This window comes from Triturus cristatus, chromosome 10, assembly GCF_964204655.1.
Source record: "Triturus cristatus chromosome 10, aTriCri1.1, whole genome shotgun sequence".
In the NCBI taxonomy this organism is placed as follows: domain Eukaryota; kingdom Metazoa; phylum Chordata; class Amphibia; order Caudata; family Salamandridae; genus Triturus; species Triturus cristatus.
In genome coordinates, this window is record NC_140593.1 from 176,466,413 (window position 1) to 176,610,591 (window position 144,179).

A 144,179-nucleotide genomic window follows, 5' to 3' on the forward strand; every position below is an offset into this window, starting at 1 on the left:
AGATGGCCAGTAAATTGCTTACTATGGGTTCTTTTTTCAGAAAACTATAATGTTTATGCAGTGTGCCAAACACGGAACCCTGAAATAGGAACCAAGTTCCATGGCCTTAAGTACATTACTGCCATTGTCTGTGGCAACAAAACCAATACCAAGCCCTCTGGGCCGCAGCCATTCCAAACCCTTGGTGCGAAACTCTTCTAAAATGTTTTCAGCCGTATGAGATTTCTCCATGGCGAACATGGCTACAGTTGCATGTTTCCGAGTACCTTCAAAAATCGCAGCTGTGTCAACAACACCTCGTGCAGATAGTTGATCTCTAACCCCCACAAAAGAGATCCAGTGTGCAGTGATGCACATGTAATCTGTGGCTTGGCAACTGGTCCACATGTCTGTTGTCAGATGGATATTGTGCACAGCACTCTGCTGCAAACCGTGACCAACCAATTCCAGCACATCATGATGTATTGCCGGAACAGCAATTCTTGCGAAATAGGACCGGCTGGGAACTTTCCATTTCGGGCAGATGGCAGACACAAATTCAAGGAAACCCACCCCTTCCACAAATGAAAAAGGAAGAAGGTCCAGCGCTAACATTTTAGCCAGCTTCGCATTGTACAATCGTGCCGTTGGGTGGTTGCGTTGGAACTGCCCCTCCAACCTAAACATGCTGTCAATGGTAGGCTGGCTTACTTTCCTTAGTGGTGCTGTTTTCATTAACCCACTAAGGCTCAACGACACAGATTGTCTCATTGAGGTACTCGCCGGTCGCCTTGGTGTCTCACCCACACTCTGAGTATGGCTCTTACTGCGGTGCCACTCTGATGTTACTGAGGAGGATGTGGGCGTTACCACTGCAGTGACTGCACTACTGGAGACAGGGCTAGAAATGCCTCCCTGTTCTTCACCTGCCACCACAATAATATCGCTCCCTGATTCCTGACCAACTTCAAAGGGTTTAGTTTTCCTACTTTCTTTTAACTTACGTAGGTGATCCTCCCACACGATATTGTGGTGTATTTTTAGATGACTTGCTTGTCCTCCGGTACCATAGTTTGTACCAAGCTTACCACGCCGAACACCTTGCCGACAAATTGCGCATATAGCAACGTTCTCCTCCTTGGCGCTAACAGAAAAGAGGTCCCAAACTGGGGAGGAGAACTTTCTGGCACTGCTGGATGTGCCACTTTCAACACCAGATGAACTTGAGGGGGTGCTTGAAAATATGTGACCCTGTCCACCTACACTGTGACTTTTACTTCCACTTCCTACTGAGATGGTTGAGCTGGATGTAGGTCCCTGCCGGGCCTTGGAAAATATGGCAGCTGGAGGTAGTGGTGGTGTAACCTGTGTTGGTGAGATCCGTGCTACATCCCGCTCAGTAGCAGCCTTTCTGGATAGGGTGAGAATGTCGGTCTCCAATCCCTTTGGGGCGGGAGTAATGTGCGTGATGACTGGCTCGTCTTCATCAACATCATCACCCCCCTCTTCTACATCTACCTCCATAACTCTAAGTTTTTCTGGGACCTTCCTTTTCAGAAGCAATGTCTTGTGGCGTACTTCACTCTCAGACCGAGCTGGTGGGACCCAAGTGTCATCACGATCATCGGAAGCGGGGCTTGAAGAAGAAGATGATGGACTAAGCCTCCTTTTCCTTGCTGGTGGTCTGGAAGACAATTGATCTTCTGAAACAGTGGTTTGACTTCGCTCCACTTTGCCTGCAGGAAGCTCGATTTCCTGAAATGCCCCTATGTCAGGAGCAACAACTACTATGGTGGGCTGTTGCGGCGGCTGCTGCTGTTCTGGTTGCGGCGGCTGCTGCTGTTCTGGTTGCGGCGGCTGCTGCTGTTCTGGTTGCGGCGGCTGCTGCTGTTCTGGTTGCAGCGGCTGCTGCTGTTCTGGTTGCGGCGGCTGCTGCTGTTCTGGTTGAGGCGGCTTGACACTGATCTGCTGAGTTTGCGCCTGCGTTGAACTTGATTGTGTACTACTTTGCGGTAATGACATTTCTTCAACATCGCTGCCCGTTAGTAGACCGGCTACCTCTGCGACAGTAAAGCCCTTGGGCCTAGGTTGGTGGGGTTGCTGGACCGCTGTGCTGCTCCCAGCTTGGTTCCCGGACAACGCTTTGGTGCCAAAAAAAACCTTGGCCGGCACACCACCAGTCGTGGTTAATGGCACTTCCTTTTTCTGTTCCTTCTTCTCACCAGCAACTTTCTTGGTACTGGACCTGGTACCTTTCTTTGGGGCCATCTTCTTCCGATGTCAGGCAGGAGGCAGATGCACAACAAGTTCTGCGTGATGCGCAGCAGGACTTCTGTCTGGCTGGCAGTACAACGGGTAGCCAGGTGATGCCGATGACACCTCCTACTCTGTCTTTTGTGCACCTAAAAGCAAAGAAGACAGGAGAAGAACATCAGTGAAATGTTGCATTTATTTTTGTGGTTCAGTTACTTAGTACTGTACTAGTGCAAACAAAAGATAGTCTAGCCATTTATGACTTTTTTTTAACTAGAGCTATGTTATACTACTAGTACTGTGTACAGCCACACACTACACTCTCAGGAAGGTGATGTCTAAAAATTCAACAGATCACATAGAAAACACTTGATCAATAAAGCTGTGGCTACCTGCTCTGATCCTAGTTGATGAAAAAGCAGGCCTGTTGGCAGACAAGGCCAGGCAAGCTTGTAGGCCTAGGCCTCAAAATGGTCACCAGCCACATGGCCAGGCCCAACAACATCAGCAAGGCCACCCCAAAAAACACACTTCCCCAACTCAATCCACTGCCATCCATGCCCTAAATGATGTCTAAATTCAACAGATCACATAGAAAACACTTGATCAATAAAGCTGTGGCTACCTGCTCTGATCCTAGTGGATGAAAAAGCAGGCCTGTTGGCAGACAAGGCCAGGCAAGCTTGCAGGCCTAGGCCTCAAAATGGCCACCAGCCATATGGCCAGGCCCAACAACATCAGCAAGGCCACCCCAAAAAACACACTTCCCCAACTCAATCCAATGCCATCCATGCCCTAAATGATGTCTAAATTCAACAGATCACATAGAAAACACTTGATCAATAAAGCTGTGGCTACCTGCTCTGATCCTAGTGGATGAAAAAGCAGGCCTGTTGGCAGGCAAGGCCAGGCAAGCTTGCAGGCCTAGGCCTCAAAATGGCCACCAGCCACATGGCCAGGCCCAACAACATCAGCATGGCCACCCCCAAAAACACACTTCCCCAACTCAATCCAATGCCATCCATGCCCTAAATGATGCCTAAATTCAACAGATCACATAGAAAACACTTGATCAATAAAGCTGTGGCTACCTGCTCTGATCCTAGTGGATGAAAAAGCAGGCCTGTTGGCAGACAAGGCCAGGCAAGCTTGCAGGCCTAGGCCTCAAAATGGCCACCAGCCGCATGGCCAGGCCCAACAACATCACAAAGGCCACCCCAAAAAACACACTTCCCCAACTCAATCCAATGCCATTCATGCCCTAAATGTGCTTGAAAATGAAATCCATTCAAAAAACAAAAAGAACAGTTGCTTCATCATGCACACACACCCATGAGGCCATGCCCATGGCTAGCTCGGGCCTACTACTACAACCCACAAAATTTAAAAAACAAAAAAAGGAATGATGATAATTAATTAATTAACAAAAATAAATTGTAGTTACAACAACTGCAATGCCCACAATCAAACACAACAACCACTTACTTGTAAAATATCCTATTCCAAAAATCCTGAAATCCAATTGCAATGATGCCGCAGACAAAAAGAGTGATCTTTCCAGCTCCAAATCCAAAGACAGAATGAGCAGGAGATGGACAAAGCACTGGGAGGAGCCTGCTGGACAGGAACAGGAAGTTGGAGATTCTGTGTCACTTCATCCCTCTCTCCACCTTTAAAAAAAATGACTCCTTGCACAAAAATGTCAATGTAAGAAGTTCTTTTCATCCAAAATCAGCATTTGCAGATGGTTTCATGCTGCTAGAGCCGATATTCCTCTCCAAATTGTACATTTTACGTTGTTGAGTTCTCGAGCTTTACATTACTTCCGCCGGCGTGTCGAAAACGATATGATCGCGTTCTCTTCTTTGTCCCTGTCGCGTTGGATATGACGTGTTCGCGGTCTCTTTCTCCTGTTCGCGTTCGATTACACGTGACCGCGTCCTCATCCTCTAGCTCGCGATGTAGAATGACATGTTCGAGATCTCAATCTTCTCATACTCGCGCGGTGCATCATCGCGAGAAGAAAGACGTGATCGCGCGACAAATGACGTGATCGCGTGACAAATGGCGTTAATGCGGCCGCAAACTCTCGCAAGACATCGCAAAATGGCTATCAAAATCCAACATCTCGTGGAGAACGTGACCGGGTCAAGAAAACTTGTCGGAGAACGCAGGGATTCAGGTAAGGCGATCGCGCGCGCGCGAGAATGTATTATTTTACAGCGCGAGCAAGAAACAAATTATCGCTAAGCTGCGGAATGCGGAAATTTTGACATTTTCGCGCTTTCCGCGGAACACGAAAATGCCAAAATATCGCAATTTCCGCGAACGGAACGGAATTTTGGCCCAGGCCTAGTCGGTAGTTGGCGGGGTTAGATTGGTCGAGACTAGGTTTTTTTAATAGAGCTTTGACCATTGCTCTTTTCCATAGAGGAGGGACAGTACCAGTATGGAGTGAGGAGTTGAGCAGGTCTAGAACAGTGGGCGAGATCTGATGGGTGATCTGGGTGAGACTACTGGGAGGAGCTGGGTCGGTGGGTGATCCAGATTTAACCTGTCCCATAAGTTTTTCCAGTTTAGTAAGTTCTAAGGGAGGAAAGTTATTGAGAGCGTGAGGAGGAACTGTCGTGCAGCCTGAGTTGACAGAATCTGTGGGCAAAGTGACAGGGTGGTGGAAAGAAGAGTTGATGGTTTCTATTTTCTGGTAAAAAAAATCAGCTATTTCCTCACAATGGGTCTGAGTATTGTTATGATGCTTTGGTGCCTCCGGTAGTTGCAAAAGGGTCTTGGCTATTCGATAGATCTCCTTGGGTTTGGACGCGGCATTCTCAATCTTGAGTTCGAAATATTTAGCCTGAGCTAGGTGAATGTCCGCTTTGTAGTTTTTAATTGCTGTTCTATAGCTTAATTTATCTGATGGGAGGTAGCTGAGGCGCTAGATAGTGCTGGATGGATGATTGGAGAAGTGCATGACACTGACAGCACAATTGCTAAACTACATGGCACGCAGAGGGACACCTGCGGGTCGGCTAGCAGAGGAACAGCTGTGGGCCAAATGCTATAGTAAAAAGTACGGGCCGTGGCCTTGCAAAGAAATAGGTACGACCGGTAATCTCGGAAGAGGAAGCATGAAGGGGATATCTCGCAGTGAGAACTGCACTATTTTTCCAGTGTTTGCTTGCAGAGGTACAACTGCGGGCCCGACGGCTAACAAACAAAGAGCTGCTAGCCGACTGGTGGTTCGCAGAGGGAGAGTTGTGAGCCAGCGGGCTGGCTCATGGAAGAGGAAGAGCTGTGAGCCCACCGATGGATTGCCGACAGAGCGCTGCGGGCTGGCGACCTGGCTCATAGAGAAAGAGCTGCAAGCTGACTGACTGACTCGTACAGGGAGAACTGCGGCTTGTCAGTTCACAGAGGGAGAGCTGCGGGTGGCTCGCAGAGAAGCAGCTGTGGGCGAACTGGTATAGGGATAGCTGCAGGACGGTAATGTGGAGAAAGGGATCGTGAAGGGGATATCTCGCAGAGAGACAGAGATGCGGTATATTTCCAGTTTCGGCTTGCAGATGGACAACTGCGGGTTGGCTCTCAAAGGAAGAGCTGCGAGCTGAACAACGGTTTGCAGAGGGAGAGCTACAGGCCAGCGGGCTGGCTAGTAGCGGAAGAGCTTTGAGCTGACTAGCTGGCTCGTAGAGGAACAGCTGCGGCCTGTCGGCACGAAGAGGAAGAGCTGAGGCCTGCTCGCACAGGAACAGCTGCGGTACGACTACTTTAGGGAAATATGCAGGCCATCGGCTTGCAAAGGCATACGTGTGGGACACTTATGTGGAGAGAGGGAACGTGAAGGGGCTATCTCGTAGAGTGACAGCTGCGGTATATTTCCAGTGTTGTCGTGCAGATGTACAACTGCACACTGCCTCGCACAGAAAGAGCTGCAAGTCCACCAGTGGTTTACAGAGGGAGACCTATGGGCCATCGAGATGGCTCGTGGAGGAAAACCTGCGAGCCGACTGGCTGGCTTGTAGAGGAACAGCTGCAGCCCATCGGCTTGAAGAGGGAGAGCTGCGGGCCAGCTCGTACAGTAACAGCTGCGGGCTGACTGCACTAGGGAAAGGTGCGGGCCGTCGGCTCGCGAAAGCATAGGTGTGGGAGGTTGATGTGGGGAGAGGGAGCGTGAAGGGGGTATCTCGTAGAGAGAGAACTGTGGTATGTTTCCAGTGTGGCTTGCAGAAGTACAACTGTGAGCCAGCAAGCAGAGGAAGAACTGCGAGCCGAATGATAGTTTGCAGAGGAAGAAGTGCGGGCCGGCGGGCTGGCTCATAGAGGAAGAGCTGTAAGCTGACTGGCTGCCTCATTGAGGAACAGCTGCAGCCCGTGGGCTCGTAGAAGGAGAGCTGGGGGCCAGCTTGCACAGGAGAAGCGGCGGGCCAACTGCTATATGGAAAGGTGGGGGTCATCGGCTTGCAACTCATAGGTGAGGGACAATGATGTGAAGAGAGGGAGCGTGAAGGGGTATCTCGTAGAGAGACAACTGCGGTATATGTCCAGTGTTGGTTTGCAGAGATACAACTACGAGCTGCCTCGCAGACAAAGAGCTGCGTGCCCACCAGTGGTTTGCAGAGGGAGAGCTGCGAGCCAGTGGGCTGGCTCATAGAGGAAGACCTGTGAGCTGACTGGCTGACTCGTAGAGAGAGAGCTACTGGCCGCCTTACAGAGGAACAGTTGCGGGCCAGCGGGCTTGCTCATAGAGGAAGACATGCCAGGCGACTGGCTGGCTCGTAGAGGGAGTGCTGCGGCCCGGCTCACAGAGGAACATCTGCGGGCTAAGTAGTATAGGGAGAGCTGTGGGCCGTCGACTTGCAGAGGGATAGCTGTGGGACGGTTATGTAGGGAGAAGGAGTGTGGAGGGGTATCTCACAGAGAGAGAGCTCCGGTACATTTCTAGAGTTGGCCTGCAGAGGTACAACTGCGAGCCTGAAAACTCACAGAGCGAGAGCTTATTCCTAAAACCATGTAATCTTTCAAACATATGTCACGTCCGTTTCCTACCATTGAGAACTGATAACCACCTTCTCTATACACTACAGATCCCACGAACATGCCCAAAAAGGAATAAGTGCTATTTTTATACTAGATAAAGCTCTATTACTTATTTTTTATAAACACTTCTACAGGGTGCCCAAAATAAAGAATTTGAGATAAGGTGAGCAAACGGAGGTGTAATTCCTAGACTTTAATTACACCATTCCTTTAATATATGTATATGTTGTGTAAAACCGGTAGCAGTGTTCAGCACTGGTAAAATCCGGCCCACTTAAAGGCCTGCATATATTCAGCACAGAGACACAACATAACAATTTTCCTCACTTATAATAACAGTTACTTTATTAGTGTGAAAAAATCATACAGAAAATTTACTAAACCATTTTTTTATCTCTCACACATTGATAAAATACCTCTTGTAAAGAAACACTCCTCTCCACCTTTATTTCGTAAGAACGAGCAATAAATATTCCCTTTAGCAGCATCCAGTCACTAACTACTAACACGATTCAATATACCCAATTGTAAAGCACAAACACTATTTAGATTATATCTTAAAACATCATCAAATGATTCTAACCATGCATACATACAGAAAGCAACATGTATGTTTACTTTGTCCTTTTACTCTCCATGTAATCTGTGCACATTTTCAACAGGTTCGCAGTATAACACCTGTCTTCACTTATATTCAAATATACCTCACAGTGTAAAATATAACATCATAACCAATGCATATGTAATATTTCAAACATACCACAGTACAGCTTTATACCAATGAAACTGATTGCACCATTCTCTATATAGTACATACCCTACCAATATGGCAATAAACTTAGAAGGGCTATTTTTATAATACAAAGAGCTGTATTAGATTAATTTTATAAACAGTACCGCTGGGGGCACAAAATGGTGGTGAGAGCTGGACAGAGTAAATAAAGGTGTAATTCCCAAACTTTTTATGTATCATCCCTTTACTATACATATATTAACAGCTTTAAGTGAAATGAAAAATGTGGCAACTGTCTCAAACGGGTGGCAGAGCTCAGTACCAACAAGACCCAGACCACTTGAAGGCCTGCATATATTCAGCAGACAAACACACTCTGACAATTACCTTCGCTAATAATCACATTTACTTTACCACTGTGAACAAAATCGTACAGAAAATATACGCAGAACATTTTTATTTATTTTTTATCTCTCACACATTTATAAAAAATGTGTTTGAAGAAACGCTCCCCAACAACTTCTATTTGATAACAACACCAAAATCCAAAGCCTCCCAGTAACACACCAGTCTTCACTGATATTGAAATCTACCTCTCACAAAAAAAAAATACCACAAATTATCCACATAGCATTTCTGGTTTTTGTTCCATCTCTGTTAAGTTAATAACACATGAATTTTCTACTTTTACCCCTTCCCCACTATGTCCACACGAAGCATAATTTAACTTACGTTCGTAGTTGTTATGCAGATTCCAAATGTCACAAACGCATGCAATTCTTTCTTTGTCACACAGTACATGTAATGTACCGCTCTCATCAAGAATAGTACTAGTAATGGTACAATTTCCCTGTTGCTCCACACATAAATACATGTAAAGAACAAATCAGAATAATTCCTTGATTTTTTCAAATTCCTAGTGGTTATTTTTGAACTTTCCATATAAACAGTTTTAAAAAAAATTTAAGAACACATACAGGTGAGAAGTTCAATGTATTCTAGCAACACACTTTCTAGAACATTCTACTACACGTGCAGGTTAAAGGTTCACCATTGTTTTAAGTTCGAACAGTGCCTTCCAAATGCAAGTAGCAGGTGTGGTTGAACTGAGCAAATTTTATCCTATCATATGTACCCCACGTTCAAACTGCTATTTATTAACCAATGACAAAGATGCTTTTTGACAAACTAATAAGCACCCTACTTTTAAGTAAACAATGCTTTTCATCCCCCAATCAGTTATCGTTTTGTATGAGAAAAAAATGTTGTTCCAAATCTTTAAACATATCTCTTATTCTACCACCGAACTGCATGAGCTACAGACATCTAACCATATCTTCCAGCTATACCTTCAAAATGCTAGTGTGGATCGTAGGACATAGCTATGTTTTCTGGTGCAAGAGGTATGCAGAACAGAGACGTATTGATTTAGACCTAGATTTACAAACTGTGGACAATAAATGGTTTGGACAGAGAGGATTCAAGTGGCACCAATTGCTCCCTTTGGTTAAAACATGTTTGTATCTCCAACACCCTGACCTCATGATTGTGCACTGTGGTGATAATAACCTAGGCAGATTGACTGGGGTAGGTTTGGAAATGCTAATGAAGGACACCTTTAGACAATTGATGTTGCTTTTGCCTCAAACTGTCTTTGTATATTCCAATATATGTCTCCACAGAACTATTTGGTTCCGTAATCAAAGAAACTATGCCTAGGGTTATTGTCCCTTCCAATGCCCACGGAGGAGGAACTGATGTTGCTGAACCTATACCACCTCCAACTACTACCTTAGTCTTACCAGATTCTGTGGCTTTATTACCTAAGACATCAATATCTGGATGGATGATTGGAGAAGTGCATGACACTGACAGCACAATTGCTAAACTACATGGCACGCAGAGGGACACCTGCGGGTCGGCTAGCAGAGGAACAGCTGTGGGCCAAATGCTATAGTAAAAAGTACGGGCCGTCGCCTTGCAAAGAAATAGGTACGACCGGTAATCTCGGAAGAGGAAGCATGAAGGGGATATCTCGCAGTGAGAACTGCACTATTTTTCCAGTGTTTGCTTGCAGAGGTACAACTGCGGGCCCGACGGCTAACAAACAAAGAGCTGCTAGCCGACTGGTGGTTCGCAGAGGGAGAGTTGTGAGCCAGCGGGCTGGCTCATGGAAGAGGAAGAGCTGCGAGCCCACCGATGGATTGCCGACAGAGCGCTGCGGGCTGGCGACCTGGCTCATAGAGAAAGAGCTGCAAGCTGACTGACTGACTCATACAGGGAGAACTGCGGCTTGTCAGTTCACAGAGGGAGAGCTGCGGGTGGCTCGCAGAGAAGCAGCTGTGGGCGAACTGGTATAGGGATAGCTGCAGGACGGTAATGTGGAGAAAGGGATCGTGAAGGGGATATCTCGCAGAGAGACAGAGATGCGGTATATTTCCAGTTTCGGCTTGCAGATGGACAACTGCGGGTTGGCTCTCAAAGGAAGAGCTGCGAGCTGAACAACGGTTTGCAGAGGGAGAGCTACAGGCCAGCGGGCTGGCTAGTAGCGGAAGAGCTTTGAGCTGACTAGCTGGCTCGTAGAGGAACAGCTGCGGCCTGTCGGCACGAAGAGGAAGAGCTGAGGCCTGCTCGCACAGGAACAGCTGCGGTACGACTACTTTAGGGAAATATGCAGGCCATCGGCTTGCAAAGGCATACGTGTGGGACACTTATGTGGAGAGAGGGAACGTGAAGGGGCTATCTCGTAGAGTGACAGCTGCGGTATATTTCCAGTGTTGTCGTGCAGATGTACAACTGCACACTGCCTCGCACAGAAAGAGCTGCAAGTCCACCAGTGGTTTACAGAGGGAGACCTATGGGCCATCGAGATGGCTCATGGAGGAAAACCTGCGAGCCGACTGGCTGGCTTGTAGAGGAACAGCTGCAGCCCATCGGCTTGAAGAGGGAGAGCTGCGAGCCGGCTCGTACAGTAACAGCTGCGAGCTGACTGCAATAGGGAAAGGTGCGGGCCGTCGGCTCGCGAAAGCATAGGTGTGGGAGGTTGATGTGGGGAGAGGGAGCGTGAAGGGGGTATCTCGTAGAGAGAGAACTGTGGTATGTTTCCAGTGTGGCTTGCAGAAGTACAACTGTGAGCCAGCAAGCTGAGGAAGAACTGCGAGCCGAACGATAGTTTGCAGAGGGAGAAGTGCGGGCCGGCGGGCTGGCTCATAGAGGAAGAGCTGTAAGCTGACTGGCTGCCTCATTGAGGAACAGCTGCAGCCCGTGGGCTCGTAGAAGGAGAACTGGGGGCCAGCTTGCACAGGAGAAGCGGCGGGCCAACTGCTATATGGAAAGGTGGGGGTCATCGGCTTGCAACTCATAGGTGAGGGACAATGATGTGAAGAGAGGGAGCGTGAAGGGGTATCTCGTAGAGAGACAACTGCGGTATATGTCCAGTGTTGGTTTGCAGAGATACAACTACGAGCTGCCTCGCAGACAAAGAGCTGCGTGCCCACCAGTGGTTTGCAGAGGGAGAGCTGCGAGCCAGTGGGCTGGCTCATAGAGGAAGACCTGTGAGCTGACTGGCTGACTCGTAGAGAGAGAGCTACTGGCCGCCTTACAGAGGAACAGTTGCGGGCCAGCGGGCTTGCTCATAGAGGAAGACATGCCAGGCGACTGGCTGGCTCGTAGAGGGAGTGCTGCGGCCCGGCTCACAGAGGAACATCTGCGGGCTAAGTAGTATAGGGAGAGCTGTGGGCCGTCGACTTGCAGAGGGATAGCTGTGGGACGGTTATGTAGGGAAAAGGAGTGTGGAGGGGGTATCTCACAGAGAGAGAGCTCCGGTACATTTCTAGAGTTGGCCTGCAGAGGTACAACTGCAAGCCTGAAAACTCGCAGAGCGAGAGCTTATTCCTAAAACCATGTAATCTTTCAAACATATGTCACGTCCGTTTCCTACCATTGAGAACTGACAACCACCTTCTCTATACACTACAGATCCCACGAACATGCCCAAAAAAGAATAAGTGCTATTTTTATACTAGATAAAGCTCTATTACTTATTTTTTATAAACACTTCTACAGGGTGCCCAAAATAAAGAATTTGAGATAAGGTGAGCAAACGGAGGTGTAATTCCTAGACTTTAATTACACCATTCCTTTAATATATGTATATGTTGTGTAAAACCGGTAGCAGTGTTCAGCACTGGTAAAATCCGGCCCACTTAAAGGCCTGCATATATTCAGCACAGAGACACAACATAACAATTTTCCTCACTTATAATAACAGTTACTTTATTAGTGTGAAAAAATCATACAGAAAATGTACTAAACCATTTTTTTATCTCTCACACATTGATAAAATACCTCTTGTAAAGAAACACTCCTCTCCACCTTTATTTCGTAAGAACGAGCAATAAATATTCCCTTTAGCAGCATCAAGTCACTAACTACTAACACGATTCAGTATACCCAATTGTAAAGCACAAACACTATTTAGATTATATCTTAAAACATCATCAAATGATTCTAACCATGCATACATACAGAAAGCAACATGTATGTTTACTTTGTCCTTTTACTCTCCATGTAATCTGTGCACATTTTCAACAGGTTTGCAGTATAACACCTGTCTTCACTTATATTCAAATATACCTCACAGTGTAAAATATAACATCATAACCAATGCATATGTAATATTTCCAACATACCACAGTACAGCTTTATACCAATGAAACTGATTGCACCATTCTCTATATAGTACATACCCTACCAATATGGCAATAAACTTAGAAGGGCTATTTTTATAATACAAAGAGCTGTATTAGATTAATTTTATAAACAGTACCGCTGGGGGCACAAAATGGTGGTGAGAGCTGGACAGAGTAAATAAAGGTGTAATTCCCAAACTTTTTATGTATCATCCCTTTACTATACATATATTAACAGCTTTAAGTGAAATGAAAAATGTGGCAACTGTCTCAAACGGGTGGCAGAGCTCAGTACCAACAAGACCCAGACCACTTGAAGGCCTGCATATATTCAGCAGACAAACACACTCTGACAATTACCTTCGCTAATAATCACATTTACTTTACCACTGTGAACAAAATCGTACAGAAAATATACACAGAACATTTTCATTTATTTTTTATTTCTCACATATTTATAAAAAATGTGTTTGAAGAAACGCTCCCCAACAACTTCTATTTGATAACAACACCAAAATCCAAAGCCTCCCAGTAACACACCAGTCTTCACTGATATTGAAATCTACCTCTCACAAAAAAAAAATACCACAAATTATCCACATAGCATTTCTGGTTTTTGTTCCATCTCTGTTAAGTTAATAACACATGAATTTTCTACTTTTACCCCTTCCCCACTATGTCCACACGAAGCATAATTTAACTTACGTTCGTAGTTGTTATGCAGATTCCAAATGTCACAAACGCATGCAATTCTTTCTTTGTCACACAGTACATGTAATGTACCGCTCTCATCAAGAATAGTACTAGTAATGGTACAATTTCCCTGTTGCTCCACACATAAATACATGTAAAGAACAAATCAGAATAATTCCTTGATTTTTTCAAATTCCTAGTGGTTATTTTTGAACTTTCCATATAAACAGTTTTAAAAAAAATGTAAGAACACATACAGGTGAGAAGTTCAATGCATTCTAGCAACACACTTTCTAGAACATTCTACTACACGTGCAGGTTAAAGGTTCACCATTGTTTTAAGTTCGAACAGTGCCTTCCAAATGCAAGTAGCAGGTGTGGTTGAACTGAGCAAATTTTATCCTATCATATGTACCCCACGTTCAAACTGCTATTTATTAACCAATGACAAAGATGCTTTTTGACAAACTAATAAGCACCCTACTTTTAAGTAAACAATGCTTTTCATCCCCCAATCAGTTATCGTTTTGTATGAGAAAAAAATGTTGTTCCAAATCTTTAAACATATCTCTTATTCTACCACCGAACTGCATGAGCTACAGACATCTAACCATATCTTCCAGCTATACCTTCAAAATGCTAGTGTGGATCGTAGGACATAGCTATGTTTTCTGGTGCAAGAGGTATGCAGAACAGAGACGTATTGATTTAGACCTAAGTTTACAAACTGTGGACAATAAATGGTTTGGACAGAGAGGATTCAAGTGGCACCAATTGCTCCCTTTGGTTAAAACATGTTTGTATCTCCAACACCCTGACCTCATGATTGTGCACTGTGGTGATAATAACCTAGGCAGATTGACTGGGGTAGGTTTGGAAATGCTAATGAAGGACACCTTTAGACAATTGATGTTGCTTTTGCCTCAAACTGTCTTTGTATATTCCAATATATGTCTCCACAGAACTATTTGGTTCCGTAATCAAAGAAACTATGCCTAGGGTTATTGTCCCTTCCAATGCCCACGGAGGAGGAACTGATGTTGCTGAACCTATACCACCTCCAACTACTACCTTAGTCTTACCAGATTCTGTGGCTTTATGACCTAAGACATCAATGTCTGGATGGATGATTGGAGAAGTGCATGACACTGACAGCACAATTGCTAAACTACATGGCACGCAGAGGGACACCTGCGGGTCGGCTAGCAGAGGAACAGCTGTGGGCCAAATGCTATAGTAAAAAGTACGGGCCGTCGCCTTGCAAAGAAATAGGTACGACCGGTAATCTCGGAAGAGGAAGCATGAAGGGGATATCTCGCAGTGAGAACTGCACTATTTTTCCAGTGTTTGCTTGCAGAGGTACAACTGCGGGCCCGACGGCTAACAAACAAAGAGCTGCTAGCCGACTGGTGGTTCACAGAGGGAGAGTTGTGAGCCAGCGGGCTGGCTCATGGAAGAGGAAGAGCTGCGAGCCCACCGATGGATTGCCGACAGAGCGCTGCGGGCTGGCGACCTGGCTCATAGAGAAAGAGCTGCAAGCTGACTGACTGACTCGTACAGGGAGAACTGCGGCTTGTCAGTTCACAGAGGGAGAGCTGCGGGTGGCTCGCAGAGAAGCAGCTGTGGGCGAACTGGTATAGGGATAGCTGCAGGACGGTAATGTGGAGAAAGGGATCGTGAAGGGGATATCTCGCAGAGAGACAGAGATGCGGTATATTTCCAGTTTCGGCTTGCAGATGGACAACTGCGGGTTGGCTCTCAAAGGAAGAGCTGCGAGCTGAACAACGGTTTGCAGAGGGAGAGCTACAGGCCAGCGGGCTGGCTAGTAGCGGAAGAGCTTTGAGCTGACTAGCTGGCTCGTAGAGGAACAGCTGCGGCCTGTCGGCACGAAGAGGAAGAGCTGAGGCCTGCTCGCACAGGAACAGCTGCGGTACGACTACTTTAGGGAAATATGCAGGCCATCGGCTTGCAAAGGCATACGTGTGGGACACTTATGTGGAGAGAGGGAACGTGAAGGGGCTATCTCGTAGAGTGACAGCTGCGGTATATTTCCAGTGTTGTCGTGCAGATGTACAACTGCACACTGCCTCGCACAGAAAGAGCTGCAAGTCCACCAGTGGTTTACAGAGGGAGACCTATGGGCCATCGAGATGGCTCGTGGAGGAAAACCTGCGAGCCGACTGGCTGGCTTGTAGAGGAACAGCTGCAGCCCATCGGCTTGAAGAGGGAGAGCTGCGGGCCGGCTCGTACAGTAACAGCTGCGAGCTGACTGCAATAGGGAAAGGTGCGGGCCGTCGGCTCGCGAAAGCATAGGTGTGGGAGGTTGATGTGGGGAGAGGGAGCGTGAAGGGGATATCTCGTAGAGAGAGAACTGTGGTATGTTTCCAGTGTGGCTTGCAGAAGTACAACTGTGAGCCAGCAAGCAGAGGAAGAACTGCGAGCCGAACGATAGTTTGCAGAGGGAGAAGTGCGGGCCGGCGGGCTGGCTCATAGAGGAAGAGCTGTAAGCTGACTGGCTGCCTCATTGAGGAACAGCTGCAGCCCGTGGGCTCGTAGAAGGAGAACTGGGGGCCAGCTTGCACAGGAGAAGCGGCGGGCCAACTGCTATATGGAAAGGTGGGGGTCCTCGGCTTGCAACTCATAGGTGAGGGACAATGATGTGAAGAGAGGGAGCGTGAAGGGGTATCTCGTAGAGAGACAACTGCGGTATATGTCCAGTGTTGGTTTGCAGAGATATAACTACGAGCTGCCTCGCAGACAAAGAGCTGCGTGCCCACCAGTGGTTTGCAGAGGGAGAGCTGTGAGCCAGTGGGCTGGCTCATAGAGGAAGACCTGTGAGCTGACTGGCTGACTCGTAGAGAGAGAGCTACTGGCCGCCTTACAGAGGAACAGTTGCGGGCCAGCGGGCTTGCTCATAGAGGAAGACATGCCAGGCGACTGGCTGGGTCGTAGAGGGAGTGCTGCGGCCCGGCTCACAGAGGAAGATCTGCGGGCTAAGTAGTATAGGGAGAGCTGTGGGCCGTCGACTTGCAGAGGGATAGCTGTGGGACGGTTATGTAGGGAGAAGGAGTGTGGAGGGGGTATCTCACAGAGAGAGAGCTCCGGTACATTTCTAGAGTTGGCCTGCAGAGGTACAACTGCGAGCCTGAAAACTCGCAGAGCGAGAGCTTATTCCTAAAACCATGTAATCTTTCAAACATATGTCACGTCCGTTTCCTACCATTGAGAACTGATAACCACCTTCTCTATACACTACAGATCCCACGAACATGCCCAAAAAAGAATAAGTGCTATTTTTATACTAGATAAAGCTCTATTACTTATTTTTTATAAACACTTCTACAGGGTGCCCAAAATAAAAAATTTGAGATAAGGTGAGCAAACGGAGGTGTAATTCCTAGACTTTAATTACACCATTCCTTTAATATATGTATATGTTGTGTAAAACCGGTAGCAGTGTTCAGCAGTGGTAAAATCCGGCCCACTTAAAGGCCTGCATATATTCAGCACAGAGACACAACATAACAATTTTCCTCACTTATAATAACAGTTACTTTATTAGTGTGAAAAAATCATACAGAAAATGTACTAAACCATTTTTTTTATCTCTCACACATTGATAAAATACCTCTTGTAAAGAAACACTCCTCTCCACCTTTATTTCGTAAGAACGAGCAATAAATATTCCCTTTAGCAGCATCCAGTCACTAACTACTAACACGATTCAGTATACCCAATTGTAAAGCACAAACACTATTTAGATTATATCTTAAAACATCATCAAATGATTCTAACCATGCATACATACAGAAAGCAACATGTATGTTTACTTTGTCCTTTTACTCTCCATGTAATCTGTGCACATTTTCAACAGGTTTGCAGTATAACACCTGTCTTCACTTATATTCAAATATACCTCACAGTGTAAAATATAACATCATAACCAATGCATATGTAATATTTCCAACATACCACAGTACAGCTTTATACCAATGAAACTGATTGCACCATTCTCTATATAGTACATACCCTACCAATATGGCAATAAACTTAGAAGGGCTATTTTTATAATACAAAGAGCTGTATTAGATTAATTTTATAAACAGTACCGCTGGGGGCACAAAATGGTGGTGAGAGCTGGACAGAGTAAATAAAGGTGTAATTCCCAAACTTTTTATGTATCATCCCTTTACTATACATATATTAACAGCTTTAAGTGAAATGAAAAATGTGGCAACTGTCTCAAACGGGTGGCAGAGCTCAGTACCAACAAGACCCAGACCACTTGAAGGCCTGCATATATTCAGCAGACAAACGCACTCTGACAATTACCTTCGCTAATAATCACATTTACTTTACCACTGTGAACAAAATCGTACAGAAAATATACACAGAACATTTTCATTTATTTTTTATCTCTCACATATTTATAAAAAATGTGTTTGAAGAAACGCTCCCCAACAACTTCTATTTGATAACAACACCAACATCCAAAGCCTCCCAGTAACACACCAGTCTTCACTGATATTGAAATCTACCTCTCACAAAAAAAAAATACCACAAATTATCCACATAGCATTTCTGGTTTTTGTTCCATCTCTGTTAAGTTAATAACACATGAATTTTCTACTTTTACCCCTTCCCCACTATGTCCACACGAAGCATAATTTAACTTACGTTCGTAGTTGTTATGCAGATTCCAAATGTCACAAACGCATGCAATTCTTTCTTTGTCACACAGTACATGTAATGTACCGCTCTCATCAAGAATAGTACTAGTAATGGTACAATTTCCCTGTTGCTACACACATAAATACATGTAAAGAACAAATCAGAATAATTCCTTGATTTTTTCAAATTCCTAGTGGTTATTTTTGAACTTTCCAAATAAACAGTTTTAAAAAAAATTTAAGAACACATACAGGTGAGAAGTTCAATGTATTCTAGCAACACACTTTCTAGAACATTCTACTACACGTGCAGGTTAAAGGTTCACCATTGTTTTAAGTTCGAACAGTGCCTTCCAAATGCAAGTAGCAGGTGTGGTTGAACTGAGCAAATTTTATCCTATCATATGTACCCCACGTTCAAACTGCTATTTATTAACCAATGACAAAGATGCTTTTTGACAAACTAATAAGCACCCTACTTTTAAGTAAACAATGCTTTTCATCCCCCAATCAGTTATCGTTTTGTATGAGAAAAAAATGTTGTTCCAAATCTTTAAACATATCTCTTATTCTACCACCGAACTGCATGAGCTACAGACATCTAACCATATCTTCCAGCTATACCTTCAAAATGCTAGTGTGGATCGTAGGACATAGCTATGTTTTCTGGTGCAAGAGGTATGCAGAACAGAGACGTATTGATTTAGACCTAGGTTTACAAACTGTGGACAATAAATGGTTTGGACAGAGAGGATTCAAGTGGCACCAATTGCTCCCTTTGGTTAAAACATGTTTGTATCTCCAACACCCTGACCTCATGATTGTGCACTGTGGTGATAATAACCTAGGCAGATTGACTGGGGTAGGTTTGGAAATGCTAATGAAGGACACCTTTAGACAATTGATGTTGCTTTTGCCTCAAACTGTCTTTGTATATTCCAATATATGTCTCCACAGAACTATTTGGTTCCGTAATCAAAGAAACTATGCCTAGGGTTATTGTCCCTTCCAATGCCCACGGAGGAGGAACTGATGTTGCTGAACCTATACCACCTCCAACTACTACCTTAGTCTTACCAGATTCTGTGGCTTTATTACCTAAGACATCAATGGCAGCAGCTATCACGAACCCTCAGGAATATAAACAGGTCCAACCTAAAGGGGGAGTGGGGGCTTCAACAGCTCAGGCCCCCTTGGATAAAATTACTATTGATTTGCCCTCGGAAACGAGCCCATATTTAGTTGTTTTAACAGGGGTCCCAGAACTGTGTAACCCTGGTCAAGAATCGTTTACAAGTTGAAAAAATAAAGTTGTTGATTGGTTAAATAAATTTAGACCATTACCCTCCCACCTTTCCAGTAAAATACTTATGGTTCGTAGGGTGTCCTGGGGGGGTAATCTGCCCAAGGTTATTAGGGGTGATTGTGTTCTCGTTAATTTTAGGGACCCAAGAACTGTGGATTATATCTGTAACTGGAAAAACCATTGCCCAGGAACTACTATCCAATCCCATCCATTGTCCTATTTCTATCCTTCTAAACCCGATGAATGGACACTAGTACATCGGAAAGGGAAGGGAATGATCTCTAGAGGTTGGCAAGGACACTCACCTGTTTTCCATTTGACTCCCACACAAAACAGGTTTAGTGGACTGGAGACTGTTGATTGACAACAGGTGTATGGGAGCGCTTTATTGGGCACCTTTTTCCCCCCGAGTGAAAGCTGCTTAAGCCCGGGAGGAGTAACCCAGCGTGTTTGCCCGGAACCACCTATTGTAGTTTCTGTGAACCAGGGGGGTAATATCGAGAAGGAACAGGGCCCTGCAATAGTAATTACTGAGAGGGATATGGATCTTACCAGTTTAGTAGAGGATGAATCAGGAAGGGCGGAGTTGGGCTCCCTGAATTTAAGGTCCTGTAATGGCTGTGAGCATTTGCCCTGTTCTATTGTTAGCTGGAATATTGCTGGTCTAGCTACTAAAGGTGATCACCCGGGTTGGGGCGAGTTTCTTAGATCCCATGACATCGTCTGTTTCCAAGAAACCCGGTGTAGGGAAAGTGTCAGCTACCCCGGCCATGCTTCATTTAATCTGCCAGCTTCGGCATCTCCTTCTGGTAGATCGAAGGGAGGTCTCTTGATTTTGGTTTCTGTTAAAACCTCAATCGAAGTGAAAAGATACTTGACCGTTGGCGTCCATTCACAGATTTTATGCTTATCAGATAATCTGGGTTCCAATATTATTTTAATTAATTTTTACAATAACATCTTTGATAGCACGAGGTGCAGTGTAGTGACTGAGCTAGAGGTTGCCCTAGAAAACCTAACTTCTGGGGTCAAGAATGTTTTTAACTATATCTGGGTAGGTGATTTTAACATTTCCACTTGTATTCTTTCTAATACTGGGGTTTGTGGGATTAGGAACCACTTTGAGGAAGATGATTTGCACTTCCCACATAATCCATACGGGGAATGCTTGAATGAGTTAATGGCATCCCTTGATTTGGTAATTTTAGAGAATGCCAAGAACGAACTGGGTGATTCTATTCCTACATTTACGGGGAGGAATGCAAATACTGTGATTGATCATATTTGTGTATCATCCTACATAACCTCACTGTGTAAGGCACCGAAGGTCACTGATTATATGATAAGTGACCATAACTGTATTACTACCGTTATCTTTTTGTGGAAGTATAGAGTTCCCTCTTCTGAACGTTCTGTGGCTAATATTGAAGCACATAGACCCAATGGCGTAAGAATTAGATGGAAAGGAGAAAAAGCTGATGGTGCTATCAAATCTATAGTCAGGGACTGTCGAGGAAATATTACTGCTATCCTTGAGTGCGATCGTGAGGCCACTGACATTGTAAAGGATTTTATATCCACTAATAAAGTTATTGAATCCAAATTTACGAAATCTACCCCAGGGAAATTAGTCCCCAGGAAGGGTTGGTTTGACCATGGTTGCACCGCCAAATTGGCAGAGCTTAAGTTGGGCCTGGCCGTTAGGCCAAGAGATATAATTGCGGTTAAAAAACTTAGGCAGAACTATAAGTCTGAGGTCAAGCGACGCAAGAAGAAGTTGCAGAAAGAGGCCTGGGACAAATTGACCCAGGCCGCGGAGATGCATAATTGTGCTCTTTTTTGGGCTACTGTCAACAGCCCTTTCCTTAAAGACGATATGATCCCTGAACTTACTTCCAATGGTAATAAGGCCACATGGGTTACCCATTTTTCTATCATCTTTAATTCTAATATATTGTCTGAAGATAGTAGTGGTCCATGGCACTTTATCCCGTTGAATGTTACTACTGCGGAGGTCATTTCGAGTATTAATGCCAGCAAAGGGGGAAAGGCACAGGGCCCAGATGGGGTCCCTAAGGATGTTTATAAAGCTGTGCCTGATTTATGGGGACCACTGTTAGCCAATGTATTTAATGCTGCTATAGGCGCTGGGGTCCCACCTACATGGGAGGAATCAATTATAATACCAATCTATAAAAAAGGTGATAGAGGGGATGTCAAGAACTACCTCCCTAACTCCCTATTAGATTCCGCGGTTAAGATAATGAGTAGGGTTCTATTGTTAAGGTTGGAACAATGGGCCGAAGATAAAGGGATTTTGGCTAGCACTCAATATGGCTTTAGGAAGGGACGTGGAACTGTGGATCAGTGTTTAAATTTAAATCTCCTTATAGGGAAGTACACGCAGGCCAAAAAGGGCTCCCTTTACCTCTGCTTTGCGGACTTGAGCAGTGCCTTCGATATGGTAGACCACTCGATTCTCCTGACCAAATTGCTAGAAATGGGCGCACCAGAAGGTACAGTCATTTTTCTTGCCCAATTATATTCTAATCTCCGCACTTGTATTCGATATGGTCCCTGAGGGGAGTGCACGACTAAGTTTAGGATTCGCCGGGGAATTAGACAAGGATGTGTTCTGGCCCCACTTTTTTTTACGCTTTTTATTAATGAAGTAGATGCTGTTTTAAAAGGAGTGAGCGCTGATGTTCCTAAGATTGATGGCCGTGACGTACCGGTACTGTTATACGCTGACGATGCCGTGTTATTGGCAAGGGCTCCATTAGGGCTCCAACGTTTGATGGATAGTTTTTCTGTCTTTATTGGAATTAGAAAACTACTCATCAATAAAACTAAAACTTTTATTATGACCTATGGGGCAGGGTCTAGGAGATCCCAATCCTATTTTTTAGATGGGGACAAGGTCCAACAAGTAGATAAATTCTGCTATTTGGGAATTACTTTCGCTAAGGGTAGCAGATGGACCCAAGAAACCACAAATGTACGGATAAAGATGGTGAAAAGTGCCCATTGTGTTTTTAAGTTTGCTGCAAAATTAGGGAAAAGGCGTATTTGGGACATGCTACAAATCTATAAAGCTCGTAGCGTGTCTACTGTCCTCTATGGTACATGGGTTAGGGGATATTCTCCTAATAGCATATTACAATTAGAGGAAAATCTTTTTCTCAAAAGGTTATTGTGTCTACCCAAATCCGCCTCAAATGAATGAATCCATAGAAAGTTAGGGATTTATCATTTATCCGATTTAATTTCCCTAAAGCCGTTGATGTTGTGGCGATCTGTTTGGCTGAAAGACAAGACCTCTTTTAACAGGGCAGTAGTTACTGATTGTCTTTCACTTGATAACTTTTTCGATATTCCTTGGTTAAAATATGTTGTCTCTAGTTTTAGAGATATCTACGGATTGGATGTTATTAAGGATTGTTATGCTGCCTCAGTTTTGTCTAAAGCTGAGATGAAGAACATTTTTATGACTTATTGGGGGGAGAGACGGAAGGTGAGGGCTGGTCTTTTAGCTACTAGCACATTTTATAATAAACACATGGAGGGGGATGGGTTTCAAAAATATCTTAGTAATGTTACTAGAGCTTCCCACCGGTTTGTGTTGACCAGACTAAGACTTGGTATTGTACATAACCTGGTAGCCTTCCCCTCTCTTAATTCACATCTGATTGGACCCTGTCCCTGTGATGGTACTTCTGCATAAAGCACTTTGCATCTACTTTTAATATGTAAATTGTATTATCACTTGCAAACTCATTTTTTAAAAACAATTTTTGTGAAATATGGTGTACGTACCGTGCACGATTCTATGAAATTGCTTTTTTAATATGCATGAAGCAGATATCTGCTTTTTTACTGCTACCTACCTTTTTAAATGTATTCAAACAAGGAAAAGTTTGATGTTTTAATCATTTATAAGGCTCATTCGTATCACTGTATTCTGTAGGATGCTTTTGGTGTTGTTGATTGTATATGCATTTATGGTCATTGTTGCAATGTACCGAATAAAGCTTTATGAATTGAATTGAATTGACTGGGGTAGGTTTGGAAATGCTAATGAAGGACACCTTTAGACAATTGATGTTGCTTTTTCCTCAAACTGTCTCTGTATATTCCAATATATGCCAAAGACAGAAGTGGAAATGGTCAAACAAATGTTGTACTCAGGTTGAAAAATCTGGGAAAAATGTCAACAAAGCTGTGTCTCCATACCTCAGAGACCATAGAATGGGGTCGATCTACAACAACAACATACGTTTTGATATGGCTGATATCTACTGAAGTGATGGAGTACATTTCACAGATCAGGGAAATCGAGTTTTTCTGAATAACCTGAAACTGTGCATCCACACTTATGTGTAACTCAACTAATAAACACAAAGGTTCTTTTTAGAGCCGCCTTCTATTCCCAATATCGGTTCGCAGAGTGACAGCTGCGATCCGGCTAGCACACGGAGACCTGTGGGCAATCCAGCAGCCTCGCAGAGGGAGAGCTGCAGCCCCTGGGCTGGGCTCACAAAGAGAGAGCTACAGGCCGTCGGCTCACAAACGCAGAGCTGTGAGCCAACAGACTGGCAGTGTTTTATGGTTTAGGGTAGTACAGTGGTGTTTGGGTAGTGAAGGGGGTCATGCAAGGGGTAGCACTTTACGGTTTAGGGTAGTGCAGTGCTGTTTGGGTACTGTAGGGGGTCGTGCTGGGGTAGTGTTTTAGGGTTTAGGTTAGTGCAGTGGTGTTTGGGTACTGTAGGGAGTCATACTGGCGGTAGTGTTTTAGGGTATAGGGTAGTGCAGTGGTGTTTGGATAGTATAGGGGGTCGTGCTGGGGGTAGATTTAGGGTTTATAATAGTGTAATTATGTTTGGGTAGCGTAAGAAGTCATGCTGGGGTAGATTTAGGGATTAGGGTAGTGCAGTGGTGTTTGTGTAGTGTAGGGGGACATATTTTAGGGTTTAAGGTAGTGCAGTGGTGTTTGGGTAGTGTAGGGGGTCGTGCTGGGGTAGTGTTGTAGGGTTTAGGGTAGTGCAGTGGTGTTTAGGTAGTGTAGGGGGTCGTGCTGGGGTAGTGATTTAGGGTTTAGGGTAGTGCAGTGGTGTTTGGGTAGTGTAGGGAGTCATGCTGGCGGTAGTGTTTCAGGGTCTATGGTAGTGCAGCGGTGTTTGGATAGTATAGGGGTCGTGCTGGGCTAGATTTAGGGTTTACAACAGTGTAGTGATGTTTGGGTTGTGTAGGGAGTCATGCTGTAGGTATATTTAGGGTTTAGGGTAGTGCAGTCGTGATTGTGTAGTGTAGGGGGTTGTGCTGGATGTAGTGCTTTAGGGTGTAGGGAAGCGCAGTGGTGTTTCGGTAGTGTAGGAGGTCACGCTGGGGGTAGTGTTTTACGTTTTAGGGTAGTGCAGTGGTGTTTGGGTAGTGTAGGGGGTTCTGCTGGGGGTAGTGTTTTAGGGTTTTAGGGTAGTGCAGTAGTGTTTGTGAAGTGTAGGGGGTCGTGCTGGGGGTAGTATTTTAGGGTTTAAGGAAGTACAGTGGTGTTTCTGTAGTGTAGGAGGTCATGCTGGCAGTAGTGGTTTAGTGTTTAGTTAGGTAGTGCAGTGGTGTTTGGGTAGTGTAGAGGGTCGTGACGACAGACTGACTCAAAGAGCTCCGAGCCAACTGACTGGCTTCTAAAAGCATAGCCGCAACCTTGTTATGTTGGTAGAGGCAGCATGAAATGGGTATCTCACACAGACACAGATGCCAGTGTTGCCTTGCAGAGGTAAAACTACACACCCGATGGCTTCTACATGGAGAGATGCGAGCTGACGGACTAAGTCACAAAATGTCCTTAGTTTCAACCGTTCAGAGCCAATGAGCCGCGAGCTCGTGCTCATAACCCCTCAACCAATCAGATGTCAGAATTGTCAAATATTGATATCTGTAAAATTTGATATTTCTCAAAAACTACTGAACGTATGTACACCATTTCAACAAAAGCGCGCTTTCTGAACCACAACATTTCTCCCTGCCAAATTTGACGTAATTCCATTCAGCAGTTTGACCTGTAGCCTTATCTAAAGTTTCCTATGGAAAATGCATTGAGAAAACACATTTTGGGACTCCCCTTTTTTCTCAGCACCCCCCTTGACCAATCACTCCCAAACTTTCAAGATATGAGCTGATTGAAAAAGAGAAACGTTTGGGAAAATTTCGTAAAGTTTTGTCAAATGACGCTAAAGTTATAAGCACATGGAGGGCTCCAGAAGAGGGGCCGCGCAACCCCCTTACTAACAGGAGTGAAGCCCCAGCTGGCCCTCGCAGCCCCAGTGAGCCAACGCTATTATTTTGAAAGAAATGACCCCGGGACCTACGCTAATTTTATTTATTTTAAAAGAAAATGCTTTTTTAGGCCCTGCGGTCCTTCTAGGACCCCCTACGCAGGCCTAGGGGGTCAGGGTGTTTCTACCCTGCCCCCTTCTCTCGTTTTATAACTTTGTTTCTCTGTTTTCTAGTGACTCGCTTCTACCAAGCCACAAGACGGCTGCCAACACTTCTTTGTTTGGAGAGTTGGCAGCCAATCACAATGAAGCTCGTGCACGGGACTTAGGTTCCGCCCAGATATTGAAACATTTATTTTCCTAATTGCTCAGTAAACCACTGAACGGATTTACACCATTTGAAAAAAAGCTCGCTTTCTGAACCAAGCTCTACCTTTCTACTGAATTTGGTGTAATTCTGTTCAGTAGTTTTGGCTGTAGCCTTGCACAAAGTTTCCTATGGGAAATTGATTTTTTTACTCTTATTGTTTTAATTTCTCAAAAACTACTGAACAGATTTACACCATTTAAAAAAAGGTCACCTTTTGAACCAAGCTCTACCTTTCTGCCAAATTTGGGGAAATTCCGTTCAGCAGTTCGGGCTGTAGCTAGTCGCAAAATTTCCCATGGAAATTAACATGGAGAAAACGCTTTTTGGGACCACCCTTTTGTCTCAGCACCTACTTGACAAATCAGCCCCAAACTTTCAGGATAGGAGCTGACCTGGATAGACCTTTTTTTGGGAGAATTTCGTGAAGATTCGTCAAGCGACGCCAAAGTTATTAGCAAATCAAAAAATTATTTTCCTAAGGAAAATAGGTTGCAACTATAACTACCTACTGGCGACCGCCAGTAGGTAATTTATCTATCTATATATATATTCACTGAAAAAAAACATAGGCTTTAATAGCTCACTTAAACAGACAGTCAGACAGCTACTAAATCCTCCATCCAGACAGTTATATATCCACTCAATCTTCAATACAGATTGGTATATACATAATACATATTTAAATTTCAAACTAAACCGCATTCACTGGATGATGTCATCAGTGATGTCATTTGAGATGTCATCAGTGATGTCATCAGTGATGTCACTGACCATGTCATGAATGATGCAATATGTGACATCATCAGCAGTGCATTGCGGGCGCGCGAGCTATAGTTAGCAGAACTAACTATAACAGAGGAATTTCTATGGTTTTGTACGAGTGAAATGGCCAGCTAACCCCTGAAACCTATGGTTTTTTCTGTGAATTTCTAAGGTTTTTTAAATGCTAATTTCTAACCATAACGTCTCTGAAACCTATGGTTTTTTCAGTGAATTTCAAAGCTTTTTTAAATGCTAATTTTTAAGTGTGATAGTAGTTATACCTATTTTTTTGAATGATTTTCTACAGTTTTTTAACTGTTTATTTATAAATATTACATTTTTCTGAAAATTGCACACAATTTTTTTTTTAAAAATTCAAACTGAAATATTGATTAATTTTCTTGTTTTCATTTTTTATTTTAATATATTTATATTATTTTCTTTAATAAAAAAAATTCCACTCAAAGCGTACACATCACGATGGGTGCGCGCATTATAGCCGCTATTTTAGAAAAGTCGTGAAGGATCCGCGTACGGTGTGCGAAGGCTGCGTGTTTTTCAGTTACATCATATACATTTAATATTATGTGATGTGCGCAATTGGTATGTGACCAGTCCGCGACTCCTGCTCAATTGCATTTGTGACACATGCACATTACGGCACGAGATGCTTGCACGGTTGTGGGTCCCGTGTGACGTCATATACGTGCTGGGGCGTGCTGGGTGCGCGACTCCCACAAGAAAATTCATGTTCCAAAATGATACGTATGTGTCTTTAATATACATATTAGGGCAAGAGATTATCTAAGATATTCATAAAAATAATATATTTGTAGTTATAATAAACGTATAATATTTTTAAATATATTTTCACAAATTCGGTGTGTGCATCGTGAGTGCAGAGGACCAGGTCAGCAGAGCTGCTGTAGAGCCAGAGAAACCAGGTCAGCAGAGCTGCTCTAAAGCCAGAGACCTAGGTCAGCAGAGCTGCTCTAGAGGCCGAGAACCAGGTCAGCAGAGCTGCTTTAGAGCCATAGAACCAGCTCAGCAGAGCTGCTTTAGAGCCAGAGAACTAGGTCAGCAGAGCTGCTCTAGAGGCTAAGAACCGGGTCAGTAGAGCTCTAGAGCCAGAGAACCAGGTCAGCAGAGCTGCTGTAGAGCCAGAGAAACCAGGTCAGTAGAGCTGCTTTAGAGCAAGAGAACCAGGTCAGCAGAGCTGCTTTAGAGGGAGAGAACCAGGTCAGAAGAGCTGCTTTAGAGCCAAGGGACCAGGTCAGCAGAGCTGCTCTAGAGCCAGAGAACCAGGCCAGCAGAAATGCTTTAGAGCCATAGAACTGGGTCAGCAGAGCTGCTTTAGAACCAGAGAACCAGGTCAGCAGAGCTGTTGTAGAGCCAGAGAACCAGGTCAGCAGAGCTGCTCTAGAGCCTAAGAACTAGGTCAGCAGAGCTGCTGTAGAGCCAGAGAACCAGGTCATCAGAGCTGCTGTAGAGCCAGAGAAACCAGGTCAGCAGAGCTGCTTTAGAAGGAGAGAACTAGAGAACCAGGCCAGCAGAGCTGCTTTAGAGCCAGAGAAGCAGGTCAGCAGAGTTGCTTTAGAGCCAGAGAACCAGGTCAGCAGTGCTGCTCTAGAGCCAGAGAACCAAGTCAGCAGAGCTGCTTTAGAGCCATAGAACCAGGTCAGCAGAGCTGCTTTAGAGCCAGAGAACCAGGTCAGCAGAGCTGCTCTAGTGCCTAAGAACCAGGTCAGCAGAGCTGCTCTAGAGCCAGAGAACCAGGTCAGCAGAGCTGCTGTAGAGCCAGAGAAACCCGGCCAGTAGAGCTGCTTTAGAGGGAGAGAACCAGGTCAGCAGAGCTGCTCTAGAGGGAGAGAACCAGGTCAGCAGAACTGCTCTAGAGCCAGAGAACCATGTCAGCAGAACTGCTTTAGAGCCATAGAACTGGGTCAGCAGAGCTGCTTTAGAGCCTGAGAACCAGATCAGCAGAGCTGTTGTAGAGCCAGAGAACCAGATCAGCAAAGTTGCTCTGTAGCCTAGGAACTAGGTCAGCATAGCTGCTCTAGAGCCAGAGAACCAGGTCAGCAGACCTGCTGTTGAGCCAGAGAAACCAGGTTAGCAGAGCTGCTTTAGAGGGAGAGAACCAGGTCAGCAGAGCTGCTTTAGAGCCAGAGAACCAGGTCAGCAGTGTTGCTCTAGCTGACACTGACTGACTGACACTGACTGACTGACACTGACTAATTGACACTGACTGACACTGATTGACTTACACTGATTGACTGACACTGACTGACTGACACTGACTGACTGACTGACTGACAATGATTGACTGACTGACACTGACTGACAGTGATTGACTGACAGTGATTGACTGACACTGACTGACTGACACTGACACTGACTGACTGACACTGACTGACACTGACTGACTACTCTCTACTACTCACTCTCTACTACTCTACTACTCACTCTCTACTACTCTCTACTACTCACTCTCTACTACTCACTCTCTACTACTCTCTACTACTCACTCTCTACTACTCACCCTCTATTACTCCCTCTCTACTACTCTCTACTACTCACTCTCTACTACTCTCTCTATACTGCTCACTCTCTACTACTCTCTACTATTCACTCTCTACTACTCTCTACTTCTCTATCTCTACTACTCTACTACTCTCTACTACTCACTCTCTACTACTCACTCTCTACTACTACTCACTCGCTACTACTCTCTACTACTCACTCTCTACTACTCACGCTCTACTACTCTCTACTACTCTCTCTCTACCACTCTCTACTACTACTCTCTACTATTCACTCTCTACTACTCACGCTCTACTACTCTCTACTACTCACTCTACTGCTCTCTACCACTCACTCTCTACTACTCTCTACTACTCACTCTCTACTACTCACTCTCTACTACTCACTCAACTACTCACTCTCTACTACTCTCTACTACTCACTCTACTACTCTCTACAACACACTCTACTACTCTCTCTCTACTACTCACTCTCTACTACTCTCTCTCTGCTAATCTCTACTACTCTCTACTACTCACCCTACTACTCACTTTCTACTACTCACTCTCTACTACTCTCTTCTACTCACTCTACTACTCACTCTCTACTACTCTCTACTACTCACTCTCTACTACTCACTGTCTACTACTACTCACTCGCTACTACTCTCTACTACTCACTCTCTACTACTCACGCTCTACTACTCTCTACTACTCTCTCTCTACCACTCCCTACTACTACTCTCTACTATTCACTCTCTACTACTCACGCTCTACTACTCTCTACTACTCACTCTACTACTCTCTACTACTCTCTCTCTACTACTTACTCTCTACTACTCACTCTACTACTCTCTACTACTCACTCTCTACTACTCTCTCTCTACTATTCACTCTCTACTACTCACTCTCTACTACTCGCTCTCTACTACTCTCTACAACTCACTCTCCACTACTCACTCTCTACTACTCGCTCTCTACTACTCTCTACTTCTCACTCTCTACTACTCTACTACTCTCTACTACTCTCTCTACTACTCGCTCTCTACTGTTCTCTACTACTCACTCTACTACTCTCTACTACTCTCTACCACCCACTCTCTACTACTCTACTACTCACTCTCTACTACTCTCTCTCTACTACTCACTCTCTACTCTCTACTACTCACTCTCTACTACTCTCTCTGTACTACTCACTCTGTACTACTCTCTACTACTCACTCTCTACTACTCACTCTCTACTACTCTCTCTTACTCTCTCTACTTCTCACTCTCTACTACTCTCTCTACTACTCACTCTCTACTACTCTCTACTACTCACTCTCTACTACACACTCTGCTACTTGCTCTCTACTACTCGCTCTCTACTACTCTCTAGTACTCACTCTACTACTCTCTACTACTCACTCTCTACTACTCTCTACTACTCACTCTCTACTTCTCCACTACTCTCTACTACTCACTCTCTACTACTTTACTACTGTCTACTACTCACTCTCTACTACTCACTCTCTACTACTCACTCTCCACTACTCTCTACTACACACTCTCTACTACTCTCTGTCTGCTACTCTCTACTACTCTCTACTACTCACTCTCTACTACTCACTCTACTACTCACTCTACTACTCACTCTCTACTACTCACTCTCTACTACTCTCTACTACTCACTCTCTACTACTCTCTCTGTACTACTCACTCTGTACTACTCTCTACTACTCACTCTCTACTACTCACTCTCTACTACTCTCTCTTACTCTCTCTACTTCTCACTCTCTACTACTCTCTCTACTACTCACTCTACTACTCTCTACTACTCACTCTCTACTACACACTCTGCTACTTGCTCTCTACTACTCGCTCCCTACTACTCTCTAGTACTCACTCTACTACTCTCTACTACTCACTCTCTACTACTCACTCTCTACTACTCACTCTCCACTACTCTCTACTACACACTCTCTACTACTCTCTGTCTGCTACTCTCTACTACTCTCTACTACTCACTCTACTACTCACTCTACTACTCACTCTACTACTCACTCTCTACTACTCACTCTCTACTACTCTCTACTACTCACTCTCTACTACTCTCTCTACTACTCTCTACTACTCACTCTACTACTCACTCTCTACTACTGTCTAATACTCTGCCTCTGCTACTCACTCTCTACTACTCTCTACTACTCACTCTCTACTACTCACTCTCTACTACTCTCTACTACTCACTCTACTACTCACTCTCTACTACTCTCTACTACTCACTCTCTACTACTCACTCTCTAATGCTCACTCTCTACTACTCTGTACTACTCACTCTCTACTACTCACTCTCTACTACTCACTCTACTACTCTCTACTACTCACTCTCTGCTACTCTCTCTACTACTCTCTACTACTCTCTACTATTCACTCTCTACTCTCTATTACTCAATCTACCTCTCTACCTCTCTCTACCTCTCTCTCTACTACTCTCTACCTCTCTACCTCTACCTCTCTACCTCTACCTCTTTACCTCTACACCTCTACCTCTCTACCTCTCTCTACCTCTCTTTACACGCACACATATGCACATATATATATATGCATATGCATTTATATATATGTATGTGTAGATATATATACATACATAAACATATATATCATCTGCATATCTATATAAATACAAATATAAATGCATGCATACATATACATATACATACATGCATACATATACATGTTATGTACATGAAAGTTTGAAAAACACAAATACAAGCAAAGCTAAAAAGCCACCTAATTACAAACAGAATTGCTTTAACTTAAACGAGGGCGAGACCTATTGCATTTTCAATGCATGTTTACTTTGGTTCCATCAAGAAGGCATTCAGATGTGTCACACATTTGCCATAAATTCTGAATGATAGCACTCTAGTTGCTAATTAGATCACTGTAGTAAAGCTACTGCTCACCAGGTAAGTCTGGTGCTGGTATTAAACGTGCATGTTTCAGTCTGCATGTCAGAATTTTTTAATGAAATAGAAGAGGATTTGAGAAGTCACTCAAAATGTGCCCTGATTTTTCTTTCTGCAGCACTAATCATACTTTCTATGGCAAAATGAACCCCCTCATTTTGTTCCTTTTTAAATTAAATGTTTTAAGAGTTACCACTTTATTCCAATCAAGATGGCTTCAGGTGTGTCATACGTTTATCATAAGTAGGACTGTTAGCGCTCTAGTTGTTCTTTGGAATACTCTGGGAAGCTGCAGTAGAACACAAAGGAATCAACTGACAGTCTCTGCCATTGTTGGATGTACACGTTTTACTGAGAATGTCAGACTTCATTCTCACATGACTGAGAAAGATAATGTGAATTTACAGAAAATATGCTCTCAGTTTAGATTATAGATCACCTTCCAAACCTCTGTGGGAAAAGCATGAGAAAATAGTTTTCTCTCAAACATGATATCCCAGCAGAAGGCTTTTCACATGGGAAAATCACCTTAGAACATACCACAATTCCTAAAATGAGTATGGTACCATCAACAAATGATTTATAATGTAACTAAAGTCTTAAAACCTTCTATTAACTGCAATGCTTTTTAATGAGGTGCTATCATGTATATTGGTCCCAAGATGGCTACCAACACTTCTTGGATGACAAATAAGTCTGCCAAGATGGCCACCAGAGACAAAAGAGCCCAAATGTAGCCCAAATATCACCCAGATGTAGCCCAAGTATAGCCCAATGACAGAATGTCCCAGAGTGTTCTTAAAAACAACTAGAGCGCTTACTGTCTTCATTATGACGAAAGTATGGCACACCTGAGGCCATCTTGATTGGAATAAACTGGTAACATTTAATTTAAAAAGGAACACAATGAGGGGGTTCATTTTGCCATAGAAATTATGATTAATGCTGAAGAAAGAAAATGAGGGCACATTTTGAGTGACTTCTCAAATCCTCTTCTATTTCACTAAAAAATTCTGACATGCAGACTGAAACATGCACTTTTAATACCAGGAGCAGACTTCCATGGTGAACAGTAGTTTTACTACAGTGATCTAATGAGCAACTAGAGTGCTAACATTCAGAATGTATGGCAAATGTGTGACATATCTGAATACCTTCATGATGGAATCAAAGTAAAAAACTGAAAGCATTTCCTACTGAGGAGACTGCAGTACATGAGGAAATTAGGAAACTTCATAACAAATAAATCTCCCAAGATGGCCACCGGAGACAAAAGAGCCCAAATGTAGCCCCAAATCACCCAGATGTAGCCCAAATATAGCCCAATGACAGAAGTGTGCAAAACACTTATTATTTTGTGTTTTTGCAGTGTTATATAGTGCAGACTTGTCAGGTATTGGAGTGCTTTACATGAGCATTGGTTACATCACACAAGAACAAATTCATTTTGGTTGTAGACATGGGGAGACTAAGTGATTTGACCAGAATCACAGAATGTCGAGCTGAAGCAGAAACTCCAACCTGGTTCCCCAGTTGCAAAGTCTGCAGTTCTGGAAGTAACACCACATCCTCTCCCCTAAGTGCAACATTTAATCAAGTGGTCAACTGGATAAAAAAACATAAAGGTAACAAATAATTTAAAAGTGCTTTCTCGCTATTTGAAAACTCAGAAAATATGTCCTTATTTTAGTCTTTTAGAGCACTAACCATAATTTTGATGCCAATAAGACCCTCTCATATATGTAATTTCTAAAGGAAATGCTCTAGGTATTACAGTTTTGATTACATCAAGATGACGTCAGGCGTTCCACACTTTTGTAATAAATATAGAATGTTAGCAATCTAGTTGTTCATTAGGATACTGTTGAGAGGCAGAGGCCAGGGGCACGGACTCTGAAAATTGAAGGCAGGTAGGAGGGTGCAAAGGCAACAATTTAACCACACTGAGCAGGCAGGAAGGGCCGTGGCAGCACAACAGACTATAGAGGGCAGTGGAAAGGGGGGCAGGGGCAACAAACCAACAATACAGGACTTGCAAGAGAGGCTGTGGCAATGTAATAGACCATTGTGGGCAGAAGGTAGAGGCAATGGTAGTACAACCATACATGCCAACATACCCGATTCAGCCAGGAAACGTCCAATGTTTTTAAGCTCAAATGGGCTTTATTTTATCTGTCTCCTGTCTACAATATCCTCTTTTTCAATGTAACTCAAAGGGGAAAATCAATACCCCAGATTTTTTTCAAAATCTCCCTCTTACCAAGTTCAAAATGTTCGCAAGTATGGTACATCGGATCATGGAAGGAAATAGGGTAGGGACATGGACTTGGATAACAGAGGACAGGAGGGACATGGAGAGGTGCACCAAACTGACCCTGCAGGGCAGGCATCAGGGTTTGCAGCAGCACAATACACCACACAGGGCATGCGGGACGGGAGTGCAGCACAACAATCCATAGAAAGCAAGAGGGAGGGGACAGGACCATGCACATGGACAACAGAGAACCGAGGGGCAAGAGGCAGGACAATAATGGACAGACAGGAGAGAAAGCTGCAGCATAACATACCATAAAGGGCAGGAGGGATGGATCAGGGGCATTACAATGGAACAGACAAGCCAGGAGGGAGGGAGTAGGGGTCTGCACATGTAAACAGAGGGCTGGGGGCAAGGGGGCAGGGCAGGAGCAGCAAGATAGCCATGGAGGTCAGGCACGATGGGCATTAGAAGCAAGACACACCATGAAGAGCAACAGTGAGACTGTGATGGCATACACACAGACCATGGAGGGAAGGTGGGAGGGGTTCAGGGGCAGCTAACTGACCACACAGGGAAGGTGGGAGGGGCCATGGCAGCACAGAAGACCATGCATGGCAAGTGGGAGGGTTAGTGGTAGCACAATGGCTATGATGGGCAAGAAGGAGGGTGCAGGGGCATGCACAAAGGACGATGGAGGATAGAAGGGAGGGTCAGGACCTGTGCACAGACAAGAAAGTTCAGGGGAAGGGGCCTCATAACAGACCGCACGGGGCAGGCAGGAAGAGCAGTTGCAACACAATAGACCAGGGAGGGCAGAAGGGTGTGACAGTACAATGGACCATGTAGGACAGGAGGAAGAGGATAGGGGCATGGCATGTGGACAGCCAGGGTGGAGGTGGCAGGGACAGGTTACAGTCATATGACAATGCTAGGCAGGTGGGAGGGGAGTGGCAGCTCAACAGAACACCGTAGATAGGAGTGGCAGGTCCATGGAACATGGTGGGCAAAAAGGATGGAGCAGGGGCATACACAAAGACATCGGAGGGCAGGGGGAAGGAGAATAGGGGCAGCAAGCTAAGCACAGAGTTTAAGCAGGAGGTCAATGATGGGGCATAGAATTGGGCAATGGAGGGCAGGAGGAGTGGACTGGTACATCATACTAAATTGAGGGCAGTGGCAGCACATCAGACCATGCATGGCAGGAGGAAGGAGGCTAGTCCATGGATTCACACAACAGAGGATAGCGAGGAGGGGGATGGGGCAGCAAGCTAACTGTTCAGAGAAGGTGGGTATTAGGAACTTTATTGTTTTTAAAACGTGTGTCTGTGCGAACTACTTAAAATATGAACAAGTATGCAGCATAATCTCACTTTTATTCAGGAAGAAGAGGACGTTTGTGACTGTGACTCCGGGACTCCCTGACCCTCCATCCCCTATCGCAAAATGTAATGCCCGTGAAAAGGGTAGGTGAACACAGTGTTATATAGAACATAGTCCTGAGAGCACGATTGAAAATGAAAACTAGATATAGTGTATGATATAAACTATGCACCAAAAAGTGTGATATAAGATGAACCGGGCGTGAAATATAATATGCAATACATTGTGCGCAATGACAGATTCATTGGAGAGCGCGAGATAGCACAGGCACTAGCGCGTGCTATGCGATATGCGCCTTGGAGTGCAATATGCACAGGGCAGTGTGGTGTAACCTAACTAGTCTCTAAAGTTGTAATATAAAATATATGCTGGGGAGTGTAACGTTGCATATGCACTGTGACAAAGATATGGATCTCAGATTGTAATATGTATGGCATAGCACTGTGCGTTATAACATAGGCATCGAGGAAGGCACGTTAGATGGGGCAATATAACCCGTGCGAAGACAAGTGTGGCATGACATATTCACGGGGTGGTGTTACAGTGCACATGGGCTAGAGAGTGTCATAGCATATGCACTAGCTAGTGGAATACAGCTAGAGGTGTGTGGCACTCAGCAGGCAATGGTGGGTGTAACACAGCATTGGGCTCTGCCAGGAGCGCGCTGTGACTCTCAAGTGATGTTCATCTCCTTTCCAGAGAGTAAAATAAAAAGTATTACACATCCAGCAGTGGATGTGTGTTTTATTAACCGTGAGGGGGGTTTCTTGCATAGTTTTGGTCGAATTTTTGTCGAATCCCCTTTGAATGGCTTGGTGTGCATGTGTATTAAATGTGCCCGTCAATAGCTACCCATGTTTGTATAAATAAACAGTTTAAGTAAAGGTGTCCCTTTAGAAAGAAAGGGCGCAGTGCTGCATACGTCTCCTCGCGTCTGTACGATGACGTATGCATCGTACAGACGCGAGGAGACGTATGCAGCACTGCGCCCTTTTTCTTCATACTTGAAGTTTATGGACTAAAAAGAAAACTAAAGAGAACTAAGGGGAGGAGCTTCGTTTGATTCCATAGAAGCTGCAGAATCTCCATAACAAAAGAGATCATTTCCTTCTCCATTATACCCAAAACAAAAAGGCATACCTGCGCGTACAATTTGTACGTTTACTAAAAAGGAAATTAAATAGACGGATTATCAAAACATTCTCTCCATAATAAATGAAAATTAAGGAGCATCACTGAAAGGTTACCCATGGTGGGAAGCAAGTGTATACCAACACCGATTATCTTAAAGAAATAAAAGTTACAATCTATAATTACAGGGTAGCTGTAATAACCAATCAAGTGACTAACAGAGAGATTCAAATTGCTAGTCTTGATAAAGATGGAACCATAACTCAATACCATCGAAACGCGTCGACGCCCTTTGTTTCTGTGTGGCAGAATCTGTGGAACCACTCTGACCTGCAGTTGAAATTATAGAACTCATCCAGGTCGAGTGTATATACCTTTCCATGTGATCTGTCTAATTGATGACAAATTATAGTGTCTTTTTTCATAGGTTTTTCTCTGTGTTAAAATTGTGATTATCAAATAATATTGTAATGTTTTTATACCATTGATGTAGTGTTTTTAATGAAAAATTAATTTTTGGTTTTAAAGAAAATTGTATTACATGTGTATGCGATTAGGTTTTTAATGAAAAAAATGCAATAAAAATATCTTTTGACATAAATGTTGGCTGTGATAAAAAGAATGTTTTTACCTTAGCATAGTACAATATGTGCAGATAACATTGTTTCGCGCTCTAGCACACAAGGGACACCTTTACTTAAACTATTAGATAGTACTCCAGTCCCTTTGCTTTCAGCCGAAGGGGTCTCTCTCTACTGTTTACATATGTATAAATAAACAACAAGGGTGTCTACCGGGATTAGGCACGGTAGGACATCAGACATGTCAGAGCTTCACTAGTGGTGTAAATACATTCCACGTGGATTCATTGTATGCATAGTCGCCTTTTAATGAATTTCACGCAAATCGTCATGGTGATAGGTACGTACGGTTTGTCAAGCATGTCCTAGGTGTGTCTATAAATATATATTTTTTAAAAATAATAAAAAACAGTGGCCGGCCCTGGGGATTGGGGTCAAAAAAATATAATTAGGAGACAGGCCCTGGGGGATGGGGTCATCAGGGCCAATAAATTAGAATAGGAAGGGGAACCACACAGCCCCCCTTCTTAAAAAATTTAAATAAATAAAAGACTGGCATCGTGCCGGAGGCCACGCCCCCTCCTTACAGCACTCTGCAAACGCGCCCCCTGGCGAGTTGTAAGTTGGGGAATTAATTCCTCTTCAATACTGAGGGTCCCTGAGGGCCAACTAGCCCAACAGGCATCCCCAGTATGCACCAGGGAGCTGCGCTGCAGACAGGTGTTCTGAGGCCACGCCCCTTTTTACACCTCTCTGCAACGCAGCTCTGTGGCGCTTACTGGAGGTACCTAGTGGTCTAGTTTGACCCTAGGGACCCTTAGGATTCAAGGGGCTTAATCTCTCAACTTAGAACAGCCACAGGGCGCGTTTACACTGTGGTGACGTGTGCAAACACGCACTATGGCACGTTTTAAATTGGGAATATAATTTTCCTTCAATACTGAGGGCCCCTGGGGGCTAACTAGCCCACCAAGTGCTTCCAGTAAGCGCCACTGAGCTGCATTGCAGAGAGGTGGTCCAGGCCATGCCACTTTTTACACCTCTCTGCAACGCTGCTCTGTGGCACTTACTGGAGGTACCTAGTGGGCTAGTTGGACCCTAGGGACCCTCAGGATTCAAATGAACTTAATCTCCCAACTAAAAACGGACACAGGGCGTGTTTACACAGTGGTGAAGGGAGGGGATGGGGCCTGAGTTAACGTGTGCAAAAACGCCCTGTGGCCTGTTTTAAGAGGTAGTTTTAATCCCCCTGCCCTATTATATACTAGCGGCTTACAGAGGAGGTCATGCTAATCACAGGGGGACCCCAACGCATAATGTTCCCTAGTGTATGTAGGTGTTTTCACTGTATTCTAAGTGTCTTTTAACATAGCACTGGCTCTAGGACTGGTTAGTCAGACTCAGTTACCACCAGTATCCGTCTGAAAAAGTTGAGGGTACAGGATTATTTTGCAACAAGGCTACTTTCTGCTCTTCTTTTTGTTCTTTCTGCACGTTATCCTTCTTCCTGCACTTTTCTTCATCTTTGAGGACTTCTGTTGCTTCTTTCTGCACTTCTTTTTTTTCTTTCTGTGCATTTTTTCTTCTTTCTTCACATGTCCTATCTGTGTAGGCATAGTTAGAAATTAGCATTTAAAAAACCTCAGAAATTCACTGAAAAAAACATAGGTTTCAGGGGTGTTATAGTTAGCTGGACTTTTCACTTGTGCAAAACCATTGAAATTCCCCCGTTATAGTTAGTTCAGCTAAATATAACTCGCGCGCCCGCAATGCACTGCTGATGACGTCACATATTACATCACTCATGACATGGTCAGTGACATCACTCATGACATCACTGATGACATCTAAAATGACATCACTGATGACATCACTGATGACATCATCGTTGTGATAGAGTGGCAGACCTCCTCTCACCCTAATATAACCTTTGATACACACATTCAAAAATAGAGACTAAACTTTTCAAAACAATGGACATACCAATACCAGTTACAACAACCTCTTCAGTAATTCTAAGATCCACATACACATTTAGTCAGTCTATATGATTTCCTGGAAATGTATAATGTCAACAACAGGAATCCTTATTCGGTTATTGTGCTGGGTGATTTTAACGTTCATCGTTGTTTAGGTAATTGCTTTGTTTGGGACAGTTTAGGTCCACCAAACCAAGAAAATAATCATTTTGAACATTCCCCGCAGGGTTTGTACCTAGAGGACCTCATCGCTGGAAATGATTTGATCTACCCCGTCAAATATACAGGAGATATCCCCACATATAAAAGAAGTGGCCTGGGGTCCACTATTGATTATATTTTTGTGAGTATAAATTTAGTTCATAGGGTGAGCCAGTATAAAGTCAGCTGGTCTACTTATGGTGATCATAATCCTGTCCAGGTGACTTTGTCTGAAGATTTAAGGAAAAAAGTATCTAACACCCAGACTGTTGGAATTTTGGACATAAGGCCCATTGACCAAACACGTCGTCTGAAATGGTGCCGAGTGGTACTGAATGACTTTAATGAAAATTTGATGGGAAAGGTTGGGGACGAAATGTCTCCCTGTTTGAAAGAAGGTATTATAGGCGATGAGGTCTTGGTAGCCTACGGCAGAATTTGCTCCCAGGTCGATAGTGACCTTAAAAAAGTATGGAAGGGGCAACCCATGAACGGGGAGAAATGGTTTGATCATAATTGCTCAATAGCCCAACGGAAGTTGATGGTGGCATTGAAAGCTGTGCCACCTGACAAAGCGGAAATCGCTGCACTCAGGAAAGCTTATAAAAAGGCTCAAAGTAAGCGTAAAAATGAAATTAGGGAGGAAGCATGGAATGAACTTTTATCTATAGATGTAATTAAAAATAGTGCTAAATTTTGGTCTGTGGTCAATAAGCCTTTTTTTCAGGACAAAAGCAATAATGAGCTTGACTGTGGTATCCAAGAAAATAAATGGTTTAGTCATTTTAAACAGGTGTATGACGGAGATGGGATGATGGAGGGCCCAACTTTAAATATGGAGAAATATACTCTGTCCTTTACAGAATTGGAAGTTACACACGCCATCATGCAAATGACAAGTAATAAGGCTCCGGGACCCGACGGAGTCCCGGCAGACCTTTTTAAATCAGATATAAAAACTTGGTCCAAGATTTTATTCAATGTCTTTGTTAATGCCTGCCATCTGGGTCTTCCCTCTACTTGGGCGAAATCGGTCATAATACCAATATACAAAAAAGGCGATAGAGGTGACCCGAGCTGCTATCGCCCGATATCCCTAATAGATTCTTCTGTGAAAGTTCTGGGTAGGGTGGTCCTTGCCCAATTGACTGGTTGGCTAGAGGAATCTGGAACACTCTCTATGGCCCAGTACGGCTTCATAAAAGGGATGGGTACTATAGATCAATGCCTGAACTTGCAACTATTAATAGGCAAATATACGGTGGCCAAGAAGGGAGCATTACTGATAGCCTTTATGGACCTGTCCTCGGCCTTTGACCGCGTAAATAGGTCAAAATTGTGGTCCCTGCTCCTATCCTATGGAGTAGACAAAAACATCGTCTACTTTTTAGCTGATCTACATAGGGATTTATCGGCCACGGTCAGGTATAATCAACAGGGCAATTGTACGGAAGATATACCTATATCAAATGGAGTTAGACAGGGGTGCATTTTGGCACCCCTGCTCTTTACCCTATACATAAATAATCTAGACAATGCCGTAATCGCCTCATGTAAAGATATTCCGCGTGCTGGGAAATGCCTGATTCCCGCACTTTTATACGCGGACGATGCCGCCTTACTTGCAAGAACGGCAGTGGGTCTTCAATTACTGTTAGACTCTTTTGCGGGTTTTATGAAGGCGCTGGATCTTAGTGTTAATTTTTCAAAATCGCATGTTATGGCCATAGGACAAAAATCTTCAAAGACAAAAACTTTTAAATGTGAGGGCCATATATTATCTAGGGTATCGTCATTCCCATATTTGGGTGTACTTTTTGACGATCAAGGATCCTGGGTAACCCAAATAACCGCAAAAAAGATCGTTTTAATTAGAGCGACCTTGGCTGTATTAGGTTTTGCCAGAAAGTTAGGTGCCAGGCCAATGAAGGCCCTTATTAAAATATATAGAGCCAAATGTTTCTCTCTAGCAATGTATGGAGCCGAGGTTTGGGGCATAAAAAATGGAAAAAGTATACAGATAGTTGAGGATAGGTTCCTAAAAAACCTCCTATCAGTCCCGAAAACAACTGCCAATTATAATACCCACCAGGAGCTTGGAATTGGTTTTGTAGAAGACTCTATTGCTGTAGCACCATTATTTAAATGGATAAGCATTTGGTTAAACCCAGACCTATTGCTCAACCGTACGATCATGAAAGATTGTATGTCACTAGACTATGGGTTATGTATACCCTGGCTGAAATACATTCAGAAATTGGCAACAAAGTTGGGCCGTCCTGAACTATACCAGTCACCAGAAGCTCTAGTGAAAGGTGATATTAATTGGTGTAAGGAAACTTTTGTGCGTATAGCTACCATGGATAGGGAAGGGAGTGAGCTGTCAAAGGTAACTGTAAGGGCTCACCAGCTATGTAAAACAACTCCATTCATGGAACCATATCTAGGATACGTCACAAACACTAATCACCGTTTTTTATTGACTAGATTTAGACTAAATCAACTGCATCTACTTTTTGGAGTACAGAAAGTATGGAAAAGGGTAGAGGACCTCCGCCCTTGCTCTTGTGATAACTTTTCATCACAGGATATTATACATTTCCTTTTTTTCTGTGAGCACTTCATTGATATCAGGAAACGTTTCTTACTCCCTATTTTAAAAAAACAAAGGCTTTGTGCAGGTGAGACCTGCCTTTCTCCACCTTCAAATGCTAACTGATGTTTGGGAAACTTTTAATATTGCAAATTTTTTATCTGTAGTTATTAGATTCTCGAGGAAATGAATGTATAATCATACTATGTATGTCCTCTTTTAAACGTTTTAAAATGGAATTGTTTTTAATTGTACTATTAGCAGTGTTTTATAGGTTTTTACGAGCAATTGATTTCTTAAAATAACCCCTGTACCTTCAACTGTTTTTATATATTGTTATGTAGTATGCTTTTATGGTTTGCACTTAAACCGAATAAAGACTTTTTGACTGACACATACACATCCACTCATTCACCAACAGTCCTATACAGTCACTCATACATGTATTCACTCATCATATGTACTCATACACCTATACATCGTGTTACACAATGCCACTCATCCATAGAGTTACTCACACACATAGTTACTCATGCTAATAAAGAATCAAACATACATTTATTTGCATATACAGTTATACACACACCACCACACTTACTTCTACAGAAACTTACACATACTTAGGGCCTCATGTAGGTAGCCCAATACCGGTCAGTAACGGCCGATTTTCGGTAAATATACCGTTACCGACCGGTATTTAGGCTTTTGATATGTAGGGGGATCATTTCTGTATTCGGTAATTTACCGAATCGGTAAAATTACAGACTCCGTAATTTTACCGATTCGGTAAATACTGAATACAGAAATGAGATGTAGGGGGAGTGTGTGGTGGGTGTGGGGATTCGTTATTTACCACCAACTGAAAGTTGGTGGTAAATGACGAATGTCTCAGGTAAGGCATTATTTGGCCCTTAGATGTGTGCAATGTGGCAGACACACATTCCCTCAGGGCATGTATGTGTGCCACATGTGCACACATGCAAGAATCAGGGGTGCAACAGGGTGAAAATGTGACACCCTGCCACCCTTGATTGAGCTCCCCCCATTACCGATTCAGTATTTACCGATTCGGTAATGGTAACTGGCTTCCCATTGATTCCTATGGGCCTCCTGGCCCATAGGAAACAATGAGATACAGGTTACCATTACCGAATCGGTAAATACCGATTCTAAAATACCGACACTTACCGAATCGGTATTTTTTTACCTACATTACATTTACCGATTCATAAATACCGAATCGGTAAAATTCGGTATTTAAGAATCGGTAAATGTATTTTACCTACATTAGGCCCCTAGTCTTTTATACAATCACTTATAGAAACACATACTTATTCATACAGGAACTCTTTCAATCTCTCACTCTCACATATACTCACTTATATACACCAATAGTCACATATACTAGTTTAAAACATATGTAGTTACTCATAAAGCCACTATTGAGACAGTCATTCACTCACTAACACACCCATACACACACTCATCCACCCATACAGTCCTGCACACATGCTGTCTTCAACACATACAAAGAGTGAGTCACTCATTCATGCACCTATGCACTATGTAATACCCCCCACCGAACCATGCAGACACTCAGACTGATACTCAAAAAACCAACTAATAACCTATATAGACACCCATGTAGCTACTCACCAACCCATGCAGCCACTTTTACACAAAGTGAGAGACTGATACAGATATTTACATAATTAAACATTACTCACTAAGCCATGTATTCACTATGATACACTTAATCAGTCAGTTACACAATCAATTTTTCAAAAACAAATCATCCATTTAAACACTTATATACCCATTTATTCTTCCATTGAGATATACATATATAAAACATATTTAATTTTCAGACAAACACACATTCACTGGATGATGTCATCAGTGATGTCATTTGAGATGTCATCAGTGATGTCATGAGTGATGTCACTGACCATGTCATGAGTGATGTAATATGTGATGTCATCAGCAGTGCATTGTGGGGGCGCGAGTTATAGTTAGCTGAACTAACTATAACGGGGGAATTTCAATGGTTTTGTACAAGTGAAAAGTCCAGCTAACTATAACACCCCTGAAACCTATGGTTCTTTCAGTGAATGTATATGTATATATATACATATATATATATTCACTGAAAAAACCATGCGTTTCACACACGTTATAGTTCGGAATTAGCATTTAAAAAACCTTAGAAATTCAATGAAAAAACCAAAGGTTTCACACATGTTATAGTTAGCTGGACATTTCACTCGTAAAAAACCAATGAAATTCCCCCGTTATAGTTAGTTCAGCTAACTATAACTCGCGCGCCTGCAATGCACTACTGATGACGTCACATATTACATCACTCATGACATGGTCAGTGACATCACTCATGACATCACTGATGACATCTCAAATGACATCACTGATGACATCATCCAGTGAATGTGTGTTTTTCTGAAAATTAAATATGTTTTATATATGTATATTTCAAGGTCGATGGAAGAATAAATGAGTATATAAGTGTCTAAATTGATGATTTGTTTCTGAAAAATTGATTGTACAACTGACTGATTAAGTGTATCTTTTTGAATACATGGCTTAGTGAGTAATGTTTAAATGTGTAAATACCTGTATCAGTCTCTCACTTTGTATATAAGTGGCTGCATGGGTTGGTGAGTAGCTACATGAGTGTCTATATAGGTTAATAGTTGGTTTTTTGAGTATCAATATGAGTGTCTGAGTGTCTTCATGGTGCGGTGGGGGGTATTACGTAGTGCATAGATGCATGAATGAGTGACTCACTGTTTGTATGTGTTGAAGACAGCATGTGTGCAGGACTGTATGGGTGGATGAGTGTGTGCATGGGTGTGCTAGTGAGTGAATGACTGTCTCAATAGTGTCTTCATAAGTAACTACATATGTTTTAAACTAGTATATGTGACTATTGGTGTTTATAAGTGAGTATATGTGAGTGTGAGAGATTGGAAGAGTTCCTGTATGAATAAGTATGTGTTTCTATAAGTGATTGTTAAAAAGACTAAGTATGTGTAAGTTTCTGTAAAAGTAAGTGTGCTGGTGTGTGTATAACTGTATATGCAAGTAAATGGATGTTTGATTCTTTATTAGCATGAGTGACTATGTGTGTGAGTAACTCTATGGATGAGTGGGATTGTGTTACAGGATGTTTAGGTGTATGAGTACATATGATGTGTGAGTACATGTATGAGTGACTGTATAGGATTGTTGGTGGATGAGTGGATGTGTATGTGGATCTTAGAATTACTGAATAGGTTGTTGTAACTGTTATTGGTATTTCCATTGTTTTGAAAATTTTAGTCTCTATTTTTGAATGTTTGTATCAAAGGTTATATTAGGGTGAGAGGAGGTCTACCACTCTGTCACAAGGATAATGTCATCAGTGATGTCATTTTAGATGTCATCAGTGATGTCATGAGTGATGTCACTGACCATGTCATGAGTGATGTAATATGTGACGTCATCAGTAGTGCATTGCGGGCGCGCGAGTTATAGTTAGCTGAACTAACTATAACGGGGGAATTTCATTGGTTTTTTACGAGTGAAATGTCCAGCTAACTATAACATGTGTGAAACCTTTGGTTTTTTCATTGAATTTCTAAGGTTTTTTAAATGCTAATTCCTAACTATAACGTGTGTGAAACCCATGGTTTTTTCAGTGAATTTGCAAGGTTTTTTAAATGCTATTTTTTTTTTTCTTCTTTTTCTTTTTTTACATATTTTTATTTTAATTTTCTATCCTTTTTTAAAGACTATGGTTAAATTTTTAAAATTCTACAATATGTTTTTTTTTACATATTTTATAAAATAAACAGGTAAAATTTATTAGCAATACATTTTTTCCTTTTTTTTATTTTTTTTTTAGTACGCGTACCGTAAGCTTACGGTAAGCGTACGGTTTACACAATGTTCGTAATTTATCTACGCTGTTTGCGTATAGTTACGCAATTTGCGTAGCCGCGCGTACTCCGCGTGGGGCGTGTACGCGTGTACGCTACACGCGCACGTTACGCGGAAGTGTCGGGGAGTGACTGTTATGCGCATGCGCGCGAGCGCGTGTCTTTTTTACGCGCATGCGTACTTTTGCAGTAAGCGTACCGTAAGCGTACGGTAGGTCATGTGATCATGAAACACAACTTTTGATTGGTTGAAACTACTTTCAGTTCTAGAACTCTCCTACACCACACCCATTCCCCTCATTTCTGCTTGTGATCCCTTAGAAGAAGGAGCTGGGTTGTCTTTGTGATACGATGGCAGAACAGCAGAGCTCTTCTGAGAGTGAGGCTAGCAGCACTACCTTGAGGCAGAGAGCGAGGAAACAAAAGACCTCTTACGTATGGGAGTATTTTACTTTTCCAGAAGGCCAGCAAAAGGTAAATGCACCCTTAGTGACTTGCAAGCTGTGTAAGCGTGTACTTTCAAGAGGTAATCCTGACAGGAAGTATTCCTTTGGGAATCACACCATGATGAGACACCTTAAGGATGTACACAGAAGGACACATGCTAGACTTACTGAAGGTAACCCTTCAGTAAATCAACCAAGCACATCCACAGCAGCTCAGCCTGGACCATCATCTGCAGAGCCGAGTCCTTCTTCTGCAGGTTAGGTGAGCCCTTCATCTGTGGGGGGAGCATCTCCTTTTTCTGGTCTTCTGGAAATTAACCCTCGGTTTGCGAGGGTTGAAGTACGGTGCGCCAATTGTCACGATCTAATTACTTATAGGGAGACCAGTATTTCCCTAGTGAACATTAAAATAGATCAGCACACTTGTCGTACCGTCTAATATTCCCAATCTTTCTTTCCTCTGTCCCTGCATGAACACAACGGCTCTTTTAAGAGCCAACCTTACCTTTCATCTATTTTTTATATATTTTTTTAAAAACTTTTTTTTTTTTTTTTTTGAGCGTACGGTACGCGTAATTTTTTTTTTTTTTTTTTAAAAACACTAAAAATCTATTATCACATTACAAGGTCCTTGAGAGACTACAATTAAAAACTGCAAATGTGATTGTAGAGAAGTGGAAAAAAGGGACCATGACATTATTGACTTACCATACCCACTCAAAAAAAGATTTATTCATTTAATTTATTTTTAATTGCTTTTAAAATGGTTCTAGTTTTCGAAAATTTTCTATCTCAATCTGAAAAAAAAGAAAAAAGTATTAATATTTAATAAAACATTTAATAATACAGTACACATATTTACATATTTTTCAAAAAATATTTTTGCCTTTTTTTTGCTGTTTTCAGAAAATATTGCATTTCACTATAAATTGTGAAAGCAATTGCATTCATCATTTAACAGCAGGCAAAAAAAAATTAACAATCTCAAAGATTGTTTTTAAAAAAGCCCACAATCTCTTTTTCCATAAACATAACTTTAAAGAAATGCATAATATTCTAAAAAAATATCATCTAATATCAATACTTATTTCTTTAAAATACCGTCTGATATTTTTGTTTCAGAAGTATAATCACAATAATATATGTCAAATAACTCCACAATACATCTGGTTCCATTTCCAATTAGGCCAAATAGTAATTTTAAAATTCTTTTTTTGTTTAATTTCCAATGGTAATCCAATAAAAAACAAAAGTTTAAAATGTACAGATGTCACCGATTCTCTGTAACATTTTGGTTTCCGAAAGATTAATTAATAATTAAATAAGTCCACAATAGAATTGTTTACTTTTCCGCATGGCCAAATAGTAATTTTAAAAATCTTTTTTGAAAAAATTTCCAATGGCAATCCAATAACATTCCAAAATTTAAATTGTGCAGATGTTACCGATTTTTTCTAAATTTTTGGTTTTCCAAAGTTTCCTTAAAAAATGGAAAAATTCCACATTACAATTGGTTACCTTTCCATTAGGCCAAATGATAATTTGTTAAATCTTTTTATTTGTAAATTCCAAATGGTAATCCAATAAAATGGTAAAATTGTTTTCTCCAGATGTTGCCAAATCTCTCTAAAATTTAGGTTTCAGGAAGATTAGATAGGAATTTGCTAAATCAAAAGGCAAACGTTGCTTAAAAATCAATTGGGAATCATTACACAGTGTCCAGCCTTTTTCACATTTAAGATAAACTGTGTAATGACCAGAAGTTACAGTAGGTCCATCATGGAAAATTATTGCAACTGTTACAAAAGTTTTTCCTGAAATTGATAATTGCTGTCCTGTAAACTTCTTTATTAAAGTATCCAATTTTGAACCATCAGCTCTACATCGTTGCATCATTAAAATTACATACTGTCTGTATTCCTTTAAAATTAATGTTGAAAACATGTCAGATTTACACTCACTGCATTGCATGCTATGATTAGCATCTTTAACTAATTTAGCAAAAGTGACTGTTTTACTCTCTGGCAATGTTAAATAAATAAACCTTTCAGAATCAACATTAGAGCCACATATATTATAACAGTTTTCACAACTATGTTCCCATTTATAAGAGAGACCAAATAAATTTTCAATGTTAACCCCTTCTTCTTCCAGTACCTGAAGAAAATAAATCAAGAATTCCTGTGCGTCTTGCTGTACATTTTGAGAAAACTGTGTTCGTCCTGAACATACATCTAAAACTTTTCTAAATTCAGTAGTACTTTCTATTTGAGTTTTATCATTACTCAGCTTTTCAAAAAGGAGACTCAGCACAGTACAGAATCTTTTTCCCTGATTTACTATTATCTGCTCTTGCAAACTTTCCAGATAAAATGCAACATTCAGCACTACATTAGCGTAGCAGTTGACACCAGAGCTATTTTCAAAATAACATCCTACAACCTGTTCTTCATTTTCCTTATTCTTTTTGCGTGCAATTACATCACTCCTCTTTTTTTTCCTCCTCTCTACATCTTCATTACAGATATTCTCATTTCTCCTTTTACGAGAAACTACACGTTTCTCCAACACAGGATACTGACCTAAATGAGGAGCATAGCTTCTTCTTAATCTATTATACTCCTTTACACAATTTGTATCAGCACTAACTTTTGAATCATCAAAGTCTATCATGAATAAACCTGATAATGTTTTCACTCATAACAAAGCAACATATGCCATACCTTCTTTGAACACAGTTGAACCAATGTTCACAAATGCACAATCTACAGTCAATCCTTGAGACTTGTGAATAGTTACAGCATATGCTAGAGAAAACGGAAACTGCTTCCTACGTACATATAAGTCTTTCACAAGCATGAAACGAACTGTACAACGACAAATATCTTTAACTTCTTCTATCTGATCAAATTTTATTTTTAAACATTCAATTCCATCTTTTTTCTGATAATTAATAAAACCCACAACTCTTCCCATAGCTCCATTAACTAAACCTTTTTCAACATCCAAATTTCTCCTTAAAAATACTCTACAGTTCATGCAAACATATAGATTTTTTTCTAATCCAGCTGTTTTGGAAATCTTCTTCTCTAGTGAATCCAATTTATTTTTCAGTGTGCCTGTTAATGTGACAGTAATTCTTCCATCCTCAATTTTGTCCACTGCTTCCAATTTCCTGATATCTTCCTTTTCCAATTTCAAAAGCTCCTCATTGAATATTGAGCATTCACGTAGAGTTGGCATTAAGCAGATGACACTTTTGTTTTCTGCAATGTTCCTGTATATCTTCTCTGCAACTATTTCTTCCTTCGGAAATAAATTATGTAGCAGCCGAGTCTGTAATGCTTTTTTGCCAGCTTCTGTGAGTAGTCCAATCCTGATATCTTTCAGAATACTTCCATATTCTTCATCGTTTGCTTGCCTCATATTAGTTGTAAGTTCCTTGTACTCAAAGAAGGACCAAATATTTGTATTACCGATGCTTCCCAATGACTTCTTCGTGTCTTCATGTGTCACAGTATTAAACACTGGTTGTCCTTTAACTGGAGTAAGTTGCAAAAGATCTCCAAAAACTATGACGTGTTTTCCTCCAAATAACACGTCATAGTCTGACTTCAGAATTTGCTGCATTCTTAAATGCACAAAGGCAAGCATTAAGTTCGATACCATGCTCACCTCATCAATAATGAGAACTTGCATCTTCTTCAATACTCTTGAAACTTCCAAGCATGCTTCTCCAGTTAGCTTGTTGTATTGTATTTTGTTCTCATGCTCCACTGTTAACATTAGCAAACGATGTAAAGTGATTCCTTTTATGTTATATGCTGCTAACCCAGTTGGAGCAGTAACCACACAAGACAAAGTAGAATCCGTTTTTTGCTGTAGGTAGCTTCTGATGACTTTTATTAGGAAACTTTTTCCAGTTCCAGCTTGTCCGCTTACATACATCCTGATCGGATGAAATGATGTGCATGAGCACTCTTTTTTTTCATGTAAAAATCCGTGATCAATTTTGTTTCTGATCTCTTCATAAATTTGTTGCTGCTCTTGATTCAGTTGTCTTTCCAAATTTTGTAAGTCTATAAATTCTTCTTGAGCTTGATTCATAGCTGTTTCCACTTCATCCATGGCTATTGATGCTTCATTTTCAACGATTGGTTGTCCTAGGGGATCTTGACTGAGTGTTCCTGAACTTTGTCTGTCCTGAGAACTGTCTCTAGCTATTTCTGCTGCAATTGTAGTTTCCTGTTCAATTTCTTCATTTAACATTTGCAGATAAGTTGTGAATGTTCTGCATTGTATGCTGTCTTTGCAAGCATTAAATGAATCTTCATAGCTTTGAAATTCTCCCAGTAGTTCATCCTCTGTACGCCATGGTTTAAACAGCTGTAAAAGAGCCAAGTAGTAAAATTCCTTTTTGTCAGTAGTGTCGCAACTCAGCTTCCGGTGATTTATCAAACTTCCTTTTATTTGCTTTTAAATGTAGTTCTGCAGCACTTCATAGAGACACATGTTCTCCAGATGATGACTTCTCTTTGGGTAATATGTATCCAACATGTTTGATTTCAAAATATCTGTACTTTCTGGGTCATTCTCGGCCAAATATTCAATTTCTCCAACAGATTTCAGTACCCGATTTCTCATTGCTGCAAGGCCTAAACTTGCCCAAATTATTCTTTTTGATTTCGAGTAGAGACTTGCAGAAGATAACCTATCTGAACATTCGTAGGATCCAATTTCTCGATGCGATAACATCTTCAAACTGAAACTGTACAGCTTCTTACTGACAGTTTTCTCGTGAGAAATCTCTTCCCACATTTCCTTCAATTCTGTTTTTTCTGATTTCGTAATGTAAGACGTTACATATCGAGCAACAGCAATGGAATTGTCAGCTACATACTGTATATCCATGTTCGCGTTCCACATGGATAAAATCACTGGGTTGTAGTCATTTATATTTTTTGATTCTTCTTTTCTTTTAAGGTTGTAGGTATTCTTAGGTGATTTTCTTGTGATAGTATGTCTCACAGATGACATAAAACTGTTAACTCTTCCATTTGAAAGAACAGGTCTAGGAAATCCAAATCGACATTTAGGTGCCGATCACGATCCGGCAAAAACCGGGTACGAACCGTCGGACGGAGCATAATCTCCGTCCGACGCGTACCCGGTCGTCAATTTTTACAAACAAGGAATTGCGATTCGCACGGGTACACCAGTACGGTACGAATCGAAAAAAAGCCCGACCGACCAAAAAAAACCTACCAATGCGATCCGGAAAAGCGCCGACCTGACGTCGGGACGCTCGCAGCCAGCCATTCACGACCCACCGACGTCACCCCACAGGGCGAATATTTTGCGGCAGCCAAAAACTGCCGGGAAATCAGGACGACGCGAACAAGGACCACCAGTACGCGACAGACAGACGACGACGCGAACAAGGAGGACCAGTACGCGACGGACACACAGGACCACGCGATGAAGGAGGACCCGTACGCGACAGGACGACGCGATCAAGGAGGACCCGTACGAGACAGGACGACGCGATCAAGGAGTACCAGTACGCGACGGACAGACATGGACCCGAACCTACGAGTCATCCCTGCCCTCATAGCAGTCCACCTCCTCTACAGGTTACGACGCAGATGCCGCAGAAGGTCAGAATAACTAAGGGAGGGGGGAAAGTGGGGTGGGGTGGGGGTGGCAGGACCAGGGCAGGCCACAAAACAACCACATAAGTCACACACCACACATGGCCTGGACATACCTGACTCCCATGCCCTGGTCACCACGAGGGGGTGGGGGCGTGTCCTGATAAGCCAGCGACCGCCACAACGGAAGTCCGTCACCACGCGAACCGGCAACACAACCAGACAGGTACGTCCCGTACCCACGCCTGAAGAGCGTGGGTACGAGTCGGACCACGCCCACACACGTCACCCCAACAATGGCGGGACAGATCGCACCCACGTGGCAAAGGCCTGGGTATGGGCCGCACAAGCATCACATAGCGTGGGGACGTATATGTACGGACCCTACCCCCACCCCGTATGCAAGGAGCGCACCCCGCACCCCAACAGTGAAAGTACGACCCGTACCCTCACCCGCGTATGCATGGAGCGTACCCCCCCCAACAGTGTAAGTACGACCCGTACCCTCACCCGCGAATGCAAGGAGCGTACCCCCCACCCCAACAGTGTAAGTACGACCCGTACCCCCACCCGCGTATGCATGGAGCGTACCCCCATGCCAACAGTGTAAGTACGACTCGAACCCTCACCCGCGTATGCATAGAGCGTACCCTCCATGCCAACAGTGTAAGTACGACTCGAACCCTCACCCGCGGACGTACGGACCGTACCCCCACCCCACCAGTGTAAGTACGACTCCTACCCCCACCCGCGGACTCACGGACCGTACCCCCACCCCAACAGTGTAAGTACGACCCGTACCCCCACCCGCGTATGCATGGAGCGTACCCCCCAGCCCAACAGTGTAAGTACGACCCGTACCCTCACCCGCGTATGCAAGGAGCGTACCCCCCAGCCCAACAGTGTAAGTACGACCCGTACCCCCACCCGCGTATGCATGGAGCGTACCCCCCAGCCCAACAGTGTAAGTACGACCCGTACCCCCACCCGCGTATGCATGGAGCGTACCCCCCAGCCCAACAGTGTAAGTACGACCCGTACCCCCACCCGCGTATGCATGGAGCGTACCCCCCAGCCCAACAGTGTAAGTACGACCCGTACCCCCACCCGCGTATGCATGGAGCGTACCCCCCATGCCAACAGTGTAAGTACGACTCGAACCCTCACCCGCGTATGCATGGAGCGTACCCTCCATGCCAACCGTGTAAGTACGACTCGAACCCTCACCCACGGATGTACGGACCGTACCCCCACCCCCACCAGTGTAAGTACGACTCCTACCCCCACCCGCGGACTCACGGACCGTACCCCCACCCCAACAGTGTAAGTACGACCCGTACCCCCACCCGCGTATGCAAGGAGCGTACCCCCCAGCCCAACAGTGTAAGTACGACCCGTACCCTTACCCGCGTATGCAAGGAGCGTACCCCACACCCCAACAGTGTAAGTACGACCCGTACCCTCACCCGCGTATGCATGGAGCGTACCCCCACCACACCAGTGTAAGTAGACTCGTACCCTCACCTCGAATGCATTGAGCGTACCCCCACCATGTATGTTCCAAGCGTACATATCCTGAAATCGGAGGTGTGTGTGCAGAGTCCACCCAGCAGTGCCCTGAGACAGGAGGGGTGGGTGTGGAGTCCTCCCAGCAGTGCCCTGAGACAGGAGGGGTGGGTGTGGAGTCCTCCCAGCAGTGCCCTGAGACAGGAGGGGTGTGTGCAGAGTCCTCCCAGCAGTGCCCTGAGACAGGAGGGGTGGGTGTGGAGTCCTCCCAGCAGTGCCCTGAGACAGGAGGGGTGGGTGCCTATCACTAACAGCAGTGCCCTGAGCCAGGAGGGGTGTGTGCAGAGTCCTCCCAGCAGTGCCCTGAGACAGGAGGGGTGGGTGCCTATCACTCCCAGCAGTGCCCTGAGACAGGAGGGGTGTAACACATGTGTGTGAGGCCAGAATTATCCACATGCATACTGGCTACAAGGGAACATGTCCCCATGAACTCATGTCAACAGACTCCACACACAAGTACAGTGATCACCAAGGATGCCACGATTGTTGCAGGTGGAGACATGGCCCTGCATGCATGGCCAAAGTAGAAGGGCTCCGTCACACACACAGCTCATGTAGACACAGCTCTGCGCTAAACATTGGGAACACCCTGCAGGGAAGAAAGCTGGGTACACAGAGGAAGGAATACACCCTGGGACAAGTGCACCATGCAGTAACTGCTTACATGAACAAAGAAAGTTAGCCAACACCTTGTGATGGCACACAGATCCCAGGGTCCCACCAATGAGCAGTACACTACTACATATCCCACACACCCAAACCCTTACACACCACCCAAAACCATGTAGCAGCCCCACCAACACCAATACCAGCATAGCAGTAGTGTGATAATGAAAACAAAATTAAGCTTTATTTAGCATGAGCACAATGTCCGTGGATCGCAGGCAGTTCAATCTTCACAAAGCCCATAGGGCAGTCAATGATTCTCAGCTGGATGGGGGACACAGTGGGATGCGTGTCCCCTACCTTGCCTGCACAGTCAAATGGCATCGTCTTCCACACTGGTGAGGGCATCAGGGGGGGGAAGCAACAGGCACCGCAGGGACATCAGGGCAAAGGGGCGGCGTTGTGGGTGCAGGGATGGAGGACTCCACCACAGGGGGTGGGTCAGTGCCAAAGGCGGAGGCCAGGATGGCACTACACACCTTTGCAAGGTCCTCCAGGGAGTCCCCTGCACCCGAAGGGACCTCAGGCCCCAAGGAGGGGGGGGGGGGTCAGAGGGATGGGTCGCAGCGCCACCGGGGGAGGGTGGAGACAGGGGGGGAGACTCAACCACCCTGACCGGGGACATCCTTGACCGGTGCGGTGCCTGGCAGGAAGGAGACATGCTGTGACCGGGCACGCTGGGAAGGGACACGAGCAAGTGGGAGGCGGCTGGTGGGAACTGAGGGGGCGGTGGGAGGTGTTGTTCCGCTGTCAGCTGCTGGTGCAGCCACCGCCCACTCGGAGACATCCTCCTCGGACCTGTCAGCTTCGTATTCTGACGTGCCAGTCGACAGGTCCTCGGCCGCACTATCCTCCACCTCTGTCCCACTCGATGTGCCAGCCCCGATGTCACAGCTGGCACTGGTGCTCGGTCCCTCCGCCTTGCCTGTGTCCATGTCTCCCTCTGTGTCCCCCGACGATGCTGTGGGCAGGGTGGAGAGACAGAAATTAATCAGACAGCTGTACACATCAGTCACATGAGTCCAATCGACATAGGTAACACTGCATAGCCTGAAAAGGAAGATCCCTAACATCTACTAAACAAGGTACCGATGTAGGGCATGAAACACACAGTTGGTTGAGCCACCATGCCACAGAAATACCATGGAGAGCATGAGACAATAGCTAAACACAGGAAACGGAGTCTGACATAGCACCCAGGCCCTGGGGACAATCCAGCACTGCATCTGCACCACACAGCGTTGGCGAAAATACCGATGACCAGGGACCATATCCATGAACTTGAGACACATGCTGCATAGGTAATGCTGAAAACATGCCCAACATGACTCGGTCACTGCACATTGCGTGTGTGTCCAGAAACATCACACACTGCCCAGACCCAGCAAGTAGAAATCAGGATTTGACACATAGGCATTGCCCGCCCCAACAAGACCCTACACGAGGCAAATGGTTGAGACACAGGTGGCACCAACATCTCATAGTCTGGGTGATACACACAGGGGCAGGCAAAAAGCAAGATTGGACGCCAAACAGCCAAGGTGCGCCTGTACAAATAATGAGGTACCAGTGCCCATCCTCAGATGAGCATAACAAGACACACAGGCACTGGCAACTGTGAGTATGAAGAAGGACACTCAGGTCAGGCTGCACAGTGGACACCTGTACAAAATAGCACGTCTATATACATGGTGACAGGGGACAATGGCACAGAGCACAACCTACGCTGTAGACACTGAGATTGTCCACGTTTATGATGACACATACACCACTGAGGAAAAGGTGCCCCAGGGGACAGTAGTGGGCACGCAACTACATGCTACTGAATGGTAATGACTGCAACACACGTCACCATCCCTGCACTATGTGTATCGCACACTCATGCACATCATGTCACAGGCCACTACATAGGACATGCGCGCTGTAAGGCATGACACATGAGAGACCAACTCCCATGTCTGGAGTCAGCATCAGTGCCAACTGACATGGAACCCACATGCAGTGAACTTGACAGTGCACAGGCAAGGTCCCACAACCTGTTACACACCACCCCCACACATGATGCTACAGTCATTATTCTCGTGGACAAAGCGCCAGCCTACATTACCTTGTGAAGGAGTGACTACACACAGACCAGGGAACACATTGCAAGGAGGGGAAGGGTGGCAGGGGCGCAGCGCTATACTGGGGCAAACAGGATCTGCACAGCACCTTTAAACCCTGCCAGTGAATTCATGCTACTGTGCCCTTACAAATGCCGGTGACACACAACAAACACACATGTACCTACCCCCTTCCGGCTGCTGCATCGCCTGTAAGCGCCTCTCCAGGTCTGGAAAGACCACCGGCAGCACATGCCTGTGGAGGTGGCTCAGACGGCGGCGGCCGCGGTTCTTGTGGCTCTCAGGTGAGTCCCCCAGCAGGAGCCGTGCAATCCTCCGCGTCCAGCACCGGATATCCTGCCAGCGTTTCCTCACCTGGGGCAGGCTCCGCCTCCGACCATCCACACCCCTCACGGCACTGACGGCGGTCAGCCAGATCTGCTCCTTGGCAGTGGCGCCTACCTGTGAGGAGGAACAAGTGACACCACATCAATACACCAGCCACATGTCACAGAGAGACATATGGGTACAAATTAGCTGGTTACAACAAGGCATGTCATGCAGCCAACGCATTGCACCTTTGTCATAGGGACATCATCCCCTGGTGAGGGAAAAAGCAGTACGTGCCACAGTGGGTACACAGGTGGAATGATGGCAATGTCACAATCAATGATCAAGGCTCACACTGTGCATCACACCCACCCCTCCTGTCTCAGGGCACTGCTGTGAGTGATAGGCACCCACCCCTCCTGTCTCAGGGCACTGCTGTGAGTGATAGGCCCCCACCCCTCCTGTCTCAGGGCACTGCTGTGAGTGATAGGCCCCCACCCCTCCTGTCTCAGGGCACTGCTGGGAGGACTCTGCACACACCCCTCCTGGCTCAGGGCACTGCTGTGAGTGCTAGGCCCCCACCCCTCCTGTCTCAGGGCACTGCTGTGAGTGCTAGGCCCCCACCCCTCCTGTCTCAGGGCACTGCTGTGAGTGCTAGGCCCCACCCCTCCTGTCTCAGGGCACTGCTGTGAGTGATAGGCCCCCACCCCTCCTGGCTCAGGGCACTGCTGTGAGTGCTAGGCCCCCACCCCTCCTGTCTCAGGGCACTGCTGGGAGACATCAGGCACCCCCCCCTGGGACCCCCCCGACAGTACATGGCATGTGTGTTACACCTGGACACAATGGCAGAAGTCACAGTCACAACATAGGGACAGTCTGTGGCAGTGGCCTATGCACTCACCTGATACCCTGGTCGCCCATACAGCATGGAGTACTGTGGGAGGATCACATCCAGCAGAGCCATGTTCTCCTCCAGGGTGAATGGCTGTGTCCTCTCCACAGCCCTTGACATGGTTCCAGGGAATCAGTAGCAGCAGCTGGGTCGACGAATGCAAAGATGTGCAGGCAAGTACTCCCTCATGGGACCTGGCTGCCTTATATGTGCCCTTCTGCCCAGTCTCATGCACAGGAGTACAGAGTGATTGGTCACTCACATTTGCATCCTATGTTTCCACCAATCCCTTCAAACCTAGCAGTCTGTGGGTTCTCAATCGGTTTCATTCTCCTGCATGATGTCAGCCCCACAAACACATTGCAACAAAGTAGAATAATTCCAACTGACTTCTGCTGTGCACCTTCCAGAACAATTTCGAAATTTGAACTTGGTCTCCATGACAACCAGCATGCATGTAGGCCTTAATACTTGTCCCCTATGTAATTTGGAGCATCACACACAGGTACGGTGCGTTTCGGGGCCCTAGGGCACCCCAAATGCATGGCAACGGCCCGTACATGCATGCCTACGTTCACTATCACTATGGGTCTGCACGCGTATGCGTACAAGTAGTGGTACGGGCCGTACACTCGCATGTACGCTCACTATTACTACGAGTACGCATACGCGTGCAGACCCATAGTGATAGTGAGCGTAGATGCGTGTGTACGGTCCGTACCACTACGGGTACGCATACGCGTGCAGACCCATAGTGATAGTGAGCGTAGATGCGTGTGTACGGTCCGTACCACTACTTGTGCGCATACGCGTGCAGACCCATAGTGATAGTGAGCGTAGATGCGTGTGTACGGTCCGTACCACTACTTGTACGCATACGCGTGCAGACCCATAGTGATAGTGAGCGTAGATGCGTGTGTACGGTCCGTACCACTACGGGTACGCATACGCGTGCTGACCCATAGTGATAGTGAGCGTAGATGCGTGTGTACGGTCCGTACCACTACGGGTACGCATACACGTGCAGACCCATAGTGATAGTGAGCGTAGATGCGTGTGTACGGTCCGTGCCACTACTTGTACGCATACACGTGCAGACCCATAGTGATAGTGAGCGTAGATGCGTGTGTACGGTCCGTACCACTACTTGTACGCATACGCGTGCAGACCCATAGTGATAGTGAGCGTAGATGCGTGTGTACGGTCCGTACCACTACGGGTACGCATACGCGTGCTGACCCATAGTGATAGTGAGCGTAGATGCGTGTGTACGGTCCGTACCACTACGAGTACGCATACGCGTGCAGACCCATAGTGATAGTGAGCGTAGATGCGTGTGTACGGTCCGTACCACTACTTGTACGCATACGCGTGCAGACCCATAGTGATAGTGAGCGTAGATGCGTGTGTACGGTCCGTACCACTACGGGTACGCATACGCGTGCTGACCCATAGTGATAGTGAGCGTAGATGCGTGTGTACGGCCCTATCACTATGGGTCTGCACGCGTATGCGTACCCGTAGTGGTACGGACCGTACACACGCATCTACGCTCACTATCACTATGGGTCTGCACGCGTATGCGTACTCGTAGTGGTACGGACTGTACAAATGCCTGTACGCTCGCCATCACGATGGGTACACATACGGCAGCACTCCCACAGTGATTTGGGAACATACACAGGCCCTCTTAGCAGCAGTACGGCGGTTTTTACACATCACAGTGGTGATAGGCGACACACAGGTAGGAATAGGGCGGACATACTTGTCCATGGATGGACATACTTGTCCATGGATGGACATACTTGTCCATGGATGGACATACTTGTCCAGGAATGGACATCAAGGCATCGTCTGTGCATTACTACATGTGTGGGGCACAGGTGTGACAGGCTGTGATGTGGAACATGCCTCCTGAGTGGAGAAGGCACCAGATGTATGATGAGATGTGTATAGGTGTACTGTGTGACGGTGCAATGTGTGCCAGGCATGCCCTTGACTCCTTTGACATGTGTGCATGTCGGACTGCGCACTTGGGGTGAGCGTCACTGGCATGGCACGGACACCAACACACGGAAGTGTCCCATGATGCCCGGTACAGGGGTCATGACACATGACTTGTCACTACCCACAGTGCACAATGTGACTATGTCATTCATGAGTCCGGGATTTCCATCAGGTTGATGTTGTAGCACCCTCAAAAGCTGCAGCCGTTGCAGCAACCAACATGTGTCTGTGTGTAGATTGTCATTGCACACTGTCCCGCACACCATGCCACATGTGTTATCGGATGTGAGGTGCACATGTATGCATGGGACACGGAGTAGCGTGACAAGGCCATGTCAGCATCCTCACAAGGAATGTGTGGTGAGTCATGACATGTGCACCTTCATGGCAAGGTGTGTGGGCAGGCCTAGTGTAATGTCATGTGACCTGTGGCTCCGGTGTTCCGCAACCAGTCTCTGCAATCGGCATCCCACTTCTGCTGATGTGTGGGTGTATGTCACTCCTGTCTTCCGTCGGGCTGTTCACTTGCACTGGGACACTGAAGGACTGGGTTATTCTTAAGACCCAGCGGTGCCAGGGGACAACACCTGAAACCTTCGTGGGTTACCTGTTCTGGCGTACAAAACACAGAGACACGGGACACTTCCAGCGACGTCAGAGATCAGCGTTTATTTACTGCAGGGATACAGAGGTCACAAGAAGTACACAACGTGTAGGTTCTCGGAGACTGCTTCAAATTCGTAGAAGTGGGTCGCTCCTTTTATACACGTTTTTGCCATAGCACAGTATGGCGAACAAAGGTTACAACTCAGTTCCCACAATAAACTTCAAAAGGGTCGCATTCATGTTTCAGGAGGCCGGAACATAATTACAACAGTCCTGCCGGTTCCCAACTGTAAAAGCATATTCCCTCCGCAATCAGCACATTCCATCCTAACCATAAACACATTAAGAGGAAGGACGAAAAACAGATGTAAGGAAAAGACAAGGATGCACAACAGGTTAGAAAAGAGTGTTAGGGGCAATAAAGGAAACTCGATAGAGGGATCAAAGACCTCGTGTCTAATGTATGCGTGACTGTAACAATAGACCGGAGCGGCAAGATGGGCCTTGAGCGGGGCCATCTGCCTCGCTCGTGTCATTCCCCTCATCGTAAAAGTCACCTCAAAGAAACACGTGTCCTTCGTACTAGCTTGAAAGTCCCAGGGTCACGAAGCGGACAAAAAGCCCGTTCGCTGGCTACCTGAGGGCAAGAAACAAAATGGACGCTGTATCTAAAATGGAACCCGAGGGTTCGGATGAACGAACCCAAAAATGAGGCGAACCATACGTGGCTGTGTTGCGAAACTTCGTACACCCACTATACTCGTCATTTGCGGTTCATAGATACCAAACTCGTCCATATTTGTCACCACTCAAAAAGTGCCGTCCCGCCTTACACGGAACCTCAGACGCTCCTTTTGCCCTCATGTAGGCAAGCACTAGTCAAGATCAGAATCTATATCAATATTCATCAGATCGTTCAGCTGCTGCTGGAACATCATTCTATTCATCAACGTCTCCTTGGTAACAGATGGCCGCCTTATACACGTCGCAGCACATAGGCCACATAAGGCAGGACCACACTGTACACAAAGACAACACGTGAACAGAAACGCTACAACAGCCCCTACGATCATTAGAATCTTCCAACCCCAAGTTGACATCAGGCCCCAAAACCATCCTAGGAGCGTCCAATTACCTTCGTCCACGTGTATGGACTCGGAAATCTTGTGCAACTTCGAAATGGCTTGATAAACAGTTGGAGCATTGTCAGGAATAAAAATGCAACAACTCGAATGGATAATTTTACACACGCCCCCTCTATCTGCAAGAACAACGTCTAGAACCATACGGTTCTGCAACGCCATGAGTCTATCCGCCTGTAGTTCAGCTGTTAGATTACCAAGGGCATTTGCAGTAATATTAGCAGTCGACTCTACCACACGGGTCAACTGTCTTAGGTTCCTACTATTAACCATAGGTCCCCAAAACGGCAAGAAACCCTTAAAGAAGTCTCCTGCTTCTTGACCAGCAGTATCCTCTTTGCTAATGACGCCTCTCACGACTCTAGTTTTGTGGTAGTCCGAAGCAACTGTGAAGGTCGGAGGTAAAAGATTCGCAATATAACAGGTACCCGAAAAGTCGCGGGGTAACCATGTATATGCGCGCTCATAACACACAAAATAGGTGCCCTTAGCAGTCAGAAAAACAGGGGAGGAGAGCATCGGTAGGACATACGTTTCAGTGCAAGCACTGTTCCCAAGTTGTGCTCTCGGATTTCGACCCAAACCCTGCAAGCAGAAATTTCCAAGGTGCGGTACAATCCATATAGGGGACGAGCTCTTAAGCTGTCTATCACCCACTGATGTACTATACTCAGTCTCACTCAGGTCCTTATAGGCCTGTACTTCTTCATCTGGAATGAGTGATGCATCGAAAACATCTCTATCCAGATCTGCTATGGCTATCGCCAAAGGCTTGTGGTACGGCCCAGGACCAAAGTTGACAGACCGTGGCTTTCGACTGGGGTAGGAGTCTAGTGCACTGCGAAACATAGTTTGGAATGCTCGAGCTGAACCCTGGGAGCTGTATGGAAGGACCAAATACGGAATACCCCTATCCATAGTGTGTGGCATAAACCCACATACCCAACAATTGGTAGTATTCACCACCAACTGATGCTGATGTAGGAGTTGAACAAAGGAATTATTCATGAATTCCGCACGTCTAACCTGCTCATGTTGAGGCAAAGGATGAAAGGAATGTGGGGAGACAGTGGTGAGGGAACTTAGGTTAAGAGAAGAGGTAGGTGAAACAGAAGGCAAGAACAACGATACTCCGAAATACACTCCACCCACCAATAACATAGATACAGTTAGGAACAATAGAAACACCTGAAACAGAAAACATTTTGTTCGTACAACCCTCCATAACTCTGATCTCTGTGCCAACACCCTTTCTTCTTCCACCAGCTTAGAGAATGCCATCCTCTACAAACCGTCCGTGACGTACTTGACGCACTTCGTTCTGAGTAGCGATTATCAATCCCCAGGAGTTCCCAGGAATCGACAAAAGTAACCAACCTAGCGTCAGAAACCTGCTAAACAGAAAGAAGTACCCGCACGGCCCTACGGTAACCCGGATGGCGAGGTTTCCTCGAAACGTTCAAATTTTACTACAAGTCTCTTAGCAGTGGAAAGCACAAAAACTCAGAAAGAAAGGATGTAATTGTTCATAATATTCGTAACGTTAAAAACCACTATACTGTTAATTTTTATTAGTCCTTGAACGAAGAAAGTATCGACTTCTTCCAGGTCGAGTTTGCTCTACGAACAATTGTTCAGCTGGCGCAACAGTGTTCAATGAAGCAGATGACGAGTCGGACCTTGGGTTCTCTGCTACTAATGACTCCACCTGTGGACTCGGCAAAGACGAATCCTCTTCCACAAGTTGAGCGTCGCTAAATGGCACAAAACGCGGAGGAGTCTCAGTTTCTCCGGCCAAAATCCCAGTTCTCACCCAACAGTCGGTTGGTAAGGGAATCGGTACCTTCTTTGTGTGACTGGCATGGACCCAATTTTTCCGGCCCTCCAGTCGAACCGCTGTCCTCGTTGTCAACAAGACTTGGTGGGGTCCGACGAATCTGGGCTCCAAGTTACGCTTCCGACCGAAGTTTCGGGTAACAACCCAATCTCCTGGCCGGAGCTGATGTCCAGGACCCTCTGTCTGCGCTGGTAGAGCTTCAAAGACCTGTTGATGAATTAACCGTAGTTTAGTGGTCAAATCATGCAAGTAATCGATCAACATTGGATATTCAAGACTATCAAAAGCCCTAGGTCTCGGGACTCCCCAAATATTTGCAGGGCGACCGAACACAATCTCATATGGGCTGAGCCCTACTCGAGAGTGTACAGTTGCTCTGGTCGATAGGAGAGCCAGAGGCAAGGCATCAGGCCATGACAGACCAGTCGTAGCTTGAATCTTAGCGAGTTTCAGCTTCAGGGTACCATTGTACCCTTCGACCAAACCCGCTGCCTGAGGATGGTTGGCACTGTGGAATTTCTGACGAATTCCAAGGCCCTTACACACACTCTGCATTACACTTCCCACAAACTCACTTCCATTATCCGATCACACAATCCGTGGCATTCCATACCTAGGAAAGTATTCCTTCAACAGGATTTTTGCTGTGGACAGGGCAGTATTATCTTTAAGAGGATAGGCCTCAATCCATCTGGAGAACGCGCAAACCACAACCAAAACATACTTCAGGTTATTGCATCTCTCCATATGGATAAAGTCTAGCTGGATAACCTCAAAGGGACAGGCAGGAGGAGCAAAATGACCAGGTGGAGTGGGGGTGCCTTTTCCGGGATTGTGCATCAAACACACCATACAATTCTTAACCACTCTTTCGGCACACTTAGCAATCCCATCATTCCTCCATACAGGAGACAAGAACTTACATATTCCTTTCGCACTAATATGTGACAACCCATGAGCCATCGTCACAACAGCTAATACATACGCGTCTGGTAACATCCACCTCTGACATTCCGTCAGGTCAACCCAACATCCATGCATATCCAATTTCCCTGTACTTTCTTTCCACTTGGTCTTTTCGGCTTCAGTAGCTTCGTTCTGAATCGCTTTCACACTTTCAACAGTATTTTCACACATACCAGTCTCCGTCGGCCACCTTACTGAACTCGTAACATACATTCGAGTCGCAAGATTCTTAGCCGTTTCCTTAGCAATCTCATCCGCAAATGCATTACCACGACCAACATCATCCGTCACTTTCCGGTGCGCACTACATTTCACAATCGCCAACTGTTTAGGCAATGTAAGCGCATCCAAAAGGTCATTCACAAGATGCCCGTGTTGGATCTTCATACCATGCGATGTCATAAATCCTCTTTCTCTCCACAATCTTCCAAAATTGTGCGCAACACCAAATGCATACTGACTATCGGTAAACACATTCACACGCTTCCCTTTCGACAGAACACACGCTCTTGTCAATGCAACTAATTCTGCCGCTTGCGCGGAATTCTGGTTCAATCTCGCAGTTTCCACAACCGTGCTCAACGTCACCACAGCATACGCAGTCGTCACATCGCCATTCGGCAATTTAAAGCAAGAGCCATCCACATACAAAGTACCATCGGGATCTGACAAGGGAGTGTTTTTCAGGTCCACACGACCTTTTGTTTCTTCCTCAGTCCGTAAATAACAATCATGTGGTGGTACATCATCTGATTCCATATTAATCGGCAACAATGTCGCCGGATTCAGTACATTACAACGCTTAATCTGTATATGACTTGCCAAAAGGGTCAGCTCGTACCCGGACAACCTTGCACTCGTCAGATGTTGAGTCTTTGTCCGATTCAAGAGCGTATCAACTGCATGCGGAACCATTACTATGAGCATATTGTCCATGACCAAACCTGCGGACTGCCGAATAGACGCCGCAGCTGCCGCTGTCGCCCTCAAGCAACTTGGCAACGCTCTAGCCACCGGATCTAAGGTCGAGGAGAAATATGCACACGGACGCTGCTTATCACCAAATTGTTGCGTTAGAACACTCAACGCACAACCGTCCCTCTCATGGACGTATAATGTGAAAGGCTTGCTGTAATCAGGAGTACCTAACACAGGAGCGGAACACAGCGCATCACGTAGTTCAGAAAAACTTTTCTGACATTCCTCCGTCCAAGGCAAAGGAGTTGAAACGTCCTTGCACGTGAGGGCTACCAATGGCTTCGCTAACAGTGAAAAGTTCGGGATCCACTGTCTGCAGTATGACGTGATACCTAAAAAGGCACACACATCTCTCTGAGTTGCTGGCACAGGCATTCGAGCAATTGCTGCAATTCTTTCAGGGGTCAACCTTCTTCCCGCCTTTGACAATAAGTGACCGAGGTAGGTAACTTCTTGACAACAATATTGTAGTTTGGAAGGTGACACTTTATGATGTAAAGCACAGAGATGCTGTAACAAAGACACTGTAGCGGCTCTACAGAGCTGTTCAGTGTCAGCAGCAATTAACAGATCATCAACGTACTGAATCAAGGCTGCACCAGCCGGTAACACAAATGCATCAAGCTGACTTTTAAGAGCTTGACTGTAGATTGATGGACTCTCACAGTAGCCCTGTGGAGCGCGTTTGAATCTGAAGCTACGACCACCTAATGAGAAACCAAACAAGTCTCTGCTTTCCTCAGCAATCGGAATGCTAAAGAACGCATTCTTCAGATCGATCACCGAGAACCATGATGCAGTGGCTGGAATCAGAGTCAGTAAAGCTGTAATGTCTGGCACCACAGGAAACTGCGGAACAACGACTTTATTTACCTCCCGTAAGTCGATAACTAGACGATACACGGGAGGCTTGGAGGGATCCGTTCGTTTCAGAATAGGCAACACGGGACTATTGCACACATTACCTCGTGTCTCCTCAATAACATCTTTGCCGATCAGATCGTAAATGATCGCTAACAGTGCCCTTTCACCATCAAGGGAAATACGATACTGAGGTATACGTGGCAAACGCGCACCAACTTTAAGTTGGACAACATAAGGTGGTATATCCAACAGGCCCACGTCATTGGGACCTGTCGCCCACAAGGAGTCTGGGAGAGATCTCAATTCCGATGGGAACTTATCGATCAATAAATACATAGGGGAAACCACACTCTTACCCAACGTAAGCTCCACACCCGTAGGAGAACAGTACAAAGTCGCATGTAACCTTTTCAACAAATCTAAACCCAAAAGATTCTCACCACAACCAGTAGTCAAAATCAAAGGAGCTTCCAGCTCATGAGACCCAATCGTAAGGGGCAAAGGGCTAGAAACTGGATTGCTAACGGGGGCGCCAGAAAATCCAACGGAAACATTCGTTAAGCCAGACAAAGGCGCGCCAGGGAGTTTGGAATGCATGATGGAACTTTTTGCTGCACCAGTGTCCAACAGAAAAGGCTCAACAACACCCAAAGTGGCTACTGCAACATAAGGCCCTCTCTGATCAACCGGAACTGATACTTCTCCCTTCCTTTGTCTATGGCTGTCCTAGTAAATACCATCCGCATCACCATCACATTCAACATAACAATCATCCACATGATACTGTGCAGACCGACCGGACGATGGTTCGCGCCGATCGAAACAATTTTGCGAATCCGACGACGTCGCAAAGCGTTCGGCCTGATTCTGGGTAACTCCGCGACCTCTACCACGAGAAACCTGTTGAGGACCACTACGTCCTCCCCGAGCCGACACGCCGTTGGTCCTATCACGGAGAACCGGACAGTCGAACTTCAGATGGCCTTCCCCACGACAATATGCGCATTAATTATATCCCAGCACCAAACGAGGCGCAGGCGAAGCATTGCGCGACTGTGATCTAGAGAACTGTGATTGCGATCTGTTTGGCTGCTGTGTATCACTGAAATTCGAACGCGGTGGGTAGGCTTGCTGCAACAAGACCTTAGTTTTGAGATCCTTAGTTTTCTTTTCTGCACGCTCATTTTCCTCTTTTTCTCTATTCTCGTAATATTGGGCCGTAGCCAATATTTGGGCAGTGGTAGAGACAGCCCACGCACTCTCAGAATTCTTCAACTTGTTGCCGAGGTCGGGCAACAAATTTGATACAAACTTATCAACGAACAGCCGCTGACCACCCTCGGAACCCATGTCCTGACCGCTATGGTCAATGAACGCTTCCTCAAATCTCGTAAAGAAATCAGAAACACTTTCTTCCCTCTTTTGCCTGCACGCTGATAATTTGTCCCAATTGACGCGCATCGCTGGCATAAGCGTCTTCATGAGGGTAATTATCCTCTGGGGCAAAGCCACAATAATCTGTTCAGGTTTAGCCCCGCCGACCTGTCGGGCATCTGCCGCTGTAAGGGCAGCCCAGTCACCGCCTAACTCGGCTACGTGATTCTCGTGACGAATTTTCGCCCAAATCGGCTGAGGCACCACATTGCCGAACAACATATCAATATCGGCTAGGTTCATAACAGTAGCATCCACCAATTGGGACAGCTCCTTATAATAACCCGCAGGATTCTTACGGGGGTCAGGTAAGGATTGCTTCACTTGCAAAACTTCCGATCGCTTCCAAGGGAGATGTATCCACACTCTCTGGAAGAGGGCTGGGACAGGAGGATTAGCGGCAGCATCACCTGGCATCCATACCGGGGGAACTTCCCGCATAGGATATTGACCAGGTTGTGCCATCCATTCCGTGGTCGCGTCCTTAAACAGCGCACGTGGTTGTACCGTGCATCGAAATGACAACAAACGCTCTAAAGCTTCTCGAACCTTATCACCTACAATGACACCCGTGGCAAACCGAAGCTGTAGCTCGGAAACCTCAGGTGGTATATCATCAGCTATATCATCGTCCCACTCCTCTTTCAATGACTTACACAATTCTTCGAACACAAATCGTTGCGTGGGCACATTAAACTGAGAAAACGTTTCAAACACTACACGTGGGGTGTATTTAACAGGGTTACGAATCCATCTACGTGCCGTTTCCACCAACGATTCACGTTCCCTACCATCAGGAAGCTGGCTGCGTCTTTGAGCAACATCTGAAAGAGTCGAACCAAGTATCGGCCCAAAAAGCGGAGAATAAAGAGAAGCAACAGCAGTCAAGAGACGACTACGAACAGAAGGAGAAGAGGAAGAAGATGCAGGCGTAGCAGCCATAGGGGTGGAAACAGTAGAAGTAGACGCAGCAGCAGGAGTAGCGGGAACGACAGGCTGAGGAGGGACTTGGAGAGGCGCAATAGGGAGAGAAACCGGAGCAAGAGGATGTACGATCTGTGGCCCAAGGGGATTCGGGAGTACGGGAGGAACGGCGGGCTGACCAGCAGCCGCCAAAACAGCGGGTTGAGGAAGAGGTGGATGAACGGGACCCATAACATCGGGAGCATAGGGAGGTGGCGATTTCATCAGATAAGACAAGAGCGAATCTTCCACCGATTCTTCTCCTGTCTTATCGATCGTAGAAGGTAGCGCCGGATAACATTTGTCCACTGCCATATGGTGAAGCCGAGCACTAACTTCCTGCTCTTTCTCATCTTTGTCTAACTGATATTGTTCCGCATTGCGCATCACCGTAATAACACCTTCTCGTTTATTTTTCTTATTCTGTTTGATTTCTTTCTGCTTGGCCTCTTTCCGCCATAACCGGAAGGAATCAAACATGGCCGGCCTAGCTTTCTTTTTAAATAATTTAGCTTCCAAGTTATCTAAAATGGCAGTCTCGAAACTACCATGAGGTGGCCAACTAAGGACGCCATCCTTTTTAGTATAACGAACCCAATATTCATTATATACGATAGGACCCACGCCATGGCGACTATAGAGCTCGTAAAGCGGAGTTCCAGCCGGAGGTATCGGACATGAATCCTCTAGCCGGGAATCCATGCTGCAACATTTGAGAAACCCAAACAAAGTACTACGGCCAGGCATCGTGCACACTAGCCAAGTATACAAACTTCAAGGGCTATCGAATTACGATGTCCTCGCAAAAATGCAAGACCCTCGGTTTTTGGCAATTGCAATCGTCAAATAAAACCCAACAACTAAGAACCACGAATGCTATGGAACCATGCAAACAACAAAGCAACACTGGGAGCGACCCACAAATACTTAACTGAGAGAACAATGGCGTCACCAGGAAGGCCCGTTGATCGTCTCGCCGTACTAAGGACTACGCCAGGCGCCAAAACAGGTCGACAGTCAGGGCATCGGTCCGTCGCAGCCGTCAGGAGGCGGGGATCTTCGCGGGAAAAGACGTCGGGCCACTTATTTCGACAACTGGATCGATGAAGCGGGGTGCACCTTCCCTCGGAGATTTCACACGAAGTTCCTCACGATCGTCGGGCTTTGGACCGGTACCGTTGATGTCGCCCTACGTTGGGCGCCAACTGAAGGACTGGGTTATTCTTAAGACCCAGCGGTGCCAGGGGACAACACCTGAAACCTTCGTGGGTTACCTGTTCTGGCGTACAAAACACAGAGACACGGGACACTTCCAGCGACGTCAGAGATCAGCGTTTATTTACTGCAGGGATACAGAGGTCACAAGAAGTACACAACGTGTAGGTTCTCGGAGACTGCTTCAAATTCGTAGAAGTGGGTCGCTCCTTTTATACACGTTTTTGCCATAGCACAGTATGGCGAACAAAGGTTACAACTCAGTTCCCACAATAAACTTCAAAAGGGTCGCATTCATGTTTCAGGAGGCCGGAACATAATTACAACAGTCCTGCCGGTTCCCAACTGTAAAAGCATATTCCCTCCGCAATCAGCACATTCCATCCTAACCATAAACACATTAAGAGGAAGGACGAAAAACAGATGTAAGGAAAAGACAAGGATGCAAAACAGGTTAGAAAAGAGTGTTAGGGGCAATAAAGGAAACTCGATAGAGGGATCAAAGACCTCGTGTCTAATGTATGCGTGACTGTAACAATAGACCGGAGTGGCAAGATGGGCCTTGAGCGGGGCCATCTGCCTCGCTCGTGTCATTCCCCTCATCGTAAAAGTCACCTCAAAGAAACACGTGTCCTTCGTACTAGCTTGAAAGTCCCAGGGTCACGAAGCGGACAAAAAGCCCGTTCGCTGGCTACCTGAGGGCAAGAAACAAAATGGACGCTGTATCTAAAATGGAACCCGAGGGTTCGGATGAACGAACCCAAAAATGAGGCGAACCATACGTGGCTGTGTTGCGAAACTTCGTACACCCACTATACTCGTCATTTGCGGTTCATAGATACCAAACTCGTCCATATTTGTCACCACTCAAAAAGTGCCGTCCCGCCTTACACGGAACCTCAACACAGCTATTCCCATGGCGTGGCATGGGGAGGTTCTCTATCTCCGTGTGTAGCTGGGTCTTGGAAGGAGTGTCACCTTGCATCCATACGTGTCCTGGGCATGTAGCACATACCTCACTCCCTATGTAGCATGTGTGTATTGCCAGATTTACATGTGCTCAGTAGACATGAGTTGTTGTCGTAGTGCACTCACTCTTCCTTGTCACTTCCAAATTACTGCAGAGCGCCGCCTCTTGCCCGAAGAATTCCAGACTTGTCTGCCATGCAGGAGAATGACAGGATCCGGCTCTACCGCTTCACCCAACCGTTGATCCTGGAGCTGACGGCGAGACTGGCACCACACCTGCAACCGCAGCACAGGTATCCTACGGCACTGACACCCCAGCTGAAGGTAATGGCTGCCCTACATTTTCTTGCCACGGGTACCTTCCAAAATACCATAGCTCATGTTGGTGGCATGTCCCAGAGCATGTTCAGCGGTGTGCTGCATGATTTCTTGGAGGCCATGTTGATTCACCTGGATGACTTCATCAAGTTCCCAACCCCTGAACAGATGACTGAGGTCAAGCGTGGATTCTATGCCCTGGGAGGGATGCCCCATGTCATTGGGTCCATAGATGGGACACATGTAGGTTTGGTACCACCACATGCACGGGAGGTGGCGTACCGCAATCGGAAGCACTACCACTCCATCAATGCCCTTGTGGTGTGTCTGTCCAATATGGTGATTTCACATGTCTGTGCTCGTTTCCCAGGATCAGCACACGATGCCTACATCATGAGGCGTAGCGGGATGCCTGATATGATGATGCAGCTGCGCAACGAACGGGCATGTGTTGTTGGTGGGTACAGTCTGTCTGTCCTGTATTCTGTATAGCCGACCAGCACGACCGCTTCACCAGTTCTAACGATGTCCATGTGCTTCCCATGTAGGGGACGTTGGCTATCCCAACATGCCTTGGCTGCTGACACCTCTCCGCAACCCCATCACGCCGGCCCAGCTCCGCTACAACACCGCCCATGGCCGGGCAAGGCGAGTGATAGAGCGGACGTTTGGCATGCTGAAGAGCCGATTCAGGTTCCTCCACAAGACGGGCGGCGCACTCCCATATGCCCCGGCGAAGGTCTGCAAGATCTTCATGGTCTGCTGCATGCTGCACATCATGGCAGTTGAAAGAGCTGTGCCACTCATCCTGAATCAACATGACGAGGACCATCCACCCGTGGAGGACGAAGGGCTTGGCAATGGGGCTAGTGATGTGGAGGATGTGGAGCCGCAAGAGGACATCCGGACTCGGCTCATACGCGACTTCTTTGCTTAGTGGTGAGTACCAGTGTCTGAGTGTGCACGCATTGGTCCCCGTGTGGCATGCGTTGTGATGTGTGTCTCCACCTGCATGTATGGCACGTGGGTCAGAGGTGTGTGTGGGTGTGTCACTGGAGTGATGGTGGCAGTGATGGTAGTATTTCCCCAGTCATAATTGTGACCTGGCATGTTGTCATCCATACATGTGTCGAGTAAATGCACATGCAAGTGGCTGTGCTTTTTGTGGCTGACTTCTTGTGTGTCTATCTTCCCCAGGTACCTGCGCATGCCGTTTGCTGGTTGCATTGTTGTGGCACTGCTATTTCTCATGGACATGACATCGTGGGCTGACTCAGCGTTACAGGCACGGACACGTTTGGAAGTCTCCATGGGGTAAGGGATGCATCAGGGGTGTATTGGGTTTGGCAGTTGTTCACGATGTATGCACACTGCCCCTGTCGATGTTTGGTTCCTCTGCAGCCATGTAGCATCACCATGGGACACGACATGCAGCTGTGTACACCTGAATAGATGGTCTGACTTGTTGACAGTCATCAGTGATGGGATAGTGGATTGTGATGATGGCATCAATGTGTGTGACACTGCCCTCGGACACATACGGTTAGCATTGGCTTGACATGGTGTGGGACTTCCACATCAGCGGATCTATGGTGTATGGCAGGCTCTCCGTGTGCAGCTGTGGGTATTTAGCTGTTAGCCGACGCTTGTGTGCCAGTACCATGGCTATCACGCATTTGTGCTGCAGAAGGGGGGTGCCAGTGTTGGACCCACATGTCACTCCACATGATGTGTTCATCTGTACTTCGAGTTGCCTCTGCAAACCCGAATACATGACTAATAAAGGTGTCCCTATGCCTCCAAGGTGCCTCTTCTCAGTCAATGCTGGTGTGTTGGCACGGTGCATCCTGCATGTGTGGCATGGTATTCCCTGATTGTGGCTATGTGTCAATGTGTCGAGTCGCAAGATGCAAGCTGTGTGTGTGGGCTGAGACTGTGTATTGGGCATGATGTCCATGACTGCGTGGGTATTGTGACATGTGCCATCCCCATGCATCCAACGTTGGCCAGGCCCCCATTCTCTGCATCCACCGGAGTCAAGCTTGCAGGACATGGTTATGCCACCTGTCTACACATACCTGGGTGCCACCCAGGACACTGGACTGGATCCCTGACCTTTGCGCATGACTGTTGGTGTACTCAATGTGTGTGTCAGCACGGTTGTTCGGCCACCCCCTCAGCTGGTTGTGCCCATCACGGGTGTGTATGGTGCTCCATGTCTGTCTTGCCTAATAAACTGTGACCCATGTGTCCTGTGCCAGACTCAGGCCCCAGGGTGTGGATGGTTGAAGAGAAAAGATGACTCAGGCATGTTTAGACTTTACAAGACACATGTTAGGTAATAATGCTACCAGCAGGCATCTACTCTTCATAGTGTGATTTATTATTGGGGGGGGGGCAAAGTGAGGGGCTTTCCGGGATTAGGGAATCCAAAGTTCAGTAGGGGAGTTGGTGTCCTTGCCATTGGAAATCCTCAGAGTCCATGCCACAGTCTTTGTCAACATTGGTCAGCCAGTGACCAGCAGGGCCATGTGGCAGAGAATGTCTCTTGATGCTGTGATGCTGTTGCTCCAGTGGGCCAGGTGCCAGGCCAGGTGTCCTGGGAGATGGTAATGTAGCAGCCACCCTCACGGTCCTTTCCGTGGACGACCCGGCCTCCTGCGGGGAACCTCACCAGCAGGCCGTGACGACGTCTGGGATGCTCCGTCGGATGTTTCCTCCTCCTCCTCCTGATCCCTCCCTGTGGGTGGTGATGTTCTCCGCCTTCTGGCACAGGGAGGGTCGGCCATGGTGTCGGCCATCCGACGGAGTGTAGCGTGAATCCCCTGGAATGCCATCACTTGCTCAGCCTGTCTGTCCTCCATCCTCCGTTGGTGTACCAGTAGACAGGCAATTAGCTCCGCATGTTGCTGGGCCTGCTGGGCCTTGATCCCCTCGAGGACGGACACAACCTGGGCCATGCCCGTGGTGTCCTGCCGGTATGAGTCCAGGATGTTACGGACATGGGAAAATACCGGATCCCCAGCCAACTGGTCAGGCTCGCGCCTCCGCCGTCCTCCACTCCCACCACCCCTGCCCACTTGCGCCTGGCCTGCACTTGTGGGCACATGGGGTCTCCGGGACCCCTGAGGGGTGGCATTGGCGTTGTCGCCTGCCTCCTCCTGGGTGCCCGGGACACCGTGTCCCTCCTGGCGAGCCTGGCTGCATTGTGGTGTTGGGGCAGGGATCCTGGTTGTCTCCTGGGATGTGGCAGGAGTGGGGGTGGTGGTTGGCACAGTTGTACCTGACGCAGGTGCTGCAGGTGGTTGGACACCAGAGGGGCCAGGTCGGTCGGGGTCGTCCGCAGAGTGGTGAGAGTGGTCGCTGCCGGTGGGATCGGGCTCCTGCAGATCCGGGTCCTGTGAGTGTTCCCCCCCAGTGTTGGGGGGTGCACCACGACGTTGACCTGTGTGTGAGAGAGACAATGTTAATTTTGGTCCATGCAACATCCATGTTTCATCATTTCCAAAGTTGGCACATTTCCTCTTGGAATTAGGATCTGTCTTGCATTCCACTCACAGTGCACTTGTGCATGGGTGTGTCCCTTGGGCACCACTTTGGCCCCTTTAACTATGTGTGGCACAGTCTTACTTGCTGCGTCAAGTGTGACTGCAGTCAGCAGTGGAGTGGGCAGGTGTGGCGAGCCATGCATTGGCGCCTTCCGTGTAGCACTGTACATGCGCACATGGAGGGGATCCACACACTTATATGATCCAGGTAGCTGTCCTTGTTCCCGTGTACAGGTTGTGACATGGCCCTGTGTTTTGCCATGGTGAAGAGGGGGGGTTCTGGCACTGGCCACCCTTGTCTACATGCACGCAGTCTACCTGCTGACGAGCAGACATTCACACACGCAACACGGCTGATTAGCTCTCCCTGTGTCTTGCTCCCTCTGTGTCCCCCTCTCCCTCCCTCTGTGTGTCAGCCTCCTCCCTCTGTCCGTCTCCCTCCCTCTCTGTCCCCCTCTCCCTCCATCTCTGTCCCCTTCTACCTCCCTCTCTGTCCCCCTCTCCCTCCCTCTCTGTCCCCCTCTCCCTCCCTCTCTGTCCCCCTCTCCCTCCCTCTCTGTCCCCCTCTCCCTCCCTCTCTGTCCCCCTCTCCCTCCCTCCGTGTGTCACCCTCTGTCACCTCGGCCCTGCTTCCTGGGCACACACTGTTAGCAGATCTTTGAGTGGCCCTTGGCTTGTTGATGTGAGTTTGTTTCTGATCTCCAGGCACCCATTGGGTGTGATGTGTGTCTGTGCGCTGCTGCTGTGGTGGTGTGTGCTGCCACTCTTTCACAATGTTGGCTGTTCATTAGCTGCTGTAATGTGCAAAACAGTGCCTTCACCCCCATGTGTTGATGCAAGGCGTCCGCCATTTGCTGGCAAGTCATTCCTGTGTTGGGACACAGTGTTTGTCTGGCTGTGACCTAGGCCATATGGGTAGAGTGAATTGTTGTCTGCTTCTGAGTTGCACTATGTGCTTTTTTGGGCCCAGCCTCCCGCCATCCGGGTTACCGTGTCATGTGTTGTTGTCTTCTGTGGCCTGTGACTTGACATTGTCCAGCTGGGTGCATGGGGCATGGTGGCAGCAGTGGCATGTGCGTGCTCATGGAGTGTGGTTGAGTCATGCGATGGCTTGTGGTGGTTGCGTGCCTGTTAGTGATGTTGGTTGTGGATGCCGTTCCCCCCATGTGAGGTGCGTTGTTTGTGTACTCACCCGGGTCTCGGAGTCCTTCTAATCCTTCGACTGCCTCCACCGGCAGTATGGCCATCACCCTCTCCTAATAACACAAAAAAATGTAGGTGGAGGTCTAAGGGAAAAAAATTATAGACCAGCAGGTTGTAATTCCCCTAAAGAGCAATATCACAACACTGAAACAACCTGGGTCTGGGGCTGAGTAAAGAAAGTACACAAATTAGCCAAGGTGAACCCCAATATAAAAGTGACAACTCTATAAGAGAGCCTCTCCTGAAACAGGACCCATCAATCACTTAAGGTGGTTATTTGTTGTTATCATCTGGGTCTGCATGCTCCAACCTGCTGGACCAGTTCATAAAGCAGTGATCCGGTCGCTAGCATGGAAGAAGCACCAAAGGAGGATCGTCACCTGATCCCTCACGGGTATTGTCTGGGATGAAATCCTACCCAAGGAGCAAAACGGGAGATCCTAAAATCAGCAGTAAAAATAATAAAGTGAGTTTAAAAATGGCTAAGGATGCTCAAAAAATCTTTATTAATAGAGGATCCTTGTCAAAATTAAGAAGCAAAATGGCAATATGGCATAAATAATTTTGTCATTATGCTATTGTCCATAGCATGATCGGTCTCTTATAGAGTTGTCACTTTTATATTGGGGTTCACCTTGGCTAATTTGTGTACTTTCTTTACTCAGCCCCAGACCCAGGTTGTTTCAGTGTTGTGACATCACCCTCTCCTCCCAGGGATGGTAGTGTATGGGTCTGCGGGAGGGCCCTCCTCCGGTGGCGTTGGCCTGGTCGTGTTCATCCTGCCTCTTGGCTCGGACCCTCCTCCGCAGATCGTACCACCTGTTCTGGCATTCCTGCCTGGTCCGTCTGGTGTCCGCAACAGCATTCACAGCATCGACGATGGTCTGCCACATGGCTGTTTTTGCTGCCTGGCTGGTGTTTCTGACCAATGTTCCAAAGATCTGTGGCTCGACTCTGAGGATTTGATCAACAAGAACCTCCAACTCTCGGTTACTGAACTTTGGATTCTTGGTAGTGGGCATGATGAGGGGTGTGGATGGTGGGGGGGGGTGTGGATGGTGGGGGTGGTGTGTGGATGGTTGTGGGTGTGTGGGTGTGGTTGTGCAGGTGCGTGTGTGTGTGAATGTGATGAGGGTGTGTTTGTGAAGGTGGTTGTGTGAAGGTGTGCAAGTGTAAGGTGTAGTAAAGGTTGAGGTCTGGTGCTGTGGGTTGTCTGTGGGGTCTGGCAGCAGTGGGTCTGTTGCAATGGCTCATGGTTTGTGTGTGTGGGCCCTTTTTATTGGTCCATTGGTGGGTGTGGCTGTGTTTGAATTGTGGGTGGGTTGGTTATAAGGAGTGGTGGTGTATTGGGCCTCTGTTTGTTTTTGGCAGTTGCAGGTCAGTGAAGGTGTTGTTTTGTTGTTTTTTGGCCATGTTTAGTGGCTTTGTGCCATTCGAATGGTGTATTGTTGTGTTGTTTTGTTTTGTCCTGGTTGTGTCCGTGCGTTTTGAGCGTGTGTACGGTGTGTACATGGGCCATTTGGTTGTACGGTGCTGTCCTTGTGTGTGGCTTGGTACGACTCGAACATGCGGTTGTGATGTTGGGGCCTGGGGTGCGCTCCGTAGTTAGGAGGTTGTGTTGGGGGTAGGACTCGAACGTACTGGGATGTACATACACGGTGGTTCGACACGTACAGGGGTGGGGGTGGAACTCGAACGTACTGGGGTGTAGGTTCACGGTGGTACGACACGTACTGGGGTGGGGGTACGACTGGAACGTACTGGGGTGTAGCTTCACGGTGGTACGACACGTACTGGGGTGGAGGTACGACTGGAACGTACTGGGGTGTAGGTACACGGGGGGTATGACACGTACTGGGGTGGGGGTACGACTGGAACGTACTGGGGTGTAGGTACACGGGGGGTATGACACGTACTGGGGTGGGGGTGGGGCTCGAACGTACTGGGGTGTAGGTTCACGGTGGTACGACACGTACTGGGGTGGGGGTACGACTGGAACGTACTGGGGTGTAGGTACACGGGGGGTATGACACATACTGGGGTGGGGGTACGACTGGAACGTACTGGGGTGTAGGTACACGGGGGGTATGACACGTACTGGGGTGGGGGTGGGGCTCGAACGTACTGGGGTGTAGGTTCACGGTGGTACGACACGTACTGGGGTGGGGGTACGACTGGAACGTACTGGGGTGTAGGTTCACGGTGGTACGACACGTACTGGGGTGGAGGTACGACTGGAACGTACTGGGGTGTAGGTACACGGGGGGTATGACACGTACTGGGGTGGGGGTACGACTGGAACGTACTGGGGTGTAGGTACACGGGGGGTATGACACGTACTGGGGTGGGGGTGGGGCTCGAACGTACTGGGGTGTAGGTTCACGGTGGTACGACACGTACTGGGGTGGGGGTACGACTGGAACGTACTGGGGTGTAGGTTCACGGTTGTACGACACGTACTGGGGTGGGGGTACGTCTGGAACGTACTGGGGTGTACATGGACGGTGGTTTGACACGTACTGGGGTGGGGGTAGGACTGGAACGTACTGGGGTGTAGGTACACGGGGGGTATGACACGTACTGGGGTGGGGGTGGAGCTCGAACGTACTGGGGTGTACATAGACGGTGGTACGACACGTACTGGGGTGGGGGTACGACTTGAACGTACTGGGGTGTACCTAGACGGGTGGGGGTATACATACACGGGGGGTAAGTGTCGGACGTACGGGGGCTGGGGGGAGTGTTGGGCGCGTATGCGGGCACATGTCTCCATGGTTGCTATAGGAGTTCGGTGCGGACGGTGTTTTTTCCATACGGTTGTACGCTCGGACGCACGGGATGGATCGTGATTCCTCGGTCGGACTTGGCTTTTCACGTTTGTAAGGTAAATCGTCCGAGGACGTGTCGGACACATTTTCCGACCCGAGGACGTGTGGGGAATGATTCCCAGTGCGGTTCGTATGGACTTTTTACCATGTGAATCGTGATTGCCAGTTCGTACGGCACTTGTACGATTCGTACGGTAAAAAGACCCGATACGAGTCGCACGGGGACATTTTTTACCGGATCGTGATTGGCACCTAAGTGTAGTATTTATCTTTGCTCTTGTATTTCCGTCGACAGTATTTTCCACACCGATGACTTTGGAAACGTAAAACTTGCTCCTTTAACTTTTTCTCTTCTGTGCTTTTTGGTATAGCACATGTTGCATATTCTTCAATGTAAGATAACACTGCTTCATCAGTATCTGTTCCAAACTTTGGGGCATCCTTGATCCACAACAGCATATAAATATGAGGAGCACCTCTTGCCTGGTACTCTTTTCTCCAAAAGAAATCCACTACTTCTCCTAGAGGTGGATTTTTTTTATTGCAGATGAAGGACATCATAGCCTCAAATCTATGATTGAAATATCTGCAAACATTAACCGGATCCAATGAGCACAGTTCTCCTGCTGTCTTGTATTCGATGTTTTTAATGTTTGAATTTGCCTCTCGTAGAAAATCCAGTAAATCATCCCAAGCGTACTCGGCACAGCTTAGGGTAAGGAACCATGTTGGAGTTCTTAAATTCCGTAACATGCATTTTAATTCACCATGGCGTCGGTACCAATATTCATTTGTCCCACGCTGACAAGCCATCAGATTGATCAGTTGTGTTTCCAAATGATCATCTCGGTGCTGCACTTTCTCCATAAAATCCTTAGCAGACACATTTTGTAAATGTACTCCACTTTTTAAAATGTGATTTACTGCATAAGACAGTGCAGACAAGTCGCTTTCAAATAAAAGATGGAACAAATAAGGAATACTTTGTCAAAATCTGGGATCTTCAGCATATAGTCTTGTAGTCCGATACTCAGAAGCTGGAATCTGTTCCGGACGTTCATCGTATCGTCCTCCTTTTCCTTTAGGAAACAGCTGGGGAAAACATCGAGCTTCCAAGCTCTCCTCCCATACACTCACGGGAGTTCCTTTTGCTTTCTTCATCTGAAATAGATCAATATTGTCTCCCATAACTTCTTTTGAATGAAGAGGATGTATGCTAAAATGTTCATACATTTCTTCTTCCTTTGACTTGTCCACTTTTTCAATTTGTCCAGTTGGTGTTTCTGTGTCTTCTTGTAAATCTTCTTCTTCTTCTTCTATATAAATTGATTCATACCATTTGTTATTCCTTTTCAAATACAAATTTGCTCTTTGTACTTTCCGTACATCTACCAGCTCCTGCCAAATCTTCTTATTCTTTGTAGGTACACCATTAACCAGAATAATTAATGGTTCAGTTTCCAAAGTATCCGCATCAATAGTTTCCATATTTTTTTTCAAATCCAAGGGCAAATACACCGCTCTACCTTTTAAACCTCTCAGTAAATCTGAAGGAGGTAATTTACCAGTTTTGGGGTCCATACGTACTATGGTCTGGAACGGATGAACACATTGAATGAGTATAGACTCATATGTATTTAATTCAGAAAGTTCAGCAGGAATAGCATCCAATTCTAAATTATTATGTACAGCTCTGGTCGGCATTCTATTTTCCTCTAACTTGTTGTAACAGTATTTACAAATACGCTGAACTTCACCCAATTCAAAACAATTTTCAAGAAATATATAGGTGGCAAAATCCTTCCACTTATAATTATCTTCATTTTCACTCTTTCTGTAGAGATCAACATACCTGGTTTGTTTTCTATAATGAGTTCTGCGGCAACAAATACAAGTAATATTTGGTCTTTCATTAGAGATTATTGCAAATTTTGTTATGTGATCATTAAATGTCTTACTTACAGAGGGTTCTACATTTTCTTCCACTTCTTCCTCATTTACTGTGTCCTTCTCTGCACTGTTTTGTTCAGGACCAAAGTAACAAAACTGAATTTCATCAACAACCTTCTCTACATCTGATACCGTTCCACGGAACAGAGCCCTATTCAATTCATCTAACTTTATTGCTGGACTTTTAGCAAAATACAACCGTCTCACAAACTTTCTCATTTCAGTATGATGAACAGCCAGCATCCTAAAATGATGGAAAACACTATTACACACTTTTCTAGATAGACAAGCCAGAGAATGACCCTGCAAACCAGTATTCTCTCTCACTCTGCATGGATCTAGACTTTGAAGCACCTTAATCTTCTGTTTCACACTTTTTTTGCTATATTCTCTTAGAAACTCACGAAATTTATCAATAGATTCCTGACGCACAGTGCAAATACTACTACAATTCCAAGTGTACACTGGGGCTTTAGGACGTCTCCCCATAGCCTCATCCGCCATCACTTGTACCTCATCTCTTGGAACCATTATCTCCTTCTCCATTATGCAACCATTTTTCAATTCATAAGCACGACCTCTGGTGTCAACTGCATGCAGCAAACTATTACTTTGAAAATAACTCTCTTCATTAAAAAAAGGTTCACTACTTGAACTATGCATCCATTTTCCTAAAAACACTTTACAAAAGTTTGTTCTGTTCACTACTCTTTTCCTTTTGCTATGTGATTTCAGTACATTAACCATTTTGTCTAATGTACGCATCCTATTCAAAATTAAAATGAATAGTTTCCTTTTTAATTCTAATGCCTTTGCTGCAATGGCTTCAATTTCTTTTTTTCTCTTATAAAACTTTGCCTTTTGCTTATATTTCTTCACATCCTTTATCAAATTGGACATAACTCTCCTCTGAAACATTTTTCTACGTATCTCTTTAAATGCTGTTTTTCTGTTTAAGTTTATCTTTTTAGTTGCAGAAGGTATATTTGCATTAAATAAATTCTCAATTTTTTCCTGTCCTTTTCGATTGAAATCATTCTTTCCAGTACAGACATTTTGTACATTTTTCCTTTTTTTGAATATGTTCCTTAGAAAATCTTTTGTTTGCTTACCAGAAGATTTTTTCTTCTTCCCAACATGAGCATCTTCAACTAACTTAGGTCCTCCAGTTGTCTTCAAATATAGGTTTTTTTTGTGCTCTTTTTTTACTCAGGATTTTGTAGGCATCTTAAATTTTGTTCACTGCTCTTCAGCAATACCTGAAAAAAACAAAAAAAAATTCCTTTATTTTATTTAAATATATTACTACATTTGTTTTCACATTAGTCACAAAACGAAATTTCTTTGCCAATTTGAAAGCACACTTACTACTCTTTTTTTTGGCAAGTGATAAATACTTTTACAGACTGACACATTATGAATCCACTTTTCAGATTCTGAAAACAGCACATGTCCAAACAGCTTTTTGAGACCAGCAACATGTGTAACCTGGGTGACTGGCTACACTCCAGCAAGGGCAACCAGCCTTAGTGATGCTGAATGTATTTGCATTACTGACTGAAACCTCAAACCCCACTCGCTTGTGAATACTGTGCATGATTCCACATGGTAAGTAGCTGGCTGTGTGCTAAGAGTCTGCTTCTGCACCAAAAAAAGGCTCCCCCTTTCCTTCTAATGCAACTGTGAAATCACCAGAGCAATACGCAATAAATCTCTGCCTGTAATTCCTATTTACACACAGAGTCATGTTTTCACATTAGTCACAAAACGAAATTTCTTTGCCAATTTGAAAGCACACTTACTGCTCTTTTTTTTGGCAAGTGATAAACACTTTTACAGACTGACACATTATGAATCCACTTTTCAGATTCTGAAAACAGCTCATGTCCAAACTGCTTTTTCAGACCAGCACCATTTGTAACCTGGGTGTCTGCCTACACTCCAGCAAGGGCAACCAGCCTTAGTGATGCTGAATGTATTTGCATTACTGACTGAAACCTCAAACCCCACTCGCTTGTGAATACTGTGCATGATTCCACAGGGTAAGTAGCTGGCTGTGTGCTAAGAGTCTGCTTCTGCACCAAAAAAAGGCTCCCCCTTTCCTTCTAATGCAACTGTGAAATCACCAGAGCAATACGCAATAAATCTCTGCCTGTAATTCCTATTTACACACAGAGTCATGTTTTCACATTAGTCACAAAACGAAATTTCTTTGCCAATTTGAAAGCACACTTACTGCTCTTTTTTTTGGCAAGTGATAAACACTTTTACAGACTGACACATTATGAATCCACTTTTCAGATTCTGAAAACAGCACATGTCCAAACTGCTTTTTCAGACCAGCACCATTTGTAACCTGGGTGTCTGCCTACACTCCAGCAAGGGCAACCAGCCTTAGTGATGCTGAATGTATTTGCATTACTGACTGAAACCTCAAACCCCACTCGCTTGTGAATACTGTGCATGATTCCACAGGGTAAGTAGCTGGCTGTGTGCTAAGAGTCTGCTTCTGCACCAAAAAATGGCTCCCCTTTTCCTTCTAATGCAACTGTGAAATCACCAGAGCAATACGCAATAAATCTCTGCCTGTAATTCCTATTTGCACACAGAGTCATGTTTTCACATTAGTCACAAAACAAAATTTCTTTGCCAATTAGAAAGCACACTTACTGCTCTTTTTTTTGGCAAGTGATAAACACTTTTACAGACAGACATTATGAATCCACTTTTCAGATTCTGAAAACAGCACATGTCCAAACTGCTTTTTCAGACCAGCACCATTTGTAACCTGGGTGTCTGCCTACACTCCAGCAAGGGCAACCAGCCTTAGTGATGCTGAATGTATTTGCATTACTGACTGAAACCTCAAACCCCACTCGCTTGTGAATACTGTGCATGATTCCACAGGGTAAGTAGCTGGCTGTGTGCTAAGAGTCTGCTTCTGCACCAAAAAAAGGCTCCACCTTTCCTTCTAATGCAACTGTGAAATCACCAGAGCAATACGCAATAAATCTCTGCCTGTAATTCCTATTTACACACAGTCATGTTTTCACATTAGTCACAAAACGAAATTTCTTTGCCAATTTGAAAGCACACTTACTGCTCTTTTTTTTGGCAAGTGATAAACACTTTTACAGACTGACACATTATGAATCCACTTTTCAGATTCTGAAAACAGCACATGTCCAAACTGCTTTTTCAGACCAGCACCATTTGTAACCTGGGTGTCTGCCTACACTCCAGCAAGGGCAACCAGCCTTAGTGATGCTGAATGTATTTGCATTACTGACTGAAACCTCAAACCCCACTCGCTTGTGAATACTGTGCATGATTCCACAGGGTAAGTAGCTGGCTGTGTGCTAAGAGTCTGCTTCTGCACCAAAAAAAGGCTCCCCCTTTCCTTCTAATGCAACTGTGAAATCACCAGAGCAATACGCAATAAATCTCTGCCTGTAATTCCTATTTACACACAGAGTCATGTTTTCACATTAGTCACAAAACGAAATTTCTTTGCCAATTTGAAATCACACTTACTGCTCTTTTTTTTGGCAAGTGATAAACACTTTTACAGACTGACAAATTATGAATCCACTTTTCAGATTCTGAAAACAGCACATGTCCAAACTGCTTTTTCAGACCAGCACCATTTGTAACCTGGGTGTCTGCCTACACTCCAGCAAGAGCAACCAGCCTTAGTGATGCTGAATGTATTTGCATTACTGACTGAAACCTCAAACCCCACTCGCTTGTGAATACTGTGCATGATTCCACAGGGTAAGTAGCTGGCTGTGTGCTAAGAGTCTGCTTCTGCACCAAAAAAAGGCTCCCCCTTTCCTTCTAATGCAACTGTGAAATCACCAGAGCAATACGCAATAAATCTCTGCCTGTAATTCCTATTTACACACAGAGTCATGTTTTCACATTAGTCACAAAACGAAATTTCTTTGCCAATTTGAAAGCACACTTACTGCTCTTTTTTTTGGCAAGTGATAAACACTTTTACAGACTGACACATTATGAATCCACTTTTCAGATTCTGAAAACAGCACATGTCCAAACAGCTTTTTGAGACCAGCAACATGTGTAACCTGGGTGACTGACTACACTCCAGCAAGGGCAACCAGCCTTAGTGATGCTGAATGTATTTGCATTACTGACTGAAACCTCAAACCCCACTCGCTTGTGAATACTGTGCATGATTCCACAGGGTAAGTAGCTGGCTGTGTGCTAAGAGTCTGCTTCTGCACCAAAAAAAGGCTCCCCCTTTCCTTCTAATGCAACTGTGAAATCACCAGCGCAATACGCAATAAATCTCTGCCTGTAATTCCTATTTGCACACAGAGTCATGTTTTCACATTAGTCACAAAACGAAATTTCTTTGCCAATTTGAAAGCACACTTACTGCTCTTTTTGTTGGCAAGTGATAAACACTTTTACAGACTGACACATTATGAATCCACTTTTCAGATTCTGAAAACAGCACATGTCCAAACTGCTTTTTCAGACCAGCACCATTTGTAACCTGGGTGTCTGCCTACACTCCAGCAAGGGCAACCAGCCTTAGTGATGCTGAATGTATTTGCATTACTAACTGAAACCTCAAACCCCACTCGCTTGTGAATACTGTGCATGATTCCACAGGGTAAGTAGCTGGCTGTGTGCTAAGAGTCTGCTTCTGCACCAAAAAAAGGTTCCCCCTTTCCTTCTAATGCAACTGTGTAATCACCAGAGCAATACGCAATAAATCTCTGCCTGTAATTCCTATTTACACACAGAGTCATGTTTTCACATTAGTCACAAAACGAAATTTCTTTGCCAATTTGAAATCACACTTACTGCTCTTTTTTTTGGCAAGTGATAAACACTTTTACAGACTGACAAATTATGAATCCACTTTTCAGATTCTGAAAACAGCACATGTCCAAACTGCTTTTTCAGACCAGCACCATTTGTAACCTGGGTGTCTGCCTACACTCCAGCAAGAGCAACCAGCCTTAGTGATGCTGAATGTATTTGCATTACTGACTGAAACCTCAAACCCCACTCGCTTGTGAATACTGTGCATGATTCCACAGGGTAAGTAGCTGGCTGTGTGCTAAGAGTCTGCTTCTGCACCAAAAAAAGGCTCCCCCTTTCCTTCTAATGCAACTGTGAAATCACCAGAGCAATACGCAATAAATCTCTGCCTGTAATTCCTATTTACACACAGAGTCATGTTTTCACATTAGTCACAAAACGAAATTTCTTTGCCAATTTGAAAGCACACTTACTGCTCTTTTTTTTGGCAAGTGATAAACACTTTTACAGACTGACACATTATGAATCCACTTTTCAGATTCTGAAAACAGCACATGTCCAAACAGCTTTTTGAGACCAGCAACATGTGTAACCTGGGTGACTGACTACACTCCAGCAAGGGCAACCAGCCTTAGTGATGCTGAATGTATTTGCATTACTGACTGAAACCTCAAACCCCACTCGCTAGTGAATACTGTGCATGATTCCACAGGGTAAGTAGCTGGCTGTGTGCTAAGAGTCTGCTTCTGCACCAAAAAAAGGCTCCCCCTTTCCTTCTAATGCAACTGTGAAATCACCAGAGCAATACGCAATAAATCTCTGCCTGTAATTCCTATTTGCACACAGAGTCATGTTTTCACATTAGTCACAAAACGAAATTTCTTTGCCAATTTGAAAGCACACTTACTGCTCTTTTTGTTGGCAAGTGATAAACACTTTTACAGACTGACACATTATGAATCCACTTTTCAGATTCTGAAAACAGCACATGTCCAAACTGCTTTTTCAGACCAGCACCATTTGTAACCTGGGTGTCTGCCTACACTCCAGCAAGGGCAACCAGCCTTAGTGATGCTGAATGTATTTGCATTACTAACTGAAACCTCAAACCCCACTCGCTTGTGAATACTGTGCATGATTCCACAGGGTAAGTAGCTGGCTGTGTGCTAAGAGTCTGCTTCTGCACCAAAAAAAGGTTCCCCCTTTCCTTCTAATGCAACTGTGTAATCACCAGAGCAATACGCAATAAATCTCTGCCTGTAATTCCTATTTACACACAGAGTCATGTTTTCACATTAGTCACAAAACGAAATTTCTTTGCCAATTTGAAAGCACACTTACTGCTCTTTTTTTTGGCAAGTGATAAACACTTTTACAGACTGACACATTATGAATCCACTTTTCAGATTCTGAAAACAGCACATGTCCAAACTGCTTTTTCAGACCAGCACCATTTGTAACCTGGGTGTCTGCCTACACTCCAGCAAGGGCAACCAGCCTTAGTGATAGTGAATGTATTTGCATTACTGACTGAAACCTCAAACCCCACTCGCTTGTGAATACTGTGCATGATTCCACATGGTAAGCAGCTACCTGTGTGCTAAGAGTCTGCTTCTGCACCAAAAAATGGCTCCCCCTTTCCTTCTAATGCAACTGTGAAATCACCAGAGCAATACGCAATAAATCTCTGCCTGTAATTCCTATTTGCACACAGAGTCATGTTTTCACATTAGTCACAAAACAAAATTTCTTTGCCAATTTGAAAGCACACTTACTGCTCTTTTTTTTGGCAAGTGATAAACACTTTTACAGACTGACACATTATGAATCCACTTTTCAGATTCTGAAAACAGCACATGTCCAAACTGCTTTTTCAGACCAGCACCATTTGTAACCTGGGTGTCTGCCTACACTCCAGCAAGGGCAACCAGCCTTAGTGATGCTGAATGTATTTGCATTACTGACTGAAACCTCAAACCCCACTCGCTTGTGAATACTGTGCATGATTCCACAGGGTAAGTAGCTGGCTGTGTGCTAAGAGTCTGCTTCTGCACCAAAAAAAGGCTCCCCCTTTCCTTCTAATGCAACTGTGAAATCACCAGAGCAATACGCAATAAATCTCTGCCTGTAATTCCTATTTACACACAGAGTCATGTTTTCACATTAGTCACAAAACGAAATTTCTTTGCCAATTTGAAAGCACACTTACTGCTCTTTTTTTTGGCAAGTGATAAACACTTTTACAGACTGACACATTATGAATCCACTTTTCAGATTCTGAAAACAGCACATGTCCAAACTGCTTTTTCAGACCAGCACCATTTGTAACCTGGGTGTCTGCCTACACTCCAGCAAGGGCAACCAGCCTTAGTGATGCTGAATGTATTTGCATTACTGACTGAAACCTCAAACCCCACTCGCTTGTGAATACTGTGCATGATTCCACAGGGTAAGTAGCTGGCTGTGTGCTAAGAGTCTGCTTCTGCACCAAAAAAGGCTCCCCCTTTCCTTCTAATGCAACTGTGAAATCACCATAGCAATACGCAATAAATCTCAGCCTGTAATTCCTATTTGCACACAGAGTCATGTTTTCACATTAGTCACAAAACGAAATTTCTTTGCCAATTTGAAAGCACACTTACTGCTCTTTTTTTTGGCAAGTGATAAACACTTTTACAGACTGACACATTATGAATCCACTTTTCAGATTCTGAAAACAGCACATGTCCAAACTGCTTTTTCAGACCAGCATCATTTGTAACCTGGGTATCTGCCTACACTCCAGCAAGGGCAACCAGCCTTAGTGATGCTGAATGTATTTGCATTACTGACTGAAACCTCCAACCCCACTCGCTTGTGAATACTGTGCATGATTCCACATGGTAAGTAGCTGGCTGTGTGCTAAGAGTCTGCTTCTGCACCAAAAAAAGGCTCCCCCTTTCCTTCTAATGCAACTGTGAAATCACCAGAGCAATACGCAATAAATCTCTGCCTGTAATTCCTATTTGCACACAGAGTCATGTTTTCACATTAGTCACAAAACGACATTTCTTTGCCAATTTGAAAGCACACTTACTGCTCTTTTTTTTGGCAAGTGATAAACACTTTTACAGACTGACACATTATGAATCCACTTTTCAGATTCTGAAAACAGCACATGTCCAAACTGCTTTTTCAGACCAGCATCATTTGTAACCTGGGTGTCTGCCTACACTCCAGCAAGGGCAACCAGCCTTAGTGATGCTGAATGTATTTACATTACTGACTGAAACCTCAAACCCCACTCGCTTGTGAATACTGTGCATGATTCCACATGGTAAGCAGCTATCTGTGTGCTAAGAGTCTGCTTCTGCACCAAAAAATGTCTCCCCCTTTCCATCTAATGCAACTGTGAAATCACCAGAGCAATACGCAATAAATCTCTGCCTGTAATTCCTATTTGCACACAGAGTCATGTTTTCACATTAGTCACAAAACGAAATTTCTTTGCCAATTTGAAAGCACACTTACTGCTCTTTTTTTTGGCAAGTGATAAACACTTTTACAGACTGACACATTATGAATCCACTTTTCAGATTTTTTAAAAAGCACATGTCCAAACTGCTTTTTCAGACCAGCATCATTTGTAACCTGGGTGTCTGCCTACACTCCAGCAAGGGCAACCAGCCTTAGTGATGCTGAATGTATTTGCATTACTGACTGAAACCTCAAACCCCACTCGCTTGTGAATACTGTGCATGATTCCACATGGTAAGCAGCTATCTGTGTGCTAAGAGTCTGCTTCTGCACCAAAAAATTTCTCCCCCTTTCCATCTAATGCAACTGTGAAATCACCAGAGCAATACGCAATAAATCTCTGCCTGTAATTCCTATTTGCACACAGAGTCATGTTTTCACATTAGTCACAAAACGAAATTTCTTTGCCAATTTGAAAGCACACTTACTGCTCTTTTTTTTGGCAAGTGATAAACACTTTTACAGACTGACACATTATGAATCCACTTTTCAGATTTTTTAAATAGCACATGTCCAAACTGCTTTTTCAGACCAGCATCATTTGTAACCTGGGTGTCTGCCTACACTCCAGCAAGGGCAACCAGCCTTAGTGATGCTGAATGTATTTGCATTACTGAGTCCAACCTCAAACCCTTAAACTATTCTTTTATTATACCAGTACACCTTAATTTATTGTGAAAACATAGTCCATATTATTTTACATGTTCCTCACATTTAAATTTCTCCCAAAACAGAAAATAATAAACACAACTTCAACAAAAAGAATTGCATTTCTATTATTCATTTCTTAATTTACCATATACATCCCCTCTCAGACTCTAAACTCACCTTTAAAATTAGCTAGTTGTGAAAGAAATTTGGCACTCAAACAGCAGATTATCAGAGCCAGGATCTCTGTTCTCTACACCTCTCTCCTCTTCAGCAGAACCAGATAATGGCAAACTTTCCCTCTCTTTTTCCACACATATATATGTTAGTTTCAAATCTCAGTGCTTGCCCCTTTTTTTCAAATGTAATCACACATTTCTATTGGTTGAAAACCAACCCTTTTCCAAAAGTACCCTTCCCCCAACTTGACTTCTGCCTAGTACCCTTCCCCCAACTTGACTTCTGCCTGCTACCATAGCAACAGCTCATGGAACACTGCTGTGTGGAGTCAGGTCAGAAGTTCGCCAAACAATGTTTCAATTCCACAGAGCAAGAGTGCTTGACTTTTCAAACCTAACAGCAAATCCATAGTACTGTTCTTTGGTAACACATTTTTCTGTACCAATACAAAACATGCTTCTATTAATTTACACATACAGCCTAGTTTTTATTCTAGAATGGTATGAAACAGCCAATCAGTTCTTTTTTTTTTGAAAAAAATATGTATGCCTCCATTTCCAAACTGTCTTTCTTTTCATATTGCCATTCTACTGAAAGACACCTCCTGAGTGCATCCAGTTCTCCTTTGAAGATGTTCACAGTGTGGATTGTAGGGCACAGCTATGTCTTCTGGAGTGAAAAGTATGCAGAGAAAACAGATATGGTGAGAGACCTTGCTTTGCCAAATGTAGACATTAAATGGATTGGTCAGAGAGGGTTAAAGTGGCACCAATTGATGCCATTGGTGAAATCCTTCATGCACATCCAACACCCTGACCTCATAATAGTGCACTGTGGTGGCAATGACCTAGGCACTTTGACTGGGGTAGGTCTGGAAATGCTTATGAAGGAGACCTTTGCACAACTGTTTTCACTTTTCCCTAAAACTGCCTTTGTGTTTTCTAACATATGCCAAAGGCAAAAATGGAACTGGTCCAATCATTTCTGTCCGCAGATTGACAAAGCAAGAAAGCATGTCAACAAATCTGTTTCTGCTTTCCTCTGTGACTATGGTATGGGTTCCATTTACCACAACAACTTGCGTTATGACATGCAAGACATTTATAGAGGAGATGGTGTACACTTCAATGATGAAGGGAACAGAGTCTTCCTCTTGAACCTTAGACTCTGCATCGGTACTTACTTGTAGGTACCACTAAAAAAACACTCAATAAACACAACGGCTCTTTTTAGAGCCCCCTAATATCTAAACACTTAAATCTGATTTTCATTTCTTTTTTTCTTTTTTTTTTTACCGTACGCTTACCGTACGCGTACCCCGCGATTTTTAAAAAAATCAATAAATGTTTTCTTTGTACTTTTCTGTCCTTCTTTGACCCCCTTACAAATGTTAGGGGGTCTGTAACTCTCCTCCTTGCCCCCTTTTCTTGTTATCACTCTTTTTTTTCTGAGTGAAACACACGAAATGGCGGCCGCCGCTTCCTGGTTTTGACCGATTCGAATGTTTACTAAGATCTAAGAGCCAATCAGAATCGCGCTCGCGCACGCCACCGTACGCGTACGGTAAGCGTACCGTAAGCGCACCGTAAGCTGGCTCAGATATATATATTGATTTAAAGGCTAGTTTCTCAGAATCTACTGAACAGATTTACACCAAACCTACAAAAGGCACTTCCTTGACCTGAGGACTACCTCTCTGCCAAATTTCTAGTAATTCTGTTCAGCCGTTCGGGCTGTAGCCCTGTCTAAAGGTCCTATGGAAAAATGCATGGGAAAAACGCGTTTTGGGACCCCCCTTTTATCTCAGCCCCCGCTTGACGAATCCCCCCGAGACTTTCAGGGAAGGAGCGGAGCGTAGCGCCCCACCTATTTTGAAAAATTCGCGAGGATTCGTCGACCGGCGCCAAAGTTATTCAAAATAGAATGTTGCGGATTTCCTATGGAAACGTGGTCCTAACTATAACTACCTACTGGCGACCGCCAGTAGGTAATATATATATATATATATATATATATATATAGGCACAGAGCATTCATCAGTTTCTCCAAGAAAAAGAATGCACGAACTCCTCTTCGTCGGTAAACACTTTTTTATTTGTAAAAGTATTAGAGTCTCCCTTCTGTCATGACGCGTTTCGGCCGACGAACGGCCTTAATCTATATATATATATATATATATACATAAACAGTCCTGTCCGCTCTCTTCTCTCAGCGGAACCTTAGGCACGGACCTCTCACCTCCAGAAATCAATTACGAAGTCCCACAACACGGAAAGTGGGTGAAGCAGTGATGGTTTATTAGCAAATTCAAACCAGGAAAATCACAGGACCAGTGTCCTCCATGACGCGTTTCGCTCCACGCAGGGAGCTTGATCACATGATACGTCTCCGTATTGTGACGTGTTAAGTAGAAACAATGGGCACAACCAGCTTAAGAAAAAAGCTGTAATGGCTCAAAAGAAATAGAAAACAGACTGCAGCAATCTACTTGTCCAATACAATACATCTGAATAATAATATTGTTGTAGTAATAATCATGTGCAAAATACGCAAAATTTCCATGAAAAGAAAATAATATGTATGAATACATAAAAGTACATAGAAGTGGTTTCCATAATCATTACATAGTGTATTAGAGAAAGTATTTTTAGAAAAATCCACTTCTGTAGTAACCTACATCACAGTTGGTAGTAACTTTCAAGAAATATAGGGCAAGTGTCCAAATTGAATACCCAACAAAGATGACAAATCTCTAAAGGAAGAGCGTAAATAACTAATATGCAACACGAAAATACACAGTGACTGCATTGGACTTATAGCATACTATAGATGTCATGCATAAACTAATTGGTAAACCGAGATATCGGAGGAGATACAGCATATATCAACTTAGTCAGTTTGGCAACAAATATATCTCACTAAATTGCAAGTGCAAAAGTGAAGATCTGGTCACATATATAAAAACCATAGGCTAAAAACCATAGGCTAAAAAGAGACCAGAAGATGACCAAACAATGAATAAAATCTCATATCAGTCAGATTAGCAGCATGTGCATCAGAATAACACTACTAGTGCAAAAATTGTCAATATGCTAATAAAGACCAAAAAATTGCTAAAAAATCTCCTGTTGTCAAAATTGCATGATAAAAGTTGTAAAAATACAGTCAGAGTTTCACATGATGATAAATAGTCTGTTTGTTCTTAAAAAACTAAAGTGCATAAAAAACAGTGCAAAATAGTGCTATATGCAACAATTAGAATCATTAGCAGCAAGGGAAAAAACCCTAAATCGTTTAGGCCAAAACAATCCTAAAGTGCGAGTGCAGTAATAAATAGAACGGATAAAAAAATAGAAAAAACAACACAGAACAGACCAACTCAATACAGGAAAGGAATGTACAGAAAGTACTGATACAAAGCAAGAAATGTCAATCATAAACAATTATGCAGATCTTCATTCATGTTAAGGGCATTAGGAACTCTTGTGTCGAGAGCTAAATTGAAATGAGACTCTCGTTGTCTCAGTAGCTTGTCTCGATTACCTTCCTGTCCGGGGTTGGCAACTGACCCTATAACTGTATACTCCAAATCCTTTAGTTTACTCTCATAAACAGATTTGAAGTGCCTTGCGAACGGATAGTTATGGTCAGAATTGACAATGGCCCTAACATGTTGTAAGATACGCTTATGCACGGGGAGTTTGGTGCTACCAATATATTCCAGATTGCAGGTGCACTTGAGGTGCACTTGAGTTTGTAGATGGCATATTCAGTACGGCAGGTTAAATGTTCTTGGATTGCTTTCTCCTTATGACTGAAAGCTGTTTTATAGTGAGTGCTGTTTGTAGCAAATGTACACGCACAGCAAGAATTACATTTAAAGAACCCAGTCCTAGTAAGCCAAGTACTTTTAGTTTTTACCTCAGGCATAGGTCTCACAAGGGCATCCCTAAAGAGGGAGCCCTTCTAAAGGTGATGGCTGGTAAGCTGGGTAGAATGGGACCAAGAATGTTATCAGTTAAAACAATAGGCCATTCTGAATAAATGATCTTGCGGATAGCATTTTCTTGAGAACTAAATGTTGTAATCAGGCGAATAGAATGTACATGTAGCTCTACAGTCTCATTCACAGAGTTAATACTGGACTAGAGCAAGTTTGGTCAAGAAATCTACGAAATGCTGCCATCTGACATTCAGTAGAGACAATTTCAGAACTACAGATTCTCCGGATAAGGATGAACTCGCCGTACTGTATGCTGTTTATAAGGTGGCGGGGATGTGCACTATCTGCATGTAGAATTGAGTTACCAGCAGTGGTCTTTCTGTGTAACTTGGTGCAAAGCATGCCTTCATCTACGTACAACAAGACATCAAGGAATTTAACAGAGGAGCTATCAATAGAAGAAGTAAACTTTAGATTTAAATCATTGAAGTTGATATCTCCTACAAGTCTCATGGCATCATCCTTAGAACCACTCCAGACTAAAAAGATATTATCAATGTAGCGCCAATAGTGGACCACATGACTCCACCAGTGACGGTGAGTGGTTCTGAGGACATGCTTCTCCCACCAGCCCACATGCAAACATGAGTAGCTGGGGGAGAAGCAAGCCCCCATCGCCACACCGCGCACCGGCTGGTAAATGTTATTCTGGTATAGAAAAATGTTTGTTGTTAAAAACAGTTCAATTATTTCCAACAGCATGTTGTTATGTTCTTTCATATCTATATCCCTATTCTCCAGAAAATGTCTAGTAGCATTGATACCATGACAATGATTGATACTGGAATAGAGGGATTCAATGCCCATCACCACCAACAGATAATCCGAATACCAAGTTACATCTTTGACCTTATTTAAAAAATCAGTAGTGTCTCTTATGTAGGACGGTAGAGTAGTCATATGTGGCTTCAAGAAAATATATATATATATATATTCACTGAAAAAAACATAGGTTTCACACATGTTATAGTTAGCGGAAATTTTACTGATAAAAAACCAATGAAATTCCCCCGTTATAGTTAGTGCAGGCAACTATAACTCACGCGACCGCAATCCTCTGCTGATGCTAATACTGTATTTAGACACTTATTTGCCCATGTCTTCTTCCATACATTTTTAGCTATACATATATTACAAATATTTTTTTTTCATAAAGACACATATGTCATCAGCAGAAGATTGCGGTCGCGTGAGTTATAGTTGCCTGCACTAACTATAACGGGGGAATTTCATTGGTTTTTTATCAGTAAAATTTCCGCTAACTATAACATGTGTGAAACCTATGGTTTTTTCAGTGAATTTGCAAGGTTTTTTAAATGCTAATTCCTAACTATAACGTGTGTGAAACCTATGGTTTTTTCAGTGAATTTGTACGGTTTTTTAAATGCTAAGTTACTTTACGCCATTCGTGGCGTGCGCGCCCACTTAACGCAGTTCGTTCCGTGCGCGCACGGTGCGCTTCGCGCACCGTGCGCGCACAGTGAGCACGCGGTGTGCTTCGCGCACCGCGCGCCCACTTTACGCAGTTAGTGCCGTGCACGCACGGTGGGCACGCGGTGCGATGACAAAGCAAGAAAGCACGTCAACAAATCTGTTTCTGCTTTCCTCCGTGACTATGGTATGGGTGCCATTTACCACAACAACTTGCGTTATGACATGCAAGACATTTATAGAGGAGATGGTGTGCACTTCAATGATGAAGGGAACAGAGTCTTCCTCTTGAACCTTAGACTCTGCATCGGTACTTACTTGTAGGTACCACTAAAAAATCATTTCATAAACACAACGGCTCTTTTTAGAGCCCCCTAATATCTAAACACTTAAATCTGATTTTCATATATTTTTTTTTTTTTTTCCTACCGTACGCTTACCGTAAGCTTACCGTACGCGTACCCCGTGATTTTTTTTAAAATCAATAAATGTTTTCTTTGTACTTTTCTGTCCTTCTTTGACCCCCTTACAAATGTTAGGGGGTCTGTAACTCTCCTCATTGCCCCCTTTCCTTGTTTTCACTCTTTTTTTTCAGAGTGAAATACACAAAATGGCGGCCGCCGCTTCCTGGTTTCGGCCGATTCGAATGTTTACTAAGATCTAAGAGCCAATCAGAATCGCGCTCGCGCACGCCACCGTACGCTTACCGTAAGCGTACGGTAAGCGTACCGTAAGCGGGCTCAGATATATATATTGATTTAAAGGTTATTTTCTCAGAATCTACTGAACAGATTTACACCAAACCTACAAAAGGCACTTCCTTGACCTAGGGACTACCTCTCTGCCAAATTTTGAGTAATTCTGTTCAGCCGTTCGGGCTGTAGCTCGTTCTAAAGGTCCTATGGAAAAATGCATGGGAAAAACGCGTTTTGGGACCCCCCTTTTATCTCAGCCCACGCTTGACGGATCCCCCCGAGACTTTCAGGGTAGGAGCGGAGCGTAGCGCCCCACCTATTTTGAGAAATTCGCGAGGATTCGTCGACCGGCGCCAAAGTTATTCAAAATAGAATGTTGAGGTTTTCCTATGGAAACGTGGTCCTAACTATAACTACCTACTGGCAACCGCCAGTAGGTAATATATATATATATATATATATATATACACGAAGAACACCCGGGTTTAGAGGATGAAAATAAACAGCTCAGGCACAGACTCCAAATAACGTGTAGCTTTATTCAGTTACATGGTCAATATGATGCTTTTTGGCCGCCGACCTGTGGCCTTGATCACATACATGCTGCGTGAAACTCACGTTCTTTTATCTATCATGATTTTTTTTTGTTTGTTTTTTTTTTTCCAAATTGAGTGCATTTAGATACAACCCTAGGCACTGAATAACATGGTGATGACACACTGGCAGTAGACGTCATAGAAAGACTCAAAAATACGTTTATAAACAAGTAAACTAATTGCCATGATGCTGCTAATTAACCCCTTCGCTGCCAGGCATTTTCCCCCTCCTGTGCCACGCCCTTTTTTGGCTATTTGGGGTAATGCGCGCTGAGGCCCCTGTAACTTTTTGACCACATAAGGTATCCACGCCAAATTTGCGTCCTTTTCTTCCAACATCATGGGGATTCTGAGGGTACTCAGGGTTTGTGGGTTCCCCTGGAGGGGTCACAGAAATGAGCCAAAATACAGCAAAATTTAGTTTTTTGGGGGGAAAATGGGAAAAACGGGCTGCAAATGAAAGCATCTGGGTTTTTCCCTGCAAGTGTTATCAAAAAAGGGTTTGGGGGGCTGAAATCACCCTTTTCCCAGCTTTTAGGGGATATCAGACTTTTGTCAGAAACCCAACATTTTTTACACAGTTTTGGCATTTTTCTGGCACATAGCCTATTTTTGCTATTTTTTGTGCTTTCGACCTCCTTCCAGTTAATGGTAGAAATGGGTACAAAAGCAATAATGGATCCTGGAAAGCTATACATTTTGGAGAAGTAGACACAATTCTGAATTCAGCAAGGGGTCATTTGTGTAGATCCATCAAGGTTTCTTTATAGAAACTAACAGTTAAATATAGGATAAATTGAAAATTTGTTGAAAAAAAGCGACTTTTGTATCAACGTTTTCACCTGTAACTTCTTCTAATTTTGACAGCTCTTTGAAAGCAATATACCGTTACATCCGCAGGACATTTCTGGTTGTGGGGATATAGAGGACTTGTAGGTTCACCAAGAACCCGACGAACCCAGAGACAAAAACTGAGCAGCAACTTGCAATGGTTTTTTATTATGCACCGGGTATATATTAATTATTCTGTAAAAATGTGTACATGGAAAAATCGGTATGAAAGACACCTATGTATTTCTGAAATGGGAACAAAATATAGAGTTTAGAAACAGTAGATATTTGCACATTTCCGAAATTGGGAATACTCATAGTAGCATGAGAATTATCAGTCATTTTTTAGAATGACTTCTTTTTTACACAATGTCTTTCATTTGGAAGGCAGAAATGCATCGAAGTTCAATAGGTAATAACAGTTCCTTTACAAATCTGAATTACCCTAAGTCTCCCAATAAAAATGGTACCTCACTTGCAGGGGTAGGCATAGTGCCCACGACAGGAAATGGCTCAAAACCCAACGTGAACACACCACATTTTCACAATGCAAAATTACCCTTTTTTAGCAAAGTGCCTAGCTGTAGTTTTTTAACCCTAGCTCTGCCGGCACTTAGGGAAACCTAGCAAACCTATACATTTTTGGAAACTAGACACCCAGGGGAATCCAGGATGGGGTAACTTGACTGCCTCCCACCACGTTATGTTACCCAGAACCCCTTGCAAACCTCAAAAATTGCAAAAAAAAACACATTTTCCCCACATTTCTCCGGTGGAAAGTTCTGGAATCTGCGTGGATCCACAAATTTCCACCCACCCCGCGTTCCCCAAAGTCTTCCGAGAAAAATGGTCCCTCACTTGTGTGGATCAGCCTAGTGCCCACGACAGGAAACGGCGCAAAACGTAACGTGGACACACCTCAATTTTGTAGCGAAAAATGACCCTTTTTTGGCAAAGTGCCTAGCTGTAGTTTTTGAACCATAGCTCTGCCGGCACCTAGCGAAACCTAGCAAACCTATACATTTTTGAAAACTAGACACCCAGGGGAATCCAGGATGGGGTGACTTGACTGCCTCCCACCAGGTTCTGTTACCCAGAATCCCTTGTAAACCTAAAAAATTGCCAAAAAAACATATTTTCTCCACATTTCTCTGGTGGAAAGTTCTGGAATCTGCGTTGATCCACATATTTCCACCCACCCCACGCTCCCCAAAGTCTTCCGAGAAAAATGGTACCTCACTTGTGTGGGTCGGCCTAGTGCCTGTGACAGGAAACGGCGCAAAACGCAATGTGGAAACACCTCAATTTCGCTGTGAAAAATGAACCTTTTTTGGGAAAGTGCCTAGCTGTAGTTTTTTAACCCTAGCTCTGCCGGCACCTAGGGAAACCTACCAAACCCACACATTTCTGAAAACTAAACACCCGGGGGATTCCAGGGAGGTATGGCTTGCGTGGATTCCCCAACGTTTCCTTACCCAGAATGCCCTGCAAACCTCAAATTTAGCTGAAAAAATCACCTTTTTCACACATTTTTGTGTGGGAAAGTTGTGGCATCACTGGTCTGACACAAATTTCCTACCACCCAGCGTTTCCCCGGGTCTCCCGATAAAAATGGTGCCTCACTCATGTGGGAGGCCCAAGTACCCGCGACAGGCAAGGGCCCAAAACGTATTGAGGCGATATGAAAATTGCCTACCTCAAAACGACCTGGTTTTGCAAGGGGGGTCACCTGGGTTTTTGGCCCGGTGCTCGGCGGCCACCTAGGGGAACCTACCAAACCCACACATTTCTGAAACTAGACACCCGGGGGATTCCAGGGAGGTATGGCTTGCATGGATCCTCCAACGTTTCCTGACCCAGAATGCCCTGCAAACCTCAAATGTTGCTGAAAAAATCACCTTTTTCACACATTTTTGTGTGGGAAAGTTGTGGCATCACTGGGCTGACACAAATTTCCTACCACCCAGTGTTCCCCCGGGTCTCCCGATAAAAACAGTGCCTCACACGTGTGGGAGGCCCAAGTACCCGCGACTGGCAAGGGCCCAAAACGTAGTGAGGCGACATGAAAATTGCCTACCTCAAAACGACCTGCCTTTGCAAGCGGGGTCACCTGGGTTTTTGGCCCGGTGCTTGGCGGCCACCTAGGGGAACCTACCAAACCCACACATTTCTGAAAACTAGACACCCGGGGGATCCCAGGGAGGTATGGCTTGCGTGGATCCCCCAAAGTTTCCTTACCCAGAATGCCCTGCAAACCTCAAATTTAGCTGAACAAATCACCTTTTTCACAAATGTTTGTGTGGGAAAGTTGTGGCATCACTGGGCTGACACAAATTTCCTACCACCCAGCGTTCCCCCGGGTTTCCCGATAAAAATGGTACCTCACTCGTGTGGGGGCAGAAAGACTGTCATTTTTGTGGGGGGGAGGGTGGGGGCATTGGCGTGCCTGTTTCGGGCAGCCCACACCCTAAAAACAATTGCGCTAAAAAAAATCCCTGGTGTATAGTGGGCTTTCTGCCCCCCCGAAGGGGCAGATTAGGGGCCGATGCCCCATCTGCCCCCCAGAGGGGCAGAAAGACTGTGATAATTGGGGGATGGGGTGGGGGCATGGGCCTGCCCGTTTTGGGCAGCCCCCACCCCTATTGTTGTTTTTTATTAAATTCCCTGGTGTCTAGTGGGCTTTTTGCCCCCCCCGGGGAGCAGATTGGGGGCTACTGCCCCCATCTGCCCCCCAGGGGGGGCAAAAAGACTAAATAATGCCCAAATTAATTGGGGGGAGCAAAGGCCCTTGCCCAAAGGGCCGCTCCCCCCTCCCTGGTGTCTAGTGGGTGGATCCCTGCTTGGGGATTGCCCTCCTGTGGTGATCCCCAAGCAGGGATCCACTGGGGAGGGGAACCATTGGAAAGGGGAGATTCTCCCCTTTCCAACGATACCTCTCCCGTCTTTTTACGTGCTCAGGGGGCTGAGATAGCCCCCTGAGCACGTAGAAAGTGAAACTGAAATGAGCCTCTTGGCTCATTTCAGTTTCACTTTCACTGTAATGATGTCGGCGCGACGTGCGCACCGATCGTCATTACAGTGAAAGGGAGGGGGAGCCTCGGGAAGCTCTTCCCCAGCTCCCGAGGCTATTTTGGTTTAAAGGGAATCCCTCTGGTGCCCGCACCAGAGGGATTCCCTAGGGAATGCCTCATGACCAGCTGGACTCGTCATGGGCACAGTGCGACTGTGCTCCATGACGAGTCCAGCTGGTCATGGGCATACAAGGGGTTAAAAGATATAAATTGGACTCCTAAACAATATATGACTGCATAGTGCAATTTAGGAAAGCCTAGTTGAATGAAACAGGTAACGTCACATATTGAATCACAGATGACTTGATGAACAAATACTAGGAGTGCATCTAAGATATCTGGAACATGGCATATAATGCATGTTTGTGCACAAATTGAAACAACATTGTAGTAGAAATCAAGCTGGGAACAGAAATTAATAAAATCTTGCACACCAGTAATATAGTTGAAAATCTTCCGCAAGTTTTGATCGCCAGGTATGCTGGCACATGGTCCATGATGCTAATATGTCAACACACAGAAATCAGATATAAAGCCGAGGGTAGGAGAAGTGCAAAGTGGTTATAGTGCTGGAATATATTGTGCAAGTGCATACAGATAAACTACAACAACACAAAGTAGATAATGTGCATGAGTGTATGTACATGTAAAAAAAATGTATCCAAACATAAAGTGCTGAGTGCAGAAGCTTAAATGCGAATATCATAAGCCAAAAGGGTGTCATGTGTTCAAGCCGGAACCAACACTTCCCACAAATGCATTGCAGACGTAAAGCAGACACAAATCAATAAATCGAATGATGAACAGGAAATCTTAACTTCATCATAGGGGGCCAAAATCACAGTAGACCAAAATAGAAAGGGATAGAATAGAAATGCTCAAATGCATGGACATTAGAATTTGTTTCAGTGAAATTTCATAATATGAAGCACATAACTCATAATGGTGCCTGGGTAATGCAATATGACACAGCAGTAGTGTACGACACTGAAATGAACTAATAAACAGGTAGATGCACAGGTCATCATAAATCATTTTACAGATCCTCACTCATGTTGAGACCAGACGTTGTTTTGGTATTGAAATCTAATATGTAACGTGTCTAAGCAATCTTTCACAGTTACTACCTTGTCTTAATATAGGCACATTATTAATGAAAAGATACTTAAGATGTTCAAGGTTGTTATTATGAACCGGGCAGAAACTAGATGCATGTAATGTGGAGATACCCACAGTTAATTTACGGGGTGGCCTGGACTGGAGTGAATTGTTATCTATATACACAGTAACATCAAGAAATTCTATGGCAGTAGTACTCATAGGAGCATTGAATTGTAGATTGAGGTCATTATTGTTGAGAGCAGCACCAAAAGACGCTCTCCTTTGTACCATTCCAAACAATGAAAACATCATCTATATAACAAAGCCATATAATATATATATTAATAATGCTGCCCACAAAATAATGACCAGCACTTACGTCCTTCCATGAATTGTCATTGATGTAATGGTAATAAAAGAGGCCCATACGTGGGACTTGCCAAAACTGACAAAGGCAAACTGCCGAAACGCGTTTTTGAAGAAAAGTACCAATAAATCCTTATCAGATTTGACTCTTTCGTGAGTGCTGGTCGTTATTTTTTGTGCAGCATTAAGATTAATGCAAATCTGCCCACCCGTGACTGAGCACCCGTTAGGGAGTGCGGAGGCACTCGGCAGAGGACGGAGCTGGGAGATGTGAAAAGTCTACTCACCGCCATGGATTGGGAGATCCCAGCAATTGGAAAAGGAACATATTTGAAGTGCCTATCGGAGTCGAGGAGCGACCAAGATGTACCGCACGGCATAGCAAGGGAGAGAATGTACTGAGAGAAGCTGCCTTCAAGGCAAATGTTCAGTGAAATGGCTCGATGCAAAGCCGCCTCAGATCTATTTAGAGTGAGACAAGGGGATCGCACCACAGGGGAGAGAGGTGCATCCAACTTACCCCAACAAGACTTGCGATACAAATATCAGCAAGTAGTAAGGCTCTATGAGAGGGAAACTAGGAAGTGGTGGGAGGTCACTTCGTTGCAGAACTACATTGATGTAAACAGAGTGCCATGAGGACTTAGGAGCTACACTGTCCCGGCATATGAAAATCCTGACCCTAGATTGTTGGAGGAATGGGCACAGTACACAGCTGATCCCTCAAATGGTGTGCTGAGGATTTTGGTGAAGTTCACATGGAGTGATCGAGAGCGAGCATTAAAAGAGATTGAAGAGCTTGAGAAGAGCATAGCCAGCAAAGGAGATAAAAGCAAGCATGAAGAACTCAAGGAAGCTCTGAAAAGACGCCTGGGAGCTTATGTACAAAAAATTAAACAGAGGAAACAACAAAAATTTTAATGCGATGCCAGGGAATACGAACAAGGAAGAATCCTAACGTTTGCAAGGAAATATGATGCGATTTGCGAAGTAACAAGAACTGCATGGTGGTGGAGCAAAGGGACACTTCGGAGTCAGAAGTGACTGATGCGGAACAATCGGAGGAAGAAGTAGGAAAAGCCGGATCAAGCAGAGCAGCACCTCAACCTTTTCACGAGGATTTCAGCCTCATACCGCAGATGTGGCTAAGAGGGGGAAAAGGAGACCACTGGAACCGCGAAGCCACAGAACAATGAGGAGGGGTGAGTGGAAATGAAGGGAACGATAATCCGACCAGAAATACCAGGAACAAGCGGAATATGAAATACAGACAATGAAGGAAAAACTGATTGTAGAAGAGAACTTGGCCATCAATAATCTGACTCCTAGAGAATTGACAACTGTGGAGGAATCAGTCCTCAAATTAGATTTAACATTCTGCCCTACAAAAAGCTTTGCATATATGCAAAAGAGGATTGACATGTTCAGATACGTAAGGAAAATTAAGCTTTACAAATACTTTAAAATTAAGGGTAAAGGACAAAATCGGGAGCTGCTTAGAGGAGAGTAAGCGAGGATGGATATCCTAACAGGAGATGACCTTGACATTTTGGCCATTCCGGAAGAACTTGGAAGAGGAGACTCGCAGCAGGATATTGGTTGGCTAGACCATGTGGATAGAATTCAAAACTTGTGAATAACGCAGAAAGGATCACCAAGTCGATTCAAACCAGTCTCGAGGTTTTACCTGCAAACACCTACAGAAGCGATAGACATTTTCGCAGAAAAAGTTAATCAAGATCTGCTAGCATTGTATGAAAATAGAGATAAAATCAAAAGTGGAATGAACATAAAATATGCACAGAGAAAGGTTTTAAAGAACTTGCAAGAGGATAACAAGATTGTAGTGAAACCCTTAGAGCGCTTTACATGAGGAGAGTTAAATAGGTTACAAGTTACACATTGTTACAGAAGGTACATCAATTACAAGTTGCATCCATTGGTTCATGGCGTTTGAAAGGGTGAGGGTGTAATGTTCACACCAGCAAGGAGCTGTGTATATATATATCTATGATTCTACGCATCTACATGGTGGTCCGTGTCCGCGTATGGAGGCACCCAGGAGGCAATGGAATTGTATGATATATATATATATATATATTCACTGAAAAAACCATAGGTTTCACACACGTTATAGTTAGGAATTAGCATTTAAAAAACCTTGCAAATTCAATGAAAAAAACCATAGGTTTCACACATGTTATAGTTAGCTGGACATTTCACTCGTAAAAAACCAATGAAATTCCCCCGTTATAGTTAGTTCAGCTAACTATAACTCGCACACCCACAATCCACTGCTGATGACGTCACATATTAAATCACTCATGACATGGTCAGTGACATCACTCATGACATCACTGATGACATCTCAAATGACATCACTGATGACATCATCCATTGAGTATGTGTTTCTGAACAATTTTAATATGTTTAATATATATAGGGAAAGGCCTGTTGAAGAATGAGTGGGTGTAGAAGTGTGTAAATGGATGATTTTCTGTGGTGCGTAACTGACTCTATAAGTGAGTCATTAACTGTATCTTACTGCAGACTAGTGACTAAACTGTGTAAATGTTTGTATGTGTCTGTATTTTGGTGTATAAGTGGCGGCATGGTTTTGTGAATACCTATATAAGTGTCTATATGAGTTATTGATTGCTTGTCTCAGTATCTGTATGGGTTCCTGAGTGTTTGTGTGGGTAGGGTGTGTGTGACTCTATGCATAGATGTGTGAGTGGGTGATTCTATGGGTGCATGGTTTTAAGAGTGCATCTGTGATGGACTGTATGGTTGAGTGAGTGTATGTATGGGTGTGTTAGGGATTGAATGTATATCTCAGTGGTACATTTGTGACTAACTACATATGTGAAAGGCAGTATATATGCATGTAAGAGTATATAAGTGGGTAGATCTGAGAGTGTGTGATTGTGAGAGTGACTGTACGGATGAGTGTGTGCTTGTATCAATGATTCTATAAGAGCGTAAGAATGTGATACTATTTTTATGAGTAAGTGAACTTGAGTGTGTATAACCGCATAGGTGAGTAAATGGGAGTGTGATTATTTGCATGACTGAGTAGGTGTGAGAGTACCTCTATGGGTGATTGGTAGTGTGTGAGTGTCTATATAGTTGTATAAATGCATATAATAGTTTTGTATGGAGTGACTGTAAGTATGAGTGACTGTACAGGTGAATGAGTGGAGGTGTATGTAGACCTAAGAGTTAATAAGTGGGTATGTAGTTATTGGTATTGCAGTATGTATGGTTTTGAGAATGGAACTCTTAAATTTTGAGTCTTTGTATCAAAGGTTATATTAGGGTGTGAGAAGATGTGGTAATTTATCACATGGATGACGTCATCAGTGATGTCATCAGTGATGTCATTTGAGATGTCATCAGTGATGTCATGAGTGATGTCACTGACCATGTCATGAGTGATGTAATATGTGACGTCATCAGCAGTGGATTGCGGGCGCGCGAGTTATAGTTAGCTGAACTAACTATAACGGGGGAATTTCATTGGTTTTTTACGAGTGAAATGTCCAGCTAACTATCACATGTGGGAAACCTATGGTTTTTTCAGTGAATTTGCAAGGTTTTTTAAATGCTAATTCCTAACTATAACGTGTGTGAAACCTATGGTTTTTTCAGTGAATTTGCAAGGTTTTTTAAATGCTAATTCCTAACTATAACGTGGGTGAAACCTATGTTTTTTTAGTGAATTTGCAAGGTTTTTTAAATGCTAATTCCTAACTATAACGTGTGTGAAACCTATGGTTTGTTAAGTGAATTTGCAAGGTTTTTTAATTGCTAATTTATGAATGTATTATTATATTTTTTAAATATTTATTTTACAATAAGCTACCTATATATATAGTTATAGATTAACTTTATCCTGTAATATGGAATTGCTCAGTTTTTTTAATTTTTTATTTGGATAGAGTTGAACAGCATAGTTAATATCTTCTATAAACTTATAAACACTTTAAAAAAAAAAAAATTTCAAGTGTTTTTGACCGTGCGCGCATGGTGTGCTCATGCGTACGTGCTCCGTGTGCGCATGCGTACGTGCTCCACGTCCGCATGCGTACGTCGTGCGTGCTCCGTACGCGCATCTTCCATACGCGCATGCACATGCGCATGCTCCGTACGCGCATGCGTGCGTGCTCCGTGCGCGCACGGTGCACGCACGGTGCGTGCACGGCAAGTCATGTGATTAAGAAACAACACTTTTCATTGGTTTATAGTAGTTTCAGGTCATGTGATTAAGAAACAACACTTTTCATTGGTTTATAGCAGTTTCAGTTCCAGAAACTTCCAACACCACACCCACTCCCCTTCCAGCTTTTCCAGTACTCCAGTACTTGAGAATGGCAGAGCAGCAGTCATCTTCTGGGAGTGTGCAGGAGACCCTTGTGCCACAGAGACAAAGGAAACAGAAAAACTCTTTTATATGGCAATTTTTCACTTTTCCAGAGGGGCAGAATAAGGTGAATGCTCTAAAAGTCACCTGCACTATTTGTGGTGGTGTCTTATCAAGAGGAGATCCTAAAAAGAAATACTCTTTTAGTATCTTCACTATGATCAGGCACGTTAGAGATGTACATCCTGTGGCTTATGCTCGAGCTGCTAGAGAAAACCCTCCAGTAGCTCAGCCGAGCACATCCGCAGCAGCGCAGCCGAGCACATCATCGGCAGCTCAGCCGAGCACTTCATCTGCGGCGGCAGCTTCACCTGCTTCTGTTCCTCTGGATATACACTCTCTGTTTAAGAGGGTGCATATATGGTGCAATGCGTGCAATGCTCTTCTCTCTTATGGGTTATATAAACAATAGGGGATTGATTCTTTTAAGGAAAACAGAGGTTGGAATCAAAATACTAGTAACAACACATGATGCCTCTGTCACCATAAATCAAATTGTCAACTTTTTGGAGTGGATTTTTATTTTCCACTTCGTACATATAATATACATAAACTACATTTCATGTTTTTCATCAAGACCTGTTAAGTGCTGTACAACTTTAACACAAACGACAACAGAGACACTTGGGAAGACTTGACAAAGAAATCAAATATACAAATGGACAATCATATAAATCAACAATATCCACATGAAAAAGCAAAAACAATCCTGAATTATACTTTTTTCAGACAACAAAATGTAGAATATTAAACATATAAGGGAAGTCCTACACTTTTCACATAAAGTTCCAGGGACTTATTAGTCTTTTGTCCTCACAGAATAGCGGTGTTTTAAGCGGCTTGCCTCCTCAAGAAACCAACGTGTTCTTCATCAGGGTAGACAAATGTTGTGCGGAGGACTGGGGATATCATAAACATGTCTTACAGGTGGTGAAGTTCTACATTCTTGTAGCTCCAGGCACAGACACTATTGAATTTGGCCGGGGTCGAAGCTCTTGTGTGCTGCGGTAGCTTCAAAACAGTAGAGCAAGGCTTTAGCAAATAAATTGTGTAACGGCTCAACAGGGATCTACAAAGCGGTCAATCGTGCGGAGTGTAGCTACACATTTGTCTACCCTGATGAAGACCTTCCACAATAAGTGCCACGCAGAAGGTCGAAACGCGTTGGTTGCTTGAGGAGGCAAGCCGCTTAAGGAATTATAAGGAACAAAACCGACGTCAAGTCTCCAATACCATTTGTTAGACATCAAAAAATAGTGTCGCAAATCTGGTTTCTTAACCTTTGGAGGCTACCTCCCTCTGGCACTCTAAAACACCACTATTCTGTGATGACAAAAGACTAATAAGTCCCTGGAACTTTATGTGAAAATTGTAGGACTTCCCTTATATGTTTAATATTCTACATTTTGTTGTCTGAAAAAAGTATAATTCAGGATTGTTTTTGCTTTTTCACTTGGATATTGTTGATGTATATGATTGTCCATTTGTATATTTGATTTCTTTGTCAAGTCTTCCCAAGTGTCTCTGTTGTCGTTTGAGTTAAAGTTGTACAGCACTTAACAGGTCTTGATGAAAAACATGAAATGTAGTTTATGTATATTATATGTACGAAGTGGAAAATAAAAATCCACTCCAAAAAGTTGACAATTTGATTTATGGTGACAGAGGTATCATGTGTTGTTACTTCTCTCTTATTGGGACACCAGCATTCCCCTAATAGAGAGCAAGATACAGCAGCACACATGCGGCACCCTATAATTTTTGTCATTTTTTTGTTCCTCTGTTCCTCAATTAACACAACGGCTCTTTTTAGAGCCACCTAACATCTAAACACTTAAATTTGATTTTTAATTCAATTTTTTTTTATGATTTAAAAAAACACATACAATGTTTTTTTCACCCTTCATGGTCCTTCAGGGACCCCCTGACATAAGCTAGGGGGTCAGGAACTCTGTACTCTGCCCCCTTTTTACGGTCTCCACCTTTCTTTTTCACTGTCACTCAAAATGGCGGACAACACTTCCTGATTTCGACCGATTCGAATGTTGACTGACATGTAACCACCAATCAGAATGCACGGCACCATGCGCGCACGGTGCGCGCCTATAGATATTTATGTACTTTTAACTGCAATTTTCCCTGGAACTACTGAACAGATTGACACCATATATGCAAAAGGCACATCCCTGACCTGAGGACTACCTCTTTGCCAAATTTCAAGTAATTCTGATCAGCCGTTCGGGCTGTACCTTCGACTAAAGGTCCTATGGGAAAATGCATGGGGAAAACGCGTTTTGGGACCCCCCTTTTTTCTCAGCCCCGCTTGACGAATCACCCCGAGACTTCCAGGGTAGGAGCTGAGCGGAGCGCCCCATTAGTTTTGAAAATTTCGCGAGGATCCGTCAACCGGCGCCAAAGTTATTCAAAATAGAATTTTCAGATTTCCTATGGAAACACGGTCCTAACTATAACTATCTACTGGCCACCGCCAGTAGATAATATATACACACACACACACACACACACACACACACATATTCACCGTAAAATCTAAAGTTTACAGGGATATTATAGTTAGGCTCACATTTCACTTGTACAAAACCAGAGAAATTCAGCAGTTATAGTTGGTTGAGCTAACTATAACTCGCGCCTCCACAACGCACTGTTTATGACCTCACATATTACATCACACATGACATGGTCAGTGACATCACTGATGACATCTCAAATGACATCCCTGATGTATATCATCCAGTGACTGTGAGTGTTTTAAAAAAGTTTATTAGTGTTAAATATATATACCAAGGTGTATTGGTGAATCAGTGGGTGTATGTGTGCCTGTATGGATGCGTGACTTACTGTATAAGTGAGTGATTAGGTGTCTCAGTGAATATATGGGTGAAAGACTAGGTTATACAAATGTCTGTATCAGTCTGTCAGTTGGTGTCTAAGTGGCTATATGAGTTGGTGAGTGGGTACGTGAGTGGCTCTATGGGTGATTGATTCGTTGCCTGAGTACCTGTATGAGTGTCTCTGTGGGTGGGTGAGCGGGATTAAAATAGAGCCAAAATTGCTTGGAGCCCAAATCCACAATACAACCCTAGCCCAGAAAGGGCAATGTGGATCAGAATATTTGACAGAGTGAATGCTCTAGTAAACAACCTACACAGATAGGAGGAAATTAGGAAGAGGTAAAACAGCCTGCAGGGGAGAGTGCATTTCCTGGCCTCCAAGCATCACCTGAAGACCCAGAGGACTGGTGGTGGGTCTCCTAGCCCCCCTTACAATTTTTCCCTGGTAGGAGGTGTCTTGGAGATCCTAGATACTGAAGGCTTGACAGGAATCCCTTGTGGAGTGGAGACTCATACGTTGGTATTTTGAATGTGTTACTAAACCTACATTCCCTATTTTCTTTTAACTGTTGCTAATGTGTTTTGCACCCTTTGGAAACATAGAAGCCTATATATTTCTAGCATTTGTCTTTGTCTTGTTTATTTGTTTGAAAATATTTTCTTGTATTTAAGCTTACAGTTTTCAATCTCCATTACATTTCATACGATGTAATGGTGCTTGTAAGTGTTTACACCAATTACCATCTTTCCAATATGTTTTTTATATTGTAAATGTCTGCTATAGTTTTACTGTATATTTACACAAGGTGGGCCCTATCCACAAAGGTAAAACAGTCTAACTTTATGACTTTTGGTAAACTGAAAATCATAATGTTCGACTTTTGGTTTTCACAAAGGGCATTTACGACTAGTATATACCCTTTGTGAATACCGAAAGTTGTAAAGTTAGACTTTCATCTCACATTACCTTTGTGAATCGGACCCATATGTTTAACTTACAATTTTGAAAGAGTTGTTAATATTTAATTGAAATGACTGCAACTACTGTGATGCCTTGTTTTTGGTTTGGGAAAATATTATTGAAATGTCAACTTGCTCATTTTCAATTTTTTGTCTTAATTTTCACATATGTCAAAGTGTTATGTATTTATTCATCTTTATTTCATGCAATGTTGTGAAATGTTTATGTGTTTCATTTTGTATGTTGTCCTATGCTTTTTATTTAATTGAACTTATGTTAAGGTATCTCATTTTGCATCCTGAATATACGTTTATTTTGTAAATAACTGTACTATGGGGAGACGCAGCGCCAAGGAACAGGCATCCAGTGCAGGCCGGCGGGTGGAAGCAGCGCAGGAGGCACGAGCGCTACCCAGCCCTGCCCCCTCACACCGGGGATTTAAAAATCACCTCGCGCCTCCCGCTTCGCGGGAGATGCAGCACCAATGAACAGGCATCCAGTGCAGGCCGGCGGGTGGAAGCAGCGCAGGAGGCACGAGCGCTACCCGGCCCCGCCCCCTCACACTGGATATTGCTAGCAACCTTTTCCGGCCCGCAGTACGCGCGCGGGCGAAGCCCGGTCAAAGGGTGGGCCGTCTACGGCCATCAGATGCCGAAAGAGGTCGGGCCGGGCCACCCCCCCTAAAGCATCGCAATGGGGAAGCAAAAACATGTAGTTAATATGGAGGTGGAAGGGAAGAAAGCGAAGGTTGCCAGAACATCGAACAGTATAATTTCCTATTTGTCCACCGCTGTTGGGGTCCTATCTAAAGAAATTGCTAATGCAGAGCAGGAACTTGGCTTGGTACCCCCTTCTTTACCCTGTGATCCTACTGACTGTGTGGCAGTGCCCAGTATACCCCTGGAGCCCGTGGTGGTTGTGTCCAACCCACCTATTGTGAGTGACCCTGCAAATTCCACTCAGGTTGTTGCTGTTCAGTTGGGGCAATATGCCCATGGTAATGTTGGGCCTGTAAGGGCCTGTAAGAAGAAGAACGTCAAACGGTCCAAACCCCCAAAAGCTCCGCAGACTACTGAGGGCCCATTAGGGAACTTTTCGGTAGAACTACTGGGAGATCTAATCACCTCACAATTAGAACTGCTACTTGTGGGTATTGCAAAATACATTGTCGAGACTTTGAACGCCTGTGTCGCTGACCTGCTTAATAAATGTACTAAAATTGTTGCCTCCATCAAAGAGCTTAGCTCACAACAAGTGGGGGGCAGTCAGGTTATGCATGGCTCAAGGGGGCCAGAGGGGGGCATGGGAGTACCTTTTGGGCCGGAGGGCAATCCAGATCCTCGTGTGAACTGTAGTGCCCCGGGTGGGTTGCAGAGTATGGGCCCATCTTCTTCTACCGTGCAGCCGCCATTAGGCAGGTGACCCTCCGATAACACGCCGCGTGCGGCTAGCCATGATGTAGTTCAGCCCCTGGGCCGAACTGTGAGTCAGGCAAGGGGCTGTTCGGTTACCCTTGACCTTCCCCCGGAAGCGGCCCCGCTGGTGGCTGTATTTGTAGGGGTCCCACCGCTCCGTGTGGGAGTGATGGAGTCTACCCATGATTTGTTAAGGGTGGCTAGATCTTGGTGCACAGTCTCCAGCTGTGGGGGAATGGATATCTCCTCCAACATCATCATGGCGAGAAGGGTGGGGTGGGTTGGGCGGCGGCCGAAGCGGCTTGCGGGTGATTGTGTAATAGTTAACTTTAATAGCCCCGATATAGCAGATAGACTGTTTTGGGATGGGTCAGAGGTTGTGCATAAGGGAATTCGACCAGTTCCCCTAGGGTTTTTTTACCCACCCAGAGCTAAATTGTTACGCGGCACACACAGTCATTCGGATGAAGCTCATGTTGCCAAAAACATTCTCCCCCCACACCCCCAGGTCACAACCTTTTTGCCGACAGCCAACCACAGTGGGGTGTCATAGCTCAGGGAAGACGTCTAGGCTTGGAGACTGGCAGCTACCCACTAATGTTCCTTCGCCCCATCCCTCCAATCTGATTTTGAATAATCGCCTTACCCCACTGTCTAATTTGGAGGCAAATGATTGACTGACAGTTTCGGACCAGCCACCTGTACTCTGTTCCGTAAACCCTGCTGTAGGGGTTAGCTGTAAATTAATTAGTTGGAATGTTGCTGGGATTAGATCCAAGAGAGCGGATGCAATTTGGCTTGATTTTTTAGGTAATTACGATATCATTGCCATGCAGGAATCATGGGACCCCTCAAGTAACTTCTGTCTGGATGGCTATTCTAGTTTTGCAGTACCGGCAGTCATGGGTGGGGCGGGACGAGCGAAAGGGGGTTTAATATTTCTTTTTGCATTACATTTGAAGGGCACATTCACTCGTCTGGTCTCTGGCTCGAATAACTTTCTCTGTGTTGAATGGTCTGTCTCCCATTCTTTGAAAATCCTAATGATTAATTTTTATAACTCTAGGGATCGTGCTGATTTTAATCAACATGTGGCCGCTTTGCAATGTTTTATTTTAGAGTACAGTCAAAAACAAAACACTGGCTTCGAGATCGTCCTCATGGGCGATTTTAATGTTCATCCTTGTGATGTTGAGTGTCATGCGAGGGCCCACGAAGCCCATGAGGGGCCAATAGGTGCTGCGGTCTCTCACTTTGAGCACACCAAGCCTGGGGAGGCCATAGAGGAATTCCTTGCCACCACCAATATTTTTGAGTCTAATTTTATAGAGGTAGGGGGTAGGGTTACTACATATAAAGGCACTATTTTGGGGACAGTGATAGACTATATTTGTATGTCCTCTGGCATTTTAGCGAGGGCAAGAGCTTACTAAGCCGTCCCGTCTGCTTTCAGCGACCACAATCCGGTGTACTTGGAGTTGGATATGGCCGAGAGCTCAGGCGACGCGCGCCATGTTTGCCAAAGTGGCCTTTTCCTGATCACGAAAGATCAGGGTCGTAGGATCAAATGGGCTAAGGTGGTCCCTTTCTGGAAGCTCTCTGTGCAAAAATCGAGGGGCCATGGGCCACTTGCCTTAATGATAATTCGCCTGCTGTGGATGTGGTCAGTGCTTTTGAGGCAATCTGTTTACAGATCTCTAGGGACTTGACTTCCACCAATACCCGTAGGTGTAGTAATCCCTCAAGATGGTTTGATGGAAGTTGCTCTAGGGCCCATAGGGTCTTGCTCCAGGCGCTAAAAAACATCCCCAGGGATAAGGCGGCAATTGCCTTAGCGAGAGGGGCTTATAAAGAGGCTATTGCCAAATGGAAAAAGGCGATTAAATTGGAGGCCTGAGATAATCTCCTTTCTATCGATGTTCCACGGGACAGCGGAAAGTTCTGGGCTACAATTAATCATCCATTCTTCTCGAGCATTGAGGGCACAGACCTGGATTGTGTAATCCAGGACGAGCAATGGTTTTATCATTTTAGCAACATGTATGGTGCGGGCGGTTCAAGTCCCTTAAGCAGCAGTATTCCTCTAGAACTTCATTCTCTGCCTTGCTTACCTTTTGAAATCTTGGAGGTGGAGAGAGCCATAAAGGAATCCTCTAGAAACAAGGCGCCGGGCCCCGACGGCGTGCCGGCGGACTTATATGGCTCTTTTCCTAAACTATGGGCAAGGATTTTAACAAATGTTTTTAATGCTGTCTCTGGCTATAGGTTCCCTGCATCGTGGGCTACTGCAATCATCATACCAATTTTTAAAAAGGGTCAGCGTGGAGACCCCTTCTGCTATAGACCCATCTCCCTGTTAGACTCGGCAGTGAAGATCTTGGGCAGGGTCTTACTCCTTAAACTTAGGGACGCGTTGGACAGTCGGGCGTCTTGTCCAATCTGCAATATGGGTTTAGAGCGAATAGGGGGACCTTGGATCAATGTTTAAATCTCCAGCTTTTAATTAGTAAATATACGGTGGCGATGGACGGGTCCCTTTTTATGGCTTTTATGGACCTGTCGTCTGCTTTTGATTTAGTCAATCGGTCGAAGTTATGGTTTATCCTTGTGGAAATAGGTATTGACCCCCCCTAGTGAGTTTTTTAGCAGCACTCCATCAGGATCTTTATGCCTCAGTAAGGGTCACTCAGGACGGGAAATGCACTAAGCACTTTAGGTCGGAGAGGGGGGTGAGGCAAGGGTGTATCCTGGCCCCACTCCTCTTTACCATCTATATCAACGGCCTGGAAAAGTCCCTGGGGATACTCAGGGCGGATGTGCCGCGTGTAGGGGATTTAGTTACACCGGTTCTCCTATACGCGGATGACGCCGTCCTGCTGGCTCGTACTGGCGTGGGCCTTTGGTGCCTTCATGGCTGCCTTGGATCTTAAGGTGAATATGAAGAAATCTCATTTTATGGTAGTGGGGAAACAGGGCAAAAAGCTTAAATCTAGGTCTTTTTCCTGTAATGGGGAAGAGATTTTGAGAGTAAAGGTTTTTTGTTATCTGGGGGTTCTCTTTGATGAGAGAGGCACTTGGGGCCCGCAAATTAAGCTTAAAAGCAACTCGGTAGCCAGGTCCACCTCAGCGCTGTTGAGCTTTGCCAAAAGACTGGGGGCAAGGCCGATGGAGGCCCTGATGAAAGTCTATAACTCGAAATGTTTGGCCATCGCCACATATGGCGCCGCACTTTGGGGTTATGCAGCTCAGGACCTGATTCAAGTGGTTGAAAACAGGTTTCTGAGACACTTGCTCTCAGTTCCCCAATCTACTCCCACTTTTTCTATTCACTCGGAGGTTGGCTTGGGCTATGTCACGGATAAACTGAAGATGGCTCCATTACTGTGTTGGGTGAAAACCTGGTTAAATCAGGAAATCACTCTCAATCATATGATTCTTAACGATATTCTTGCTTTGGACAATGTTAAAAGAATACCCTGGCTGGAGTACGTTAGAGCGGCGTTCTCCCGTCTTGGACGTCCTGATCTTTTTTCATCCCCATTACATATTGTTAAGGCAGATGTAGCATGGATTAAGCAGTCTTTTATAGATAGGGCAAAATTGGATCATGAAGAGAGGGAGCTTTAAAAACCATGTGTTAGAGCGCATTATATACTTCTCTTATCTCCCTCACTGGAACCCTACTTAAGTATTGTCTCTAACCCACACCATAGATTTCTATTGTTGAGATTTAGAATTAACCAGATTCATTACTCACTAGGTTTTTATTCGTCCTGGGGCAAACCCGAATGCAGCAGGCCGTGCCATTGCGATAATTTCTCACACCAAGATACATTGCACTTTATCATGTTTTGCGAGTTTTACTCTGCTAGCCGGAAAAAATATTTGCTCCCAATTCTGAAGGAAGCCTGTTTTTACAAGTTAGACCTGCTTTGTTATTTCTTCAGCAGCTGAGCAGTACCCGCACTGTATTTAGTGTGGCAAATGTCTTACCAGCTTGTGTAATCCTGGCTGACCTTTTATTGATTGTTTTTAGGTATGGTATTTTTAATTCTGTGGTCATGTTGTAAACATTGTTGCTATATATCATGCTTTTTGACTGTATTATTTATTGTATGAAATTTGTACTTTTTATGATTTTAATTAATCGAATAAAGTGTTTTCTGACTGACTGACTGACTGTACTATGCAATGTGTATATGATGACTATTGTTATTAAGGGTGGGCGTAGTTCGCGAAGTAGCACTTCGCGAAGCTACGCAAAGTGAAATTCGCACTACGCGAGCTACGCGTAGCACTTCGCGAACTGCGAAGTAACATGTTCGCACTGTGCAAGATGTTGTTTTCAATGATTGCACAGTGCGGACAAGCAACCGGCACTGTGCAATCATTGAAAATGGCATCTTGCACAGTGCGAGCTGTAGTTTTCTGCTGCTCGAGTAGATTTTTACTCGAGCTGCAGCTTTCTCAACGCGAACTGGTAGTTTCTCATCGCGAGCGGTCGCGAGCATACGCGACCCCTCGCAATGAGAAACCTGACCTTCTCGCGTTGGGAATCTCGCCGGGAGGTTTATTTTCCATGCTCGCGATCGCGAACAAGGAAAAAGTCTCGCCAGGATGTCATTTTGCTTGCTCGCGGTCGCCAACTTGACGTTGAGGACCGCGAGCAAGCAAAAAATGACCGCAGCACTACGCAACACTACGCTACGCGTGTTCGCACTGTGCTACGTGCAGTTCGCGTAGCGCGAAGTAGCGCGAACTTCGCAAACTACGCGAGCGTAGCGTAGTGCTTCGCCCAGGCCTAATTATTATGCATCCTTATAAGTTGTGTCATTGCCAGCAGTTTAGCCTGCTAGGCCTTGGAGTGGTTTCTTTCAAAATTCTCAACTCTACTGTGTTTTGTTGAATCTTTGGAATATATCATGTATACTTTCTAAGCTTTTCATGTATTTCAGGACAACTTTTTACTTGCTTTGTTGTGTGTAATATAAACAGTTTGTGCAGTTTATTGTAATACCACTGAAAGGTACAATCATTATAGTAATTTTCTATTTCCATTTAAGTTGCTTCTTTTTTTTGCTTCAAACTCATTTGATGTATGATACAAACGTAACAATATATATATTTTTTATTCAATATGGGTCTGTCACTGAGAGTACTTGGTCAACCATCTACCACTGAGGATGCCTCCACTCCAGACCAGGAAGAAGCCTTCAGCGAGGACTCAATTCATACAAGTCTGCATGATGTGGAGCTGCCTGGTCAATTCTAGTCTGCTTGTACAGAACGCTCCAGTGAGTCTCACTTGGCCCATATCTACACCTCCCACCCCAGCCGTTACCACACCTCAGCCTATGGATATCTCCACTTCTTGTGTCCAAACCAATGTCACCCCAATATTGTGCCCCCCTTAGTCCTGCCTGCTTATGATCCAACACCACCACATGAAGTTCAGCCAGGAACCAGTGTCATGGGGCACACTGGGTCAAGGGCACATGGTAGTAGGATTGGGGTCGTGGGAGGGAATCTGTGGGCCAGGAAATTGAGGCCACTTGTTTCACTGTCATCCAGTCCACCATCAACCAAGTCTTTAAATCCCTCCATCAGTCACAATACATGATGGGCCAGGTTCTGACAGAGCTCCAGGAGATGAAGCAGTTGCTGAAGGAGCACAATGTATGGATGGAGAAACTGTACTCCAATTGGAGCCCTCTGCCTAGGGTTCTGTATGATTCTTGTACCCATATATGCAGGGTTTTCTATCAACATCTTCCCATGATTGACTGATTATGTTTTTTTTGTTATTTTGCAATTAGACAAAAAAAATATAATAACAAACAAGAGACTGGTGGTTGACTAATTTTTAAATGTGTTCACTTTTTTAGTTCCCATAGAAGCCCATGTTCTGGTGTCAACATGGGCTTCTATTGGAATTCTCTGCGGCATATTATCAAGCCCATTATCGTCGCTTTAGCTGCAGTTTTCAGCCGGTAAAACGGCGATAATTTTAACGCCCTGCTTGATAATATGCCCCCATATGGTTAAACCCACATCCTTCCCCGATCGTGAATCGCCTTCTTGATCTCCTATTTGAGTAGAGAGGCTGCCATGTGGGCAGTCCCTCTGGTGCAATCGGATGACCCATTGCTTTATAGTTTGTCTTGCTTCAAAACGAAATTTGAAAAGGTCTTTGACCAACGAACAATAACAGGATCAGCTGATTGAGATTTATTAGAACTCAAAGAGGGAAATAAAGACCTGGTCCATTATCTAACCCATTTCAATAGCTTAATAGCAGAAACAAATTGGCAAGAGGAGAAAAGCGCTGCCTTATATTATCAAGGCCTAAGAGACGAATTAAAAGATTTGATAGCTCCGATAGACCCTCAACCGAGAACATGTGAAGATCTAATAGCTTTAAGTCTTCGGTTAGACCACAGAGTTTCGGATCGTGAAGGAGACAAGAAACAGTTGGAGTTCAGACCTTCCATTCGACCTAAAGAAAAAACACACTTTGTATCGCAGGATACTAGTGAACCAATGGAGATTGGAGGTATGCGAAAACCCTTAACCTTTGAAGAAAAGGAGTCTCATCGGAAAAAAGGTCTATGTCTATATTGCGGCAAAAAAGGACATTTTGTTAAATACTGCTTAGCAAAGCCAAATACAACTGCGACCAAAGAGGGAAACTAGAATACTCAAGGTGACTTCCATGAGTACTAAATCTTTGCCTCCTGATCAATCTGTTGCCAACACATTGCAAATCTCCATTCCCCATCTAGTATTAAACGTACAATTCACCATTTCTCAGCAAGATCCTAAAACTGAGGTGGTCATGGTGGATTCTGGAGCCACTGGCAACTTTATCGATGCCACTTTTGCAACTAAATTAGAAATACCTACCTTGGTGAAAACAAAACCAGAAATGGTTCATGCAGTAGATGGCAAACAATTAACATCTGGACTGATTACTCATTCTACCATTAAAGTAACCATGACATGTTTTACTCAGGATCAAATGCACGTGGAGGAAATATCCTTTGATATCATTGATGCTTCCCAATTTGGTGTCATCCTCGAGATGCCTTGGTTGACCAACCACAATCCCACAATAGACTGGTCTAAGAGAAGTGCTACTTTTCAATCAGAGTGGTGTCAACAGGAATGTTTACACCCACAAGAAAATATGTCCAAACTATTAGTTCAAGATCATACCAAGTCTACTGCTCATTATATAGCTACAGCTGTGGTACAGGACATAGAATTACCTGTAGTGTATGAAGAGTTCCGAGATGTATTCTGTGAGAGAAGTGCTGAGATCCTTCCCCCTCACAGAACATACGACTGTGAAATAGACCTTGTACCTGGAGCCAAGATTCCATGTAGCAGGATCTATGCACTTACTGAACAAGCGAACCAACATCTTAGAGACTATCTAGACGCATTTTTGAAGAATGGTTTCATTCGCCCTTCCAAGTCTCCGACCACGTCCCCTCTGTTTTTTGTGCCCAAAAGTAATGGGGAATTACGTGCATGCGTTGACTATCGCACTTTAAACAACATCACAATTAAAAGACGATATCCTTTGCCACTTATCCCTGTTCTCTTGGACCAGGTAAGATCAGCAACTATTTACACCAAGTTGGATCTGAGAGGGGTATACCATCTTGTACATGTCCGAGCCAGAGATGAGTGGAAGACCGCTTTTCGAACTCGTTTTGGCTTGTTCGAATACTGTGTAATGCCCTTTGGCTTATGCAACGCCCCTGAGGCATTTCAATTTTTCAAAAATGATGTATTACGAGATTTTCTTGACAGGATTGTCATCTCATACATCGATGATTTGTAGATCTATTCACAGTCTGTCTCGGAACATGAGAAACATGTAAAACTGGTATTAAACACCCTGTACCAACATGGCCTGTTCTATAAACTATCTATGTGCGAATTCCACACCTACAAGGTGGAATTCTTAGGTTTCATATTGTCACCTCAAGGAATCACAATGGCACCCAGAAAAGTTCAGGCAATATTAGACTGGCCAGAATCAACCTCTGTGAAAGATATCCTGTGATTTCTAGGATTCGCAAATTTTTATCCTCGCTTCATCAAGCAGTTTTCCAGCAAAGCAAGTCCTTTAATGAAATTGCTAAGGAAACATGTTCCATTCCAATAGACGCCGGAAACCAAATCTGTCTTTCAAACCCTTAAAACTGCATTTACAACAGCCCCTTTTTTAAATTATCCAGACATTGAGCAGCCTTTCATAAATGAAGCGGATGCTGCAGATACTGCAATTTGGACAATTCTATCTCAAAAGGAGAACAAACTAACCAATTACATCCCATTTAATTCCTATCCACAAAATGTTTACCGGCTGAGATGAACTATACAGAGGCAGAAAAAGAACTGTTGGCTATTTGTCTCGCCTTTAAAGAATGGCGCCATTATTGTTTAGGTACAAAACATACGGTCACTGTCTATACGGACCATCGTAACCTCCAATTTTTATGATGTGCTCGAGCTTTGACACCTCAACAGCTACGTTGGACCTTATTCTTTGCAGAATTTAACTTTGTAATAACGTGCAGACCTGGCAAAATAAATATCAAAGCAGATGCGTTATCTCGATGCAAAACAGCAGAAGAAAAAACAAAAAAGGCAATTACACCTCCATCAATAATTCCAAAAGAAAAAATTATCAGAGTTACCAGGTCTGAACAATTTTTTCAAGACATAAGAAAAAATATGCCATTAAAACAGATCATAATTTGGCAACAAAAAGACAAAGATAGAACTATTATTCAAGGACTATCATTTCAAAAAATACTCCTATACATTCCATCAAAATCATTACAAAAACAAGTCTTACAATGCTGTCACACAAAACCATTAGCTGGACATCTAGGAATAGCAAAAAACCCAAGAGCTTGTCCAGAGACATTTCTGGTGGCCTACCTGGAGACAAATTGTTATCCAATATATAACTCAATGTGACATTTGTACTCAAGCTAAAGAAGTTCATAGCACCAAAATAGTATTATTGCAGCCTCTTCCTACTTCACCGCGGCTCTGGGAACATATATCCATGGACTTTATTACGGACTCACCCAAGGTTAAAGGGAAAACCACCATTTTAGTGGTAGTCGACAGACTGTCAAAGATGGCTCACTTTATTGCTTGTGAGAAAATGCCAACAGCAACTCAGTTAGTAACCTTACTGGTTCAAAACATAATGAGATTACATGGCTTGCCTCGCACTATTACTTCCAATCGAGGGGCACAATTTACGTCAAAAGTATGGAAAGCTTGGTGTGACACTTTTCAGATAAAAATAAACTTGTCCACAAGTTTCCATCCAGAATCGGATGGCCAAACAGAGCGAGTGAACCAGGTATTAAAACAATATCGACTATGCTATTTATTTAAACAACAAGGCTTATGGGTGAATCTCCTCTGGGAAGCTGAATTTTCCTACAATAATTTAAAGCATGCTTCCTCGAACATTTCACCATTCTTCGCGAATCATGGCTGTCATCCATATTACGCTCCATTGCTGCTAGCACAAACTAATATACCATGTTTGGACTCTAGATTCAAAGGAATGACTGCTAATATAAAACATTTGCAAAGAAACGTAAAGAAAGCAAAAACAAACTATAAAAGATGTGCTGACAGAAAAAGAAAAATAGGACCAAAGTACTAGACTGTTAACTTTGTCTGGCTCTCTATAAGAAATTTTCAGTTAAAAAAGAAATATAAATTCCATCCACGATTTATTGGACCATTTGAGATCGAGAAATGTGTAAATCCAGTAGCATTTAAACTAAAATTACCAAGCTCCATGAAAATCTATCCTGTGCGTCACACTTCGTTGTTAAAACCAGCAAAGACCAAATGACAAGCTGGTCCACCACCTCTCTTCGTTGGAGATCATGAAGAATATGAAGTACACAGTATAGAGGGTAGTAAACGCATAAAAGGAAAATTCTGGTATTTGCTCTCATGGAAAGGCTATGGTCCAGATGAAGACTCATGGGAATGAAGTGATGCTATTCATGCACCACGTTTGATACGTAAATTTCACAGACAGCATCCAGATGCTCCCACTTGACTGGCAGTGTGAGCACTTTTGATGGGGTGGACTGTCATGATTCCGCCACATCAGTTTCCTGGTGCACTTTGTCTGGCACCTGTTTAATGTTTTCTATTGTTTTTACCAATGCTTGTTGTGACTTTGCAATTTGTCTGTGCCAATGCTTGTTGCAGACTATGATGTTATCAAGTCCTATTGTCCCTTCTCAACTGCAGTAGTTTACCTGTGAGCTGGAATCTAAAAGCTTCTTCCTGAGCCCTTTAAATAGGGGCCACACCTTGTTCTCATTGCTGGTTATTGAGAACCCTGAGCTGAAGCAGCAGCTGTTCCTGTTCTTCGGTTGCTGAAAGAAGATTCCAGTTGCAGCAAGGAGACTTCTATTTTCTTTTCCCAGGTTGTAGATCCTCTCTCAGCTACAATCAGTTAGGATTGTTCCTTTGTTAAACAACAGCATTGTGAAAGGAACTAGGTGCTGTTTTTGTTCTTTACTGTTTTTGTTATTTTGCATTTTGAAAGACAGTTGCATATCGCGTTGAAGCGCTCTTTGAGCATTTACATGTTTTATCATTTTGGCACTTTGTACATTGCGCTGAAGCGCTCTTTCGTCATTTACATGTTTGGTGATTTTGTCACTTTGTGCATCGCACTAAAGCGCTCTTTGGTTATTTACTTGTTTTGTGATTTTGGCATTTTTGTATATCAGGCTGAAGTGCTCCTTGGTCATTTTCATGTTTGGCGATTTTGGCAACTTGGCACATCGCACTGAAGCTCTCTTTGGGCATTTATATATTGATGACTTTGGCATTTTGGACACATTGCGCTGAAGCGCTCTTTGAACATTTGCATATTTGGACTCTGATACATAGCGCTGAAGTGCTCCCTTGGGCATTTGAATATTAACCTGCCTCATTAGCATATGTAATGTGTTGTGTATTGCAAAAAGGTTGTTGGAAGTACCACTGTGATATTTAACAGTGGTTAAAGCACATCATTACGGAAACATTGTGTCTAAAGCCAAGTGGCTCTTTATATGAATGTGTGCTTCGTTTTGAAACATGGTTGTTTAGCCATAACATTGTATCCTTGAGAATTATAGGAACAGAAATTGCGAGTGAAGCCTGAGAAGACATACAGAATGACTGTTCTATGCATAACCTGCTTTCCTTTTACAGGTATGTTGTCATTGTTTAACCCATGTTAAATATAGTCAAAGAGTTTACTAAGGGTTTATTTTCCAATGTACAGATTGTTATTGAGCTAACATCCATTATGATGTACCATCGCACTGGCTTGTTTTGTGGTGTCACAGTTATTGTATTCTGAAAAATGCCAATATTTTTTTTTTTTTTTAAAACATGCAAAAATCAACAAAAAAAAGAGTTTACTAAGCATGAAAGGAAAGCTAATCAAGGGCAATGTCTTGTTCCAGGTCTCCCTCCCCGAAGTACCCTCCCTAATTCTCTTCTCCCCACTTCTAGCCACTTTGATACTCAGTGCAGTTAAGCTTGAGTCAAGGCTGCTGGAAGGGGGGCTTCTTGAGGGTACTGCTCTTGAGGAACCCAACGGAATTTTTCCAGTTCTGACAACCTTTCTGAATCGTGCCCAATATTTTTAACATTTGAAAAACTACTTAAGTTACTCGAAGTAAGTTTTACAATTATGAAATGATCAAACAAAGGAAACAGGCTTTCAGTTTATACAAATATTGGTACAACATTGTAGTAATTGTTGACACACATTGATTCATATTCATAACAAATTTTGCTACGCACGCTGCATCGCATTTGGCGGTGCTGCGCGCGCAACAAAATTAGTTTTATTTATATTTTTCGTAACTTACCTGCAATCGGCCGTATGCCGCATTTTGTAAGCCCTACTCTGCCCCTCCTCTGCCCCACATCACCACCCCGGTAACACGCCCTATACGGGCCGTCGCTGTTCATATTGTAATTTAAAAAAATATATATATTCTTTTTGCCTTTTACACACACTGTACAAAGGTATTTTTGCTTCATATTATTTTTGTTACATAAGTTCACTATTCAAAACAAGCAATCAGAACCACTCAAAGGTGTTAAACAGTTCCTGGAGACAATTGATAATGGTTAAGAGAAAAGATCATAAATATACAGGAGCAATATTGTTGAATTAGAAGACTGTGACTAAATGGTTTCTGAAGATGTTCCCTACATGAGATAATGATAAAAATGAACCAACGTTTGAAAGCCTAGAAGCAGGCGAAATCTGGACTTTGAAGAGTATGCTCTACTGTGCTGTGCAGTCATTTTTAAACAGGGCCAAAAGAGGGAGCAGTCACTTCGATATTAAAAACTACTGCAGAGTAAAGTTTAATCTGCAGCAATTTTTGAACATAGAGAGACTGCTCACTCTTCCCGTCTTGTTTAAAAATCACTAAAGTGCCTTATCCCTTGCACCCTTACATACTCTGTAGTAATCACTTCAGAGTATGAAACAGCACCGAGGGGTATGCACTGCAGTGGATTATAAGTAGGGCCACAAGGTGGAGCTGTCCTTCTTTAATCTGTATTGATTTTTACACATAAATTGACTGCCCCCTCTTTCAGCCCTTTTTAGAAACTAATTTGCTGCAGATTAATTTTGCTGGCAGAGTGGCACAATTCATAAGTAATTCTGTGTTGCAAGAGTAGCACAGAGTTTCCAAGTTCCTCCAATTTTGTCAGTGGAATTAATAATTCTGCCGGGTATAAAAACACTGAGTATGAAAAGCTTTAGCAATAAACTCATCTCTCTACATAGACCTTTTTCTCACAGTGCAGAGGGTATTTCAGTCAGTTTACAAAGAGAAATGTCTCTGCTGACGTCTCTGAAAATGGTACAGGATCTATGTAGAAGGCTTCAGAGACACACTAGTGTTATCACCTCTTTATAGGGTGCAGATTCTGTATTCAAGAGTTTTAGAAAGAGTGGCTCCTTGTCTTATAACTGCTTAGAGGGTAATGGTTCATTTTTATTGTAACATGGCCTCTCTGGTGAGACCTTTGTTCAAGGTGAAGGCTGGGTATGAAAGGCTTTACTGGGAAAGTCATCCATCTGCAAAGATGTTTTCTCGGAGGGAATATACAGCCTCATGCATCAAGCAAAAATCCAGTCGGTAAAATACCGAATCGCTAATAACACCCGTTAGCGAATAAAAAAAAACGATTTCCAATGCATGAACCCAAAATGTGAGCCAATAACGAATCGCAAAATATATCCGGTAAAATACCGAATCGCAAATAACCAAAAAGCAAATTTACCGAATCGCTAAATACCGAATGAGCAGATACCGAAATCACTATTAGCTCCCGGAAAGTGCCAATGGCAAATAACGAATCACACCCCAATGCAACAAAAGTCGCAAATACCGAAAACCCCAAAAATCGCTATTTTGCTTGAGCTAAATAAGGGGAATCAGAACCTGGAGGTAAAGTTAAAAAAAAGTCATGTGATTAAAAAAAAACACTTTCAACATGTGCAACTGATTGTGCCAATCACCAAACCCTTAAATGTGGCCCAGGAGACCCTGTTGGCTACCACAAAATGGCAGCCCTCTACGTGCTTGCAAGGAGGATGCGTATCAATGCGGCGGGACAGCGCAGGAGAAGGGTCCAGGAGAGAGTTGTCAGACTGCGCATCACCTTGCTCGGGCAGAATGAGGACGAGGTGTACGAGAAGTGTCGACTCAATCGTGCCATGATCATGCGCCTCATTGCAGACCTGGAACCATCACTGCAGCACCAGACACACCGGACCAATGCAATCCCTGCGCACGTCCAGGTCCTATGCAGCCTGCACCTACTAGCCTCAGGGAGTTTCCAGGGAGTAATTGCGGTAGCCAGAGGCGTATCGCAAAGCGCACTCTCACGCTTCTTCAAGAAATTCCTAGATGCCATGCTGACAATGCTACACACCCACATCAGCTTCCCCACAACCCCACAGCAGTTGGACCGCAACAAACAGGCATTCTACCAGGTGGCACAATTCCCCCATGTAATTGGATGCATCGACTGTACACATATCCCCATATGTCCACCCGCAGCAAATGAGTACATATTACGGAACCGCAAGTCCTACCACTCAATCAACGTGCAGGTTGTGTGCGATGCCAATCACATCATAACGGACCTAGTGGCACAATTCCCGGGGAGCACACACGACTCCTACATATTCCGCCACAGTGGAATCCACAGGCGTCTAATCAACAGAGAATTTGGAGAGGGACTCCTGCTTGGTACGTACAAATTTTGCTTCCCCACACCAACACTACACATGTATGGACATCACCAATGCTATGTCTTTGCTTCTATCTTCTAGGTGACAGTGCTTACGCCCTGCGTGAATATATACTCACCCCATACATCAATCCAGCAACCCCACAGGAACAACGCCACAACGCAGCACACATAAGCACTAGGAATGTCATAGAGAGGACATTTGGGATTCTGAAGAGTCACTTTAGAATCCTACATAAGACTGGCGGCGCCTTGCTATACAAACCTGAAACCTGCTGCCGGATTATTGCTGTATGTGCAATGCTGCACAACATTGCGACCAGAGGGGGGATACCCATAGAGGTTGACAGGAATGACCACCACCGGGATGACCAACCACCCGCCCAACAACGACAGGCACACGTCCCTAACACAGCAGAGGGCCACAGGAGGCGGACATACATCATGCAACATCATTTCTGAATCAGGTGAGAATGAAACATTACAAGTTTGTTTGGGGTGCAACTGTTTAATGCACAGTAGCACTGCGGTATGTGCAACAAAACAAGCAATGGAAATAATGCTCCACAGGAAAAAAGTAAAATCAAATGTGCGTTAAAGTCACGCCTGTGCAGACTCAGAAAGGGGAGGTCCATGGTTGCCCCACCATGGTCCGGCATGTCTGTGTATCTGTGTAGTGGTGCTTGCCACGTACCCCAAGCCTCCGCTCAGGTGTCTCCAATGCCTCACCACGGCCTGTCCCCGTGGAGGCCCGCGAACTGTGGCGCCTGGTGCTGGCCTCTGGCAGTGACAAGCTGCTGACACTGGAGGCAGCCTCACTGGCGTCATCCCCTCCCAAAGCAGCAGCACTGCATGTGCTGCTCTGTAGGTGTTCAACAGCAGTGGTCATCTGCCCTAGTGCCTTGGCAACATCCCCGCAGAAGTGCCCAAGGTCCACCTGCAAGGACACAGAGCGGCGTGCCAACACGGCTGTACTGTTGCTGTGACGTGTGATCGCCTTTGTAGCGGCGGCGGAACGCACCAATTGCTGTCGGTGCCTCCTCCTCTCGCACTCATGGCCCTCCCTCATGGCACGGGTGAGCTCATGGATGTCTTCCCTGAGGTGAGCATTGCCCTCTGCCACCACAGTGGTCATGTCCCTAACCGCCGTGCTCATGTCCGTAACCGCCGCAGTCATGGCACGCATTTCTCTAGCAAGGCGCACGATATTGCAGCTAATGTTTGCCATGTGCCGTCCCTGCAGGCGCTGTACATGCAGCATCCTCTCCTCGATGGCAGAAGTGTGTGGGAGATCCAGGTCGCCTGAGGAGACGGAACTTGGCCGAGCCCTGCGCCGCTGTGTGAGTCTTGCGCGTCCAGGTGGTGCATCAGGTGGTGTGATGGTGCGCAGACTGTGTCCCAATTGTGTGGAGGGTGTTTCCATCACCTGCAAGGGCGCAACTTGGGACCTGCGCCTCTGCGCTTTTGTGGCTGTTGTAGCTGCAGCGGGTGTGGCTGGTGCTGGTGCTGGTGGCGCTGGTGCTGGTGCCTGTGCTGGTGGTGCTGGTGGTGGTGGTGCTGGTGGGGTGGCAGGTGGAGGTGATGTATGCGCATCCTGCGCTGTCTCCAGGTCGGAATCCACAGGTGTCTCGGATATTATCAGCCGCCCGCTGTCATCCGAATCCCCAGGAGATGCATCTGTGTGTGAAACAGTGCATGGTTAGTGGGATAGTTACACCTACGTAGTGTTGTACACATACATGTCCCTCTGTGATCCACTAAATAAACAGTCTCTATCCATGTTCAACTGATGTGGTGAATGGTCATTGCATTTACGCCTGTACATGCACACTGGGCTGACTAGACTACAACTCCCATGATGCACTAGTGTTAGGAGTAAAGCTGTGTGTGCCAAAGCTGCATACACACTCAGATCCTGATGGGGGCATGGAAATGGATTTACGCTATGCTGGGTATGGGCACAGGCATGCATCTTACCTTGGGCACTTGTGGCTGCGCCGGACGTGTCCATCTGGGTCACTCCCACGATGGCTTCCCGCTCGATTGTTCCTTCCACCAGCTCCTCCAGGGCAGTGTTTGCTTGGACCGTGGAAGGGCCGCCTCCGGTTCTGCTTGCCTCCCGGAGCCTCTCTGAAATCCTCTCCTTTGCACGCTTCCGCAGGTCGTACCACCTTTTCTTGAGGTCGTCGATGCTGCGGGGCGTCACACCTACAGCATTCACCCTCTCCCGGATGCGCAGCCAAATGCGGCGCTTCTCTTGCTCAGGCACCTTGAGGGACAGCTTACCGAAGAGGCGATCGTGCTTGCTGCTGACTCCCTCTATCAGGTGCTCCAGCTCCCTGTCGGAGAACTTGCGCTTGCGCTTGCGTGCAGCCTCAGCGCTGGATGGTGCTTCCTTCTCCATCAGGTATTTGTTTTGAGGATGGCTCAGTTGTTGTGGCTTCACTCTGCACAGGCAGTCTTCAGTCACAGCTCCTGTTTGCTCCTCTGTCGAGGCAATGTGGGTGGGGCAGCAGTATTTCCTGGTTGGTGATGTCATCTGCACGTTCCCGGTGCGACGCGGTCAATTGCGATTTCGCTTTTACAGAATTCGCTATTAGCTAATTCGGTATTACCGAACTCGCTATTAGCTATTTGGAGTTTGCATGCCCCGCTATTGATTAATCGGTAAAAATAGCGATTTTTAAGGAATCGCTAGAATTTACCGAATCTGTTGATGCATGCCCAAAAGCGATGCCTTAATAACGATTCCTTATTTCTCGCTATTAAGGAATCGCTTTTGGTTTGCTTGATGCATGTGCCCCATAGTGTTTGTTTCACTACAGTAAGACCACACTGTCTAGTGATTCCTCTGAGCAGAATAATAATCTGTGTGGAAGGATTAAGAGAAAATGTACACCCTATGCTAGTACATCTCAGCTAGGTCTGGGCAGAGCTCGCAGAGTTTCACTTCGCAGAATTACGAGTTAGCAAAAGACTCAGTAATATTCCAATGAGTTCCACGGGGAGGGCGGAGTAAAAACCAAACCAAGAATGCCTTAGTTGGTTTTGCTGAAGTTCACAGAATATGTGAAAGAGCAGTGTGTAACTGACAGATTCATCTTGCATGCTCGTTTTACTATGAAAAGTCACTTATTGTTGATATCTCTGTCCTTTCTGTAACTTTGTCATCTCTTCCCAATGTCACTGAGTAAGTTTACTAACCTCGCCATCTGCAAGAGTAACAGTAGTAACTACAAGAGAAGAGAATTTAGGGCCAGATGTATCAAACGTTTTACTGTTCGCAAACAGGCCAATTCTGTGAATCGGCCCGTTTGCGAACGGCAAAAAGCCTATTGGGATGTATCATCACAAAATAGGGAATCACAATTTTTGCAATTACCTATTTTACGAATACATTTAGGGAAACACAATTTGCAATTCCTTAAATGCAATGCAGGAAGCAAAAAAAAATTGCGGCCTTGCTTTAAGGAATCGCATATTACCACTAACTTCATGTTGGTGGTAATTTGCAAATTCCAAGAAAAATGCAAATGTTTGCATTTTTCTAAGTGTCATGTGGTGCACACCCTAATGCGCCACATGTGAACACTTAGGGGCAGATTTATGTGGGACTTGCGCCCCTTTTACGCCGCCATTGCGTCACTTTTGTGACGCAGCGGCGGCGTAAACCCTGCGCCACGTTGCGCCCCATTTACATCATGACGCATCTATGGAGATGCGTCACGGTGTAAAGCCCTGCGCCACGTGAAACCTACGCCAGGTTTCACGTGGGCGTTTCGACACAGGGGGGGGCATTCCGTCACAGGAACGCTCCTGAAAAGTGACTCAGTGAAATCTATAAGATTGCACTGAGTCACTTTCCCAACGCTGATGCGTCAAAACCCTGCGCCTGCTTGAAGCAGGCGTAAGGCTTGACGCACCATGTTAGGGATAGGGTAGGTTGGAACAGTGCTGGAGTTGCGTCACGCTTGCGACGCAACTTCAGCACTGCGCCAACCTTACGCCGGCAGATGCGTCACGTATCTGCTTTTCCTTGTGCCACGATGCACCGCATTGTAAAAGCGGCGCATCTGCGGTGGCGCAAGGGCAAACTTGCGTGACGCATCTTCCCTGGCGCATCCATGCTGATTTGCAGGGATGCGCCAGGGGACATAAACCTGCCCTTCACTTTTTTGGGGGAGAATCAGGGTGGCCTTTTGGCCCCCGATCACCCTTGAAATTGCATTCGCAATTTGCGTTACTAATTTGGTAATTGCTAATTGTAAATGTCTTCCCATTTATTCCTTTGGGCCTCTAGGCCCATGGAAATGAATGGGAAGGCATTTCTTAATAGCGAAAAGCAATTTGTGATTCGCTATTAAGGAATATGTAGGAATCACAATTTTTTTTGCGAAACCTACATACATTACATTTTGCGAGTCCATAATAGCGAATCGGTAAATTTCGCTATAAAGAACTCGCAAAATACAATGTTGATACATCTGGCCCATATTGACTCATTACATCATGTCTTTTAGTGAATCTGAAAGAGGGTTTCTTTAAAATGGGAATATTTAGAGATGGCCGATAGAAAATGTAATGGCAAAAACTTCTAGGGAGAGGAACGACTTTGCAAAATGAATACAAGTGCACACTAGTGATTCGATCAGTGAAGGCACTCTTTCCTCGATGAATTAACGCTTTGCGAGTTGCAAACAAATTGAAAGCAGGTTTGCAGACAGAAGCAACATAGCAAAACAACAATGCCCATTGATATGTTGTGCCGAAAAGGAAATTATGTTACATATTGCGCATGTTCCACACATTCAAAGGGCTGAAAACAAACATATCATCTTTGTTTTTGTTTGTTTTACAAATTATATTTAGCAGTTCAAGTGAGCATCAGGGCCCGACTGATAAAGCCCAAAATGCGGCGGCATCTTTTAGCAGTCATTTTTCTATTAATTGTTTATCTGATGAGTTCCTTGATTCCACCTTTTAAAGATCCTATTGTGGACAACAGTGCGTCCCAGATAAAATGATCGTCATCAGAAACTGCTACTCCCCGAAGGTAGCACAATCAGAGAAAATCAATATCACAGCTTAAAAAAACACTTTTCTGTTTCTTTTTTTTCCAGTGCAGATGGGATTACTGTCCTGGACCACTGGAGAACGGAAGCCCGGGCACTTGTTTGGACTGCATCGGTTCAAGTTTGCAACGATTCTGCATTGGACGGACACTTGCATGAGCATTAGTGATTACAAATCCAATGTCTTTGCATTTGTTGTCACCAGGGTTTGTTGATTTTTTATAATTAACAGCAGTTTCAGTACATGTATAAAAAATGCTCACTTGTATTTAAAATGGTATGCATTCGGATGTGTCAATTGGTGAAGCTTCGCAGTAACTTATATCCCTTTCTCCTACTGCCTGTACTCCTTCTACAGACACTACTCCTTCTCGTACATCTTCACCAGCGCTTTCCCTGCTCTATTCCGCTTCCTGAAAATGTAACTCCTTTTCACAAAACCATGTGTTGTAATGGAAACATAACTTACATATCGTGCAAAACACATAACAATTGCCATGGAGTCCTATGCACCGTGCAGCTTTTAAGGAGCTCTTATCTTCCGTATCTCCAAGTTCAGATTCACCTCCATTAAGGAACAAACCGCTTCTCGTTTTTGAATCAGGGACACTGGAAGTTGGCAGCACTGGTGAAAATCCTGGAAACAATCCTTGTTGACTCATCAGGCAAATTGGAGTTTGAGTTCCAAGTCTCGAGGTGAAGAGGCACCATGGGGGCTGGCAAATGGGGGCTTATAGCGTACTGGTATTCCTTGCATACAAATAGGGTAGTCTGTAAAGCTCTAAGAGTAAGGCCATCCTTGGACGATAGATGTATTAAATAATTAAAATGAGAGGGCATAAAAGTTGTTTTAAAAAGGCACATGCTATTGGCTGATCACAAGGTGGCGGGAAAAAAGCAGCCGCGAGAAAGAATAATTTCTTAGCGGGTGAGGGACTCAGGAGGGAAAGCGTTTGAATTGGACCTGCAGATGCATGGCACATCAGAGAACAAACCAACGATGAAGGCGCATGAGGGTGTTCATCACTACAGAGGGTAATGGACAATGGAAACTAATATGCTGCTACAAGCTAACGTGAATCCTGCTTGGCCATGTTTGTTCTAATGAAGTGGTGTGTTCATTTAAAGAATGGTAAATGGCAACTGTATCACCCTCCATTGATTGAGAATGGTATGGCCGTCACAGGCACACTGAAGTCTTCCTTACGGACACACCGTGTCCCAGAGTGCCCTGCGTTCACTTAGTCTAAAGTTAAACTAGGGGTGGACAGCACCAGTAAACTCCACGCGGCGGAGTGCAGAGTTTTTGCCAAACTTTGCGTTCCAAGAGAAACGCAGAGTTGCAAAACTTCACCCACTCCGCTGGCGGAGCGGAGTTTACCGCCCACCCTTAATCTAAACATGCAATACATTTTGTACGGAATAGTTTGATGGAACAGTGATTCTATCTCATACTACTCTATAGCAGCAGGCTAGTCTCTAGTGATACCTCAGCAACGTGCTAAAGTTCTGTGTAGAAGAATTAAGAGAACTAGTACCTGCTGTATTATATTGGTTTACAAACAGGACGGACTCTACTGATATTGCTGAACACAGTGAATAATGAGTGTAGAAGGTCTCAGAGAAAACATTTTAACAGAGTGTAGATTGAGTATAGTAAAGTTTGATGTAAAGGTAATCCTTTCTTATACAATTCTATACAGAGTAAATGGCTCACTTCTATCACAGTATTCCCTCTCTACTATATAACTCTGCACAGGTAAAGGCTGAGTGTAAACGATTTTAGTGAGTAATTCACTCCTCTACAAAGACGCTTTCTCTGAAAGAACTTGTTGCATGAACAGGTTTACAGACAGCCAGCTCTCTAATGATACTTCTAAACAAAGTAAAGGATTTGTGTACAATATTTTAGAGAAACACAAGAGTCTCTGCTAGCACATTTAAACATGGTACAGATTGTGTGTGGCATAGTTTGATGAAAGAGTAGCTCTTACTTATACACATCCATGTAGAGTGAATGGTTCAGTTTGATAACAACACAACATCTATGTTGACGCCTCTCTACAGTTTGAATGGTGGGTGTCAAGGGCTTTGGTAATTAACCCATCTCTCTCAACATATTTTTATTCAGTGTGAACAGGGTATTTGATTCAGTGTACAAACAGTAATCTCTCTACTGACACCTCTGAAAAGGATAAAGAATCTCTGTATAAGGGTCCATGGAGACACTAACCCTTATATAATTACGTTTCATGGTGCACTTTCTGTATGGTAGAGTTTGATGAGAGAGGGGACTCTGTTCTTATAAGTATATACTGCGTAAATGCTTCTTTTTTATGACAACATAGCCTGTTTGGTGAGCATACTTTTCTGGGTGAGGGTTGGGTGCGAAAGGCTGTGTAATAAACCCATCTCTCTGGAGAGACCTTTTTCTCACAGTAAACACGTTGTTTTATTCAGTTTACAAACAGTAATGTCTTCACTGACACCTCTGAAAAGGGAAAAGCATCTGTGTAGAATGCTCCAGACAAACACTAGGTATGCTGTTATCACATTTTTAGAAGGTGGAGACTATGTATGGTAAGTTTTGATGAAAGTCTGCCTTTTTTGTAATTGTATACAGGGTTAATGCTTGAGACAGCATGACCTCTCTGCTGAGACCTCCCCACATGATAAATGCTGAGTGCAAAAGGTTTCAGTGAGAAACGCATCCATCTACACATACCTCTTGTCAGAGTAAACAACTTGTATGATTTGTTTTAAAAAGAGAATCCTCTCTAGAGATAGCTCAGAACAGAACACATATTCAATAGCAGGGCACAGATGAAATAAGGTGCCATTGGATAAAGCCTTGAGTCCATCTCATTAAATTCTACTCAGCATGCATGCTTAAGTTTAATGGCAACATGCACTCTCCGAAAAAAATCTGTGTAAACATTATTTCTGAGTGAGCTACATCTATAATTAAATTCAGGTGGAGCAGAATCTGTAATGTCAAAACAGTCATGTATGGGTATAAAGACCTCTAGTGCGAAAGTAAGCTCTCTGCACACACTGTTCTTTCAGTAAACAAGGTTAATAATGGGGTTTGGAAAATAACAGCCTCTACAGTAACAAATCTTTCCAAAGTCAAGGCTCTATGTAGATGGTATGACAGAGCCACTATGCCCATATTCCCATTATCACAGGGTATGCAATCACTACAGTACATTTCCATACAGTTGGTCTTTATCTTAGTAATCTATAAAAAGTGAATTATTGACTTTTATGACAACATATCCTCTTAATTTCTTATAATTTGTTCTCAAACGGAAACCTTAGGTCAAGGGGAGCAAAAAAGTCTCCACCTTCATGTTCAAGAAAACCAAATGGGGAGTAAGAAGCTTCACCTCCGGTGCAACTAAACACTGGAATCATTTACCTTTAATCATCAGATCTGCACCATCTCTTTTGGTGTTCAGAAAAGTTCTGAAAACCTGGCTTTTCAATTATTAACTCTCTCATTTTCTTTTGCTGAGCCAGTGCCAAGACACACTAGGGTATTAGAGTATTAGAGTGCTTTAGAAAATGTCTTAAACTTGTTTAAAATTGTTCAATGATAAAGAATTTGGCAATCACATTTTAACTATTGGTTTCTAAATGTAGTTTATTATTTATACATTTACTCACAGGCTTCATATTTTAATTACACTATATTCTATTTGCCATCAAATGAAGCTGTATGTTGAAGGTAGCTGAATACACCAAGCTCCTTTAGTTAAAAATTAAATATCCTCTGCTGAGCACAAGTCAAAGAGATTACACTCTCTTCACCTCCAAACCAAATACTGCAATCCCAGGTGTCTGAGTTTATGCAACAGATATATGTGTTTGAACCTACAAGCCCTGCAGCCGATCACATCATAGTTTTTTTTTATTTATAGAGGGAATTTCAACTTTTGGTTGACTCTAATATAGCCTCACTCTTGTATTCTTCATCCAACAAATACATGACTTCCACAGTACCTCTACTACACTCACCACAATCCCCTTTATTTATGTTTGTAAGATTTTATTTTAAGTTAATTATTAACATTGACAACCTATGATTTATTTTTATTGCTTTCTGGTTGTTTTACCCATATAATGACACTTGTACTGGGCAAATACACACTTTTTTCTCTCCCTGTAAACTCAAGCTTGCAAGGCTCTCACAGAATTGAAAAAAGACCTCACGGCAGGTTCACTCTGTAAATTTCCTTGCGACTTGTGGGATAGTACGAAGGCCCACACCAAGCTTTACCTACAGAAGCTTGTAAATGATTCTTGCAAACCTCTTGCGGTATCATAGCAGAATTTCAAAATCACCCAACAGTACAGCTCATTCTTTTTGCCTCCTTTTCGAACTGTCAACTGTATACTTTCGCCTCCTCTCATGTAACTCCATATTCCTCCTAAAGCTTACTCATTCTGCTGAGCACTCCGCTTACAGCTCTGTACTGCATCATGGTTTGCCTCTGTATTTTACGGGCACATATTTATCCACTGGGCTAAAAAAATGTCCTATTAATTGTGGTATTGATAACAATTTTGGATATTAATACTTGGTCTGGCCACAGAGGTATGAAGTGGCATCAATTGTTACCAAAGTTTGAGAGCATTTTGTATTGTGGGTACCCAGACTTGCTGATATTGCACTGTGGTGACAATGACCCAATCACTGAAGTTGAAATCCAAATGAAGGACGCATAGGTTTTCATATATGTTAATATATGTCAATGGCAAAAATGCCAATAGGTCAAAATACATTTTTCCTAACATTGAGAAGTCCAGGAAGTATGTTACTAAAAAAAAATGCAGCATTTCTTCGTGACCATGGAATGGGCTCAAGTTATCATAGAAATATATGTTCTGATATACCAGGTGTCTTTAGGCGAGATGGAGTGCTCTTTACTGCCAAAGGAAACAGGATCTTCCCTAATAACACAAAGGAATGCAGCCAGGTCTATGTGTAATTGAACACTACACACTATAAACACCAAGTCTTGTTAGAGCCCCCCTACTCTTAAACTATGTGATGGTTTCATGCTGTATAACCCTTTTTTGGGGATACTGATACCTGCGAGACTCTCACGAAAGCAAGAGAACCCAAACACCTGCCTTCGCCCATATATTTGTCTGACTCCTGTGATAGTCTTGCAAGCTCAAACATCTAACCTATATCTCATGGACGACAGCTATGCATAGTACGGTGTGCGTATTCAGGTGTGGAAAGGCACAGGCCTCTCCTCCGAGATGTCTCTATTGGATTATGAATGTACACAGTAGGGTATGGAAAGGGAATGACCCTCAGGATGATGGATGTACATAGTAGGGTGTGGGGAGGAACCGGCCTCTCTGCGAACATCCCTTTACAAGAAGACAATCATGCATAGTAGACTATGGCGATGTCCTGCCATTTTGAATGAGACTATTGTATATGGTGACAAACAATAGAAGTAGTGTGTAATAAGGAGCTAACTTCACAGACAGACTATCCCTTAGGGCTACACATGTGAATAGTCGTGTACAAAGAGATTTTGTACACCTCTTTCTACTTTTTTATGATCTCGCGAGAGTCTTGCGGGATCTTAATTTAAAAAAAAAAATAGTTTACACTTTGCTTCATCACAGTAATTATGCCTTATCGTCCCCAGTAGTAGAGAATCGGGACAAAGTGGCCTCTCAACTGAGACCTTTCCTCACTATGACAAGTGTGCATAGTAGGGTGTGAGGAGAGACTGAGCTCATCGCTGGCACCACTTTCCAGGATAACAACTGTGTATAGAAGGGTGTGGGCTGGGACTGGCTCTCTGCTAAAACCTCTCCTCATGGTGATCAGAGTGCATAGTAGGGTCTAAGGATACACTGGCTTCTCTACTGACACCTCTCCCCAGGGTGGCAAATCTGCATAGTAGGGCACGGGGACAGACTGGCCTCATAGCTGAGAGCTCTCTATTGGATGACAAGTGTTAGGAGGGACTGGCCTCTCCGCTGGGACCTCTCTTCAGGGCAACAATAATGTGTATTAGGGTGTGGGGAGGGACTCACCGGTTTGATGACACCTCTCCCCAGGGTGACAGATGTGCACAGTAGGGTGTATGGAAAGATTGTCCTCCCCACTGAGACCTCTTCCTATGATGACAAAAATGTCCATTAGGGTGTGGGAAAGGAGTGGCCTCTCCGTGATCTCTCTGCTCATAGCCCCCATCATGGTGACTGGTGTGAATAGTACGCTGTGGGGAAGAACTGGACTCTCTGCTGACACCTCTGTCTTGGTTGACAGATGTGGGAAGTACGATGTGGGGTGGAACTGACCCCTCTGCTGGCACCCCTCTCTTGGATGATGGCTGTGGGGTTTGAGGGTTATCTCTCTGCACACATCTCTCCCTAGGATGGCATGTGCAAATAGGGTATGGGGAGGGAATGGCCTCTATGCTGAGAACTTGGTCTTGGATGAAGGGTTTCCATAGTTGAATGTGGGGATAGACTGAGCTCTAACCGAGACCTCTCTCCATAGAGACAAGTGTGCATAATAGTGTGTGGAGAATGAGTAGCTTTCCCATTGAGATCTCTCCTCAAAGAGACGAGTGTGCATAGAACGATATGGGTAGTATGCACATTAGGGCATAAGAAAGGAGAGAACTCTGAACTGAGACATTTCCCTATGAGAACAGATGTGCATAGTAGGATGTAAAAAGAAACTGCCCTCGCTAATAACACCTCTTCCTATTATGATAGCTCTTTTGTGAACAAGGACTGATCTCTTTACTGAGAACTTACTCCTGAATGACAAATAAACATGTACTAACAATTGGCTTCTCTGCTAACACCTCTCTCTAGCATACATGATGTGCTTAATACTGTATAGATAGACATTTAAGATGGAACACTTGTGCAGTCTGAGGAGATGGAACTGCCAGTTTCAGTGAGCATTCCAATGCTGTAATAATATTGAAATCTAAAATAACTAGTAAGTTAAAAAAAAGCACTACTCACTTTAAATTTATTTTTTATTACAATAAATTCATTTATCTTTGCAAACCTACAAAAACTATATCAACATACTATATCATCAACTCTAAAAAAAAGAATGTAACCAACTTCACTCATTTATGATGTCTACTTCTGACTCTGACAAAGCAGGCACAAGCAGTTTCAGCAGTTCAAGCTGCTCAACTTCGAAAATAGTCTCTTGTTAATGTTTTTTTAATAGAAGAGCAGGAGGCAAAAAATGTTTCTGAGATGTATGCAATGCAAATATTGTGAGAAAGAATTCAGCAGAGCAACAAAGAAGCTGTACAGTATGAGCACTACTGGTATGTAGACTCATTTAATATCCCCATCAAAAGAGCCTTATCGGTGCTCAGATGGCTTGCTCTTCTGATAAAGACAACACCTCATGACGTTCTCCATGTTTTGTACCTGGGAATACACTACCACCTCAAATACTGTCCAGTCAAGCTGATTCCAATCCAGCCTATTTAAACAAGACTCTGTTTTGCCGTTTCTGTAAACAAATTATTTCTTCTTCTGGGTCAACTAGACCTCTCAGGATAAGGTTCACAGCAACTTATATATCCCTCCAGGTGATAGTTTTCTACTTATTGAAAAACAAAAATAAAGGTTTTGTTTCTCACCTCCATATATTTTGCCGGGTGAGTGCAGTAGGAAATTAGGGAGCTACTGGGCTCTCTGCTGAGACATCTTTCTTGAAAGACTGGTGTGGGGAGAGACTGGCCTCTATGCTGAGACTAAGCCTGGGTGAAGTTCGGTAGACGTTAAGCGGAACTCCACGAAGTGGTAAAAAAAAACCTGCCACACTACATGGAGTTCCGCAAGCGGGTGGAGTTGGTTGTTCTGCCCATTTGCATGACATTTCTGCCGTACGGCAATGTGGATTGCGAGTTTGGGGGAAAAATATGGTGCATGGACAAAGCCATCTTGTTTTCTTCTCTTTCTTATGGTGCTGGGGCCTACTTCAATCTTACTGTAATCTTTTCAATCTTTCTTTCTCAAAACTTTTATTCTGATCTTTTTTATTTATCATCTTTACCTGTGTCTTCTCAAGTGTATATTTTGTGCTGTTTTCTACTTTTTGTGTGTTTTTGAGTATGTTTTATTCTGTTTTTCTATATTACTTGTTTTCTATTTTTTTTACTTCTCCTCTTCTTCTCCTCCCTTAATTATTTACTTTCTACATTTTATTTTTTGCCCCAGCATCATGGCAGAGAGTGCGACCCGGGGAAAGAGAAGCCGCCTTCCTTGCAGAAGGCGACGCCCAGAAGGGGTGCAGCCCCGGGCCTTGTTTTCAGAGGTGGAGGTGGCAGAGTTTGGTTTTTATTGGCAGTGCCACCTCCCCACCACCCTGGCAGCAGGCAGCAGGCAGCCCGACTGGGTCCATGTACGGCCGAGGGTGTGCCGGGCAGTGTATCACTGCTCTGGTGTCTGGCGCACCCATAACCAACTGATGCACCGGTGGTCCGATATCCTGGACCTGCTAGATGTTGAGGTCTCAGGGCTTGGTGAGTAGCTAATTATAATTATTATTGTGTGCTCTCTGTTATTGCGAATATTATTTTTTTCCGAAATAGCAAGAATTCTGCTGCTCACATGCAGGTAAGTTAAGTTTAAAAATCTTATATTATGTGATCATTATTCTAGACAGGTGCTTAGCGCTACCTAATCTTACTTGTTTGTAACTTTGCACTCACTGATTATGTAAGAGAGCTTAAGTTAGGTAATGCAGACTAGAGAGACTCATTTCCTTTGTCCTGTCACCAAAATAGTGGTTGTTAGTTAGTTGCTTAGTATTAGTTAGTAATTTAGCAGCCCGCGTCCTCTCACTTCAGTTCTTGACTCCTTAGAAGAAACTTTTTTGTAGTTTGTACAGTGAGTGAATAGAAACCAACCAATTTGGTGTATGCAATATGCATGCATCCATCTATGCATTTAAGACTAAATGCAGGCTTAGTGAATTGGCCGTTCAAACGGCGTTGAGATGATTGCGAATGAGATCGGAACTTAGAAGCAAATATCATTTTTTTGCAATTCATTCCAAAGTCTTTGGAATAGGTGGGATAGGTAGGTATAGGATTCAGGAATCGCAATGGAACTGTGGAATAATAAAGATAGGATGGTCAGTGACAGCAATACTAGTCTACTACTAGTCAATCTAATTTAGGAAAGGTCAATATTATTGCAATTGCCATTTCCTGTCAAAAAATCGTTTTGGAACGAATATTTAATAATTATTTAACACCAATCATTTTAATCTCCTTAATTATATCTTGCATGATCATCAGCATCCAGGTGTAAGAAGACAAATTCTTCCGGGACTGGTGAGGGTGCGGGAGCTAGAGGTGCCTCCCAGGGCCAGGAACACTCCTCATCAGATGGATTTGCTGGCCCCAGTAAGTCCTCCTTTTGTTAATATTAATATTTATTCCCCTAACTTTTACCGCTCCCTATTTTGAAATATTATTTCTGTTTCATAATTTTATTTTTTCCCAAACCCTCTTCGATCTATCTGTTTCTAAATTCTTGTTATCCCTGCATTACCTACTAACTCAGTTATTTCTATTGTCTGGGGTTTTTTTTGCCCCAAACTGCCTCTTACTCTGTAATAGGCTGTCTGTAGCTTGGTTACTTCTGGTTTTTCATTCAACTTTCCCTCTCCCCTTATATATTTTGTGGCCTGCCTAGTAGTGGTACTGTAAAACTGAGAGAACCCATTGGTCCTTACTACTACTAGTACTAGCACTACTACTCTGCTGTGCAGATTGCATGCCCAGGTAAGTTGTTCTACGTATGTTGTTGGGATGAGAAGGCTTTCTTCTAATTTCTCATGCTCAATCAGTAAATGATGGTCACGTTAGACAACCCAAAGTTGTCTATTCTTCTCGTCTAGGCCTAGCATTATTAGCAGCAGTTGTTGATGAACTGATTGCCATGCACGACTGCCGGATGGAAGTATGAGGAGGAGGAGGATGGCACCATTACATTTTCAAACCAAGAAGACCTTATGTCCAATTGTCTGCGCCGTTTACCACTCTTTTTTGTTTCAAAAACTCAGATTCACCAATAGCTCTAGCCCCTGAGTCCAGTCCTTTCGATTCTCCTCTTCTTGAGAGGCTTTTAAAAAATTGCCATCAACAAAATGCCCAACCGGATATTTTATTATTTTTGATAGGACATACTGTCTACTCTAGTCTGTGTATCCGACTTGTAGTTATGTGGTGATGTAAGTATTGTATTTTTAAATTTTCTAGTGAAAAAAATACATCTGATCATTACCCCCTCCACCAACAACACTTGCAGTTTTTTGGCCGCTAAGTGGTACCTCCCACTGGATAAAATGGTGTTTTCTCAGATGGGTTGTTTGGCCTCAGGTACCATAATTTGCACCGAGATTACCCCAACTAACACTTACTCCACAAATGGAGCATATAGCAATGTTCACCTTCTTCTGGCTAACCGAAAAGCAGTCCCAAACTGGGGAGGTCAACTTTCTGACACTGCTTGTGCCACTTGCAATGTTGGATAAACTGGTAGGTGGGTGTGATGTTTGCTCTCCAAGACCTACATTACTGAGGTGGTTGTGGATGTAGGTCGCTGCCTGGACTTTGTCAATATGGCAGCTGGAGATGGTGTTGTGGTATCTGTGTTAGTGGTATATGTGCCACATCCCTCACAGCAATTTGGGATGGGGTAACGTCGGTCTCTCCTGGGGGCCTCTCAGACTGAGGCGGGATCCAAGTGGTGTCTAGATCATCAGAAGGGGGGCTTGGAGAAGAAGTGGATGGACTGCCCCTCCTTTTCCTTGCTGGGGATCTGAATGACAATGGATCTTCTGAAAGAGTGGCTTGCTCTTCTTCCTCAGGAGGGTGCTCAATCTCCCGAACTGCCTCTACTTCTGGAGGATCTCCTTCTATTGGTGGTGGTTGTGGCTATTGTTGCCCAGTTATCTGAGTTTCCTGCATTGATTGGGTACGAATGTGCAATAATGACAAGTCAGTTTCAATGTCACTGCTCATGAGCATTGGCGTGATTAGACTGGCTGCCTCTGTGACAGACATGGGCCTAGGTTGGTGGGGTGGGTCGGCTGATGTGGGGGTGCTGCTCCCAGCTTGCTCCCTGGACACTGCTGCTGCAGGTGCAATTTTTGGTTTCCCAAAAAATGTCTTGGGTGACATACTGGTGGTGGTAAGTTGCAGTGTCTTCTTCGCACTGGCAACTTTGACTTTCTTGGTACTGGTACCTTTCTTTGGGGCCATCTTGAAGCTGTCAGTTAGCACGCAGCGGCACTTGTCTTAGATTCACAAGTTGAAGAGATGTCTGTGGTCACATGTCACGACATGAGCAGGCCTTCTATCTGGCAGTCGAATGGGTAGTGTTGTCTCGTCCTCATGTGCACCTAAAAGCAAAGAAGCAAGAAGAACATCAGCGAAACATGTCATTGTTGTAGTCAATTACTAGTACAAACAAATATAATATATATAATTTAGTGTTTGGTCACACTTGTTATTAGTCCCTCAGTTATTGAAAAAATTAGGAATACAGTGTAACCATTTGTGTGACTTTGACAACAACCAGAGCTTTATGGTGTACTGTACAGTACATTACACTCAAGAAGAATAGGAAAGAAGAAGAACAACAACAAAAATACAAATGGAACGGTTTGGCATTGTGCATCACGTGGGATGCGGCAGCGGCACTCAGAGCTGCAGCTGACGAATGACAATGGAATGGAACAATCCCTAGACAATGAAGACTGCTGTGCATGTCATCATATACATGGGGTAAATAGTTCATTGATGTCAAATCATGTTACTTTTTGAAATTGAAAAAATTAAAAAATTGAAAAATAAATTAAAAATGATGTAAAACAACTTTCAAAAATTGAAAAAATAAATACAATTAATATAAAAAAGAAAATATTTAACAAATTGGAAAAATTAAAAAAGTGAAATGATAAAGAAATAAAAAAAAATCCAATATAGAAATAATTATAAATAAGTAAAAAAGAAATATTACTCTCAAGTGTCTAATTATTATTTTATTAAAGCTGCTATTATCTCATTGATCAACCATCCATGCAAGAATATGGCAAAGAGGCACACTGGCTGAACGCACAAAATGACTGCTAGCCAGGGCCATATATTCATCAACAACAACAAGAAGGCATTTGAGAACAAAGAGAAGACATGCAGAATTATGGTAGAATCACACTGGCTGCCTTCACAAAATGGGCACCAGCCACATGGCCAGGCCACAACAAGAAGCCATAAGCCAAGGGGAACAGAGTGAAGACATGCAGGTCTATAGCTAAAGCACACTGACTGGGTTCACAAAATGACCATCAGCCACAAGGTCGTAACAACAAGCAGGATGCCTGGAAAACATTGAACACAAACAGACTTTACAAAATGTTCCCTGGCCACATGGGGAGCCACATGGTCACAACAACAACAAGCAGGAGGCCTGGAAAACAATGAACACAAGCAGGCCTAAGGAAGACACAGACTTTACAAAATGGACCCCGCCACATGGGGAACCAAGGCAATGCATTGCTGACCTACTTGCAGAAACAGTTCAGACAAATGAGGCATGCTTGCTAAACAACACATCTTTAATGCAACAATGCCAAAAATGAAATTCCAAAGGGCTAAAAAGGTTTGCCAGTTACAATCACACACATCCAGCAAAGACATTTAAGTAATTTAACACACATGACAATTAAGTGAAATACCACAATAAAAAACATTTTGTATTTTAATCCAATACCACCCATGGCCACAATTATGTTTAAATTCAACAGACACCACAGAAACAGTTGTTTCATGCACCCATGATGAGTAGCCCCGGGTCTATTAGTTGGGAAACACATTAGCAGACTAGGCCACATAGTGAATCAATTCAAATCAACATTGAAAATGTATTAAAAACATGGGGAAAATGTAGTGAACTGTGCTACATTTTCCTGAATAAAATAAGAAAGAATTGCATGCAAAGCAACAACCAGGATGAAGACATGGCCACCACAAAGAAGCCATGCAGACCTATGGCAGAAGCATTCTG